The sequence below is a fragment of the Coffea eugenioides genome, chromosome 8 (assembly GCF_003713205.1).
Source record: "Coffea eugenioides isolate CCC68of chromosome 8, Ceug_1.0, whole genome shotgun sequence".
Lineage (NCBI taxonomy): Eukaryota > Viridiplantae > Streptophyta > Magnoliopsida > Gentianales > Rubiaceae > Coffea > Coffea eugenioides.
This window is the reverse complement of record NC_040042.1, coordinates 5494778-5638486: the sequence shown is the minus strand read 5'-3', so window position 1 is coordinate 5638486 and position 143709 is coordinate 5494778. Positions and strand designations below refer to the sequence as shown.

General features: G+C 35.6%; 13 protein-coding genes and 1 pseudogene across 15 annotated transcripts; 4 read left to right on the top strand and 10 right to left on the bottom strand.

Moving 5' to 3' along the window:
- Positions 1 to 8613: 8613 nt before the first annotated feature.
- On the bottom strand, positions 8614 to 12872 carry LOC113780042 (putative receptor-like protein kinase At3g47110). The gene is made up of 7 exons (XM_027325863.1): positions 12662 to 12872; positions 11030 to 11709; positions 10616 to 10936; positions 10355 to 10480; positions 9845 to 10271; positions 9150 to 9770; positions 8614 to 9011 (listed from the first exon to the last, which is right to left on the bottom strand). Exons 1-7 carry the CDS (start codon positions 12870 to 12872, stop codon positions 8614 to 8616), a joined length of 2784 nt encoding a protein of 927 aa, XP_027181664.1.
- A 158-nt stretch (positions 12873 to 13030) lies between these two features.
- LOC113780040 (disease resistance protein RPM1-like) lies at positions 13031 to 15513 on the bottom strand. The gene has a single exon (XM_027325862.1). It carries the CDS (start codon positions 15416 to 15418, stop codon positions 13031 to 13033), a length of 2388 nt encoding a protein of 795 aa, XP_027181663.1. The 5' UTR covers positions 15419 to 15513.
- A 4217-nt stretch (positions 15514 to 19730) lies between these two features.
- Positions 19731 to 22373, bottom strand: LOC113780039. Its single transcript, XM_027325861.1, has one exon. The coding sequence runs from the start codon at positions 22371 to 22373 to the stop codon at positions 19731 to 19733; it is 2643 nt and encodes an 880-aa protein (XP_027181662.1).
- A 4154-nt stretch (positions 22374 to 26527) lies between these two features.
- On the bottom strand, positions 26528 to 29773 carry LOC113780038 (putative receptor-like protein kinase At3g47110). Its single transcript, XM_027325860.1, has 2 exons — positions 27064 to 29773; positions 26528 to 26925 (listed from the first exon to the last, which is right to left on the bottom strand). Exons 1-2 carry the CDS (start codon positions 29771 to 29773, stop codon positions 26528 to 26530), a joined length of 3108 nt encoding a protein of 1035 aa, XP_027181661.1.
- Positions 29774 to 34669: 4896 nt separating this feature from the next.
- Positions 34670 to 37044, bottom strand: LOC113780037 (annotated as a pseudogene).
- A 13181-nt stretch (positions 37045 to 50225) lies between these two features.
- Positions 50226 to 53833, bottom strand: LOC113780036 (putative receptor-like protein kinase At3g47110). The gene is made up of 4 exons (XM_027325859.1): positions 53711 to 53833; positions 53232 to 53521; positions 51180 to 53099; positions 50226 to 50614 (listed from the first exon to the last, which is right to left on the bottom strand). Exons 1-4 carry the CDS (start codon positions 53731 to 53733, stop codon positions 50226 to 50228), a joined length of 2622 nt encoding a protein of 873 aa, XP_027181660.1. The 5' UTR covers positions 53734 to 53833.
- Positions 53834 to 53932: 99 nt separating this feature from the next.
- Positions 53933 to 56911, bottom strand: LOC113780035. Its single transcript, XM_027325858.1, has one exon. The coding sequence runs from the start codon at positions 56909 to 56911 to the stop codon at positions 53933 to 53935; it is 2979 nt and encodes a 992-aa protein (XP_027181659.1).
- A 14629-nt stretch (positions 56912 to 71540) lies between these two features.
- LOC113779210 lies at positions 71541 to 73994 on the bottom strand. The gene has a single exon (XM_027324725.1). It carries the CDS (start codon positions 73972 to 73974, stop codon positions 71803 to 71805), a length of 2172 nt encoding a protein of 723 aa, XP_027180526.1. The 5' UTR covers positions 73975 to 73994; the 3' UTR covers positions 71541 to 71802.
- Positions 73995 to 76453: 2459 nt separating this feature from the next.
- LOC113779032 (dirigent protein 23-like) lies at positions 76454 to 77045 on the top strand. Its single transcript, XM_027324440.1, has one exon. The coding sequence runs from the start codon at positions 76472 to 76474 to the stop codon at positions 76985 to 76987; it is 516 nt and encodes a 171-aa protein (XP_027180241.1). The 5' UTR covers positions 76454 to 76471; the 3' UTR covers positions 76988 to 77045.
- A 10855-nt stretch (positions 77046 to 87900) lies between these two features.
- LOC113779889 (protein IWS1 homolog 1) lies at positions 87901 to 92743 on the bottom strand. The gene is given in 12 exon segments (XM_027325659.1): positions 87901 to 88473; positions 89235 to 89388; positions 89471 to 89536; positions 89646 to 89737; positions 90181 to 90258; positions 90386 to 90448; positions 90553 to 90682; positions 90782 to 91002; positions 91192 to 91308; positions 91905 to 92011; positions 92014 to 92441; positions 92562 to 92743. Coding segments are annotated over 12 exon segments (1575 nt in total). The 5' UTR covers positions 92582 to 92743; the 3' UTR covers positions 87901 to 88374.
- A 10057-nt stretch (positions 92744 to 102800) lies between these two features.
- On the top strand, positions 102801 to 111004 carry LOC113779716 (bZIP transcription factor 16). Of its 2 annotated transcripts, none has more exons than XM_027325413.1 (13): positions 102801 to 103179; positions 103716 to 103828; positions 103967 to 104011; positions 104102 to 104176; positions 104470 to 104559; positions 104651 to 104710; positions 104802 to 104971; positions 106664 to 106718; positions 108492 to 108528; positions 108617 to 108900; positions 109698 to 109775; positions 109869 to 109994; positions 110539 to 111004. In XM_027325413.1, exons 2-13 carry the CDS (start codon positions 103757 to 103759, stop codon positions 110653 to 110655), a joined length of 1209 nt encoding a protein of 402 aa, XP_027181214.1. In that variant the 5' UTR covers positions 102801 to 103179; positions 103716 to 103756; the 3' UTR covers positions 110656 to 111004. The 2 variants fall into 2 exon arrangements, with proteins under 2 accessions (XP_027181214.1, XP_027181213.1); XM_027325412.1 differs by having other exon boundaries at positions 102807 to 103179; positions 103961 to 104011.
- A 1585-nt stretch (positions 111005 to 112589) lies between these two features.
- LOC113781015 (UV-B-induced protein At3g17800, chloroplastic) lies at positions 112590 to 116483 on the top strand. Its single transcript, XM_027326839.1, has 3 exons — positions 112590 to 112894; positions 114162 to 114439; positions 115405 to 116483. The coding sequence occupies exons 1-3, from the start codon at positions 112769 to 112771 to the stop codon at positions 116216 to 116218; spliced, it is 1218 nt and encodes a 405-aa protein (XP_027182640.1). The 5' UTR covers positions 112590 to 112768; the 3' UTR covers positions 116219 to 116483.
- Positions 116484 to 120746: 4263 nt separating this feature from the next.
- On the top strand, positions 120747 to 124817 carry LOC113781016 (probable xyloglucan endotransglucosylase/hydrolase protein 30). Its single transcript, XM_027326840.1, has 4 exons — positions 120747 to 120963; positions 121098 to 121198; positions 121709 to 121917; positions 124140 to 124817. The coding sequence occupies exons 1-4, from the start codon at positions 120747 to 120749 to the stop codon at positions 124696 to 124698; spliced, it is 1086 nt and encodes a 361-aa protein (XP_027182641.1). The 3' UTR covers positions 124699 to 124817.
- Positions 124818 to 129328: 4511 nt separating this feature from the next.
- LOC113779812 (cellulose synthase-like protein D3) lies at positions 129329 to 135393 on the bottom strand. 2 transcript variants are annotated; one of them, XM_027325541.1, is made up of 4 exons: positions 135265 to 135393; positions 132759 to 133671; positions 131597 to 132404; positions 129329 to 131323 (listed from the first exon to the last, which is right to left on the bottom strand). In XM_027325541.1, the coding sequence occupies exons 2-4, from the start codon at positions 133622 to 133624 to the stop codon at positions 129566 to 129568; spliced, it is 3432 nt and encodes a 1143-aa protein (XP_027181342.1). In that variant the 5' UTR covers positions 133625 to 133671; positions 135265 to 135393; the 3' UTR covers positions 129329 to 129565. The 2 variants fall into 2 exon arrangements, with proteins under 2 accessions (XP_027181342.1, XP_027181341.1); XM_027325540.1 differs by lacking the exon at positions 135265 to 135393 and adding an exon at positions 134100 to 134352.
- Between the last annotated feature and the right edge of the window lie 8316 nt (positions 135394 to 143709).

Sequence of the window (143709 nt, the reverse complement as noted above, 5' to 3'; positions counted from 1 at the left end):
AACAAGATACATAAGTTTCGATCAAACAATTGACCCTTCAAAGCAAGCTAATCATGAGATTTTCTCAATAGTATCCAGCCACCAGGATTACCACCCCACGAGTTAATCTTGAAACCTTATTCTCCTATAATTCTTTTGAGAAATTTGAATCCTGTTAAAGGTTTGTGTAATGGAACATGCTTAATTTGTTTGAATTTTGCTCGCAATCTCATTCATGCACAAATTACTTCAGGAAATCACAGTGGAAAACAAGTTTTCATCCCTCGCATTCCACTTCATAGCTCAAATGATGAATCTTATCCAATACCATTCAAACAAACTCAATTTCCTGTTTCTCTCTGTTTTGCAATGACCATTAACAAATCACAGGGCCAGACACTTGATTTTGTAGGAATATATTTAAAAGAGCCAGTCTTTTCACATGGTCAATTGTATGTTGCAATGTCAAGGGCAAGAACTATAGAAAAAATAAAAGATACTTCTAAGACCAGTTACTCTTGAATCCATGCCATAGAATAGCACTCGAAACCTTGTTTATCAAGAAATACTTGCAGCTGCAACAGCCATTGAGTACTCATATTTTCCACTCTGATTATGGTGCATTTTACAGTTAATTTATATGTGCTTGCATCCAAATTATTTCCAGTACATTATTCTTTATCCATTATATTTAGCATGCCCACATCTTATAATTTTCAATCATCACTGTTACTAATTACTTTCACCAATTTATATGTTTCATATCATGTAGCTATGGCCAACAGATGTATTCCTATTAGCAGTTTGACTCATGAAACAAAAGATTGGATGATCAAGGTGATTGTCACTGCAAAATCACCAATCTATCCAGGAAATGATCAAAGCTCTTGGTTCATCAGAGTCATGTTTTTAGATCAACAGGTTAGAAGCATACTTCTATTTAACTTATAACAGCAAAACAAATTTAACTTATAACACTAAAACAAATTACTATTACTTTTAATATTTCTTGTATCATTAATTGTCATTCTAAACAACTCATTTATCAAAATTAATGACTTTACCATGAAACTACTTACACTTCCATCTCAATATATGACTGCTCCGTAAACATTTCCTTTACTTATTGAGTTACCCCTTTTTTCAGTTACTTATTTTTATTTATACTCATTGACTTCTCTCTTTCTCTTTGCTTTTCACAGCATAAGTCAATTCAAGCAATTGCATTTAATAGAGATGTGAATTACATCCATGACAAATTACAGTTTAATGAGACCTACTACATTGCTAACGCTGCTGTTATGCCAATTACTGATGCAAGAAACCAAGCTAGCTCTGTTCCACTCCAGTTAACGCTGACCAAAGCTACCGTCATCAAGAAAGTCAACAAAACGGACTCACTTCAGCTAATGGAACACTTTCCTATCACTTCTTTCTGGAATCTTGACAAATACAAAATACAGTGATGCAGATAGATTCAGTATAAAAAAGTCATAAATAATAAATACTATACACTAAACTGCTATACATCTTCTAACCACAAATTCCTCATACTCATGCAGATATCTGATGTGTAGCAATCCATGCATTCCCAGAAGAAGTAGTCAATACTGCAAGGACCACGAAGAATCCAAAAATTCATAGTTGTGAATCCTGAGTAAGCCTCTCATCATTTTAACTCTAAAAACTGCAACATAAATTTCCTTACACAACATTTTACATATTAAGATGTCACTTATCATTTACATTCAACTCTATCACCCACATGTTCAATTTTGCAGATGCAGACCGATGATATTTGTGATGCCCGAAAGAAAAGAAAAGGGAAAAATTTTCTTCAACCAGAATTTTTGCAGAATCCCGCCGTATATCCGGCCAGTTTTTGGCCGGATTGGTGGGCTCATTTGAAAAAAAAAATTAATTTCTCTTCTGCCCTAAATCCGGCCTAGAATCCGGCCAGATTGTGACGTGGCATGGTCGACAGCCAGGTTTGACTGGGTGTTTTCTTCATTCTTATCTTGCTTTTAGTTGAAAATATCTTCATTTCTTTCCTTGGCCTGGCCGAGCTTCAAGAGAGAGAGAAGAGAGAAAGAAAACTCCAACTTCATTCTTCCATTTCTTGCTTACATCTTGAGATTTCACCGATGGTTTTGGAAACCACTCCATACAAGTGTGTGTTTAGGAGGTTTAAAGTTTTTGGTGGAGTGATCTTTGAAAGGGAAACTATAAGTTGCTAGCTTTCTTGAGTTATGAGGTAAGTTGCTTGGAAAATTCCCTCGAACACTCTTTGTTCGAATAATGGTTTGGCGGTTTGTAGAGGTTAGAAATGCTATTTTGGGAATGATTTCATGATTTTAATTAGAGTTGGACCAATTTCTGATTTATTGGGGAATTTTCTGATTTTATATGATTATAGTTCGTTGGTCATGAAATGATAACTTGTTGTGGTATAAAATAGAGTTTGTATACGTTAGATACGATTGTTTGCGGAAAATTTCTGGTTAGTGCGGAAATTCCGATTTTAGGGTTTATTTTGGGGCTTTCTTATTGTGGGTTCCTGAGCTCTTAATTGGTGAAGATTGAAGAGTGTTTGATAGCCTATTATGTATATGTGCTATTGTGGTTCATAGTTATGGATTTGGTGAATGTTTGTAGGTTGGAAAAATGAAGAAATTAAGGGGAAGTGCTGTCCGAATTTTGAGAGTGTTTGATTGCTTTGAATTTGTGATCTAGGGCTTGGACTTGAACAAGGCAATGATATATGATGGATGGTTCCTGAGCCGTGATTGGTGAGTGACCCCAAACTATTTTCAAAGCTACTTATGAACTCTTTCTTGCATTATTTACTCGATTGCATATCATGTGTGCTTGCATGTGAGTTCATGACATGATTTGGTTTCAATGAGTTCTTGGGAAGTCTTGTGCTGAACACGAACGTCTCCATCACTGTTTACTTGGAGCAAATGACTCCCTATTACTGTTTCACTGTTACTGGATCAATTTGAGCATTGGGTGTTTAAGTACAATGATTTCCCTGGCTTACAAGAGCAATAAACGTATCTTTGATTACTGATTCATGACATCATTGAAATGAACTATTCTAAAACTTATTTGATTACTGATTTTACTGATTACTCGCTGAGCTTCTAACTCACCCCCAAATGTTTTTCCTTCCCACAGGGCTCGAGGCAAAGGAAGTGCTTGTATTACATTATTTGTGGGACTGGATGGCATATATCTTGTACAGTTTGGAGTTGGATTCATTTTGTGTAAAAGTTGGGCTAGTGTGACTGGTTGGAATTGAAGTGGATGTATGTGTACGTTTCACGCTTAGAATCAGTTTTCGCTTCGCTTATGATATGTAAATTTGAGGAACATTTGATGTGTATTGGAGATTTATATTGTAATTGAATTGAGGACTATAGTGAGTGAGTGAGTCCCGGCGAGAGTTGGGCAGGCGGTCCGCCGAACCCTTTGGTTCGCCTTAGGGGGAGGTGGGGTTGTCACAATATTCACAATGTGGGAACCTTACGTTTACTATGAAGGTGTTGAACTCATAAACACAATCCACACCCATCCAGCAATTCTGATTGTACGACCCAGAATCACCACATATCATGGTAAAAATACAAATAAAATCAAGCTAATGCTATTTCCATTTACCTTAAATAAATAAAATTCAATTTACTTTCTCTGCACAATAAATTAGGAATTGCCATTAGCACTAGACCAAATAGCACAATTGTTCTGGATCCACCATTACATCAGACTGCTACGCTCAAAACATGGTATGATTTCACATACATATACTATTATTTTTTATTGAAAATTCTCTTGCAAACTATACACATTAACACTGATATTTACTTTTACTATCACAGGACTCAAGAAAACATTTTTTACATTCACAGAGTCATCAATGAGAAACTGTATGAAAAAAAAACAAAAAACAGTTGCACCGGTTAGCACTGAAATTCGTTTGATTGCACAAATCCTTGCATCATCAAATCTGGTATGCCATAAACATATATCCGCTAATCTTCTACATTATCAACTCCACATCTTATTGTTGTTATAATGCCACTATCTCAATTATACTAACAACCATATAACTTTGTTTGAATTAGATAAAAAAAACTTTTGGATCAAAGGGAAGATTAAAATCATCAATTACAATCAACGATTCTTCTCTGCAACATGTATTGGCTGCAACAAAATCACTGGTGCTCCAATGGATATGGAATTTGATTGCAATTTTTGCGGACTTAAAGATACAAAACCAAAACCAAAGTAAGTTGATTTTTAATTTCTTAAAATTTTCATTACACATTTTATATACTTTGTCTCATATACTAATAACCATTTATGCTATAGAGCTAAATTCCAGGTACAAAGTCATGATGACACTGGTTTCATTGAGGCAACAGTGGATGACATACTTGCCGAGACTCTGCTTGATTTCATTGCCACTGAAATCTATGAAAAATATCTCTAGGTACATTAACTTTGCTATAATTATACAAACAAATATAATATCAATCAACATTAACTATGAAGATGACTAACACAGATTATCCCATTAATGTTGCAGGGAGAATCACTGCCTTTCAGCGCAATCAACCAAAAACTACAAAATCAAAACTTCTTCTGTGAAATGAGATCATATCTTCCCTCTCAAAAACAACCTCTCCCGCTATTTTTTCTCACAGCTTTCATTCTAGAAAAACCACCAGAGCAACCAGTAACTAGTCACATTGCTGAAACACAGCCATCACAATTCCCTACAACTCCACCACCTTGGCTCCAAAACAGCACCACAGAAATCACATCTTCAATTGGACAAGTTTCCCCGACTTTCACTTCAACATCAACTTTATCTGCTATTCCAGTCAATCAAAGTAGACAAAGGACCCTCATCTTTAGTCAAGCGAAGCCTTGAAGAAGAACTGACAAAAAGAACAAAGCACGCAAAGCTTGATTGAGCTCTGTAAAAAAAAAATGACAGAAGCTCCAAAAATCATCAGTCGGAAAACAGTAACAACGCATGAACTACTTTTGCTTCAGACAACAAACTACTTTTGTTATTTTGGTGATAAACTAGCACTTATGAGATTTTCAGCTCTATATTCATGTTTTTAATCACCAAAACATACTACTTTATGTAAATTATCTTAGCACATTTACAAATATTACCTAATTCTACTAAATCACTCCTCTTACCATATGATAGGGGCACCCTGCGTCAAACGCGGGGTCTCACCACCTAGTACTAGAAAAAGTCACAACTTTAATTCTTAACCTGACCAAATGAAAATAACAAATAAATATATCAAAGGGGTGATTTCAAGACAGCTGCCCTTGTTTCCTTGAAAGTTTAGCTGAGGATAGGATCCAGTCTTGCTCTGGGAAGCCAATAGATGGGAAGGGATATAATAAAGGGGTGGATTTATGGTGGCTGATAGAGCGGTTATTTGGCATATTTTGCACTGTTATTTTGTCCTAATTTTAGTTACTTACTGTGCTAAGTATTGAGGTTTTGCTCATATTTCATATTTGTATGAATTACAGATGATTGGCGTTAAAAGTAATCTCTTGAGGCAAATTTCCAGAAGACCCTTCATCTCAGAGCGTGGCCACGCCAGAAAAGGTAGATGCTCCCGAAAAGCCGGATCCGTGGGACCAATAGCAGGTGACCCAATTAAGGCACTAGGTCCATGTGAACCAGATGCGTGGGATTAAAACCCATAGACAAGTCCTGCTTCTAATTGCTTTGGCTAGCGGCGGCTACAAAAGGCAAAAAGAAAGCCAGATTCACGGATGAGGAATTAGATAGCCTTAGTTTTCTTTTTCCCTAGCCGTCAGACGTTGTAGACTCTTCTCTTGCTTTTTGGCTTTCACGTTATTGACTCTTTGGCTTTGGCTTTGGCTCTGTACAATTTTCGTTGGCTTTTGCGTTGTATTTCGGCTTCAGTACGAACATTAACGCAAAGACAAAGAAGACGTTTTCTTTTCTTTCTTTCGTCATTACTTCATCGTTCCAATTTCGCTGATGACTGTGCGGATGAAATCAACCAACCCACGCAAAATTGATACGATGAGGAGCGGTTAGGTTTTTCTTCTACCCAAAGGTTAACGCGAAGGCGTGGTCCATAACATCTGTGAGATCTAATCAAACTTTCATTACTTTTTCCAATTTGTTGCTATTCGTACGTTTCCTGAATTAATTATTCATGGGTATTTTATTAATTGAATATCAACGGCCGGGTATTTGATTTAATTTAATAGCCTACTGTCATATTAACTAAATTGAATCTGTAATTGTTCGTTTAGTCGATACCTAGTGACAACCACCATAATTGGGTTTATGTTGGGGAAACGTAAGATCTAACTTAAATAAACCCTCTTAGCGTGTTTATTAGTCAGGGTTGGATTCTTCTAGTTTTAATACAATTGGGTAATTAAATTCCTACGGTCGTACCTAGGGTTGTTATCTGGTTAGAGAAGCAGTCAATGGTCGTACCTTGACTGTCGAAAAAGTAAGGAAGAACTGGTTGTCAGAGCTTATTGATAACTATAACCAACCTAGTGATGAATGGATGAAATATCTTTGCATCGATGATCATTTAATTGGACCGTACCTGAACAGCTGATCATTTGGGTAGAACTTTTATTAATTGCTATTTTTAATAAATTGTGCTTTGTGAGTTAGTTTTGAATTTTGTTTGTTTTATTTCATTTTTTATTTTCCTCCCATCAAAAATCCCCCATACTCTGAACTCGAGAAGAAACGAATTATTCCCAATCTCTGTGGATTCGATCCTACTCACCGCTATATACAAAATTTGTAATTTTCTTGAGTAAATATTTATTATTGCACAGGTTTGGCACCTGTCAGTGGCGTTGGAGGTGGAGGGGGAGGCGCTGGTGAAGAAAAGAAGAAGGGTGGGAAAACGGAGGTGGTGGCGCCGGATAGTGCGGAAAAAGTTCTGATTTGGAACTGTCAACAAGTATGTTTGGATAGGAGATTATTTGGGATAATTTTGTGAAAAAAATATAGTAGCACTTTTTTAATATAATGTGTATGAGATAAAAAAGTAGTTGAAAAATATGTTGATGGTACAAACAAATTAATGTATATAAATAAGGTGTAAATAATGTGCAATCCAAACACACTCGTTACGGTTACTGGTTACTTCCAACGTTTTATTGTCTTCAAAAGTTGATTTTTGATTAAAAAAATGACTTTAGTAAAAAACCAAAAAAGAAAAAAAAAACCCTCCCTCTTTTATACTCTTCTATTAAGCCATGCCATTTTTCTTCTTCTTCTTATATTTCCTTTTTATTTTTTTTATTTTTAATTGGGAAACAAAATATATAGACTTAATTTTGAGTTGAAAAATGTTAATTGTAGAAACATATGCACTAAAAAAAATTTCAGTACTAAACCACGTGGTTTTGAAGTAGAAATGTTCTATTTCCTTAAAGAAACAAAAATAGGAGTATTCTTCATATTTTTGTCAAAAGTACAACTATAAATACACGATGGTTAACAAACAGTCCCTTAATTTCATCTAAAAACAATAATATTTAGTGAAATAAGCATTCTATTTTGCCAATTTCGATTTCGATTTGTGGACATTTTATATTTTTGTACTTTGAGGAAGGATTGGATTGGGTGATAAAGTAGAAAGGATTGTAAATAGAAGTTCCTAAATTCAAAATTTCTCACTTGTAATATATATATATATATATATATATATATATATATGTTGTGGTTTAATTTCTTTTGATATATATGTTTGTTTATTGGTGTGCACATGAAGTTATCCCATTTTTTTAGACTTATCTTTTTTGCGGCCTTTCCAAATTGGGTTCTTGAGAATCACATAAATCACATCTGTATGGATTACATGAACATTTTCCAATTCGATTCCGCTTACGTAATAGCAATTTTTAAAATATGAAGTGTGGATTGTAGAATGCTGAATCAGAACAGTTATCAATATATCAAAACCTGGCACTAAAATTCCAAATACAATTAAAATGCTACAATAAAATTCATCTTACCATAATTAGTAGTATTTGATAGTCAATAAAACTCATTTATAGAGAACAAGAAGTTTTGTTTTGTAAAACAAAAGGAATACTCGGTCACTAATTGACTAGTCAAACTTTGTTTTGAAGAGTTTTGAACTCCTGCATTCCCTTCCCTTGCTTGTAATTCGCACCAAAATGTGCGCATGTTCGACCTCTAGTACTGCTCCCACAGCCAACAGATTCTTATTTGCAATTGCAATTCTTGATTTTCTGAATAATTATGTTGTCCATCTTCTTGCTTCCTCAACAGCTTCCTACAAACTAGTGTCCTTGTTGATCTATCAATTTTACGAGTACGAGAGAATAAGAAAAATCAAGGTGGATAACTCTTTTTAGGTTAGTAGAAGTAAAATTCCAAGAAGCAATTAACCAACTTTGGATTGTAAATAGCAGATTCTTGTTGACTGGTTTTACACATCACAAAAATTTCTTTAACTTTATAGATTTAATCAAATTGAGTACTACTTCAAAGCATTTAAAGAGTGGAATGTACAAGATTTATCCACAACTAAGAACTACAATTGACATTGCTCCACCTCATCTCATTTGGCTCTCATTTATAACCTGAATAAACTCATTCCTGATTCCTTGTAATCCACTGAGGACATCTTTAATATTCATCCTGTCCCTCTGAATTTCTTCAGAGCATGAAACACCAATCCGAAACATCGATAAGTAGCATTCCTCCTGACTGATGCTGCCGCCTTTGCTTGTTTTGGTGATTATACCTGGTATGGATTCTGCTTCCATTGAGATCTTTGGATCAACAATTTCCATTACCTGGTGGGGAAGAGCCATCTTGACATAACTATGGAGACTAAAATCTTCTGTGAACATGCTGTCAGTAGGCCTTTTCCCTGTAAACAATTCAAGCAATAGAATACCATAGCTGTATACATCTCCTTGTGTTGATACCTCTCCACCCATGCCATATTCTGCAATTTCAGGTTCCAGGAGGATGGACAAGAATTATTAGCTGAAATGCTGAAGGGATTGAAAGGTTGAATAATTGTGTACATCTCGGACATTCTAATTGAAAGATTGTTTAAACTTAAGAAGGCATGTAAATGTACCTGGAGAAACATATCCAACTGTTCCTCTAATTGCTACTGAGCTGCTTTGATGTTGATGGGATTTACCTTCAATGGAGGAAAGAAATTTTGCTAGGCCAAAATCACTAACCAAGGCACGAAAATCATCACCTACAAGTATGTTGCTCGGCTTTAGATCACAGTGGATAATCGGTGTCCCACAATGGTTATGAAGGTAATCCAAGGCAGACGCAATGTCGATTGCAATATTCAGTCTTTGTATCAACTGGAGCTTCATTAGGCTTTGTCCTTCTTCCTCAGCTGAACTTGGATGTAACCAATTCTCTAAACTTCCATTAGGCACATATTCAAAAATCAAAGCTTTGAAATCGTTGTGTTTGAAATCTAAACTTGAACAAGAGGTTATGATCTTGACAAGGTTTCGATGGCGAATGTTTCTCAATGCTGCACATTCAGCCAAGAAGCTCTTATGGGCACCATGTTGGTGGAGCTTAAGAACCTTAACAGCAACCATTTGCTCACCAGGTTTGAGGACCCCTTTGTAAACAGAGCCATATTTACCTTCACCAATCAAATTTTCTGAAGAAAAACCAATGGTGGAATCATATAATTCTGCATATGAGAGCTTCTGATTCTGTTTTTCTGCTTCAGAGGTAAAAGGTAATTGTATAGCCAGATAAGAGTAGTAAAACTAAAGCTAGAGGAATGGCAATAACTATTAGTAATGGCAATAACTATTAGTATAGGAGTAGACAGCTTTGCTTTCTTATTGGTAGGTTTAGGACAAGATGATAAGTTCAATGCTTTGATTCCTCCGCATAGCTTTCCATTCCCCAGTGCTGAAAAGGTACTAGAGTTTGCAAAGATCCCATCCATTGGCACTTCACCCTCTAGCATATTATAGGAAAGATTTAGAGTGCTGATGAATTTTAATTTTGCCAAAGAAGTTGGAATTTGCTCTGATAAATTATTCTGAGATAGATCTATGACATGAATGCTTTTCAATTCTCCTAAAGTAGAAGGTACAGAGCCTTCCAAAAAGTTACCTTTCAACCGAAGATATTCCAACATCTCACAACCATCAATAGAGGATGGAATTTCACCAGATAATTTGTTTTCTGAAATATCCAATGACACAAGATTCTTCAAATTGCCAACTTCCGATGGTAATGATCCGGTGAATTGGTTTTGAACTAAGAGGAGGCCAAGAGAGAGAGATGAAAGACCAAGAATTCTTTAGGTAAAGCTCCACTTAGGCGATTCTGACTAACAGTAAATCCTTGCAAGTTACTGCAGTTACTCAGAGAAACAGGAATGTTACCTGTAAGCATGTTCTGTTCTAATACAAGAATCTGTAGTTCAGAAATGTCACCGATTGTTTAAGGAATTTCTCCTGTGAAGCTATTTTCAGACAGATAAAGCTCCTGCATTTTAACAAGTTTCCCCACGGAATCAGGAATAATGCCTGAGAGAGAATTGTTACGTACATCGAGATAGCCCAAGCTTGCAAGGTTTCCAATCCCAGAAGGTAAGCTACCAGATATAATGTTATCATTTAGCCACAAAGATGTGAGTTTGGTTGAAAGATTGGCAATGACAGTTGGTAGAATGCCTCCAATTTGAATTCTTGACAAACTCAATATTTGTAGATTTGTGCAATTTGTTGAGGAAATAAAGCTAATATCATTTGCTTTATCAGTTCCAAGGGGATTATGGCCAAAATGTAAAACGTGAAGTTCTTTCAGACTACCTAGACTTTTTGGAATTGGTCCTGTGAGTGAATTGTCTCCTATGCTAATTTTTATAAGCTATGAAGCATTTGCTAATGTAGTGGGAATTGATCCAAAGAATTGGTTCAAATCAGCCAAAAATAAAGTAAGGTTTGGAAGAGTCAATCCCACAGTAGCAGGAAACTGTCCACTTAATAGATTGTTAGTAATAGAAAAGATCTGGAGTGTCGAAATGTTGTAGAGCTGAGGAGAAACTGCACCTAAAAGTCTATTTGAGGACAGCTCAAGGACATGCAGATTTGAAAGCCAACCAATCTCCGCCGGAATATTTCCACCTAGATTGTTTCTTGACATGTTAAGTATCTGAAGAGAGGAAATATTACCTAAAGATGGTGGAATGCTGCCTGAGAAATTATTCCTGGAAAGGCTCAGGGCGTAAAGCTTAGATAAAGTGCTCAGGTCATCTCGAATTCCCCCGATGAGCCTGTTACCCCTTAAATCAAGAATACTTAGCTCTGAACAACCCGTGATATTTAATGGAAGTTCTCCCTCAAAGGAATTATTGGCAAAACGAAGATACTGAAGCCGAAAAAGCCTGCCTACTTCTTCAGGAATCATACCATGAAAATCGTTATCCTGAATATTGAGTTCTCTGAGAAAGGTAAGGTTTCCTACGGAGGGAGAAAGAGAACCAACCAAGTGAAATGATGACATATTCAAGACAGTGACTCTTTGATGAAGCAGGCCACATGTGACTCCACGCCAATCACAAAAATGAATGGAATCATTCCAGGAGCTTAGAGCCTGGAATGGATCTCCATGTATTAGACCCTTGAAATTTTTAGAAAAGCCTACATCCAAGGAGAGCTTTAAATTCCTAGTGGCCAAGTCAGCTGGTTCTGTAAACTTACTTAGTTTGGAATTTGGATTGGCATCTACGCTGCATTTGATGGAATACTACGAAAGCCTGCAACTGATGTCAAGTAAAAGATGTGATTAAATTCAAGGCTGAATGTGAACTCAATGCCTAACCTCCTAGCGTCGGACCAGACAGGCACCCGCTATTGAAATTTTTAGAAAAGCCTAGATAAGAATGCTTTAAATTCCTAGTGACCAAGTCAGCTGGTTCTGTAAACTTTTGTCAAGACATGTACTTGTTCTTGGGAAAAGAAGAATGATATCATAAAAGATATCCGCGTATGTTAAAGCAGTTAGTTCTAGAATATCGGATGAAAGTGACCTAGAGATATATCGATATCTGTTATTATATCACATAATTTGGACTTAGCAAGGGACCCAGTCTGCCCATCATCAAAGCAATTTGAAAGCATTCTCTGCCCGCTTTTTGGACTTTAACATCATTAATAACATATTAGGAAAAATGCTAAATATAGTCCCTCGCGTTTCCTGAAAATAATTTATTTTTTCGTCACGTCTAAATTCAAATTCAACATCATTACACTTTTTCGAAATAAAGAAAGCCAGAAGAAAAAAAAATGAATTCAGTAATAAATCAAAAAGGAAAGCCTCACCACAAATTCGGTAGAAGTTTAGGAAATAATGTATATACCCTTTATGAAAATAATTGTACAAATCAAATATTCATAAACGTAGAAACACATATATATCTAACTATCTAAGGAACTAATTATGGTTGAATAGCAATATAGAGTCATGATTTTATTACAAGGATAAGAAGTAGGAAAAAGCAATTGACAACAAACATCATAATTTAAATGTTGATGACCGCAACAGATTGTCCTTTACCTATCTTTTCTTAGAGGGACTCTTCTTTCCATTCACCATTTATAAAGTGGCCAATGCCAACTTGAGGGATACGAGAAATTGTCTGATAATCTTCACTTTGTTTATCCAAATTCTGTACTTTGCGGATTAGCTCATCAGACATATCACCCAACCCAAGATATTTAAGCTCGGTCAAGTTTTGGAGGCCCAAAGGCAGGCCCTCCATAAGCTTGCAACCGAGAATAACAAACTTTTGGAGATTGGGCATCGATTCCTCTTCCACGCTTACCCATTTCAGTCTTTTTAATTGCACAAGGCCTAATTCCTTGAGTTTTGGGAATCCTCCAGCCTTAAAACACAATGTCTCCCCTTCATAAGCACGACCGAGTACTAAGGTCTACCAGATTGGCAAGTGTCCAAGGCAGTCTATGCATTCTCATCTTCACTCAACTCACTATTGCGCAAGGCCAAAGTGCTCAGGGATTGAAGTGACATTACCCATTCTGGTACTCTCTCTAAACGCCCATTCAACCACAACCTTATAAGAAATCCAAGTCTTGGAGAGACGGAATGTTGGAGATCAAGGGTCTCCTCCTCTTTAATGGAGCCGATGCGTAACTCTCGAAGGTTGGTCAGCCTTGATAGGGAGGAGACCAACTCCTTTCCATCTTCTCTTCTCAGCTTTGTGATCCATAATTGCCGCAACTGAACGAGCTTCCCAATCTCCCTTACTACTTTACCACTATCTGCTTCTATAAATCCCAAACGCTCCAAGGAGGTAAGCTTTCCAATTCCATCCGGAGATTTAAAGCCCCAAACTGAAAAGTTATTTGAATAATCACCCACTCTGCCTACGGCAAGGGAACGGAGTTTTCTCAGCTTTAGAATTTCCACGGGCAACTCCGTTATAGTGGTTCGAGTCAGAATTAAAACCTCCAGGTTTTGAAGCTGCCCGATAGATTTTGGAATGATTTTAACTCTGGTGCCACTTAGATCCAGATACTCGAGATGAAATAGTTTGAAAACTTCCTTTGGGATGTTGTCCAGTTCCGCACTTGCTAAGTTTAAAACCTTCAGGAACTTGGGACCACCACATAAAAACTTGGACAACAATGAAGTTGTGAGAGAATCTTTATTCCCGAATGTTTCCACGGACCGAAGACACTTTAAGCTGCTGAAGCCTTGTGGAGGATTATCAGTGAAGCTATGGATTGCCAGGTGTCGAACTTTGTCAGGCCATCTTGTGCAATATCCAGTGATTATGGCTGTGAAGCTTTGCTCTTTAGATTTTGAAACAATGATTTCACGCAGAAAATCATGAAGACCACATTTCACCAATTTGCCATCAGCCCACATTTCTTTAACTTGGATTAAGCTTCTGTTGATGAGTTCTTTTAGATATCTCATAGCAATGTCAGTGGCCGTCATTCCTTCTTCCTCTTCTATAAATCCTAGTGCTATCCATTTATCAAGTAAAATTTCGACATCAATTGGATGATCTTCAGGATAGATACTTAGATATAATAGGCAGTTTTTAAGATGGTGAGGCAAATCACTGTAGCTAAATAAGAGTATCTTTGTAATTCTATCAAGCTTACCGCTACCATCTACCTCACTGCCAAAGCCACGAAAAATCATCTCCCATTCATCTATCCTGTCCTTGTCCTTCAGAGCCAAAACACCACCCATTGTTACAATTCCAAGTGGTAGGCCCTCACATTTTTTTAGTATTTTTCTACAAACTTCTTCTAGATTTGAAGGGCAACCATTACTTTGAAATGTTCTATTGCAAAAAAGAGTCCAAGAATCTTCATAAGAGAGGGGCTTCATCTCATGGACAAAGTCATGGGATGCCAAACAGGATGCAGAAGCTACATCGGTAATTCGTGTTGTCAACACAACACGACTAGCAGTATTGCAGTCAGGAAATACATATTTGATAGTTTCCCAAGCATTTTGACTCCACACATCATCAAGGACAAGGATGTACCTTCTTTCTTTGAGGAAGTCTCTGACAAATTCGCTGAGCCTAATACCTTCCATGGAATCCACTTGCGGAGGGACCGGCTGTCTGATTTCCTCGTACAATTGTTGAATCAAGTTCTTGATGATGACTTTGAATTGAAAATTTTGAGAAACAGTTATCCAAGCATGGCTCTGAAATTGTTTCTTCACTGCAGCATCATCGTAGACCTTTTTCGCCAGGGTGGTTTTACCGAGTCCCCCCATTCCCACCACTGAAACTACTTTCAAGTGGGAATGGTCATCAAGGATTTTGGAGATGAGCTCTTTTTTGGGCTGATCGATGCCAACAAGCTTAGCCTCTTCAATCAGGAGTGCTTGATCACGAATATCACAATCTGCGTTTGCCACGTGCGAAGAGCGGGGGCCTATTTCTTGAGTACCATACAAGGACTGGTACCTCTGATGCCTTGCAGAAATCTCTACAACTCTGGCCTTGATATCTTTTATCTCCAAAGAAATCCGATGGCGGGCTTTCAGATTTTTTGTTGAGCTGTAGATCTTTTCAACACGGCCAAAGAATCCATCCGCGTGTCCACGAGCAAAGCGGAAGGCAAAATCATCGAGAACATCCTCTATATCATAAGCAACTTCTCGAACCTGCTTGACCCATTGTTGGAGTTGAGAGTCATTGTCCTCCTTCGCTTCAGCTTGTCTGAGGAAAGCATTCATGTCGCCGAGTTCATCTTTGATGAACTGAACATCTGGTCGAAGTCCACCCAAAAGCGTGCTCTCTTGGGAAAGTAAGGTGGAGAGCTGCTTAATTAGAAAGCCTACAACACTCTCAGCCATATTCCTTGGATAAATTTCACAGGAGTTGGTTTTCCTACCAAAACAATCACAAGAAAAAGTATGCTGTTCTCTCTCCTGGAAAGGGGAGGGTTAACTAGCTTGTTGGAAATACCAAGATCATGTTCAGGAAAGTCGTCCTTTCCTTTCTGCGACTTGTGGGGCTTGAATTTAAGCTGTCCGTAGAATATCGAGTGGCTAGAATATAGATAGACATGTAGAATTCAACAAATCAAACTTTCTTTTGCGTTACTGGGCTCCATGGATGGAGACGGGTAGCTGAATGCCTTAAATCTGGACTTGACTGCTCAGTCGTTGTTCCTTTCTTGCTTCCCCCAATTGATTTTAACATGAAAATCAAGATGAATACTTATACTTTTCAATTTACCGCATATAACAAGTAGTAAAATTTTAATCTATTATACTTCACGAATTATATTTCAATTTTTTCAAAAAATTTTAACATTTGAGTAAGGATAATAATATACTTTTTGAATAATATATAAAATAACAGCGACATATATCATAATAACTATAGATATATACATATCTAAGCGATAAAGTGATAAAATTTTAATAAATTTAACATCTCGTACATAAAAATAAGTTTAAAATTGGTATAAATATTGTATAGTCTTCGACAATTATAGTAAATTTATCCATTTTTTTAAGTTCCGTAACATTCAAATATGTTCATTCTATTCATGTAAGAATTTATATGCGTAATTTTTTTTGAACACATATTTACATGTCGAACTTTTACTCATGTTTTTTCAAAAAAATTCAGTATAATATGCATATATATATAATATCTCATATTATACCTGTCACGTTATTTTATTAACTATGGTCCAATATAATCTGTGGGGCTGAAGTCGTTGTTCTTTGTAATAAAGTCATTCCTTTTTTTTGTATTTTTTTCGGCCTTTGTTAGGTATGAACTGTGAAGTCGTCATTATCCAGTAGTTGTCGTTGGGTATGAAGTCGTCGTTATTTAGCATTTATTTGTCGACTGCTTTTATTGGGTAAGAAGTCGTTGTTCATTGGTGTGTGTCAAAACCTTTTCCTTTTAGAAATAAACGCGTAATATATAACAAAAACGCGTGCACTTGAGCGTGATTTCATGCTTTTTATGTTTGCTTCTTTTTTTTATATGTATAATTGGTATGGTTGCTTCTACTGTGCAAAGCGGGAATTTCGTCCCACAATGGGCAGAACCACTACAATCGCAGCAACTCTGCCTGCGACCATTGTCAAAGGCTTATGGGTCCACGTGGGCTTAGGCAACCGGTAGGCAATCGTAGGTGAATTACGTAGCAGACGAATGTGGGACTTTTCTAAAGGACTAAATTGCATATATGCATATAGACTGGATTCGGTTGTAAATTAATCATCATCTAGGCAAATGCTCAATTGGGAGAACACAAAGAGCCGAGAGACAATAAGACGCAAATACCAAATTCCTTTTCTCAAAACATGAATCCGATGCCATCATTTTCCAATTTTAATAATATTCCATTTCTATGCATATGATTGTGAAAAATTTCTTCAATTTCTCTTATGGTAGCCAACTCTATTACTGAACCAAGTAAATAAAATTAACTGTTTACTAAAAGTTCATTATTCACTCTCACTATCATTAGTTAATGATAATGGATTTTTGTTGAACCTATGAAATATTTGGTAACTAAAAATATATAGGTATACCTTTTCCTTTTTTCCCTTTTTCCTACTTTTTTTTTTCTTCTAAATCTTCTTCACTCTCTCAATTTGTTCTAGTATTTTTTTTAAGTTAATATTATACTAGTGTACAAGACACATTAGAAGCGTGTGCAAGTAATTAAAATTATATTAAAACCTCTACAAATTAATAAATTTGAGACCATACAATTTTTATTAATTTAAAGAGGTACTAGTTAATTGATAAGTTAATAATATATTAAGTTCTCAAGTGAACTTACAATTCAAAGAAACATCCATTTAATCAACTAAAGTTTTATTTTATTTTATGTAAGTTTTGATTTTTACTATAATTTGGTTATCCTTATCATTACATAATATTAATATTTAAAAAGCCAAAAAATTTTGACACTACTTTACTAGTTAAATTTGTGATTTATAACCTATCATGTGCAGTATAACTAGCTGCGGAGTTATGACTTAAGTTGATAACCATCTAGTTATTTCAATAGTTGAAATGTTCAATCTTTGAAAACTTTATATTATGTGATTTATATTTATGATTATTTTATCTACAATCTCAATTCTAGTTTCTTGGAGTACTATGTTAATTATGTTTATGACTACTCATCTACAAATTCGATTTGGATTTAAAAGTCACAATATTACATATAATATTACTTATCTAATTTCTAAATTTAAATTAAAATCTACTAGGTCAATTATGTCACGATTCTGGTTTCTTGAAGCACTATGTTAATTATGTTTGTAATAATTCATCTATAATTTTTACTCCAATTAAAAAGCCACTATCTATGCAACATATAAAGTTAGAGGGATTACAGTTAGTTGTAAACTTTTTTATGTCATTTTTTAAACTTTCTATTTTATCCTTAAAGAAAAACTAATTTTTGATCTGACTATTTAATCACATTTTGTCAATATAACAACTCTAAATATTGTAACCACTAAATTACAATAACCTTATAAACGAAAATTCTTTGATAGATTTATAATAAATGCAATTACATAAAAAATAAATTTTATATAAAATTAATGCAATTTTTTAGTGCATACAAATGCCCATATGTTGTTGAGGGGCATACATGTTATTTCTCGTAAAAGCACAATGGACCTTGTGTGAAACTTCTTCTACTTTCCGGTCACTACTTTTAATAGCTCTTTTCTGCCCTGCTCCACAGTGATGTGTTGTTCCTTTGCTCTTCCCACATGCATAGGTGAGTCAGCTTCCACCATAGATAAAACCTCTATAATTGAAACTCATGAAAATTGTCTGATAGCTTTGGAATGGGGATTGTCTGTTGAATTTTCTTAAATGATTATGTCTATTTGTATCTCTTGTATATAGTATAGGTTTTCTTATGTACTTGAGAGCTTTTTCTCTTGTAAAAGAACGTTATTGCTCATATTAATATAAACTTTTACAGTTTTGCGTAAACAAGAAAAAACTTGTAATAGCAAATTTAGTATTTGTAAATTGAGAATTATCATATTTTCCTTTTCTTAATCTGTTTAGCAACCATTTGTATCCAAATTTTTTTCTTTTTATTTCTTCTAGCTGTTGATTTCTTATTCTGATCAGTAATAACTTATTTTTAACAGATTTTTATACACACCTGGTAGTTGTTTTTATAAAGAAAATAATAATAATATCTCTAAATTGAGCATAATCAAATTTTAGATGTTAGAATTGGGTGTGTTTATTTATTAAAACAAGCATCAATAAAATCAATTAGATGTTAGACTTAACTTAATTATCATGAAATATGTCATAGGACAACATATATTTTTAATTTTGTTTTATTTGTTTGTATTGTGCTATTTGTTTACCTTACATTGGGAACTTTGACTTTTATTCCTTTACTTTAAGAATAAGTAATGCATTTATTAAAAAAAGCATTCATGTTAGTAGTATAATTACCAGCTAAGAAAATATCAAATTACATGAAATCAAGCATTCATGATATTCCTTATTCGTTATTATGTTCTCATTGTCCATATCAAGTGAAAAAATATTTATACATTTGCTCGAAAGCAAACAATTTAAACCTGGTCAAAATGCAATTGCAATCAATGTCTACCCTTCAAAAAAAAATGATCAAGTAGAATAGAAGGGGTCATATACCAACATGTACAACTTATCAAAACCATGATTCTATTAACCAGCTTAAAATGACATACCCATACAAATTAATTTTAGAGAGTCTTTACTATTACTATTTTAAAACTTTTCCATGTCAAAATCTTCTGAGTCATAAAATAGATTTGTTCGAACATTAGTACGGAATAATATAGCCAAAACTACACCTGAGCTTTACACGTGTAGAAGAACATGAAGCGTACCTAACACAACATGGCCACAGCAAAGATAAACAAAAAACATAGTCGTATTTGTAGAAAAACTGTAATATTAGTGGCAATGTACAGTTTCCCCCAAAATAGGGCAGTATGCAATTAAGTGATTCAAAAATTCGAATTTGAAGATAACCCCAAAAAAAGCAAATGGAATTTCCCGCCCGTTACTTTTTTTTTTTTTTCTGCAACGATAGATTTTTGTATTGATTGGCAAAAAAACTTAAATGAGCAAAGGCTCAAGGAATTCTATACAAGAGTGTTAGACACACTGAGGATTAATCCATTCCTCATCTTGAAATATGCCTAAAGCATAATCACTAATCACTTCACATCTAGAATCTAAGCTCCTATCTAAGCAAAAAGAGCATTTCTGAAATAAAGACCTGAGGTCGTTAATATCGTCTATCAAAGTAGCCATTTTGATGTCCTTTGCCATCCTTTCCTTTATCATCTTCAATAGCTGGGGGCAGGGGATGTGGACAACAATTTCCTTCCATTGCTGGTGTCTAGCCTTTATAATGGCCATTTTCACAGCTTCTGCAGTAGACTGCATCTGATTCATTGTTTTTCTGTCAATAAGTGCCCAGGCAGCCACCCACTGATTGTTGAAAGTAGATGCAAAAATCCCCATGCCAACTCTGTTGGTTTGGTCTTGCACCTTGGTTGATATTCTGATCTGAATTTCATTCCTTCTTGCCTCCTCCAGATCCTCTTCCTCATCTGCTATTACCGCATCTTCAGTGAATATTTCCTGCTTGCTCTGGACAGCTTTTAGTTCTTGCCATTCCTGTTGAGCCTTTTGGATTGTTTTCCAAGGGTGCCTGTGTTTGGCATTGAACTGCCATTCATTTCTCCTTTTCCAGAGTTGCCAGAGGATGTTCACAGTGAGCTCTATATGCTCCTTTCCTTCTGTCCGGCATGTAGCTTCCAGAAGAGCAGTCCACCAAGCTTGAAAATTCCCTGTCTGTTCCCTTAACCCATCCCATTGTAATGGAGCCATTTTCCACACCTCTTGTGCTTTGCTGCATTGGAAAAACATGTGTTCGATTGACTCTTCTTGTTCACCACAGCCACCGCAGATTGGATCACCTTTGTGTGTTCTTTTAAAAACCAGGCTGTTGACTGGTAATAAACCATGTAGGCACTTCCAAAGGAAATGTTTGATCTTGCTCTTAACGTTCAGCCTCCACATCCACTTCCATTGCTTTTCATAGGAACTTGCTATACTAGTTTCCGCCTCATTCTCTCTTCTTCCTTTGTGTTGAACAGTTCCTTTACACAATGCCTTGTAACCTGAGTTGACAGTGTAGATGCCATTGCCGCTATGTATCCAGTAATTGCTATCATCCTTTCCTGATATACTAATAGGAATCTCCAGAATTTCCTCTGCCTCCTTCCGGTTAAAGGTCCTAAACACAAGTGGTATCCTCCATCGAAAGCCACAGATCAACTCCTCTACTCTTGTGATGTTGCAGCTCAGAGGCATCACAGAGGTGACTTTGCCATCCTTATTTCCCGGAATCCATTTGTCCCTCCAAATGTTGGTTGCCTTGCCATTACCTATCTTTTTCCTAGTTCCATTTTGCACAAAATCTCTAACATTCATCAGGCTTTGCCAAATCCACGATGCACACTTAGGAACTTTGCACCTAAAGATTGAGTCCTTATGGCAGTACTTTGCTCTCAAAACCTTACTAACCAATAGGTTTGGTTTGGAAATCAGTCTCCATACCTGTTTGGCTAGCAATGCTTTGTTAAAATTCTGCAGGTCCTTGAATCCCAATCCTCCCACTTTTTTCTCCTTAGTCAATCTCCCCCATGCACACCAATGCATCTTATTTTTCCCTTCAGCTTCACCCCACCAGTAGTTAGCAAACATGGAAGACACCTCTTTGCAAAGTTTGTTTGGCAGCTTAAAGCAGGACATTGTATAGACTGGCATTGCCATAGACATTGCCTTCAATAATACCTCCTTCCCACCTTGGCTGAGCAGCTTGTTCTTCCAGCTTGCCATTCTCCTGCTAATACTGTCCTTAATATAGCCAAAAACTTGCTGTTTAGATCTTGTTATCACCATAGGTAGTCCCAGATATCTCCTTTGTGTAGCAACCTGAATTGAGCCTAGACTTTGCCTCACTTCCCTTCTCCTCTGATAATCCACATTACTACTGAAGAACACGGAGGATTTTTCCAGATTGATAGATTGACCAGACCCCTTCTCATACCTCCTCAGGATTTGAATAAGTTCACAGGCTTCCTCTCTTTCAGCGTTACAGAATATTAAAGAATCGTCTGCAAAGAATAAGTGAGTTATGCTTGGGCCATTCCTGCTTATCTTCATCCCAGAAATCCTTTTGTTTCCTTCAGCCTGCTTCAATAAATTAGAAAAGCCTTCTGAACATAAAAGGAAAAGATAAGGTGATAGTGGATCACCTTGTCTAATTCCTCTTTCTGGAATTACAAACTCTTTTGGCTCTCCATTAATATTAAAGGAGTATGTGACTGAGGTAAGGCAGCTCCAAATCCATTGCCTCCAAACCATACCGAAGCCCATCTTAGCCATCATGGAATCAAGGAATTTCCACTCCACTCTGTCGTAGGCCTTGGACATGTCAAGTTTCACAGCCATAAAACCACTCTGACCTTGTTTTTTATTTTTCATGTAATGCAAATATTCATGAGACAGAATGACATTGTCAAGGATTTGCCTACCTGGGATAAAAGCTGCTTGATTTTTGCTAATGCAATAGCTTAACACTTCCTTGAGTCTATTGGCCAATATTTTTGAAATCACTTTATAAACTACATTACAGAGGCTAATTGGCCTATAGCTCTTCAGATTAGTAGGATTTTGTGTTTTGGGAATGAGAGAAATGACAGTATGATTCCAGGATTTGGGCATATGACTTGAATGGAAAAAAAGCCTAATGGCAGCAATTAAATCTGATTTAACCACATGCCAAAATTTTTGAAAGACAAAGGAGTCATACCATCTTGACCTGGAGATTTATTAGGATTCATAGAAAAAAGAGCTGTTTTGATTTCCAGTTCATCAACCTCTTTAGTTAGCTTATCATTCATCTCAGAAGTAATAGTAGAAGGTAGACCACTTAGAATTTCATCTAGACCCTCACAGCCAGAACTAGTGAACAGAACTCTATAGTAATTTGCTACCTCTTTCCCCAGCTCCTCCTCACTATTGGTCCACGTTCCATTTTCTCTTTGAATGTTAAGCATTCTGTTTTTCCTTCTTCTTCCCTTCACGCAAGCATGGAAGAATTTTGTGTTCTTATCCCCTTCTCTCAACCAATCAATCCTTGCTTTCTGGGCCCAAAACTGCTCTTCTTCAGAGTAAGCCTCTTTCAACTGACGTTTTAGCTCAGCCATCTTATCCTTGTATCCTGAATCCCTAGAATCTTTGATTTCCTTGATCTGTTGCTTCACTTGGTTGATTCTTAGCAAAGTGTTTCCTTTGAAGTTGTTTTTCCATTTGAGTAAAGCCACTCTGCAATTAGCAATCTGTCTAGAAATCCTATACATCCCATTACCCTCAACTGTTTGTTTCCAAGCTTGCCCCACCACTTGATTAATATCTTCCCTTTTAAGCCATCGCTTATCAAAGAAGAATCTGGACCTTCTTTTCACCATTCTAGGCCAATTATCTATAAGCAACATGCTATGATCTGATCCGACAGTCTCCACATGTTCACATTTAGCCTTGTCGAAATTTTGCCACCAATTTATGGTGCTCAATCCTCTGTCCAGCCTTTGCCTTATCTCCCCCTCATTATCCCAGTTGTTGCTCCAAGTCCAGGGGTTACCATTGAATCCTAGATCTACCAGACTGTTATTCTCAATAAAACTGTTAAAGTCCTTGAAACTCCTATCTTCTCTTGCTCGTCCACCCCATTTCTCTTCATTAGAGAGTATGTCATTGAAGTCTCCAACCAACAGCCATTTATCCCCCCACAACTGCTTTCTCCTAGTTAGCACATTCCACTGTTGTCTCCTAATATTAGGATCACAGCTCATGTAAACTCCAATGAACCACCATTCAATCTGCTTGTCAGGGTCAAGCACCAGAGCCTCTATAGTGAGGGCTGTTGTAACCACTTGCTTAACCTCTACATCCTTATTCCAAAACAAGGCCATGCCTTCTTTCCTATCCATAGCTTCCACAATCACACTTTCCTCAAACCTCAAAATTTTTTGGACCTTTTTCATGTAATGGAACCTGTTTTTGGTTTCACTTAGGAATATCATATTTGGGGAGAGGAGGTTATTAGCCTCCCTCAACTGGGGAACTGTCAAGGGGCTCCCTGCTCCTTGACAGTTCCACACCAAAACCTTCATTGTAACTTGAGGGGCCAGTTAAGGTTGGCCCCTTCCCCCTCTAGTTCCTCGATCAGCTGCCCTCCCCCATCTGCCATTTTGTTTCTCTTGGGGACCAACTCATTTACATGTATTTCCACCATATCCTCATCCACCAGGTTAATTTTTCTTTTCCCTTGCTGACGAGTCCACATCTTGTTCCCACTAAGTTCTCTCAGAGGCTGCCTAGAAATTTTGGGAGATCTCAACTGTTTCTTCATTTTGCTGTTGTATTTCTGAACAGCCTTTGTACCCAAATCAGAGCTACCTGGATCAATTTGTATTATAGCTATTTCAGGGCTATCAGAGCCTTCCTCCACCACTGTTACTTGCATCAGCTAACTAGCTATTTGCTCAAGTCCTTTACTGTCCAGATCACCTTTAAGTTTCCATTTTATTTCTTGCTCCTCTGATATACTCATCCTTCCTCCTTGTAACTCGCAGTTGTCCTTCCCCCCATTGGGAGTCCCAGTAGCTTTTGTGGTGCTTTTTTCCTTCTGACTTTTACTGCAAGCTGGAGTTGATCTTTGCATGTTCAATTCATTGCTACTCACCTCACAACTTCGTTTCTGAGCCTCATGACCTCCTCTCGCACTAGACCCCCCCTTTGCTATCTGACTTTCTGCATTAACCTGTCTAAGAGTTTCCTGTCTCCCAGTCATCGATTCCTGATGTCTGTGTTCCATGTTCTCCTTAGCCTTTGGGTTTAGCAGAACCGTATCCCCATCTTTAAATCCCCAATAGTTCTTCTCAGAATTGTACCTGTTCTGATGTTCCTTCTGCGGAGAGGCTCTCCCAATATTGGCTCTCATCCAGGGTCCATACTGATGTTCCTGCTTTCCTCTGCTAATCTGTATTATTGCTTTGCAGGACTTCTCTCCATGGCCAACCATTCCACACTTGTAACAGAAGTCTGGACACCTTTCGTATCTGAAATTCAACCATTTCAAGGCTCCATTGACTTTCACTGTCGTTCCCCTGAGCAGAGGTAGAGAGGTATCCAGTACCACTAGAAGCTTTAAATGTCTTCCTTCTTTTCCTCCTACTTGAGGCACCAGTACATCCTTTACCTCCTTAAAAATTGCACCTATTTTCCTCCCCACTTCTTTAGTTATCCAGTGCACAGGTAAGTTCCAGACTTGAACCCAGAAAGGTGCCAGGTCAAAAGCAGAAATATCATCTTCAATTCCTTCAACCCAATGTTTCATCACCAAAATTTGGTTGTCCATGACCCAGGGTCCTCCTTCTACTATTCTATCTCTGTCCTCCCTGTTAGGAACATAGAACTGAAACATATTTGGCCCCAATTCTATGATCCTTAAATTCCTCGGATAGCCCCAGGCTGTGGTCACAAAATTCTTGACCCCAACAAAGTTGGCCACTTTCTCACCCTTGATTCTCCCCACTAAACTCAATTGACATTCTTGAATACCTATATCTATCTCAACAACACCCAGGTCAGTTCCTTCAAGTTCTTTTTCTGAAAGATCGAATTTTCTTATTGCATCCGCTAGTTCCTCCGCCATGGGGTCTATTTAAAAACTAACACTATCTCCTACTCTCACTACTGAGACCAAGATAAGCAGAACAAAGAACCGAAAAAAATAGAGGAGAGAGCTGCCCAGGCAGACTAGATTAAACAAAGATCAGAAAACAACCCTACCCCTGGTGTCAAGACTTGGTCTCTAACCCCTTTTTTTTAAAAAACTTAAGATTTTGTTTCTACTAATGAAAAGAAATAAAACTGAAAAGACAAGCCCCAAGCCTTATAGCAGAAATGAAAAAACACAAGTTAAGACAGAGGGTTTAATGGCGATGAAGGTACCTGCCAATGCACTTACTTCTACTGTGAAGTCTGTTTCCTTAGTCCAGATGAGCCAAGATCACTTCTGCATGCTTTTCAAAATCCGACAATGTTGCTAAAGTATGGACGTGAGTAACCCCACTTATCCAAGAAGCTCGGTTCTCTCAAAGTTCTCATCTTTTGGTTGATTCACTCATCCCAGTACGATTTCCTGTATCACTAACAAGCATTAAGGATTCAAGGTGGCATCTGAATCTTGGGCATGTGTGTGAGGTTTTGCGGAAACTTTGAAAAAATTTGAAACTCTCAAGGTTGAGAGACTAGCGCTCTTATCAAGAGAGAGAAACTCTCACTTTGGAGGGAATGACCGCCCCGTTACTATCCTTAGCCAAAACTACACCTGACCTTTACACGTGTAGAAGAACATGAAGCGTGCCTGCACTAACTTCTGACAAAATTCACAACATGGCCACAGCAAAGATAAACCAAAAAAAAAAAAAAAACAATTAGCGACCAAAGCCTACACATATCCTGAACTAAATAACTGAAACATAGTCGTATTTTCTGAATAATAAAATGTTGTCCATCTTCTTGCTCCCTCAACAGCTTCCTACAAACTGGTGTCCTTATTGATCTATCAATTTTATTAGTATTGGAGACTAAGAAAAATAAAGGTGGATAACTCTTTTTAGGTTACTAGAAGTAAGATTCCAAGAAGCAATTAACCAATATTGGATTGTAAATAGCAGCTTCTTGTTGACTGCTTTTACACACATCACAAAAATTTCTTTAATCAAATTGACTACTGCTTCAAAGCATTTAAAGAGTGGAATGTACAAGATTTATCCACAACTAAGAACTATAATTCACATTGCTCCACCTCATCTCATTTGGCTCTCATTTATAACCTGAACAAACTCATTCCTGATTGCTTGTAATCCACTGAGGACATCTTTAATATTCATCCTGTCCCTTTGAATTTCTAAAGAGCATGAAACACCAATCCGAAACATCGATAGGTAGCATTCCTCCTGACTGATGCTGCCGCCTTTGCTTGTTTTGGTGATTATACCTGCTATGGATTCTGCTTCCATTGAGATCTTTGGATCAACAATTTCGATTACCTGATGGGAAAGAGCCGTCTTAACATAACTATGGAGACTAAAATCTTCTGTGAACATGCTGTCAGTAGGCCTTTTCCCTGTAAACAATTCAAGCAATAGAATACCATAGCTGTATACATCTCCTTGTGTTGATACCTCTCCACCCATGCCATATTCTGCAATTTCAAGTTCCAGGAGGACGGAGAAGAATTATTGGCTGAAATGCTGAAGGGATTGAAAGGTCGAATAATTGTGTACATCACGGACATTCTAATTGAAAGATTGTTTAAACTTAAGAAGGCATGTAATTGTACCTGGAGCAACATATCCAACTGTTCCTCTAATTGCTACTGAGCTGCTTTGATGTTGATGGGATCTACCTTCGATGGAGGAAAGAAATTTTGCTAGGCCAAAATCACTAACCAAGGCACGAAAATCATCACCTAGAAGTATGTTGCTTGGCTTTATATCACAGTGGATAATCGGTGTCCCACAATGGTTATGAAGGTAATCCAAGGCGGACGCAATGTCGATTGCAATATTCAGTCTTTGTATCAACTGGAGCTTCATTAGGCTTTGTCCCTCTTCCTCAGCTGAACTTGGATGTAACCAATTCTCTAAACTTCCATTAGGCACATATTCGAAAATCAAAGCCTTGAAATCGTTCTGCTTGAAGTCTAAACTTGAACAAGAGGTTATGATCTTGACAAGGTTTCGATGGCGGATGTTTCTCAACGCTGCACATTCAACCAAGAAGCTCTTATGGGCACCATGTTGGTGGAGCTTAAGAACCTTAACAGCAACCATTTGCTCATCAGGTTTGAGGACCCCTTTGTAAACAGAGCCATATTTACCTTCACCAATCAAATTTTCTGAAGAAAAACCATTGGTGGAATCATATAATTCTGCATATGAGAGCTTCTGATTCTGTTTTTCTGCTGCAGAAGTAAAAGGTAATTGTTGTTTTGAGCTTCTTAGTCTATGAATTGCATAGGCAGATATGAGTAGTAAAACTATAGCTAGAGGAATAGTAATGGCAATAACTATTACTATAGGAGTAGACAGCTTTGCTTTCTTTTTGGTAGGTTTAGGACAAGATGATAAGTTCAATGCTTTGATTCCTCCGCATAGCTTTCCATTCCCCAGTGCTGAAAAGGCACTAGAGTTTGCAAAGATCCCATCCATTGGCACTTCACCTTCTGGCATATTATAGGAAAGATTTAGAGTGCTGATGAATTTTAATTTTGCCAAAGAAGCTGGAATTTGCCCTGACAAATTATTCTGAGATAGATCTATGACCTGAATGCTTTTCAATTCTCCTAATGTAGAAGGTACAGAGCCTTCCAAAAAGTTACCTTTCAACCGAAGATATTCCAACATCTCACAACCATCAATAGAGGTTGGAATTTCACCAGATAATTTGTTTTCTGAAATATCCAATGACACAAGATTCTTCAAATTGCCAACTTTCGATGGTAATGATCCGGTGAATTGGTTTTGAGCTAAGAGGAGGCCAATAGAGAGAGATGAAAGACCAAGAAGTTCTTTAGGTAAAGCTCCACTTAGGCGATTCTGACTAACAGTAAATCCTTGCAAGTTACTGCAGTTACTCAAAGAAACAGGAATGTTACCTGTAAGCATGTTCTGTTCTAATACAAGAATCTGTAGTTCAGAAATGTCACCGATTGTTGAAGGAATTTCTCCTGTGAAGCTATTTTCAGACAGATAAAGCTCCTGCATTTTAACAAGTTTCCCCACAGAATCAGGAATTATGCCTGAGAGAGAATTGTTACGCACATCGAGATAGCCCAAGCTTGCAAGGTTTCCAATCCCGGAAGGTAAGCTACCAGATATAATGTTATCATTCAGCCACAAAGATGTGAGTTTGGTTGAAAGATTGGCAATGGCAGTTGGTAGCATGCCTCCAATTTGAATTCTTGACAAACTCAATATTTGTAGATTTGTGCAATTTGTTAAGGAGGAAATAAAGCTAATATCATTTGCTTTATCAGTTCCAAGGGGATTATGGCCAAAATGCAAAACCTGAAGTTCTTTCAGGCTACCTAGATTTTGTGGAATTGGTCCTGTGAGTGAATTGTCTCCTATGCTAATTTTTATGAGCCCTGAAACATTTGCTAATGTAGTTGGAATTGATCCAAAGAATTGGTTCAAATCAGCCAAAAATAAAGTAAGGTTTGGAAGAGTCAATCCCACAGTAGCAGGAAACTGTCCACTTAATAGATTGTTAGTAATAGAAAAGATCTGGAGTGTCGAAATGTTGTAGAGCTGAGGAGGAACTGCACCTAAAAGTTTATTTGAGGACAGCTCAAGGACATGCAGATTTGAAAGCCGACCAATCTCAGCTGGAATATTTCCACCTAGATTGTTTCTTGATATGCTAAGTATCTGAAGAGAGGAAATATTACCCAAAGATGGTGGAATGCTGCCTGAGAAATTATTCCTGGAAAGGCTCAGAGCATAAAGCTTAGATAAAGTGCTCAAGTCATCTCGAATTCGCCCGATGAGCCTGTTACCCCTTAAATCAAGAATACTTAGCTCTGAACAACCCGAGATATTTAATGGAAGTTCTCCCTCAAAGGAATTATTGGCAAAACGAAGATATTGAAGCCGAAAAAGTCTGCCTACTTCTTCAGGAATCATACCATGAAAATTGTTATCCGGAATATTGAGTTCTCTGAGAAAGGTAAGGTTTCCTATGGAGGGAGAAAGAGAACCAACCAAGTGAAATGATGACATATTCAAGACAGTGACTCTTTGATGAAGCAGGCCACATGTGACTCCACGCCAATCACAAAAATGAATGGAATCATTCCAGGAGCTTAGAGCCTGGAATGGATCTCCTTGTATTAGACCCTTGATGTCAAGCAGAGATTGGTAGTCTGTCTCATTGCTTGTCTCGAAATGAATTGCAGCAGCAGAAGCAGTAATAAAGATATGAAAAAGAGTACAAAACAAAAAACAAGATGAGCTTGCTAGCCTGAAATTCTTCCTTTCATATGCCATTGCGTACAAGAATTAAAGCTCAGAAAAGCAGATGATAGTTAACTACACAGAATGCATATATGCATCTTCTCTTGTGTTGACGTTTCATAAGAAGTTGACTAGTATCCTCTCTTCCTGTTCATGGCGTAAGCAGGAAAATGACCTTTCCCTTGGTATCATGCATCGAAGTGAGTGAGGAACAGGGGACGAAAATGTGCAAGAGTGGAATTTATGTATTTGCGTTTTTAGATTAGTTATCCACTGTTGTCTTTAGTTGAACCTTTGCATTTAGCAAGAATATCACCTCCAATAGTCAACTTTTTGAACTGCTAATTCACGTAGTCCTTTAAGTCAAATTTTCCATTTACTTAGTTTGGAATTTGGATTGGCATCTACGCTGCATTTGATGGAATACTACGAAAGCCTGCAACTGATGTCAAGTAAAAGATGTGATTAAATTCAAGGCTGAATGCGAACTCAATGCCTAACCTCCTAACATCAGACCAGAATGCAAGCGCTACATCCAAGGAGAGCTTTAAATTCCTAGCGGCCAACTCAGCTGGTTCTATAAACTTTTGTCAAGATATGTATTTGTTCTTGAGAAAAGAAGAATGATATCATTATCATAAAAGATATCCGCGTACGTTAAAGCAGTTAGAGATATCGGATGAAACGCTGCAGGGATCTTTTTCTTCTAGAATATCGGATGAAAGTGACTTAGAGATATATAGGATGATATATTAATATCTGTTATTGTATCACATAATTTGGACTTAGCAAGGGACCCAGTCTGGATCATCAAAGCAATTTGAAAGCATTCTCTGCCCACTTTTTGGACTTTAACATCATTAATAATATATTAGGAAATATGCTAAATATAGTCCCTCACGTTTCTTGAAAATATTTAATTCATTTTTTATTTTTTATATAACTTTAATATTTTTTATTTATTAAATTTCTTTTAGTCTTATTGTGAATTTATATTTTCATGAATTCATTTTTTCATCAAATGGGGAGTGTAATGCAATTTCCGACAAAATCATATTACCATAAAAAATGATCTTTGAGTTAGCAAGTAGCAGCATTGGGTAATCAAATTAGTCCACTGAGCCTGAATAACATTGATTTACACTCTAGAATTATCAATAATTGCTTAAAAAAGATATGACATTTTGGTCAGAATGAACATATCTTCTCCCTGGATTAAACCAAAAGAATGAACATTTTGGTTTATTCATATATGAAGTTGACGTTTTCACTTCCTCAAAAGCATGAAAACAAAAAGGCAAAGGAAATAGCTAACAAGAAATAAACATGCAAGTGCCTTATACTCATGATTCTCACCAAAAATTAAATTAACAAATAAAGGAAAAAATAGATATATAGTCATATTCCAACAGATATCAAGATGGTCAAGGCACTTAGGTTGTTAAATATTTATCCTCATCATTGTCCAAAGATAGCAGGTCTAAACTGACTGAAATGCTAGAAATTATTGTGGATCATGACGAGTAAGACTACTAGATTATATTCGCTGATATGACTAGAAAAACTGTTAGAGATAATTTTTGAATAAATTAAATTTTTTGGTGAGATATTTGGGCCCAATGAGTACCCAAGTATTTCCCATTTCCCATCAATTAATGGGTACAATTGAAATTTGTCCCATTTTAAACCCAATATCAAATTATAATACCCCTCCCGTCCAAAGTCCCTATGGACATGGGTAGCCCATTGAGACTTGGAACAAATTGCCACTCTATCCTAATTGAAAGAGTGATACTAGAACACTGTTTCGAATTTTGTTTTTGAGCAAAAAAAATAACTTTTTCAAAATCAAAAAACAAAAGACACAAGAAAAGGAAAAAGAAAAGGATTTATTACTAAGAATCAAGATAATTTTACAAATCAAATCTTTATGCACATAAAAACACATACATATCTAAGGACTAAATGTGGTTGAACAACAATCTAGAGTCACGCCTTTATTAGAAAGATAAGAAGTAGGAAAAAGTAAGAAGGCCACAACAAGATTTTTTTTTCCCCTAAAAATATAATTGACATCGAAGACTGTAAGTCAAATATTGAGATTGTCTTTTACCTATTCTTCTCTTAGAGGAACTCTATTTCCCATCGATCATTTGTCCAGTATCCACTGACAACTTGAGGGATATGAGAAATTGATTGATAATCTTCACTTTGCTTATCCAAATTTCGTACTTTGTAAATTAGCTCGTCAAATATATCATACAAAAGCTGTAGAAGCGATTATTTGTTCTGCCAGCGCGATTTTTCTCAAAATGCCCAAGTTGCCCTTCATTAATCAATCCCTTTGCCTTTAACGTTTCGTCTAACTTTTCGTTCTGCCGGAGTAACTTGCATGACTGTGTTCTGCTGACCATAGTAAGACAATGGATCGGTCACATTGAAATTCAGAATGTTAAATTTTAATGAACCAGAATATCTGTGGGTCTTTTTAGATGTAAAGTTTGAAACAAACGATACAAAAGGATGTTTCAGTGATTAATCCGTTCCGAATTTTGCAGCTCCAAACTGTAATCTGCTGGTAGATTATACCAAAGCAATCTTCATGTTACAAGCAATATAAAAGACAACACCAACCCAATTGAATACCTTGATAAATCAAACCCGAACTGAAAGTTTCTTTTCTTTTTTTTTAATTAGACCAAGTTATAGATTTTGTAGATAAATTTCTGCTCTGCTATGTGTTCTGTGATCACCAGCACGATCAAATAAACCACAAACAAAGTAACTATTGACAAAAAATAAATCAAGCATATTTAGAAATTTAGTAGCTTTAGAAATATATTTTTATTTAGTAACTAGAATAGAATTATTGCCAAAATTGGTTTAGGAATTGAGTTAAGTTGTGTTTTAATTAAAATAAGTCTAATAAGGATTTGTTAGCTTCATTCCTTTATATAGGCCTTATGGCTGAAGGTTCAATTGAGCAATCCCATGTAAAAGTTGAGTCAGTAGCATATGTTAAGCATTGCTCCAAAACATTAGTGCCTTATTCGGTTCTTGCATATGTATTAGTGAGTTGTTTATCATCTATCTGTGTTTGCAACTTCCTTCTTGTTTATTAGTTTGTGAAGCTTTGAATATCTGCCCTACGTGATTTTTTTTTTGTGTTAACAAGTAGTATCAAGGCTCTAGGTTCAAAAGTTTGATTCTAGAGTGTTTGTGATACCTAGAGGGTATGCAGAGTTTGTGACAGAAAAACTTATACCACAGAAGAGCACTACTTGTGTATATTGAAGAATTGGATCACAAGTGTTTTTGTAGTGATCGGGGACTCTATTATTGATTGTGATTGTTACTGCAAGTGGGCCAAGAAATTCAAGTAGGGGAAAAAAAAAGTTATTTGTGAAGGTACACAAATTATTTTCAAGTTGCCATGGGAAGAGAATTTATCAATAGTACAAAAATTAAAATTTTACACACACTAAGTATGTATGATGAAAAATTAGAATGGGAGCCAGTAGTGGAGAAATATCTCAAAGGATGTGATTTGGATAATATTCTTAAAATAAATCCTTTCTGTGGTTTGTTAAAAGAAAATAAGAAAAAAGAAGGCAAAGTTATTTTTCAAAATTATGCAGAAATCCATGATTATGCAGAATATTATATGAAAGTCTTTGTTGACTCTCAATCACTTGAATGGTTTTGGTTAGATCTGTATGGAACTTGATTATGAGTCCAATCCTAAGTTTGACATAGGAAGTTGGTTTGACAGAAGATATGTTTATTGGTATGTGAGAGATTTTTGAAAATTTTGATATAGTTGAAAATTATGATTTGCATACATTATTTTAGGTAACTGATGAAGATGAATTTGTCAGTGAATGTTTTGATTTGAATGAAAACGTGCATGAAAATATCTATGAAAACTTTTGTGGCAAAAATTATTTGCAAAAAGAAAGGCATGAACTATTGTTTGGAAATTGTTTGCGAAAAGAGACCCAGTCTTGATCATTGAATCAATTTGAAAATCTCAGCATTCTCCACTCTCGTTTTGGACTTTTACATCCTTAATAATCTCTCACTAGCGAAAATGATAAATATAGTCCCCCACATTTCCAAAAATATTTATTTTCCATTTAGTCCATCAAGTATACATTCAAGTTCCTAATCCAAAGAAAGCCACAAGGAGAAAAAGGAATTTACTAATAAACCAAAAAGGAAAACGTCACCACAAATTCTGTAGAAGTCCAGGAAATAATGTATATACCCTTTATGAATTAGCAAGGTTTCCCTACTCCTAATGCAAATTTATCCATATTACTAATTTATTCCCCATTTTCAATTATAGAAGAGGGAAAATTGAACTTGTAATTGTTGTAACAGGCAATCCCACAATGTTTAGATGCTACTTGTCTCTATATCTTTGTACTAAACCAAAACATTCTTAATCGTAGAAACACATATATGTCTAACTATCTAAGGAACTAATTATGGTTGAATAGCAATATAGAGTCATGATTTTATTACAAGGATAAGAAGTAGGAAAAAGCAATTGACAACAAACATCATAATTTAAATGTTGATGACTGCAACAGATTGTCCTTTACCTATCTTTTCTTAGAGGGACTCTTCTTTCCATTCACCATTTATCCAATGTCCAATGAAAACTTCAGGGATATGAGAAATTGTCTGATAATCGTCACTTTGTTTATCCAAATTCTGTACTTTGTGCATTAGCTCATCAGACATATCATAAAATCCAACAACTTCAAGCTTGGTCAAGTTTTGGAGGCCCAAAGGCAGGCCCTCCATAAGCTTGCAACCAGAAATAAGAAACCGTTGGAGACTGGATAACGATTCTTTTTCCACTCTTACCCATTTCAGTCTTTTTAATTGCCCAAGGTATAATTTCTTGAGTTTTGGGAATCCTCAACTCAACTCACTATTCAGCAAGGCTAAAGTGCTCAAGGATTGAAGTGATATTAACCATTCCGGTACTCTCTCTAAACGCCCAATCAGCGACAGCCTCGTAAGAAATCCAAGTCTTGGAGAGACGGAATGTTGGAGATCAAGGGTCTCCTCTTGTTCAATAGAGCAGATGTGTAACTCTCGAAGGTTGGTCAGCCTCAAGAGGGAGGAGACCAACTCCTTTCCATCTTCTCTCCTCAGCTTTGTGATCCATAATTGCCGCAACTGAACGAGCTTCCCAATCTCCCTTACTACTTTACCACTGTTTGCTTCTATACATGAAAGGCTCTCCAAGGAAGTAAGCTTTCCAATTCCATCCGGAGATTTAAAGCCCCAAAGTGCAAAGTTATTTGAATAATCACCCGCTCTGCCTACGCGAAGGGTACGGAGTTTACTCAGCTTTAGAATTTCCACAGGCAACTCCGTTATAGTGGTTCCGAACAGATTTAAAAATTCTAGGTTTTGAAGCTGCCCAATAGATTTTGGAATGATTTTAACTCTGGTGCCACTTAGATCCAGATACTCGAGCTGAAATAGTTTGAAAACTTCCTTTGGGATGCTGTCCAGTTCCGCACTTGCTAAGTTTAAAACCTTCAGGAACTTGGGACCACCACATAAAAACTTGGACAACAATGAAGTTGTGAGAGAATCTTCATACCCGAATGTTTCCACGGACCGAAGACACTTTAAGCTGCTGAAGCCTTGTGGAGGAATATAAGTGAAGTTATGGATTGCCAGGTGTCGAACTTTGTCAGGCCATCTTGTGCAATATCCAGTGATTATGGCTGTGAAGCTCTGCTCTTTAGACTTTGAAACAATGATTTCGCGCAAAATATCATGAAGACCACATTTCACCAATTTGACATCAGCCCATGTGTCCTTAACTTGGATTAAGCTTCTGTTGACGAGTTCTTTTAGATATCTCATAGCTATATCAGTGGCCATCATTCCTTCTTTCTCTTCTATAAATCCTAGTGCTATCCATTTACCAAGTAAAATTTCGACATTAATTGGATGATCTTCAGGATAGATACTTAGATATAATAGGCAGTTTTTGAGATGATGAGGCAAATCACTGTAACTAAGCAAGAGTATCCTTCTAATTCTATCAAGCTTACCGCTACCATCTACCTCACTGCCAAAGCCACGAAAAATCATCTCCCATTCATCTATCTTATCCTTGTCCTTCAAAGCCAAAACACCACCCATTACAACAATTCCAAGTGGTAGGCCCTCACATTTTTTTAGTATTTTTCTACAAACTTTTTCTAGATTTGAAGGGCAACCATTACTTTGAAATGTTCTATTGCAAAAAAGAGTCCAAGAATCTTCATAAGAGAGAGGATTCATCTTATGGATAAAGTCATGGGATGCTAAACAGGATGCAGAAGCTACATCGGTAATTCGTGTTGTCAATACAACACGACTAGCGATGTTGTAGTCAGGCAACACGTATTTGATAGCTTCCCAGGCATCTAGACTCCACACATCATCAAGGACAAGGATGTACCTTCTTTCTTTGAGGAAGTCCTTGACAAATTCACTGAGCCTAATACCTTCCATGGATTCCACTTGCGGAGGCACCGGCTGTCTGATTTCCTCGTACAATTGTTGAATCAAGTTCCTTGATGATGACTTTGAATTGAAAATTTTGAGAAACAGTTATCCAAGCATGGCTCTGAAATTGTTTCTTCACTGCAGCATCATCGTAGACCTTTTTCACCAGGGTGGTTTTACCGAGTCCCCCCATTCCCACCACTGAAACTACTTTCAAGTGGGAATGGTCATCAAGGATTTTGGAGATGAGCTCTTTTTTGGGCTGATCGATGCCAACAAGCTTAGCTTCTTCAATTAGGAGTGCCTGATCACGAATATCATAATCTGCATTTGCCACATTGGAAGAGCTGGAGCCTATTTCTTGAGTACCATACAGAGGACTGGTACCTCTGATGCCTTGCAGAAATCTCTACAACTCTGGCCTTGATATCTTTTATCTCCAAAGAAATCTGATGGCGGGCTTTCAGATTCATTATTGAGTTGTAGATCTTTCCAACACGGCCAATGAATCCATCCGCATGTCCACGAGCAAAGCGGAAGGCAAAATCATCAAGAACATCCACTGTATCATAAGCAACTTCTCGAACCTGCTTGACCCATTCTTGGAGTTGAGAGTCATTGTCCTCCTTTGCTTCAGCTTGTCTGAGGAAAGCCTTCATGCTCCCGAGTTCATCTTTGATGAACTGAACATCTGGTCGAAGTCCCCCCAAAAGTTTGGTCTCTTGGGAAAGTAAGGCTGAGAGCTGGTTAATCAGAAAGCCTACAACACTCTCAGCCATATTGCTGAAAAAAATTTCTCAAGTGCTACTTTTCTTATCAAGAAAATTTTGAGAATTTTTGCAAATTTCGGAAAATGTGCTGTTTTTCTTTTTTCTTTAGTAGTGCAGAGGCTGTGAAAGATTAGCTACTCAAGAATGATATGATTTCAAAAGAATGGCTACTCAAGAATGATATGAATTTAGGAAAATATGTTTTTTTTCCCTTTCCCAGTATACAGGTTGAGTTTTATTTGGCACTTTGGTAGTATGCCCAGAATGGCCAAAACTTATTGTAGGAAAAAAGTGAAAGATTAGTCTGCTTGAAAAGAAAAGCATAGAGAGCATAACCTAAGAAATAGGCAAAGGATAGCTATTCTCTTGGTCTAAGAAAGGCATAGAGACAATTTAGTTTTTTTTTTAAATTTAGATATTTTAAGTAGGAAAGGAAGGTATTTGTCTTATAGAATCTAACAATCTTGAGATAATATTCAATTCCCTTCTCTTATTTTTTTAACTTGCTCTAAAAAGAAACATCCATCTATAATTCTAAGTAAAACCACTAGATAGAAAAAGAACATGACCTTGAAGTAGAGGCATTAATCAAGAGTTGAAGGAAAAATGTACTTTTTTATTTTTGTGCTATAAAGGATGTGTTTTACATAATCTATCCGATTCAAGAATCATATCAATTTCAAAGAAGATCGTTCTTTAAATTGGCATAATACTTGCAAAGTAACATAATGATAGTGAGATCATGAAAGGTTAGTCCACCTGGAAGGAAAAGCATATTGAGAATAATATAAGCAATGGCTCAAGCATATAGAATACATATTCATTTATGCTACGAAGGCAAAGATAAAATTTTGACTCTTTAAGTTGGAAGATATACAATATGACGATATACTTGAGAAATGTTCAATTCCCCATTTCTGTTGTTCCTTTTTCTTTTTCTTTTTTTTGGTGCTTAGAATATTCGTTTTTCATGACCTTAGCCAATTCAAAAATGATATGAATTTCAAAGAATATTGTCCTTGAAATTTGCACTTTGTTGCAAAATAAATTCATCATTGTGAAAAAGTGAAACGTTAGTCTACCTTGAAAGGAAAAGCATATTGAGCATAGCCTAAGAAAAGTGCCAAGCATAGAGGAATTGATACTGACCTATGATAGAAGGCACAGATAAAATTTTGATTTGTTTTGTTGGAAACGAATCTTTAAATTCTAGGTTTTTGGCATCGTACTGCATATCAAATGCCAATGGAAATGGAAACTAAACAATTGAAGATACGTTTGACTAAACCTTTTATAGGTTGTTGCAATGGCCTTCTCTAAATTATATACTAGAATATCTTCTTCTACAGTAAAAGTAAAACCATTTCTTTCTTCTGTTTCTTCTTGTATCTCTGTCCAAACACCCCCCCCCCCCCCCCCCCAAAAAAAAAAAAAACTTTCAAGGAACCTTAATGTTTTGTCTAAAAAATTTGTTAGCTTCCAACTTTAGTCGATGCTGAGTAAAGTATTGGCGTCATAAACTATTAATTTTTTATGACTTTCATCCATTACATGAGTAAAGTATTGGCTCTTTATGGATATTTTATCCTGAATCATTTAATTTATGTTAAATACATAAATATTTATAACTAAAATTGAAAAAGTGTTATATTAATATTTCTACGGAAGAAAAACTGGTAGGTTTTGTGTTTAACAAAAATTAAATATTTGAGAGTAAATACAAATCTGTATTTGAGAATAAATATTTGTGATAAAGTAAATGTTTGAAAGTAAAATACATGTAAAGAGCTGGTACTTTAAATAGGCAATACGTATTTGCCTATAAACTACGCTCGTTAAAGTTTATTAATTGTTAATTAATTTGTAATACTTTGCCATTCATTGGACATGTGGCACAAAGGACAAATCAGGTACAAAATTCTAATTTCACTCTCTAAAATAATATTTTAATCATTTGGACTGAATTTGTAAAGGATTAGTAACCTCAGGGGAGGTCAGTGTAATTGTTCAAACTATAGGGGAGGTAAGTGTAAATGTCAGAAACCTCAGGGGAGGTTTCTGAAATTATCCCTAAAACCTTTGCAAAATGTGGTTCAAGTCATTTTGTATAATATTCTTCTCTATGGCACTCTTGCTATTTCTCCATCATTATCAATAAGTTTTTTTCTTGCTTTTTTCTCTTTTCTTTTTTAGTTTTATTCCATTATATTTTCTACCAAATAATCTTTCCTTACAGTTTTTTGGAGTGATCATAAAATTTGATTAAATTTGGGGTGCAATTTTGTTGCAATTATAGTGAGATTCAAGTTCTCATTTTTTGAGTAATTTTTATTGCAATTATACCAATGTTGTAATTTTTTTCTTTTCTTTTTTCTTTTTCCAATTCACTCTAGTACTATCAAATTATAGATTTTCTATAGAGTTTTTTTAAGGTTTTATATTACTATGAAATTGGGTTCAATTGTAGATCATGAGTAAGTCTTGTGACTTGTTGCTTGCATAGGAGTAAATCAAGAGTTGTTTTTTGTGAGGGTAAGAGTTGTTCAATTATTATATGAATCTTAACTTCAACATGTGTCCATATATTTTTTATTAACTAGACTAATGTAATTTAAAATTGCATTATGTTCTACATCCTGTAAATATTGAGGGAAAAGTGTGTCTACATTTTCATTTAGATTTTTAGTTGCTTGAGTTAAACCATGGTGTATTTGCCAAAAAGTAACTTTTAAATCATGTTCTACATCCCATCATGTTGTAAAAAACTCAAAATTAAATCAGTGAGTCGTGAAAATAATAGATAAACAAATTAAAAAGAGAAAAGAAGAAGGCAAACGAGTCAATTAATTAGAGAGAAAAGGAAAAGAGTAATTAGTAGGCAATGAACCCAGTAAAATCAATCAAAATATATGAGATTGATTCGTTAAGGGTAATGTTGGTATTTGAATAAAAAACACTCTAGTAGGAAGATTATCGCTGTAGCAGTATCGCCAGCTTCTTTAAAAAGACCCGAGCTAATTACTCGATTCGCTAATTCACTCCTTCTGATTATAATAATTCTAAAAGGGAAAGAAACCTAAACAAGAAAACCAAAATAAAATTAGATATAGTTTGAATTTATGCTAATCAAATAAAACTATTTAAGCCTATTTGTGTAATACCAATATATAGTCTATTAGACCCTGTTTGATAACCCAATTTGGCAGTTTAACTTAATGTATTCAAATATTACATATTTAGACGTATTTGATAATAAAAATAGAACACCTTAATTAATTATAATTACTCCAGTGACACTTAATTTTCTAGACAAAATTTACCCCAAAAAATAAGTGATAACATATTTACTTATTAGTTAATGCAAAATATACTCAAATGTTAAGATTTTAATACTTAACAATTTAGTAACTTAATAAATTCAAATGTCAATTTCATCAAATGCACCCTCCTTAGGAAGAGGATGTTATTGCATTAAATTTGCTTATCAAATAGAATTGTCTGGAATGAAGGTACACTAATAGTACTATGTAAAAAGAAAAGGAAACTGAACAAGAAAACTAAAGAGCAAAGCTGCACGAAATAGTTATCACAACGATTGAAGTCAGTGGTTTTGGAAGTTGGAAGATCTCTGTAAATCCATTAAATGAAAAAGTTTTCTTATCCTAATACTGAATGGATAAAAACCTGAAAAAGCCTTTGAATGGGCTATGTTTTGGCAGGAATATGACAAATCGTGCTTTCTGGTGATCAGAATTGCTGACTTTGCTAGGTTTTTCTTATAGCGGAAGTCTAGGTTTTTTATTCTTTGTTTTGATTTTGTTAGGTAAAAGAATCAATTAGACCGAATATTTTTCGTTATGACTTCGTATATAAGTGAACAATACATTTGAAAAGAAAGAGAATATAAATTTAATTTAGTGAAAACTTTGGGATGGTACAGTTTTCATTAGTAGACTTGTGTGGGTAGGTACTCATTTTTTTTCTCCTTCTTGATGTCCTCAATTTTGTTACTTGATTTGAGATTATTATGCAATCAGTATTTCTTTACGTACTATGTGTTTACGTCCGTCATAAAGTTAATGTTTTGTAACAAATATTTAGGTAAAAAGGTTATAGAGCGAAATTGTATAAGCATCTCACTCCTCCCTTAAGTCCCATTGCTTCCATGCTAGAAAAAATTTTTAAAAAAAAAAAGGTTACAGAGCAAAATTATATAGGCACCTAACTAACAAATAGAGGCAAGAACTTCCAAATAGAGGTGTGAATCGGAATCGAAATCGGTAATTCGAAACTTTGAAATCAAAATCTTTCGGAATTTTGGTATCAGAATTTTTGACTAATTTCGATATCCAATTCCCCAACCCCGAATTCGGAATTTAGTAAATTCCGATTTCACCGAATTCATAAATATAAAATTATTATTATTATTATTATTATTACTACTATTATTATATAAATATTATATTACATATATAAAAAAAATATTTATGAAAATGAATTTGAAATTGAAATAGGAATTCCGAAGCACCAAATTCAAGAATATAAAAATTATTATTATAATATAAATTTTATATTAGATATATGACAATATTATGTATATATATGTGAAAAACATATTTGAAATCGAAATAGGAATTCCAAATTCCTATTTCGATCCCGATTTTGAATTGTGAATTTAAAATCGGAATTTCCAATTTGAAAAATTCCATTACTGAATTCGATTCAATTTCTCTAATTCAAAATTGAATATTTAGATTTTCATTTCGAATTATCAAATTCAAAATTTTGAATTCAATTCGAATTCGATCGATAAATCGAAATTTTTCGATTTTGAACATCCATACTTCCGGACAAGGACCCTTTTTTTCATCTTTTTATATCTAGCAGGTCAAAGGATCCACGTTCACTCCACGTGAACCCATAGAGTCTCCATTTACAAGGAGGCACATTATTATATTGTCATACAAATGACATTTATATGCAGACATATACATAATGTGTGTGTATTTAACTATACATTATGTACAAAACTAAGTGATAGGATGCATTTCTATTATTAAATTTTTTATTTTTTTCCATGATTTTTGTCAAATATTACATTAATATATTTGATAATTGGTGTCGGTTTTAGGGATCCGAACAAAAAAGAATTAAAGATGTGATTTTTAACTAAATTTTTATGCAATTCAATGTGGGCGCATCAAAATCTAATTTTGCAGGTGTGGAGGCTTGAAATTTGGTACGCGAATTCCAATCTTAAATTGAAACCAGACTCTTACCACATGACTAGTCTCTTATTTCTATTAGGACACTAGTCTAGTTTACCTATCTGATTTTGTGGAAAGAATCCATTATTTAGTGGGAATTTGATTTTGTTTAGAAAAGGAACTTTCAGTAGATACAGGAAAGGAAGTCCGGAACATTAACATCGTGACATTTTTTCTCCTTTCTCACAAGATACAAAGGGACGATTTCCTTTGTTTTTCTTCTTTTTCCCTCTTGACACTTCATCTCATATTTGGAGAGCGATTTCTTCAATATAGATAAACTAAACGTGTCATTCTATTCTAGGAACAACTGAGGATTTAGTTCAACTAAAATTGTGAAATTGAATTGATTATATTTATTTTTTATTTTCTAGTAATTGTATGTTTCCTGATTTAATTTCTTGTGATTATTATATTATTTGAATATCCAGGGTCCGGTGTTTAAATTAATCTAATAATTTAGAGCCAATTAGAACAGTTAAATTGGTAATTATTTAATTATTTTAAAATAGTAATAACTAGCATGATTGGATTTGTGTCAGGGAAAAATCTGTATTATATTTGAGTAAATATTTATTATTGTACAGAATCAACACCTATTAATTTTTGGTGCCGTTGTCGAGGACTAGTGTCTAATTAATTTGTTTCTTTTTTAATTCATCTTATTTTCTTAGGATTTTTATTTTTATTTTTTTATTTTTTTTTGCTAGTTTATGGCTGCTAATATTCGATATTTTTGTGATTGACTAAATTTTATTTCTAGAAGAATTAATGAGACTCGTGTTTCTTCTAATGATTAAATTTAGATACATTGATCTCTCTTGTAGAAAAATTAGCTGTTACAACCTGTGAAATTTGTTATGTTTGGGATCATTCCACCGACATGTACCCTACATTTCAAGTGATCTGAGGGTCCTAATCAATGCTTTTGGAGACTTCCCAACCCTGTCTCAATTTCAAACGTAGAATGACCCTTATTTAAGCGTGTATGATTAAGAATGGTAGGACAACTCCAACTTTAATTATGCAACAGAGCTAATAAATTTTCAACATCAATATCAACAGTAACAACCATCATCCACGTTAGGTATATCTTTTGAAGAAAATATTAAATCACTAGCTACTAATACATATCGATTTCAACAGAAAACAGTCATGAGAATTAGAAACCTAGCGAATCAATATGTCTAATGACATCTAAAGTGACTCAATTGACTTCTCAAATTTGTGATAAATTGTCCTCACAAACCATTATCGACCTTACGAAAGATGAGAGTGCAATTATCCTGACAAGTGATATGGAACTACAAAAGTCTCAAAAAGAAGGATATAAAAATGCAGTTGAACGAGAAGTTGAAAAGGATGAAATGAGACCCCAATCTCAAATCATTCTAGTGAATAATTTTCAAATGTAGTGACACCTCCTCCATTTCCTAGCCCGACATGTTCCTAACTCTTACTCTATAATTTCTATTAGTGAGATTGACTTTGTTATATCAGAAGTTTTTGAGTTTCATGACAAGATTAAATTAGGAATTGTGATGACCAAATATCTTGAATTGGTAATTGTTCATGATGGAAGAGTAAGTGAAGAATTAAAATCATTTCTTAATTGTTTGATGCTATCTACTAGTCAATTGAAAAAGTAACTCATGTGCTTAAGAATCCTTTTACTTATGAAGATTATCAGGAATACATGGAGGATAAAGTACTGAAACAAGCTACACTGTTTTATTTTTCTTGAATAAACATGGCAATGTCTAGCCAAAAAAGTTAGAAAAAGGCGCTTATTGGGAGACAACCCAATTCATTTTTAGTTCATTCTGATTACTTTTATTTTAGATTTTTTGTGTTTTGTGCATTTGATTTTGATTTTGTTGTTTTAGTTGACAGAAGACTACTACCAGACATGCCACGCCCGCACCTAACTAGCAAAAAACTATTGATCGACAAGATGTGCCCATATCTATGAGTCACGCTATAATTGACGAGTTGAAAATTTTTGACCAGAAAACTTTGTATGTTTTAGGTGTGCCCGCATCTAAAATGATTGAAGAATTTGGTGATTACTTTCATTCTATTGGTTTCACCCCACTTTTGCTCCACATCCTTAGCAGTGTAATACCATCTACCTTGTTCATGAAAGTTTTGTTGTTCTCCTTTTCTTTCCTTTTGTTCTATATTTTTTACATTGGAGATAATATAAGATTTAGGTGTAAGGAAGTAGTATATTGAAAAGTGCAAGTGTAAATATTTTTGTTTAGCTTTTTTTTAAATTTTACCTAATTTTTGTCGCTTCTTGTGCATTTTTCTGATTATCTCTGATAAATGATGGTTAGATTCTCAAATTTGACTATTGTTAAGGTTTTATATTCTAGAATGTGTTAAGTATAACGTGGTAAGATTTAAGGGTGTCTTTCTAGTGAATATTTGATATTTTGTAACTTTTGTAATTTTTTTATTAACTATTTTAGGTATTGTAAATTTTTTTTCTAAAATTTTTCATGTAAATTGGTTCATCTATTAATCTTAATTCTTCATATTTGAAAAATGAAATGGGCTTGTGATCTTTAATTTTATTTTGTTGCTTATTTGTTAATAGTATTTGGTTATACTCCGTTAGTATCATTATATAATAATCGGGGGATTTTCCCCATAAGTGTCGGTTTTCGCATAAAAAAGTAGTGATAGTTATGAGTATGTGGTCCTTAAACGATAAGAGTAAAGTAACCGACTCTTTCATTTAGTATATGTCAAAGTTCATGTCAAAAGATTTGAATGGTTAAAAACTAAACATTTCCCCTGAAAAGAAAAAAAATCAAGTATGGGGAACACCTTTAAAAAAAAAAAAAAAAAAAAAAAAAAAGAGAGAGTGTATATGAATGTGAGAGTATATGACTGGTGGTATTAGCCTAGTGATCTATGAGTTTAATATTGAGATTTTGCTTAATAATTGAATCATTTGTTGAAGAATATTGGTTCACTACTTTATATTCTTATATTAGTTAGTCAAAAATTGGAAAAGTCTTTGGTTTTAAAAGCTAATCAGAGAGAAATCTTTTGGAGATCGGTCATTAATACTTCACATTTGCTTTGATTATATCTTGACAATAGATAATTTGAGTAATAACCATTGTTTGAACTCAATTATGTAGTACTTGATAGATTATTCTCATGTTTGGGGACAAACATGACTCAGGTGTAGGGGAAATTAATAGGATACATTTTGGTTATTAAATTTATGATTGTTTTTCCCATGATTTTAACCAAAAATTGTATTAATTGGTAAATTCTATTTATATTTGATAATTGGTGTTGAATGTAATGATCCGAGCAACAAGATTTAAAGATGTGATTTTTAACTAAATTTTTGTCCAATTCGACGTGGGCGCATCAAAATCTAATACTCCATATCCGAAGACTCGAGATTTGACACATGAATTCCAATCTTAAATTGAAATCAAACTCTTGGCCAGATGACTAGTCTCTTATTTCTGTTAGGACACTAGCCTAGATTATCTATCTTACGTTTGTGGAAAGAATCCATGATCTAGTGGGAATTTGATTCCATTTAGAAAAGGAACTTTTAGTAGATATAGGAAAGGAAGTCCGCAACATTAACATCGTGACATTTTTTCTCCTATCTCGCAAGAAACAAAGGGACGTTTTCCTTTGTTTTTCTTCTTTTTCCTCTTGACACTTTATCTCAAATTTGGAGAGTGATTTCTTCAACAGAGATAAACTGAACATTTCATTCTAGTCAAAGAATAACGGAAGATTTGGTTTAATTAAAATTGTGAGATCGAATTGATTATATTTATTTCTTTTATTTATTGTTATTTGTATGTTCCATGGTTTAATTTCTTATGGTTATTGTATTATTTGAATATCCAGGTTCCGGTGTTTAAAATAATCAAATAATCTAGAACTAATTAGAGCAGTTAAATCCATAATTATTTAATTATTTTAAAATAGTCATAACTTGCATGATTGGATTTGTGTCAGGAAAACATATGGGCTAATTTGGTTCGAACATGGTTTTTCTAATTCTTAAAACAGTTGGGAAATTGAACTCTAAAACCATACCTAGGGTTATTTCTTGATTTGGGCAGTGATTAACGATCGTACCTTAATCACCAATACAGTAAGGAGAAGTTGATTATCATTGCTTGTTTGGCTGTTATAACTTGTTTATCAGTGAGTAAATGAAATTATTATTACATCAGTAATCAATTGAGTGAACCATTTCCTAAGTTATTTCTTAGTTAAAGTTTGTTTATTATTGATTCAATTTCAATTAATTGTAATTTAGTCCTTTATTTTAGTTATTTAACTATTTCCAATTTTATAAAAATCCCCATGAATTCGATCCTGTTTACCGTTATATACGAAAATCTGTAAGTTATTTGAATAGATATTTATTATTACACACGTTCGACATATGTTACTAAGTACATATTCTAGCGCACTGTTTGCAGAAATTTTCCCATGATTATCTTATCTAATTTGTCCTGTCAATTTCTTTAGCACTATCCAGATTATTCTTTGTGGATTGTTACTTTTGTGCTTAACTCATTATGAATGCGACATCATTGCTGGTGTAACAAATCATGTCTTACGTAATAAACTATCTTAGTCAAACCCGATCTTGGGTAAACTGTTTAATTGTAGGCATTCATATTTTGTTAAATTTAATCGTTCCTTACCAATAGATGCAAACACAAACCCCATACACTTTGATGACAAATATATTTTTGAAATTTCAGAGCTAACATGGTTAAAAAAGGGTAAAGGGTTTGAGGTTGGATTAATTTGATCTAATTAGGGTTCTGGATTTGGAAGTTATTTGAAGATTTACACTTGAAAGACTTCTCCAAAACGATCAAAATTTTGCAAAAATAAAGTATGCCATTCTTTCTTTCATTTATTGTTTTTCACATATTTTTTTTTGAAATTAGTTTAGATTAGATTAAATATTGGAATTTGATCACGTGATTTAGATTTTCTTTTCAATAGTATTCTCAACACAGCAGCTTACTCTGGGCGGGCTTATTGCATCAGAGAAGCCTGTACATTAATCCACAAGCGCATGTCTCAAGACTTTTGGTGCTATTTATGTGATTCAAACTTAGAATCTTATTCATAGAACATAACTTTGTAGAAATAATTTTTCTTATGCAAAAAAAAAAATTTCATTTGAATAACTTATGTTGTAGTGAAATTAAAAAAGTTTCTACAATCATTGCTTTTAGAAGTTGAACAAGAATGGAAACAAATTTTCTTTCGTTGCTTTTAGAAGTAGAACTAGAATGCAAATAAAATTTCTTACTGAGGATTTTAGAAATAAAAAAACAATTAGTAGGAAAAAATTTTATGATAATAAATGACTACTCATTACTTGTAAAATTTTCTTGAAGGCATTTACGTGACATCGCATTTGAGGATTATTTTACAATTAATTTAAAAGTAGTTTTTTTCTTAATCAAATGAAGTTGATTTAGACTAAAGTGATGACATTTGGCCATAAGAAAATGCAGAGCAAATTTACTGATATCAACTTTTTAAAAATTAAAAAAAAATGTAGGAAAAGAAATGGACATTCAAGGTCCAATTCTTACACTATAGCCCAATATAAAGTTGAGAGGATGTTTTCAAGAGGGTTAAATTTGTTTTTAAAACCCAAGATTAAATAGAGATAAAGTTTTCATAACTTAGGAATTACCTCATGGGCTACGCCCGAACCGTGTTCAGCCCAAAGTGATGGATCCGTTGACGCTTTTCTAAAAGGGAAACTTTCAAATCGGGAAATCTTCCATCTTGAGAAGTTTTCATAGAAAGCCCAAACATGTTGTTAGGGCTATTTAACATAGAAATATGTATCCTAAAAATATGATAGAGAACTAATAGGGATATACTCACTCTTGCCTATAGGTTTTAAAAAACTACAAGGCACGTTAGCATTTCTTCACTCGATCAGTTTGAGGCCAATGGTGCTTGTCCATATTATGAAATAATTAAATATTATGGATGTCTACCACATTATGGGTGACTAGGAGTGTCAATGGATTGGGTTTGGACCAAACCTGATCCGAATCAGATAACTTTTATCGCGTTTGGATTGAAAAATAATTTCGATATTCAAATCCGAATACTCTAACAAAAACAAGTCGGATACGAAATATAAGATTTCAACCCGTATCCGAACAAATGTTATTAATTATAAAATATAAATATTTCTAAATATATTCTTTTACCAATTAACAATTTAGTAATGACCTTGTAGATTGATTTATGGTTAGTTTTGTATTGACTATTACGAGTTATTTGTGATTTAGCTTTGTAATTTAATTTGTTTAAGTTTGGAGATTACATTTGTGATTGATTTTGGATTTAATTTTGAAATATTCAAATTTGAACCTTTTTCTTTTTGAGTAGACCCAGATCCAACCCAAGACTTGTCGAACCCAATTCCGGGACTCTAAGGTCAAGATCCATCAGATATATGGATCAGGTCCGGGTGTACTATATAAAAAATGGGTCTGGTTCCGAAATTTTCAATTTCGATCCGAATCGGACCCGTTGGCGTTCCTATGGGTGACGGTCTTTCACTTTTTTGGAGTTGATAAAGTTATCATGATTTTAAAGTGATAAAATTGGCACAACTATCGATAAAATTATTACAACTTACGAGGTGATAAGCTCGTCACAACTTACGAGAAGATCATATCACAATCTTGAGGAAACTAGTTGATGTACTTTTTCCCTATAAGTTAATCCCCTTGGGGATTACCCCTTTATCAAAAATATAGAAAATTGAAATAAATGAAAGAATAGTTCTTTTCTTACTTTTTCTTTTAGCTTGAACTCTTTTAATTTTTCTTGCTTTCTTAACATGTTACACACCACAAAAAACAACTCAAATCTTACATCACATTAGCATTTGTTTTATAATAGTCCATCTATATTAGGGCAAGGTTGCAGCAAGAGCGAGCCGAGAGAGGTACCGACAGCAAAATGATCTGGTGATCCTTCCTTTTCTTTTTCTTTTCTTTTTTGATTCAACCTCAAAATTTCTGCTTATCTAAACTATAGCCCACAAATTTGTTTTCTTTTACAAAATTGCCACTAGAAATTCGCTAAAACAAATCAACATAATTAACAAACCACCTGCCTTTGGGCTGGTGGCCACCACCTAAGTGGGTGAGGTGGAAGACAAGGGTTCAAACCTTACCTCCCACAACCCTTGCCTCCCACCAAAAAATGCCACATCTAAGTGGTTTGTTTCTAAAAAATTCAGGCGGGTGTGCTGTGCACCGGTTTGGTCCGGTGATGGTTCAGTCCCCTCCGAGTTACCCCTAGATCTCCTTAGGTCCGCCCCCTCCCCCTTAGTGTAGGATAAAATAGGTTTATCGTCTCCGAAAAAAAAAAGAAAAAATAATAAACATAATAAACAATAAAACCCTAATCCAGCCATAATCTTCTAGTTAATCCTAGAACGGAGACTAGTACTTTAATCCTAGAACTAATATAACATTAGAAGAACCAACAAGATTTACTTGATTGCGGTTCAAAAAAAATTGTCTACTCACTTCTTGTAACTATATAAATAGGGATTCGTTCCTTAGATCAGACGTAAGTTATTTACTAGTTTAAAAGTTAATGTAAACCACTTTCTTAGATAGTGCAGAAAACGTAAAACACTAACTTAAAAATAGATATTTCACAAAGTGCAGAAATAGCTAATAGTATTTAAATTAAGTTAAAAGTCCTGGGCATTGGGAAAATAAAAAATTAATAGCGGTATCATAGATGGAATAATGAGCATTGCACCAAACCTTATTTTTATGGGAACCTTCGAACTTTGCTATGTTATCTTAAAATCTGGTGACCCGAAATATCTTATGGTTTAAAATTGCTCTTTTATCATCCACACCTCAAATACAAGTCTCTAGCAGCCTGCAGTTCCATCAAAACATCTGCTATGTGCATCCTTCTCTCTGGCAAATGAGCTGAGCATGTAACCCCAATATGGAAAATTGAAGCCAGGCACTTTTCAAACCTATGTCTGCCGCATGATCTGGTCTGAGAGCCAATGGCCATCATGCCTGACTCAGTTTCGCATTCTGATGATAGTTTAGGATCAGCAATCCTCATAACTTGATCGGGGAGTGCCATCTTCACGTAGTTACGAAGGGAAAAGTCATCTTTGAACATGCTGTTTGTCGGCCTTTTTCCAGTAAACATCTCCAGCAAAAGTACACCATAGCTATAGACATCAACAAGTGTTGATGCTGGTGCCCCCATGCCACATTCTGTATTTGCAAAAAGCAGCGGGGAAACAAAGAAATCAGTGAGCTCAAACAGTTCGAAAAATATACATATCAACCTCAATGTGACAAAAATGCAGTAATGCTTCACCTGAGGCTGTGGGTTCTAACAGATTTTGCATAATGTCGAGTCCAAAATAAATCAATGGCTCTAATCATAAGAAGAATTAGGCTCCAGCTAAAGTTGAGCCCATTTAGCTCCATGCCAATTCTCTATAAGAGGGAAGTTAGCTTTCCATCTTCATTCAAGCACTTTCTATACTATGAGAGCTCATCACTATAATAATCACTTACCTAAGTATATGAGGTTGCCCCAAGGATAAAGCTCCGCCCTCTTTTACTGATTTAACTGGTTAAACAAGATCAAGACACATGCTTTTTTTTTTGGCATAACTGGTAGAGCAAAATTTTGGCATCAATGCATAGGATTAGCAGGTATTTGGCCGAGTTAAGGTGTTTCTAGATTCTCACTAACCTCAAAAAGATACCAAGAAGAATTATACCAGATTTTCATTAGTAAAGATTGAAGTAAAACATGTATCATAATTACCTAAAGCAACATATCCAACAGTTCCTACAAGTTCAATTGTTCTTGCACGGATTCCGTCGTATCTTGATCTATCAATCGCAAGCAAAAGAGACCTCGCAGAGCCAAAGTCACCTAAATGTGCGCAGAGCTCATTGTCAAGAAGAATGTTACTTGGCTTTATATCACGATGAATGACTGGAATGGCACAGAAGTGGTGAAGATACACTAATGCCGAGGCGACATCTATGGCAATATTAAGCCTCTGAATCAGGTTCAAGTTCTTTGGCTGCATTAAGTTACTCGAACTTGGATGCAACCAGCTCTCCAAACTCCCACCAGCCATGAACTCATATACCAACGCTTTGAATTCATTGCCTTCATAGTCCGTGCCTGAGCAAGCTGTAATGATCTTGACAAGATTCCTGTGCCGAACATTTCGCAGTGATTCACATTCAGCCGTAAAACTCCTTCTGGATCCTTGGTTTTGAAGGTTGATTACTTTCACAGCAACTGTTTTGTCACTGTAATTAAGACTGCCCGTGTAGACTGAACTATATCTTCCCCTAGCAATCAAATTACCTTCAAAAAAGCCATCTGTAGCTTGAAAAAGTTCTGTATAAGAAATCTTAGGAAATTGATCTCCCAGAGGAGAATCTGATGTTAGCTCTATGCTGGAAATTCTTGTATTTATTTTGTGCCACCAACGGATGCAAGGAACGTACAGAAAATAACCAAAAATTACCTTTTTCTGGCATTTTTGCTGAATGTAAGCTAGCAGCAAAACAATAGGGAAAATAACGGAAACAAGGATCAGAACTACAAACAATGAAGTCTTCCCTTCCGCTGATGGTAATAGCCTCTGACATTTAGGCAACTGTAAAGACTTTACACCTCCACAAAGCTTTCCATTTCCAGTTACTGAAAAAGCTGTAGAGTTAAAAAATAGGCCTCCACTGGGGACTTCGCCTTCCAAAGAATTGAATGAAAGGTTCAGATACTGTATATAGCGAAGAGTTTCCAGGCTCCGAGGAATGGAACCAGAAATGTTATTTCTAGAAAGGTCTAGGAGTTTAATGCTCCTCAAGCTGTACAATGATTCAGGAATCTGACCACTAAAACCGTTACCCTGAAGACTAAGAAACTCCAGAAATACACATTCGCCAATGGTAACTGGAAGTTCTCCAGACAATCTATTGTTTGAAACATCCAAGCTCCCAAGATTTATCAATTTACCCATCTCTGATGGTAAAGGTCCGCTGAGAAGGTTGTGTGCTAAGTTGAGATTGTAAGTGAGTGAAGAAAGCCCAAAAAGACCTTTAGGTATGGCGCCAGTAAGCCTGTTACTTGAAAGATCCAATCCTTGCAATCTTGTATAATTACCCAAAGAAAAAGGTATGCTTCCATCTAACTTGTTTCCTCGCATTTCAAGGATACTTAGCTGAGTAATATTTCCAACGGAACCAGGGATCTTACCGATGAATCTGTTTCCTGAAAGATTGAGGCCCTCTAGCTTGGTTAGTTTCCCAATAGATTTAGGGATGCGCCCTGTCAGCATGTTCTGACCCATTGCCAGATTCCCTAAGTTGACAAGGTTCTCTAAGTTAACAGGGATTTCCCCAGATATATAGTTTTTGTCAAGCCTTAGCGATGTGAGTTTGGTGGACAGATTTGCAACAGAAATGGGCAAAGCGCCTCCATGATTGTTGGCATACAAATGCAGAATTCTCAGAATAGTGCAATTAGTCAAGGAAGCCAGAAAGTTTAAGCCAGTACTATCGGAAGTTCCAAGAGGATTCTTTGAAAAATCTAACCTTTGCAAATGTTTAAGGTCTCCCATATTCATGGGTACCGTTCCAGATAAAGCATTTGTACCAATGTCCAAGATTACAAGTCCTGAAGCATTGGTAATGGATACAGGCAGAGGTCCAAAAAACTGGTTTTCTGCAACGACGAAAGTATGAAGTTTTGAATGGTTCAGGCCGAAATCTGAGGGGAAAGAACCATTTAAATAGTTGGAGGCAAGATTAAGATACCGAATTGATGAGATTTTGAAAAGCTGCAAGGGTACTTCACCAGACAATTTGTTGGAAGACAATTTAAGAAACTCCAAATTGGATAACTTTCCAAGTTCTTCAGGAATCCTCCCTTCAAGAACGTTATCTGATGCACTAAGGATGCGTAAATTGGATAAATTCCCCAGTGAATATGGTATTGTGCCACGAAAGAAATTATTATCAAGGATAAGTTCCTCAAGAAAAGTCAGGTTGCCTATGGAAGCGGACAAAGCTCCCTTGATTTCCAGCGATGACAGGTTCAAGGCAGTCACTCTTTGATCCATGGTGTTGCACCTGACACCATGCCAACTGCAAAAATGAGAAGAACTGTTCCAAGAAGTTAACAACTGGAAAGGATCGCTCTCAATTTGAAACTTGATGGCAAGCAAAGCTTGCTGGTCAGTCTCATTTGAGGAACTGAATAAACTGCTGGCTGTAGTTGGTTTGATTAGTGCTACGGAGTATAGCAAATATAGACAATAACAGAGGAAAGCAGACCAAAATTGAAGCCGAAAACTCATTTTGCAGGTGGAAGCGCTGACTGCTGAGGAGCAAATGCAATATGTTCAGCAAGGCCTGATGGACTTGAGAAGCAATGCCGTGTGGAATTCCAATCCCAGTGAAAACAGTTTTTTTTTTTTTTCTGCAACGATAGATTTTTGTATTGATTGGCAAAAAAACTTAAATGAGCAAAGGCTCAAGGAATTCTATACAAGAGTGTTAGACACACTGAGGATTAATCCATTCCTCATCTTGAAATATGCCTAAAGCATAATCACTAATCACTTCACATCTAGAATCTAAGCTCCTATCTAAGCAAAAAGAGCATTTCTGAAATAAAGACCTGAGGTCGTTAATATCGTCTATCAAAGTAGCCATTTTGATGTCCTTTGCCATCCTTTCCTTTATCATCTTCAATAGCTGGGGGCAGGGGATGTGGACAACAATTTCCTTCCATTGCTGGTGTCTAGCCTTTATAATGGCCATTTTCACAGCTTCTGCAGTAGACTGCATCTGATTCATTGTTTTTCTGTCAATAAGTGCCCAGGCAGCCACCCACTGATTGTTGAAAGTAGATGCAAAAATCCCCATGCCAACTCTGTTGGTTTGGTCTTGCACCTTGGTTGATATTCTGATCTGAATTTCATTCCTTCTTGCCTCCTCCAGATCCTCTTCCTCATCTGCTATTACCGCATCTTCAGTGAATATTTCCTGCTTGCTCTGGACAGCTTTTAGTTCTTGCCATTCCTGTTGAGCCTTTTGGATTGTTTTCCAAGGGTGCCTGTGTTTGGCATTGAACTGCCATTCATTTCTCCTTTTCCAGAGTTGCCAGAGGATGTTCGCAGTGAGCTCTATATGCTCCTTTCCTTCTGTCCGGCATGTAGCTTCCAGAAGAGCAGTCCACCAAGCTTGAAAATTCCCTGTCTGTTCCCTTAACCCATCCCATTGTAATGGAGCCATTTTCCACACCTCTTGTGCTTTGCTGCATTGGAAAAACATGTGTTCGATTGACTCTTCTTGTTCACCACAGCCACCGCAGATTGGATCACCTTTGTGTGTTCTTTTAAAAACCAGGCTGTTGACTGGTAATAAACCATGTAGGCACTTCCAAAGGAAATGTTTGATCTTGCTCTTAACGTTCAGCCTCCACATCCACTTCCATTGCTTTTCATAGGAACTTGCTATACTAGTTTCCGCCTCATTCTCTCTTCTTCCTTTGTGTTGAACAGTTCCTTTACACAATGCCTTGTAACCTGAGTTGACAGTGTAGATGCCATTGCCGCTATGTATCCAGTAATTGCTATCATCCTTTCCTGATATACTAATAGGAATCTCCAGAATTTCCTCTGCCTCCTTCCGGTTAAAGGTCCTAAACACAAGTGGTATCCTCCATCGAAAGCCACAGATCAACTCCTCTACTCTTGTGATGTTGCAGCTCAGAGGCATCACAGAGGTGACTTTGCCATCCTTATTTCCCGGAATCCATTTGTCCCTCCAAATGTTGGTTGCCTTGCCATTACCTATCTTTTTCCTAGTTCCATTTTGCACAAAATCTCTAACATTCATCAGGCTTTGCCAAATCCACGATGCACACTTAGGAACTTTGCACCTAAAGATTGAGTCCTTATGGCAGTACTTTGCTCTCAAAACCTTACTAACCAATAGGTTTGGTTTGGAAACCAGTCTCCATACCTGTTTGGCTAGCAAGGCTTTGTTAAAATTCTGAAGGTCCTTGAATCCCAATCCTCCCACTTTTTTCTCCTTAGTCAATCTCCCCCATGCACACCAATGCATCTTATTTTTCCCTTCAGCTTCACCCCACCAGTAGTTAGCAAACATGGAAGACACCTCTTTGCAAAGTTTGTTTGGCAGCTTAAAGCAGGACATTGTATAGACTGGCATTGCCATAGACACTGCCTTCAATAATACCTCCTTCCCACCTTGGCTGAGCAGCTTGTTCTTCCAGCTTGCCATTCTCCTGCTAATACTGTCCTTAATGTAGCCAAAAACTTGCTGTTTAGATCTTGTTATCACCATAGGTAGTCCCAGATATCTCCCTTGTGTAGCAACCTGAATTGAGCCTAGACTTTGCCTCACTTCCCTTCTCCTCTGATAATCCACATTACTACTGAAGAACACGGAGGATTTTTCCAGATTGATAGATTGACCAGACCCCATCTCATACCTCCTCAGGATTTGAATAAGTTCACAGGCTTCCTCTCTTTCAGCGTTACAGAATATTAAAGAATCGTCTGCAAAGAATAAGTGAGTTATGCTTGGGCCATTCCTGCTTATCTTCATCCCAGAAATCCTTTTGTTTCCTTCAGCCTGCTTCAATAAATTAGAAAAGCCTTCTGAACATAAAAGGAAAAGATAAGGTGATAGTGGATCACCTTGTCTAATTCCTCTTTCTGGAATTACAAACTCTTTTGGCTCTCCATTAATATTAAAGGAGTATGTGACTGAGGTAAGGCAGCTCCAAATCCATTGCCTCCAAACCATACCGAAGCCCATCTTAGCCATAATGGAATCAAGGAATTTCCACTCCACTCTGTCGTAGGCCTTGGACATGTCAAGTTTCACAGCCATAAAACCACTCTGACCTTGTTTTTTATTTTTCATGTAATGCAAATATTCATGAGACAGAATGACATTGTCAAGAATTTGCCTACCTGGGATAAAAGCTGCTTGATTTTTGCTAATGCAATAGCTTAACACTTCCTTGAGTCTATTGGCCAATATTTTTGAAATCACTTTATAAACTACATTACAGAGGCTAATTGGCCTATAGCTCTTCAGATTAGTAGGATTTTGTGTTTTGGGAATGAGAGAAATGACAGTATGATTCCAGGATTTGGGCATATGGCTTGAATGGAAAAAAAGCCTAATGGCAGCAATTAAATCTGATTTAACCACATGCCAAAATTTTTGAAAGAACAAAGGAGTCATACCATCTTGACCTGGAGATTTATTAGGATTCATAGAAAAAAGAGCTGTTTTGATTTCCAGTTCATCAACCTCTTTAGTTAGCTTATCATTCATCTCAGTAGTAATAGTAGAAGGTAGACCACTTAGAATTTCATCTAGACCCTCACAGCCAGAACTAGTGAACAGAACTCTATAGTAATTTGCTACCTCTTTCCCCAGCTCCTCCTCACTATTGGTCCACGTTCCATTTTCTCTTTGAATGTTAAGCATTCTGTTTTTCCTTCTTCTTCCCTTCACGCAAGCATGGAAGAATTTTGTGTTCTTATCCCCTTATCTCAACCAATCAATCCTTGCTTTCTGGGCCCAAAACTGCTCTTCTTCAGAGTAAGCCTCTTTCAACTGACGTTTTAGCTCAGCCATCTTATCCTTGTATCCTGAATCCCTAGAATCTTTGATTTTCTTGATCTGTTGCTTCACTTGGTTGATTCTTAGCAAAGTGTTTCCTTTGAAGTTGTTTTTCCATTTGAGTAAAGCTACTCTGCAATTAGCAATCTGTCTAGAAATCCTATACATCCCATTACCCTCAACTGTTTGTTTCCAAGCTTGCCCCACCACTTGATTAATATCTTCCCTTTTAAGCCATCGCTTATCAAAGAAGAATCTGGACCTTCTTTTCACCATTCTAGGCCAATTATCTATAAGCAACATGCTATGATCTGATCCGACAGTCTCCACATGTTCACATTTAGCCTTGTCGAAATTTTGCCACCAATTTATGGTGCTCAATCCTCTGTCCAGCCTTTGCCTTATCTCCCCCTCATTATCCCAGTTGTTGCTCCAAGTCCAGGGGTTACCATTGAATCCTAGATCTACCAGACTGTTATTCTCAATAAAACTGTTAAAGTCCTTGAAACTCCTATCTTCTCTTGCTCGTCCACCCCATTTCTCTTCATTAGAGAGTATGTCATTGAAGTCTCCAGCCAACAGCCATTTATCCCCCCACAACTGCTTTCTCCTAGTTAGCACATTCCACTGTTGTCTCCTAATATTAGGATCACAGCTCATGTAAACTCCAATGAACCACCATTCAATCTGCTTGTCAGGGTCAAGCACCAGAGCCTCTATAGTGAGGGCTGTTGTAACCACTTGCTTAACCTCTACATCCTTATTCCAAAACAAGGCCATGCCTTCTTTCCTATCCATAGCTTCCACAATCACACTTTCCTCAAACCTCAAAATTTTTTGGACCTTTTTCATGTAATGGAACCTGTTTTTGGTTTCACTTAGGAATATCATATTTGGGGAGAGGAGGTTATTAGCCTCCCTCAACTGGGGAACTGTCAAGGGGCTCCCTGCTCCTTGACAGTTCCACACCAAAACCTTCATTGTAACTTGAGGGGCCAGTTAAGGTTGGCCCCTTCCCCCTCTAGTTCCTCGATCAGCTGCCCTCCCCCATCTGCCATTTTGTTTCTCTTGGGGACCAACTCATTTACATGTATTTCCACCATATCCTCATCCACCAGGTTAATTTTTCTTTTCCCTTGCTGACGAGTCCACATCTTGTTCCCACTAAGTTCTCTCAGAGGCTGCCTAGAAATTTTGGGAGATCTCAACTGTTTCTTCATTTTGCTGTTGTATTTCTGAACAGCCTTTGTACCCAAATCAGAGCTACCTGGATCAATTTGTATTATAGCTATTTCAGGGCTATCAGAGCCTTCCTCCACCACTGTTACTTGCATCAGCTAACTAGCTATTTGCTCAAGTCCTTTACTGTCCAGATCACCTTTAAGTTTCCATTTTATTTCTTGCTCCTCTGATATACTCATCCTTCCTCCTTGTAACTCGCAGTTGTCCTTCCCCCCATTGGGAGTCCCAGTAGCTTTTGTGGTGCTTTTTTCCTTCTGACTTTTACTGCAAGCTGGAGTTGATCTTTGCATGTTCAATTCATTGCTACTCACCTCACAACTTCGTTTCTGAGCCTCATGACCTCCTCTCGCACTAGACCCCCCCTTTGCTATCTGACTTTCTGCATTAACCTGTCTAAGAGTTTCCTGTCTCCCAGTCATCGATTCCTGATGTCTGTGTTCCATGTTCTCCTTAGCCTTTGGGTTTAGCAGAACCGTATCCCCATCTTTAAATCCCCAATAGTTCTTCTCAGAATTGTACCTGTTCTGATGTTCCTTCTGCGGAGAGGCTCTCCCAATATTGGCTCTCATCCAGGGTCCATACTGATGTTCCTGCTTTCCTCTGCTAATCTGTATTATTGCTTTGCAGGACTTCTCTCCATGGCCAACCATTCCACACTTGTAACAGAAGTCTGGACACCTTTCGTATCTGAAATTCAACCATTTCAAGGCTCCATTGACTTTCACTGTCGTTCCCCTGAGCAGAGGTAGAGAGGTATCCAGTACCACTAGAAGCTTTAAATGTCTTCCTTCTTTTCCTCCTACTTGAGGCACCAGTACATCCTTTACCTCCTTAAAAATTGCACCTATTTTCCTCCCCACTTCTTTAGTTATCCAGTGCACAGGTAAGTTCCAGACTTGAACCCAGAAAGGTGCCAGGTCAAAAGCAGAAATATCATCTTCAATTCCTTCAACCCAATGTTTCATCACCAAAATTTGGTTGTCCATGACCCAGGGTCCTCCTTCTACTATTCTATCTCTGTCCTCCCTGTTAGGAACATAGAACTGAAACATATTTGGCCCCAATTCTATGATCCTTAAATTCCTCGGATAGCCCCAGGCTGTGGTCACAAAATTCTTGACCCCAACAAAGTTGGCCACTTTCTCACCCTTGATTCTCCCCACTAAACTCAATTGACATTCTTGAATACCTATATCTATCTCAACAACACCCAGGTCAGTTCCTTCAAGTTCTTTTTCTGAAAGATCGAATTTTCTTATTGCATCCGCTAGTTCCTCCGCCATGGGGTCTATTTAAAAACTAACACTATCTCCTACTCTCACTACTGAGACCAAGATAAGCAGAACAAAGAACCGAAAAAAATAGAGGAGAGAGCTGCCCAGGCAGACTAGATTAAACAAAGATCAGAAAACAACCCTACCCCTGGTGTCAAGACTTGGTCTCTAACCCCTTTTTTTTAAAAAACTTAAGATTTTGTTTCTACTAATGAAAAGAAATAAAACTGAAAAGACAAGCCCCAAGCCTTATAGCAGAAATGAAAAAACACAAGTTAAGACAGAGGGTTTAATGGCGATGAAGGTACCTGCCAATGCACTTACTTCTACTGTGAAGTCTGTTTCCTTAGTCCAGATGAGCCAAGATCACTTCTGCATGCTTTTCAAAATCCGACAATGTTGCTAAAGTATGGACGTGAGTAACCCCACTTATCCAAGAAGCTCGGTTCTCTCAAAGTTCTCATCTTTTGGTTGATTCACTCATCCCAGTACGATTTCCTGTATCACTAACAAGCATTAAGGATTCAAGGTGGCATCTGAATCTTGGGCATGTGTGTGAGGTTTTGCGGAAACTTTGAAAAAATTTGAAACTCTCAAGGTTGAGAGACTAGCGCTCTTATCAAGAGAGAGAAACTCTCACTTTGGAGGGAAAATTCCAGTGAAAACAGTTGGTTGTTCGAGAACTACCTAGTTGACCATATTGACTACTGGGGTAAGGTAACAGAACCTGATCGTTTTTTTCAGGAAATTTTTCTGTGGTGCTCATTCAGTCAAAGTCAAGATGCCTGTAGGACCATTAGTTCTTGTCAATTGAAGGTATTTTTCTTGACGAAAACTCATCAAAAGAAAATCAAATTAAAGGAACTTTCTTGACTTCCGGCAAAAAATTAAAGTAAACTTATCAATTGATTATTATCGGTTTGTTTGAATTTAGATTATCAAAAAATTGGAAATATGTGACAGCTGTACAAAGAAGGAACAGAGGAAATAGAGATTAATTTGAAGATTGAAAATTCAAAGCCTTTATTATCATGTTCACTTAAAAATTTTCTCTTATACCATTGTACTATACTACACCACTTCACACCGAAACTATTTCCACCTAGTTCGATCCAGCTCAGACTCTTAGCCCATCATCATTTGGGCTTAGTAAATTGGGTTTGCGGACCCTATCAGCACAATGGAAAAATCTGACTTGTTGATTTGAACCCAACCCACTCAGACTTCAACCGAATATAAAAAATAATAAAGGCCTCATCCTACTCAAAACTCACGTATGTGAGGCTCAATCTCGGTCATTTATTGAAAATGGGTATCAGGCCAATATTGGTTAGTTTGATTTTTTTTTTTTTTTTGCAAAAAAGGCTACACTATAATATTAGGGTTTGTCTATATTGACACCTGTTAAAATATATTTCAAATATCATATTTTTTAAAATGTAACATTAATTAGACAAAGTAAATAAATACAAGAAACAAATGGGTGGCTAGTCTACTTCCTTGAGATCCCAAGTTCAAATCTCCATTCTAGCATCTTCACAAATAAATACAAGAAATGGTAGATAAGATTAACTACGGAAAGTATATAAATGCTACGGAAGATAATAATTATTAGCGTGTGTATATAAATGATAAGTTAGATGAATATTACATGGGGGGAGGGATGGGTTGGGTGATACGGGGGGAGGGAGTGTAAGCGAAAGGTTCCGCGCTCGAGTCCTCTAGCTTACACTTAAAAAAAAACAAAAAAATAAAAATGATGAATATTACGTGTATTAATGAGCACATGTCAAAAACTCATAATATTATATATGAAAAACTTTCACTATAATTATTTGGAGGGGTGCTTTTAAAATTTAAAATTTTATTGAAGTATTTTCTAAAAATTAAAAAAAATCACCACACACCAGCCTCCCCTCCTCCTTCCTCTTTCCTCCTCCTCCATCTTCCTCTTCTCTTCCTCCCCTCCCCTCTCCTTCCTCCTCCTCCTTCCTAACCATTTGAACATGTCTCTGGGTAAAACATCTACAGGTTGTTTAATGGGCTTCTGAATACTATTGGAGAATGTAATCTTTTGCTATAAAACCCTTGCTTCACTTCACTCTGTTTCTTGTTCTTTTTCTTTCTTCAAGTCAATGGTCTTTTCCATGGATTTTTTAATCGGTCAATGTTAGAAATTCTTTTTCAAACAGTAGACCGGTCTTCTGTTAGCGAAAAGATGTTTTCACCCATTAAGTGAAAGTTTCTGTTGGCCAATACTACCATAAAGACATAAGCCAACAGAATGGAAAAAATTGGGTCGCCAGTATAGAGTATTATTTGAAATAATTATTGTAACATTTTTTATGATGTGATGTATATGAAATAAAAATATGGTTATAAATATAAAAGGTAGGTTGGAAAATGTGTTTATAATGCAAGCGAAATATTATTTGAAAAAATTTGATATCCAAACAAACCCTTTCTTATTCTAATTAATATCCACATATGCAAAATTCGCATGCTAAAACGTATTAGCTATTCTAGAACACGATAATAAAAGCTCATATGTTTAATTAAAATTCCAATTAAGAAAAACTTTGTATATAAAAAGGTAATTATGTATTTTGGAGAAGAAAAGGACGTTATTTACAATGCGGAAGGACAAACCAAATTTTGTGAAATGTCTTATCAGTTGAACTAATTAATGCTTAAAGTAAACATATAATACTCATGTTGTAACTATAGCTGTTATAATTATTAAATTTGGAGAAATTTAAAAATTTTATTTGACTTATATCTTAGTATTTGATTATTATTAGCTTAACATCCCATGTCACGTTGCACCAAATTTGGAATTGCAGCATCCTCAACCAGTGACCAAAACCTTTTCGTTTGATTAATAGACTCGAATCTAAATACTTCTATTCTATCCAATATTTTATATGCCACCGCATGACAACTCAATTAGTATAAATGGATTTTTTTCCTCAAAAAGTCATGTGTTCAATTTTCATTACTAACGTGAAGGTTGTAATGAGAGATAATATGTAAGTACTCACGTAAGTGACTTATAGCCTCGGGATTCGTAATAGTGGACACAATAGAAACCATTTGAATTAATTATTTACATAAAAAAATTCAAGAATTATTTGTCATATAATATACTGGATTAAGATTTTGTTGTGAAATTTAAAGGCTCTTTGCCAGCTTTTAAGGGGAAATTTGAGTTGTAAGAAAAAGGGAAAAAAAACTAATATTTAAAGGGTAGTTTCTTGAAAAAAAAAAAAGAAAAAATCACAAGCATAATGAATGATTAAGTTGTACATGATGGAATAATTCGTTTATATTCAAGTAGTGATGTATATTTTAAAATTGATCATATTTTGAATAATCATACATTCTAGATTTTATTTTCATGCAAATATCATACATTAGCCGATCATGAATAAATTAAGAAGAGTTGTCCTATTAAAATAAATCTGGCAGTGACAACATCTTTAGTAAGTGCTACTTTTAACACTATCATTCGCTTGCTTCAAAAACTTTGATCCAATTAGTTATACCGTGCTAGTAACAAATGCCACGAACTACACTAATTGTTATGTAGACTAGACTTCATCCTCAAATTAAACTGCTTTCAATAGATTTGTAAACAGATTAGTGAAGTTTAGGGTATCATATTTAATTTTGATTTGTATTTTCCTCTTGAAAATTACATATGCTGATCAGCATATAGGATAATGAACTAATGCATATTTCATCCCGATAAAATGACCTGTATACCGGTAAAAGGAGCCTGATAAATTCAGGTCATGAGAAGATGGACATCCAAATAAGAAAATATAAGTACAGCTAGGCGCTAACAGCATGTGAGTCCTCTTATCGACATATAGAATAATGAACTGATGCATATTTCATTCTGGTAAAATGATCTAGATACCTCAAGTCATAAGAAGATGGATATCCAAATATATAGATATGTGTGTGTGTCCTCTTATTTGTTTCATGCTTAAAACCTTGAACTGACTCAAAGAAATGAAAAAATAAAAATAAAAATAGAAGGAAAACTCCACAACTGTCATAGATCCTGTTTGTCTTTCTTTCACTTTGCACAACTGGTTTAATGGAAGAGGGGCATGCAACCATTCCTAAAAATTCATGTCCAAGATTTGGCAAAAAAAAAATTGTAAAATTCAAATTTCATCTTATACTTCATTTTTCATACTATGTATGGAACCCACAAAATTTTATTCTATAATTACACGTTATTGAGAGTGAGTTATGCCCTGTGCATTTTGCACAAAATCACCCTGAACGGTTTTCCTGATAACAGTTCCGGCCCTTGTCCCTAGTTTAATAGGTATTGTGTCGTAAAGCTAAGTGTGTCCCATCAATCAGCTATCAACCTACATTCGTTGAGGGTAAGCAAAGGACCAGGGGCTAGGACGATTGCCAGGCCACCGTTTCAGAAACTTTTGACCGCCCAGATTAGATGAGCTAATATCAACGCACAAAACGAAGCCACGTCGCAAAGTGAAATGAGAATTGTAGGACGGCGATGTTTTATTGAGTAGCAATAAAAAAAATAAAAATTATGGAAACGGATGGAGCATCATCACGGCGTTTGCATAGTACAAATTTATCCCGCCCAAACTATTAATGAAAAGTTCCTTTTATCACTTTCCCCATTTCCCAAACCCTTTTCCCATTGTCTGCTAATTCCCAAAATCACTCCACAAGACCGACACTGCTTTGAGATGGTAGAGAGGACAACTCCAAAAAGCCTCCTAGGATCTTAGCTAGACGCTTATCTGGTGGATGAACAATTGTCTGAATTCCTCCTAAAGAAGACTCACGGTATTTTTTGGAGGGGGAGAAACTGCATAATCCAAGGGTTTGGGGTCTTGCAATAGTTGGAGATTTCAGATTTAATAGAGGTAAGAAACTCTATTTTCTTGAAATGATCGAACAAATTTATCGTTTGTCAGATGTACCGGGCTATTAACTAAAAATATTTAGACAATATACACACTATTTAATATGGAATTTTGAGTGGAATAAAGAAAGAAAGATGGAATGCCCAATGAATTGGGCATGATTTGGACATAGGTTTAGTGAATGTTTGCTATTTGAAAAAAAGATGACTAGTACTTAGGGTTAAGTTACATGTGGTTTAATTAGATTTACAATTTATTATTTTATTAGGACAACAAAAATTTCAACGCATACAAAAGAAATTCTTGTGGTAAGTATAAGAGAATTATGTGAAAAGTGAAAAAAGATTTTATTAGTTGCTTGCTTCTTTTCTTTGCCTATTTTGAGAATACGATGATTGTCAATAGTCACAGTTGAGCAGAAATTCTTATTTGTGAAATATTCTTTCTTTTGTTGAAAATTTCATTCTACAGAAGTTTCTCATTATCATATTTTGTTCACATGAAGTTAAAATTTTGTGATGGAATACTCAGTTAATTGGGCATGAATGGAGTATAGGTGATCATGAATGTCTCTTATTTGAAATCACAAAATTGATTGATAGTTAGAGTTAAGTTACAACTGGTGCAATTTGACTTACAATTTGTTGATTTGTTTGGACAATAGAAATTTCAATGCATATAAAAGAAATTCTTGTAGGGAGTATAAGAACATCATGTGAAAGGTGACAAAAGAGTTTATTAGTTGCTTGTTTTTTTCCTCTACCTATTCTGAGAATGTAATAACTGTCAATATTCACAGTTAAGCAGCAATTCTTCTATTATTGCTATTAATTTGTTATATGATTTTGAATTGAGAGTTTAGGAAAATAAATTTGGCATGACATATTGTTATGTTGTTTGTATCAATTGATATTTTTCTTGTACATATTAGTTATTATAATTTATAAACCCACGGCATGGTAAAAAAACAGACTGTTCTTTCACTTGTGTATATTGTACATGGTAAAGAACAAATTCTAAGTATGATTATTCAATTGATGGTTTTCTGGTTATCTAGGAGTTCCTTTCATTAGATAATGGCATAATGTTCAATATTCAATTGATGGTAATTGATTGTTTACTTAGAAATTGCAATTTTAACGATGGCATAATGTCCATTGTTGTTGTTAACATCATTGGAAACTCCATGACTATTTAATAGTCCCTCCGTCCCATTGAAGTTGTCATACTTTCTTTTTTTATTTGTCCCAAAATAATTGTCACATACCCAAAATGAAAAGCTTGTTCACATCCAATTTCAACGTTTACCCTCTTAAAATATGGGTTCTACAACTTTAACTCAAAAGTCAAAGTAAAAAGGAAGCACCACAATTTGGTGCGTGAAAGACACCCCCAAATGTATGTGATGCGTTGTTGATACGTGATTTTTGGTCATGTATTTTTGAGCTAAACAAAATAAATAGGCTACACAGCAATAAATTTTCAGCATAACTTTCTTTGTATGCATTACATGTTAGAGGACAAAGGTGGAAAGTGAAACAAAAGTTGCAAGATTCAGTGCACTGTTAATAAAATCACAACTTTCCAAGTGCGACAAACTTATCGGGACAGAAGGAGTATTAAGTAGTGGGGTAGGAACATTTGTTAGATCAACCGTTTCTAAATAGTATAACATTTTTTGAACATTTTGTAATTCTATATAAATTTCTTATACATCCTTACAACAGAAGTGTGATAATACACTTCTGTGAAGAAACCTCAGGAGAGGTTTTTGAAATTATCCCTTATGTTTTTTGTCATGTCATTTATTTTGGTGCAGTTTGAAATAATAGATTATGGAACGTCGGGGAACCAAGAAGATGAATCGTACAAAAGATAAAGGCAAACAAGTTGAGGAACATTATGATAATAATCCAGTAAAGCTAGTTAAACTACCAAATGATTTCATTGCATATATGTATATATGGCTTTTTAAAAGGATTATTGTCTACATTTGGGGCTTTAAATTAGTTTAAAAACTCATGATAAAATCAAAAGTCTATGTGATGGATTTAATCATATTAAATCATGCTAGGATTGACTTCGCACGCAAGCAAAAAGCAAAGGGAAAGGCATTAACAATGAAGGAGCTAAACATAGCTGCTAGAAATGCATGGAACAAACTGAGTGATGAGGAGAAGCTTGTATTGAAGAATGAAACAGATATGAAGAAATATAAGGAACTGATGAAAATCTACAAGGAGTCTATAGCGAACAGGAGAGAAAGCATAGAGAGTGATGTAGTGAAATAAGTAAGTAGGTAGCATTGAATTTTATTTTGTATAAATTAAATGATTTAGAAGTTTCAAAACCCAAGTACAATTATTCGGCTGTTATTTTTTATCAATATTGTTATTTTTTTTTTTTAGGCATATAGGTTTAGGCGTACACCAGCTAAATTCTTAAAGTTTGTGGGTCATATTGATGGGGCAAAAATAGTTGCAATAAAAGAAATAGATTTTGGTAGATTATTGGAGATCCAATACCACATCCTTCCAAAGGATATATACACGTGGTTGGTGAATAATTTCAATCCAATTCACTCATATATACAACTTGAAGGTAGATGTGTACTGCCTGTAACATCATAGGATATAACAAAGGCTCTTGGAATTTTGATATTGCACAAGGCATTGTGCTTGTGTCATCATTCATTTTTTGATATTACATTTGTAAAGTCGTAACATATTACATTTTCAGATACTGGTTCCAGTGGTGAACAAAAATCACTTGTTTGTATACTCATTTGATATTACACAAGGCATTGTTCATCTCCTTGACTCACGAGATGAACAATGCCTTGTGCAATATCAAATGACTCACGAGATGACACAAGCATAATGAATGATTAAATGAGTTGATGACACAAGCACAATGCCTTGTGCAATATCAAAATTTCAAGAGCCTTTACTATATCCTCTGATATTACAGGCAGTACACATCTACCTTCAAGTTGTATATATGAATGAATTGGATTGAAATTATTCACCAACCACGTGCATAGATCCTTTGGAAGGATATGGCATTGGATCTCTAGTAATCTACCAAAACCTATTTCATTTTTTACAGCTATTTTCGTCACATCAATACGACCCACAAACTTTAATAATTTAGTTGGTGTGCATCTAAACCTGTATGGCTACAAAAAAATATAATAATGTTGATAAAAAATAACAAATAACAGCCAATAATTGCACTTGCGCTTTAAAACTTCTAAATCATTTAATTTATGCAAAATAAAATTTGATGCAACGTACTTACTTGTTTCGCTATATCACTCTCTATACTTTCTCCCCTATCCGCTATAGACTCCTTGTAAATTTTCATCAGCTCCTTATATTTCTTCATATCTGCTTCATTCTTCAATACAAGCTTCTCCTCATCACTCAGTTTGTTCCATGCATTTCTAGCAGCTATGTTTAGCTCCTTCATTGTTAATGTCTTTCCCTTTGCTTTTTGCTTGCATGCGAAGTCAATCCTAGCATGATTTAATATGATTAGATCCATCACATAGACTTTTGATTTTATCATGAGTTTTTTAACTAATTTAAAGCCCCAAATGTAGACAATAATCCTTCTAAAAAATAATATATATATACCTGTATGCAATGAAATCACTTGGTGGCTTAACCGGCTTTAATGAATTATTGTCATAATGTTCCTCAACCTGCTTGCCTTTATCTTTTGTACGATTCATCTTCTTGGTTCTCCGACGTCCCATAATGTATTATTTCAAACTGCACCAAAATAAATGACATGACAAAAACATAAGGAATAATTTCAAAAACCTCTCCTGAGGTTTCTTCACAGAAGTGTATAATCACACTTCTATTATAATGATGTACAAGAAATTTACATAGAGTTACAAAATGTTCAAAAAATATTACACTATTTAGAGACGATTGATCTAACAACTATTCCTACCCCACTCCCTAATATTAAATAGTCATGAAGGTTCCAATGATGTTAACAGCAACAATGGACATTATGCCATTGTCAAAATTACAATTCCTAAGTAAACAATTAATTACCATCTATTGAATATTGAACATTATGTCATTACCTAATGAAAGGAACTCCTAAATAACCAGAAAACCATCAATTAAATAAACATACTTAGAGTTTGTTCTTTACCATGTACACTATACACAAGTGAAAGAACACTGTTTTTTTACTATGTTGTAGGTTTGTAAACTATAATAATTAATATGTACAAGAAAAATATCAATTGATACAAACAACATAACAATATGTCATGCCAAATTTATTTTCCTAAACTCTCAATTCAAAATCATACAACAAATTAATAGCAATATCAGAAGAATTGCTGCTTAACTGTGAATATTGACAGTTATTGCATTCTCAAAATAGGTAGAGAAAAAAAACAAGCAACTAATAAACTCTTTTGTCACCTTTCACATGATGTTCTTATACTCCCTACAAGAATTTCTTTTATATGCATTGAAATTTCTATTGTCCAAACAAATCAACAAATTGTAAGTCAAATTGTACCAGCTGTAACTTAACTCTAACTATCAATCAATTTTGTGATTTCAAATAAGAGACATTCATGATCACCGATACTCCATTCATGCCCAATTAACTGAGTATTCCATCACAAAATTTTAACTTTCATGTGAACAAAATATGATAATGAGAAACTTGTGTAGGATGAAATTTTCAACAAAAAAAAGAATATCTCACAAATAAGAATTTCTGCTCAACTGTGACTATTGACAGCCATCGTATTCTCAAAATAGGCAAAGAAAAGAAGCAAGCAACTAATAAAATCTTTTTTCACTTTTCACATGATTCTCTTATACTTACCACAAGAATTTCTTTTGTATGCGTTGAAATTTCTGTTGTCCTAATAAAGCAATAAATTGTAAACCTAATTAAGCTACATGTAACTTAACCCTAACTACTAGTCATCTTTTTTTCAAATAGCAGACATTCACTAAACCGATATCCAAATCATGCCCAATTCATGGACATTCCATCTTTCTTTCTTTTTTTCCCTCAAAATTCCATATTAAATAGTGTGTAAATATTTTTAGTTAATAGCCCGGTACATCTGACAAAAGATAAATTTGTTCGATCATTTCAAGAAAATAGAGTTTCTTACCTCTATTAAATCTGAAATCTCCAACTATTGCAAGACCCCAAACCTTTGGATTATGCAGTTTCTCCCTCTCCAAAAAACACCGCGAGTCTTCTTTAGGAGGAATTCAGACAGTTGTTCGTCCTCCAGATAAGCATCTAGCTAAGATCCAAGAAGGCTTTTTGGAGTTATCCTCTCTACCATCTCAAAGCAAGGTCGATCTTGTGGAGTGATTTTGGGAATTAACAGACAACGGGGAAAGGGTTTGGAAAATGGGGAAAGTGATAAAAGGAACTTTTCATTAATAATTTGGACGGGATAAATTTATACTATGCAAACGTCATTTGACGATGATGCTCTGTCCGTTTCCATAATTTTTATTTTTTTTATTGCTACTCAATAAAACGTCGCCGTCCTACAATTCTCATTTCACTTTGCGACATGGCTTCATTTTGTGCGTTGATATTAACTCATCTAATCTGGGCCATCAAAAGTTTCTGAAACGGTGGCCTGGCAACCGTCCTGGCCCCTGGTCCTGCATGCAAAAGTAGTGATAATGATAGAAGAATTTTCTTTCAAATAGTTTCGTAAAACATTTTTTGAATATGGATTTTTTTTTTCCAGAAACGATAAATGTTTTTGTTATCCAAAACAGTATCTTTACAATTTGGACCAGGTCCTGGCTTACAACTACTTCAACCTTGCAATGAGGAAAATGAATTCTCTCATCACTACTAATACTTATCGCATGTCTGCAAAGATTTGTACATAAATCCATATTACTAGTATTATCTAAACAAAAAGAGCACAATTGAAACAAACTAGCTTATTTATCTTCAATCATCACTGCCAAAAAGATGTCCTTGGTTCATCTCATGATTCAATACCTAAAGTCTGATACCAGAATTTGGAGCTGCTACCAAACAGGAGAAAGCACAGGGCAATTCAAGCATCCCACTAACAACAACATAATTACTAGGAAGCCAAGAATTTTTATCCATAAAACCTCCCCTGCATTAAAGCAAAAATCTTTTTCTCCTGGCAAAAAATTTAGTGGCAAGGTTTTGGCAAGAAGGATCACTTCTACGAGATAATAATAATAATTCCAACTGCTATTTATCTATTTCTATTTACTTAAACACTTAAATATATATGCACACAGATATTACTACGCTTTTATCATGTTATTCGTCGTATGGGAGCTCTATTTGTAGATTAGGGCCATAAGACATTAAAATCTCAAACTATGGCAGACGTCAGAAGAGTAAAATCTCTTGTATTCTGAAGTTCATTTGGGATTAAGTGACTAGGAAACAGAACCTGATAAAAAGGGAAAATTTACCCGTTAATGGGTACATAGATACTTGTCTAGCAGGAACCAGCTCCAAATGATCCTCTGCAAAAGGCCAGCGCTCTTCAACAGAGCGCAGGTAGAAATCTTCCACTAAATAGTAACAAACTTGCAGGAAGTGCAGCGGAGTTGGCTCACAGCCCCTCAGAATCTGCGGCCAAAACAGTCCAAGTCATATTTCTAATGACTTAATATCAGAAGTCTGCAAACCATTCTTACTTCTCCAACCTTCTAATTGTTGCAACACCCCCTGAATGGGTCCAGAGTAACTAGGCAAAAAGCTTCAGGTGGATGCCAAGATCAGAAACCATAGGTGAAAGAAGCTGAGATTAGCCATGAAGCGGTGTTGTCCTATACATGCTTAAGCTTAAAATCAGGACATTCAATTGTAATCAACATTTCCTATCAAATAAAAGAACAAATATAGCTTCTCCCTGCAATTAACAGATCAATTCAAAGAAGCACATGACTTTTAAGGAATAACAATGACTACTTCTAACAAAGAATAGGCACATGCATTCCTTCAGCCTATAGACTTTTGCCCCTCCCCATGCCCTTGATCTTTGACTTGTACAATAATTTACAGGCTGTGCACTTCATTCATTTTAAGAAAGAGCAACATTTAGAAGCTTGAGAAGGCCTAAATAATCCAACTTGAAAGTGAAGACCAAACATTATGTTGCTGTACAACAAGAAGCGTATCCGGAAGTGACTATTTACATCAAAAGAAAATTGTTGGACATCTTTCTATTTAGTCACATCGCTTGCAGTCTGACAGTCTTTCATTTTATATTTAAAGCAAGGAAGCAATCATCCATTCACTTGCTTAACTATAGTTTTGTTCCAACATCTTTATCTACCCAACCAATTGTAAGCAAGTTAGGAGGAAGACATGCAGGATCAAGCTCCCAACAGTCTCTAGGAAGGCCAGGGGCCTCTTCTCCAGAAAGCTTCCTTCCGGGAATCTGATGTGAAAACAGTCTGAACTCATCTTTTACAAGCCATCTAATAGCATGAGCCCCAAATTCTTTCCTCTTAAAGATTGTCTTGTATCCATCAACCTTTTCAAGGTACGCCATACTCAAGCCGTGTATCTCACTGTAGCTAGTTAAAAACACAACAATATCATAGCACCCCTTATTCTTCATTTGGTTTCTCCCTGAATCCAAAGCATTTTCATCATAAAGCGCCCAAACAGAACCCTTCTTTGGATAGATCCTATATACTTCTTTTGCTGCTCTTTCACAATCAGGAAGATGTGAAAACATTTTTGGAGATTTAACTGAAGCCTTTTCAGAAACCTTGAATCTGCCACAAGAAATATGAAATCCAATTTTCTCCCAACTAATTAACTGCTCATCACCGTTGTTCTGAAATTCTAACCAACTCAATCTCACCTGGAAGGGATTCAGAGAAACAACTTCATCAATCAAAGCATAACGCCTTGGCATTCCGTCCTCACTGTCATAAATAGCCCAAACTTGACCTTTCTTAAAGCTCCTCTCCACTCTGTCCTTATAAAAATTGTAAAAATCTGAAGCTTCCACTGCCACAATCTCCCTATTGTTCTGTCTTGGTCTTTTTCGCTTCTCAATTGCCAAGTCCCTAGTACTTCTAGAAGCCCTTCTTCCCACAACTTCCATGCTTTGTTCATTTGATGAAACTCCCATTTTTCTATCCCTCTTATCCCTTTCATTGATTCTTTCCAATCCCATGTTGCTCTCCTTTTCATTTAACTTCTGCTGCTTCTTTTGTGTATCCTTCTCTATCTCCTCCTCCTCCTCTTCATTCTCCATTTCAATCTCCTTCTCCTTTGATTTTTCATTTTGCGTCTCCTTCTCATTCTCCTTCTGCTTTAACTCCTCATTTCCCATATTCTTATCCTTCTCCTTTTCCCTCTCCTCCGCCTCCTTTGCCTTTGCTTTCAACTTCATCTTCTGCTGGCTGACCTTCTTCTTCGCTAACATTTGCATTTCAGCTAATGTCATCGTCTCCTCTTCATCAACCTTCACCCTTTTCGTCCTTGCCCGCGTCGTCGCTCTCTCCTCCATCTCAACCCCACCACTCCTCCCCTCCTTTTTCTCACTTCTCGACCTCAACTCCTCAATCACCACATCATCGCCTCCAGCCTCCAACCCCCTTTTCCTCCCCACATTCTCCAAATCCTTCACCATCAGCTTCTCTCTCAATCCCTTATGCTTCCCTCCAGACACCTCCAAAACCCCCCCAACACTACTCATTTTCCCAAGCCTTCTCGCCTTAATTCTTTCACTTGTTCTCAAAACAACATTCTCCCCCTCCTCACCCCTCTGAACCGTGCTAGCATTTTCCTCCTCCTCCTCCACTTCGACCGCCTTAAAACTCTTCTTACAACTAGGGCAAACCAAATTATGCCCCAAATACTTCCTCTCAAACTGATGCAACAATCTACAAGTCGAACACGCCGTCCAAAACGTCTCCACCTCCTCAACCCCACCTCCAGCCGCCCCCGCCGCAGCCTCAGCCTCATTCTGCATAGCAATTCTCAACCTCATATCATATTCCTTCCTCCTAATTCTATCCGATAAAACCCTAAAAGCTTCCCCTACATGCTTAAAAGCCTCTTCCGAGGCAATAAACGGGTTTTTATCGGGGTGTAGGGTTAATGCCAATTTCTTGTACTGTTTTTTAATCGTATTTATATGAGCAAACCTCTCAATCTGGAGAATTTTGTAGTAGTCCGGCGGAGCTGGGGAAATTGAAGCGGCCCCGTCGCCGCCGCCTTGCTCTGGTGGAGTTGAGGTGAACGGCCTGGTGGCTGTCCGGAGGATCTTGAAGGAGGTGAGCATTTCCGGCAGAGCTTCAAGAGACGGTTGAAGACGGTGAGCTCGCTTGGCGTATTTTAACGCCGACTTGAGGTTTCCGGCGACGTACTTTTGCTCTGCTTGGTTTTTCAGGCGGAGGGCTTCGGATTCTGGTTCGGGTTCCGGTGGGCTATTTCGGCCCGGGTTTTCGCCTGCCATTATTCCTCGGGGTCAGGGTCTTAGGGACCAGTAGCTCGAGTTGAAGGAGAAGGGACGTAAAATGACGGCCGTTTGTAGGGACGCTTAAGCGATATCTACCCAGAAAGATAGAGCAAATTACTCAGACGGCCACTTAACTTTTAAAAATATGTATTTACCTACTAAATTATCAAAATTATAAATTTTGAGTCATTCCATCTATTTTTACCATTAAATCTGCTAGATTTTATTATGTCTTGTGATTGGTGTAGCCCTTAGATTTGGCAGACATGACTTAACGATGGAAACAGACAAAATGGCCCAAAATTCACTCTTTTGATAGTTTAATAGATAAATACATACTCTTAAAAATTAAATGGTCAAAACTCTATTATTTTAAAAGTTTAGTAGCTATCTAGACAATTTAGTCAAAAAGATAAAAGTAAATTTTTTTTAGAATATTTACCCAAAAATAAAAAATGAAAAGGAAGGGTTATAAATTTGAAAATGTTTAATTATAAAAAATATTAATCACAATTCACATGCTTTATAATGTCATTCTAACTATCTTCTTGATCATATGATCTAATAAACAAAAATCATATCATAACAAAGATAGTAAAAGTGCCGTTATAAATAGTAAAGTACAATTACCATTACCTAATTATATCCACTTAAATGAACTTATAAGTTCTTATATACATCAGAAATACAAATCAAAATTGTTTGCACATTTGGAACATGCTATAGTAGTGGACTTAACCAACTGGGGTTGGGCCAAGTGGTAAGCAGCTTGGTTCCGCTTAAGCAGGTCTCGGGTTCGAAACCTGGCGTATGCAGCTACCCTTGTTGGGAGACTCACCCACCACAGCCAGGTGTGCGACCCGGGTCGACCAACGGATTAGTCAGGGCAAAGCCCTGGATACCGTGGCAGGCAACCAAAAATAGTAGTGGACTTACGAATAATTAAATTTTGATTCTTTTTTTTTTATTAAGATATATTCACATGATGAAGAATACAACGTAACATGATATACTTGAATTCACTAACAAACTATCCTGTTCTCTCGAAAAGTCTACACTATCCTTTCCGATGCTACGTTCATATCGTGTGTTTTATAATCCCCTCATTTACAAATATACAAAGAGGTGAATGGGCGGAGGTTTGGGGAGGGACTAGAAGAAAGCTGCTCGTTTGTATGGTGAAAGAATATCAGAGACTCTAGCTTGGATTCCTATTTTTTGGAGCTTTTATTTAAAAAAAAAATACTGTAATGATTAATATATGTGAGATAAAATGTGATTTAAAAATATATTTACGAAAAACGTAAAAAATTTTATCAAAAAAATTGCATTCCAAACAACGCCTAAAATTCTGCTTAAAGATTTAACCACCGGGAAATATCAAATTCATTTGGGGAGGATAAGAAATTATTCCTCTTCACTAAGCACCCTATTTTGTGCCTAACTTGTTATTGAGGTGTTACATATTGTTTTGTTAGTACTACATTGTCGGATTAGAATAAACAATCCGCATTGCTTATCAGTTAAGTCTATGACTAGTGATTTACTATTGATTAGTAGTTTATGACATACATTATTACGTACAAATGCATGCTTAGATTAGATTTAATACACATCAACCACCAGATAAATTATTGTAGAACCCAAATTTAGAGTTCTAATAATAATTGCGTGCAGGATTATAGAACTGAAGGAATAAAATAATCGCTCAAAATATTTATATGGGATAGAAGTAATAAATAACTCACAATATTATTCATATCTAAAAATAGTGTAAGAAAATCACACCACAATAAAATCTCACAAACTCGTTTTGGACTCTCTTCAGAAAATATTACAATTAATCCTCTATTTATAATCTACCAGACTTGTTGGATAAGAAACCACTTACATCAACAATTACCAAATAAAACACATACTCCTAAATAACACAACTACTAAAAACTTGACTCCAATAAAACTAGTTAGTAAATAAGTAAATAAATACTTCTAAACTTCTTTTTTTTTTTTGCCATCAATTATTACTTTGCAAATAACTTTAAAAAAAAAAAAGGGAACAAACGAGGTTGGATGTTGACAGTTTCATGGGGTCCAACTTGGACTTTCCATACTATAGCATGGAAAGTCCAGTTTGCTCTTTCTTGCACACTTATAGTTCCAGTTTGCCACTTACCAGCCAACTACTTAAATTGTTCGCTTTGCCGAATCGAGCTTTGGTTATACTTGCCACCTTTTGACGTTAAACTAGTTGAGTCGGTTTAACAACTTTATATTATTTTTGGTCAGAAGATCTTTTGGAAACTTTGAAACACTTTTTGCTTACTTCTTATTTCATACTTCCTGCCAGTATAAATTGCCGAGCCCCGGCTTTCCATTTCTCCTCAGTTTCTTTGCTCAAATTCTGCTGCTCAAAAAATTGACAGAAAGACAAGGAGAGAGGGATTGAGAGATGGCAAGGCTAGTCCTAGCAATGTTGATCACCCTGGTGGCAGCAATGGCTTCAGGGGCTCAAGCCCAAGATGATGTTACATGGGCCAAGCGGGTCGATTCCGGGAAAGAAGTGGTTTCCACTCTTCAATTCTACTTTCACGACGTGCTCAGCGGAAGAAACCCTAGTGCAGTAAAGATAGCCCAAGCTTCCCAGGGCAACTCTACACCAAATGGGTTCGGATCGTTGATGATGGTGGATGATCCATTAACGGTAGGACCGGACCCCAACTCGAGACTTGTGGGGCGGGCAAGGGGAATGTACGGTTCAGCCGGTCAGACCGATTTCGGCCTCGTAATGGTGATGTGCTATGAGTTCCTAGATGGGACGTACAAGGACAGCTCATTTAGCATTCTCAGCATCAATCCGGCATTAAATCCGGTTCGAGAAATGACCGTAGTGGGTGGAACCGGTTTGTTCCGGTTGGCTCGGGGATATGCTATTGCCCAAACCTACTCTTTAGATCCCACAACCGGTGATGCAGTCGTGGGCTATAATGTGACTCTAGCCACATATATTTGAGTTATTGAGTAGTCGATTTTAATTTGCATTTGTTGAATAAGAGATGATCATTTCTAGGTTTGCCACGTTGAAATACATTCCCAATTGAACTTTCTGCCTGTGCTTGTTATTTATTCATTTTGTTGGAGTTTGGTGACCACATTTTTGACTTTGAATTAAATTCTTCCTTTAGGAATCTTTTATATCAGAGACTAGTGAGTTTAGTTCATTCGATGGCCTTGTCCTGTTGATCACATTGATGGTGGTAACTGGTAAAGAAAGATTTGAAGCCTTAAGCATTGTGGAAATGGTAATTCCATCCATTTGTCATAAAAAATGTAAGAAGTTGGAACTCATTATTCAACCCCTCCCTATCTGTTATCAAAGCAGAGATCTTTAAAATGATTGTAATTCTCCTATTCATGGTTGATGCGGGAGACAAAATACTTGTGGTATGTTGCATTTCTACTTTTCTTTTATGATTTTGTGAGTTCTCTTAATCTTTTAATGTGGAAGGCATTACGTTACGAAATAATTTATATTGGGCATGTTTTAGATAGGCGAATGGTTAGCAACAACCAAGGTTGAAATCTTTTGAGCTAAAAGAAGATGTTAGCATGTTAAATCAAGACTCAAAAATAGAAATTTTCATATTGTTATTTAATAATGTAGTTTTATTGGGGGTTAAATTATAATAGTTTTATTGTTTAGAAATTAGTATTTTATTAGAAAATTTTTTGTGGTGTAAGACTTATTTATTAAATCATGTAGTCTATATAAATATAGAGCCTTATTATTATATCAGTTGGAAAGAGTGAAAATTTGATAGACTTATTTTGGTATGATTAATATATTATTATTGATATTATTCATCTTCTCTCACACATATTTTTACGTGTGAATTCCCTTTCCATATACATTATTCTACTTTTCTTTTCTGATTTTGTGAGTTCTCTTAATCTTTTAATGTGGAAGCAGAAGCAGAAGCATTATGTTACGAAATAACTTATATTGGGCAGGTTTTAGTTAGGCGAATGGTTAGCAACAACAAAGGTTGAAATCTTTTGAGCTAAAAGATGTTAGCATATTAAATCAAGACTCAAAAATAGAAATTTTCATATTGTTATTTAGTAGTGTTTTGGTTAAATCAAATTTTCGGTAGTTTTATTGGGGTTAAGGTATAGTAATTTTATTGTTTAGAAATTAGTATTTTATTAAAAAATTTCTTGTTTAGATGCCTAAGCCCATCTTTTTGTCAAGAATTTGTATGGATAAACCTAAATTAACCCCATAAGAAATATTAAAAGGCAATTGCTGACTTTTGGCACCCCCACGGAACTTAAATCTAACACACACACTAGCATCTCAGCTGTCATGCTTTGGTTTGACCCTGACAGGCATAGCAGACTAGCAGTTGCGTGGTTAACTGAGTTGTCGAAGGATGCAAACAATTAAAGTAGTTGAATTTGAGCAATAAACTATTTGACCTCAACTCGACTGAAATATGAGATCTTAAGCTCAAGCATTAAGATAAAATATAACAATTTGAGCTCGACTCAAATAAGCTCTATGTTAAGTGCTACTAGAGCTTAATTGAACTTAATCAATGTGAAGTAATATAAATAAATAATTTTGTAATGTAAGATGGATTTCAACTTATATCGATAAATGAAAAGAGCAAGATAAAAATCTTAATTCATTTGATATCGTGACTATAAAGATCTTTTCATATGAGTACTGATCGAGATTAATTGAACCAAATCAATGTGAAGTAATATAAATAAATAATTCCGTCATGTAAAATGGATTTTGCTTTATATCGATAAATGCAAACAGTAAAGTAAAAATCTTAATTCATTTGATATCATCAAGATAAATATCCTTTCCTATGAGCAAATTTAAATGCATCTCACGTATGTAAAATTTGAACATAACTTATACATCGTGCATTCCAATGTATTAGTGTAGTAAAATTTTACATTAATCGTATAGGACAACTAATACACATATAAAAGAATACAATAGGCGCACATATATGATATATTTGTGAGCTCGATTCATTAATCCATTCCAGCGAGAGCTCGAACTTCGAGCTAGCTTGATTAAAGTCAATTCGGTTAATACTGATTTATGTCAATTTCATCTGTAGCCATTGAAGCATTGATGAGTGGTTCTGTTCGGCCTAAATAACATGGCCTAATAATCCATCAACAAATGGTCCCGAGACAACTTTAATGATAGTAGGCAGAGGCTAACGATGTTGCAGTCTTGCTGACCAGAATGATATCGAACCAGTCACCTAAATGCAATGTTTTAAAAATCAGACCGTTAATTGAACCGGTGAAGTGAAAGGGTCGAGGTTCAACCGGTAGGACCGGTTCAATGAATTTTTTAAAAAATAATTTATATAAATATATATAGTACAAAATAAGACATGTAATGGACTAATTTAATACTTTATATGATGAAAAGTTTGCTATTTTTTAATAACTTGGATTTCTAAAAATAAATTTTTTAAATTTTAAGTTAAAACAAATAAATTTCATCTCAATTTCAATTATATCTAAATCCAACCCAAAAATATCACAATATTTTGAAATTATACAAAATTCACGTCTATGAGAAAAATATCACAATATTTTGAAATAATATAAAATTCACGTATATGAGAATTTAGATATTATGAACTTAAATTTTAATTTACGTTTTGGGATTTAGAGATTGCAATTTAAAAAAAGAAGTTTGGAGTTCGAAGGAAGTCAAGAAAATCGAAAATAGAAATGTAAACTTGATAAGAAACAAAAAATGAGATAAAAGTGAGTGGTTGTGGCATTAAATAATTTGGGTTAAAAAAATAATTCTTTTTTAACTTTTTTCAATTTAATGGACAAAAACAAAATTAAAAGATGGAAGAAAACATCAATAAATTAAAAATAAAGAGGTTTGATTAAAAAGGGAGTGACAAAAGAAAAGAGGATAGAGAGAGAGAGAGAGAGTTGAAAATTAAAAAGAAAGAGCCATGAGAGGATGAGATTTTGTAAGAAAATGGAAAAAAGAAATATGAGTGTTTGTTTTATATAAATAAGTTATCAAAAAAAACTAATAAGATGTGATGGTGCAACGGTTAATACATTGGTCTTCTATTACAAAGGTCTTGAGTTTGAATCTTGATAGCTGCATTTTGCAAAAAAAAAAGAGGAAGGTTTGAAAACCGGTTCAATAGCGGTTTTTACGGTTCGACCGATTCTTGACCGGTTTTCTGAAAAAGTCAACTATAGCATTGAACCGGACCGGTGCCATGGCCAGTTCGCGGTTCAATCGGTCGAACCGGCCGGTCCGGTCCGATTTTCAAAACATTGCCTAAATGATTATGACTTGCTGCTTTACTATGTCCAAAGCATAAAGCAAGCACTTTGAACCTCCTGGGAAGAAATACACGAGGGGAGGCAAGTGAATTTGACCTCAAACCATAGTACGAAGAGTTTCGTTTTATGCCCAACAAACAATTTAGGCCACTCAAAGCTAGGTGAAATCGCATAGTAAGTTACACGCAAAATCTGTAATTTTGCCATCAAATCTCTCTACAACCTTATGCTTCCAAAAGAACCACTGTAAGAAGTCTCTGTCTTTGAGAGTACTTTTTCTCTCTAGAGAGACTTTTCCCCCATAGTGGGTGTTTTTACTCCTTTCAAAAATTAGCGCCAAGTCTCCATAACTGCTTCCACATTTATAATCCAGATTCGTATTCAATTATTTCCCAATATAGATTGTTTCCATTTCCCTGATCTATGTAAGGAATTTCTAATTTAGGAGCCTAGGATTGAACTCTGAGCCAGATCTGGCATTCAACAGGAACTATAATGCATTCAAAGATACCCAAATTTGATTCTGGTTATTTCTCTTATTATGTAGATTTTAGCGTCTGTTTCTTTTAGCTTATCTCTATTTGTTTTGTGGTTTAGGTAATTAATGAGGAAGCATAGAAGTTACAGCTCCTTCTTGCTTAGCTAAGGAGAGGTTGCTGACCTCAGATCAGTGGAGGACTGTGGTTTCTGTGAAGGATGGACGACTTGGAGGGGGTGATGAAGAAATTAACTCTTTCAAGTACAGAGCAAGAAGGCGTGTGGTTGGAGGAGGAGGAGTTCACGAAGGGAGTTGAAGAATGTAGTCTGAGCTTGTTAGGGAAAATCTAGGGAAAGAAGATAGCGAATATGAATGGGATTAGAGTTTTGCGGAGAATATGTGGTTTCATCAGAAAAATTTGAAGGTAACGGAGATCCGTACTAATATGTTTCAATTTACGTTTGTTCAGAAATCAGATTTGGAACGAGCATTGAACGACGAGCCATGGATCTATGACGGCCAACCGCTAATACTTGTGAAATGGACGGAGGGAATTGAAGACGAACAAAATGCTTTTGACAAGTGTAGAATATGGGTATAGGTTTGGAACCTACCTCTACATTGGATCACCAAAGAGGTAGGGAGGAAGATGGGAGGAATATTCAATGAAGTCATTGAGGTAATCACCAGAGAGGTAGGGGGAAAGAAGGTAAACACATGAAATTGCTAGTTGAATTTGATCTTACTAAACCTCTTCCTAGAGGCACTACGGTCAAATGTAATGGCATGATGAGATGAGTAGAATTTAGATATGAAAAATGCCCGAATTTTTGCTTTTGTTGTGAAGCCATTGGTCACAATGAGAAGAATTGTGGATTTAAAGGCTTTGATATGAAAGGTGAACAGCAATATGGTAACTAGCTGAGAGCTAGCTTTCTTAGAATGCCGAATAGGAAGACTAATAGTAGATATGGAGGAAGTGAGAAAAAGCAAAAACAAGATAATAGCAACCCTAAGAAGTATAATACACACCAAAATAATTCCTACAGAAGGACTCAGAACTTACTTTTGACATATACAAAGGAGTTCCATAAAAAAGGTGGGAAAGAGGTAGAAAAAGAAATAGGATCTGTGGGGGATAAGGAGGTTAGAAAGGGCAAAGAGGATTTGCAGGTCAAGGAGGTCAGTATGGATAGGAAAGAACAAAATGAACGAAGTAGAACAAGAAAGGGGGTAGGAGAGCAAGATATAGAGGAAGAAGGGGTAGTTAATACTAAGGGGAAAGGTCAGAGAGCAAGAGGGAGAGGGGTAGAGAAGATAGGTGGGGAAAAATCAAACGAGGGGGTGGAGTATGATCAGGTATGGATGGACTGTGACACTAACAAGGGGACGGAACAACTTATATCTGTTGAGGTAAGAGAGGTCAGTCTAGATGTAAAAGACAAGTGGGAGGCAAAGAATGAGGAGCATAGTGCCAGTAGTAATCCTAGGGAGAAGGGTAAAGGAAGGAATTGCAGGAGCTGAAACAGGTTAGTGCAAGAAGTAGGGAGAAGGAAACCTCTTAGTGACATTTCGAACAGTATTAATTAGGGATGGCAACGAGGCAAGGTTGGGGCGGGGGACCTCTCCCCCATCCCCCGCCCCGCTGCCTACAAACTCCCCCGCCCCCGCCCCATCCCCCGTCTCCCGCTCCTCCTGCCCCGTCCCCGCCTTGCCCCGCTTCACCCACGAGGATAATAAAAATTTGTTATATAATTTTATTATGGTTAAATTTTAGCAAATAATCAAGTACTAAAATATCAACATATCATCAAATTATTATTCATTGTAATTTTATAATTGAAACTTATAAAAATAATCAAATAAAAATTATTTGAATACAATCCAATATGATGAAATAAATATAACTAAAGTAGTCAAGTTTTCACTTTTAGCACAAATACAATCACTAATTCATTATTGTGCTTGTGCTTTTTTTAAGAAAAAAATGTTATTGTATTAAGTGTAATTAGGGATTTAGTATAAATGTATTAGTAAATTTAGTATAACCAATTAATAATTTGTATTAGTACACATATATAATTATTAGTATAATTAATAATATCAATTATATTATATATACTAATAGACATTATATAATACATATAACTAATAATATCATTATCATAAGTTTGTAACTAATTAAATTATATATTATATATATAATTATACATATATATTTTATATTTTATATATTTATTTTTTTAAAGCTCCCCCGCCCCCCTCCCCGTTTCCCCCCCGCCCCTACCCCATAAGCCCCTCGCGGGGCGGGTGACCACGTTGCCATCCCTAGTATTAAAAAGGCTGAACCAGGGAAAAGGAAAGGTTCTAGTATTGAAATGGGGATGGACAGTGTTACTAATACTAGTAAAGAAGACTAATCAGGAGGTGTGGTATATGGATGTGTCTGAGGTGGTAGAGCTCTCCCTTAATGGGGTTCCCAAACCCCAATGAGAGCCTTGGTGTGGAACTGTCGAGGTGTTGGGAGTCCCTTGACAGTTCCTCAACTGAAGGAGGTTGTGGTACTCCATTCCCCTTCTTTAGTTTTTCTTTCTGAAACAACAAATAAAAAGAGTGTTCTGAATAATGTTAAGCAAAAAATAAGGTTTGATAATCACTTTGTTGTGGATCCTGTGGGTCTGGCTGGTGGTTTGGCAGTGATATGTAAGAATGAGGTTAATGTTAAGCAAGTTCTGTTTACTAGTTTTACTATGGAATTGCTGATTGATGATAGGGATACAAATTTGGAATTGTGGTGTGTATGCATTTGTGCTAGTCCAAATGCTAATGTTAGGAAAGAACAATGGAAAGTGGTGTCTAGAAGGAAACAGGTCTGGGGTGAGCGGTAGGTCATTATGGGGGACATGAATGATATAGTATCAAATAGAGAGAAATGGGGTGATAGGGATAGAGCAGACAATAGTTTTAAGAACTTTAGAGATTTCATTATTGATAATGAACTAGTGGATATAAGCTATGAGGGAAAACCTTGGACATGGTGTAATAGGTGGGATCCTGAGGGAAAATTAGAGAAAGGTTAGATAGAGCGTTAGGATCTGGGAGCTAGTTCAGTAGCTACAAGAATGCCAAGTGCAGTCATTTAGAGAAAGAAGCCTCTGATCACTATATGGTACTTTTGGACACAAAACCTGGTGGAAAGAGATGGAAAAAGAGATTTGTGTTTGACAAGAACTAGCTCTAGCACAAGAAGGTGGGGAATGTAGTAAAATCTACATGGAGCACAAATTGCAAAAGATCCAGATTCTTCAGGATACAGAGCAAAATCAGACAGTGCAAAATGACCTTATTGAGATGGAGTAAGCAGAAGGGAAGTAGTTTTGGAAGAATTATAATATAGATCAAAAAAGAGATTAAGGATATAAGGGAAAGCAATATGAGTAGGAATAGGGTCAAATTGGCAGCTTTGAAGAAGAGACTGGCTGAAGCCTATAAAAACGAAGAGATATATTGGAGTCAAAAAGCAAGACAGAAATGGCTAGAGGAAGGAGATAAGAATACCAACTATTTTCGTGCATGTGTGGCTGGCAGGAGAAAGAGGAATAGGATTGGTCTCATACAGAAAAGGGATGGGGACTGGTGTCAAGATGAGAAGGAAACTGGAGCTGAGATAATCCAATACTTCAAAGATATTTTTACCTCTGAAGAACCTCAGGGGTTAGATGACATCTTAAACGAGATCCCACAGTCTATAACCAGTGTGAAAAATAAGCAACTTACCTTACCAGTGACAGAGCAGGAAGTTTACAGAGCTATCTTTTCTATGCATCCAAGCCAGTCACCAGGACCCGATGGCATGACCCCTATTTTCTTTCAAAAATTTTGGTCTGTTAATAAAATGGATCTGATCAATGCTGTTCAAAGTTTCTTTCATTCTGGCAATTTATTAAAAGCTGTTAATGAAACTTTGATCTGCCTAATTCCCAAAGTTAATTCCCCTGTTAATGTTACTCAATTCAGGCCTATAAGTTTGTGTACTGTCCTGTACAAAGCCATATCAAAAATCCTGGTCAATAGGTTAAAAAGAGTTATTAATTGCTGTATCAATCCCAATTAGTCTGTTTTCGTTCCTGGCAGACAAATTCTGGATAATGTTCTGATTGCCCATGAATGCATTCATTTCCTTAACAATAAAAGATCTGGTAAACAGGGATATGTGGCTATCAAACTAGATATGTCCAAAGCATATGACAGGGTGGAATGGATTTTTGTAGAAAAGCTTATGTTAAGAATGGGGTTCTGTCAGCAGTGGGTGGAGTGGATTATGAAATGTATGTCTAGTGTTTCTTATTCAGTGAGTGTTAATGGGGAGAAGAAGAGGTTTATCAAACTAACAATGGGACTAAGACAAGGAGACCCTTTGTCTTCCTTTTTATTTCTGATTTGTGCAGAAGGTTTCTCAACATTGCTCAATCAGGCAGTAAGAAAAGGAAAATTGACAGACCTTTAACTGTCTTGTGGTCGTCCCAGACTGTCCCATCTCTTTTTTACAGATGATTCACTAATCTTCTATAAGACAAAGGAAAAGGAGGCAGGGCAACTGATGGAGGTACTAAGGAAGTATGGTGATGCTTCAGGACAACTAATCAACACTAAGAAATCCTCAGTGTTTTTCAGTAAGAATGTTCAAGAAGGGGAGAGGTTGAAAGTGCTGAAGAAGTTGAGAGGGATGAAGGTAGTAAAACAAAGCAGGTACCTGGGTTTACCATTGGTGATTGGAAGATAAAAAACACAGGTATTTGATTTTGTTAAGGAAAAGGTGATTAATAAAATATCAGGATGGAAAGAAAAGATGCTAAGCATGGCAGGGAAAGAAGTGTTATTGAAAATCTGTGGTTATGGCTCTCCCTGCATATGTGATGTCATGCTGCAAACTTCCAAAGGAGTTATGTAAGTGTATTGGAAGAGAAATGGCAAAGTTCTGGTGGGAAAGTATAGGAGAGGAAAGGAAGATGCATTAGACAGGATGGGGGAAGCTGTCTAAAGTGAAACAAAATGGGGGCCTGGGCTTTAGAGATTTAGAAAACTTCAATCAGGCACTTTTGGCTAAGCAGCTATGGAGGATACTTACAAGGCCAATTTATTAGTGAGTAAAATCCTTAAAGCCAAATATTTCAAAGAAACTTCAATTGGGAAAATGAAAAGGAGAAGCACTGATTCTTGGTGATGGAAAAGCATTTTGAGTGCAAGGCCTTTATTGGAGGAAGGGGTGAGGAAAAGGGTGGAAAATGGGAAAACAATAGATATTTGGAATGATGGATCCCAGAGGTGGCAGGAGGGAAGGTGAGCACACAAATTGACCCAGAATTGGGATTGTGTAAAGTTAGTGAACTGATCAAAGATGGTCGCTGGAACGATGAGCTACTGAAAAAAGTGTTTGCTGAGGAGGATAGGGAGATGATTATGAAGATCTGTTTAAGTCTTCAGGAAACAAAGGATAGGCTATTCTGGGTGCATTCTGCCTCTAGGGACTACACAGTTAAGTCCGGATATAGATCTGTAGGGGGAAGCAATGAGGAATCAAGAAGTAGAAGTGAGGTCAATGCTAAAGAATGGAAAGTACTATGGAACCTAAAGATGAAGTATAAACTAAAACATTTTATCTAGAAGTGTATGAAGGGCATTCTACCAGTCAATGAAGGAATCAAATCCATTATGCAAATGTTGTGGTATATACTCAAAATCGATAGAACATATGCTGTTCCTATGTAGTCATTCAGAGAAGATCTGGAAAGTAGCACCAATACAATGGGATGGGCTGGAAAACTTGAAAGGAAAATTTTGGCTTTGATGGTCTGAGTTGGTGGAAGCTACTACAAGGGAGAAGGGGAAAGAGCGTTTACATTCATAATCAACCTGTTATGGCAAATTTGGAAACCAAGGAATGAGATAATTTCAATGGGAAGGGGAGATCTTCACTAACAGTAGTGAATAGAGCACTGACAGAGTGGATGGAATACCAAATAATATAGGAAAAAGAAAAAGAGGAAGAGGTGGAACCACAACAGATGGAGGGGAAACTAGGAAGATGGTATGCTCCCGACAAAGGATGGATTAAGCTAAATACAGACACAGCACTGAACCAACAGACAAAATGAACAAGTTGGGGAATTATTGCTAGAGATTGGAAGGAAAAGCAGGTGGCTACATGGGCATGTCCCTCCTTCATGTACATTGAACCAAAACTCGAGGAAGCTCTGGCAATCAAAACTGCGATGGTTAAAGTTGCACTGGAAGGATGAGAGAAAATTATCATAGAGTCTGACTGCAATGCTGTAATAGACAAGATAGAGAAGGACATGGAGGATGTAATTATTTCCACAGTTCTGCAGGATATAAAGATGCTAAAATGTAATTTTGAGGAATGTTGTTTCTTCTTTATGAGAAGGGAGACTAACTCTGTTAGGATCAAGTTAGCAAGATTTGCTCTAAACTTAAGAGCAATTGCTAATTTTTTTTTTTTTTTGTCGACAACGATACATTTGTATAATCTACTCTATCCTAATCTAGGGGAAGGGGGAGACTAAGGAGGCTATTGTATGGGCTAGTGGGTATACAGACCCAACTAGACCAAGGGAGTGCTATGACACAACCCTTAGATTTTTTTCGCTGCTGGTGAGGTTTGAACCCTCACCAACAACCCAAGGAGGGACTTAAGTCCCTCCCTAGTGGCCGCTGAGCCATTGACCCAGTGGTTCTGTAATGGACATCTGCACCGTAAGATCTTTTCATGGGAACAGGAGAAATCCAAAAAAAGGAAGTCATCCTTACTAATTGAAAAGGTAATTGAAAGGTAATTGAAAAGGTAGTCATCCTTGCTAATTGAAAAGGTAGTTTTCCAATTTGGTTGCTTGAGAGTGTTCAAGCAGACGTGGAGGAGCAGTTGCTCCAAGCAATGTAATTTGACGATTGTCAATGAAATGTTACTGTTTTGACCCAAAAAAAAAAAAAAAACCTATGCTTCCATAAAATTAAAAACCATACTCTCTCATATAGAAGACCAAGTGAATCAACAGGTTTTAGACAAAAAAAGCTGCACAGAATCATTTCATGATTCATTGCAATGGAAAACTGTTTTCTGAATTCTTGGTTCCATGGACAATACACTATTTAGTTACAGCTTTGCATTTATCAAGTATCAATGAGCCACATCTGCCGCTTTTGGAAAAAATGAAAAAGTATCAATGAGCCACAGCTAGTCGACAGGTGCTTAAGAAATAACCATGAAGGTCATATATATAAGAAAACCAGAAATGATATTCGAATACACTTCAGAATCTGCACAAACCGGTACTTAAGCCTGTTATGTCCGTCTGAAGAAATCTCCAACATGACTGCAGAATGAAGAAACCGTCCATTAGTCGCTCAAGAAAGTTACACCAGTATGACTGGCCAAGGGACCACAACTACGTGTTGATGTTTCCACTTCATGCAATAAGCGCGCAAGTTAACACAGAGGAGAGGCATCACATTTTTCAGCCAACCCAATAAACAAATAAGCACCGCAATTACAAGTATTTAACCATCCCACGACCCTCCACGCTGAGTTTTGTAGCTTGCAGCTGCTTTTTCTTCGGAGCTTTCAACTGCTGCAACTTCTTATTCATCTGCAAGAAAAACTTGAATCATTATTATCTATCCATTTCCCCTTTCAAGGGGAGACTGACTACAAGCCTTAGGCAGGTGAAAGGGGAGGGAGGACTCGTCTAAAAAGTTAAACAGTGAAACAAGAATACCATATCAGAAGGTATAAAACTACATGGTACCCTGCCCATAAGAGAGAGTACAAAATGTAACCGCAAAAAATGAAACCTCAACAAACATTACGAAAAATGAATCTGCATATGACCAACTCACTTGATGATTTCAGCAACAAACTAAGATGAAAATCCACCTTATTCTCGGGCTAACTCCCTAGAGAATGCTAAAATCCACTTGATAATTTCCTTCTTGACCCTCTAAATAACTTGCTAGTAATAAATGTATCAAATAATCACACGCTACTAGAAATTGCTACAGAAGAGGAAAAAATTTCCCACCAGAGATTCCAAGAAAAGACACAAGCTACCTCTGCATGAAAACTTTTATCATCCAATCTTGTTGCATGATTCAATGTCCAAAAGTTCATTGATCTGTATGTAGCTTTCTAATGCAAACAGAGTCTAAAACATGGTAAAAATTGCTAGAAAAACATACCTGGTGTATCCATTATTGGGCTTCAGGCATTCAAGATAATGAAGTTTAAAGGAACACTTGAGAGATTTACTCCTCGACATATGTATATAGCATGGTTACTAGAATATAATTACATTAACCTGCACCATAAATCCTTTCCAAACAATTCACACTTTAGAGGAAGAAGAGCCACCTTCAGACGACGCTGATCTTGAACAATTTGTTTAGCCCGGGCCCTAACTTCTTCAGGATCAACCTTGGATTGGGGTCGTACCACAAAATCCATAGACATGGCTTCAGGTCTAGAGGCATGTTGTCTAGAAGATGACTGGCCAGATTTTGATCCCCTAGAAAAACCTCATACAAATCAAACCTGAAGATAGGGCATATTACTATGGGAAATCTCACATAAATTAGCAAAAGTCTTACTGTGAGTAGCCAGCTAAATCAAGATCGTCATCTCTGGATTCCATTCCTGCACCTTTGCTCATTGGCCTGAAACAATTTCACAAGAAGTGGTAACCATTAATTCGACGGAACAAGATATTTTGAGATCTACAAAGGGAAGAATATAAAAAGAAAGAAAGACCCAAGATCAATATACTTTTTAACAGATGGCCTCCTAAATGCAGCCCTCTCATCTTCAAAGTTTCGCATGTCTTCAAACCTTGTGCTCTTATTGAATATGGGTCGACTCTGCATCAAAAATTTAGAGGTCCAGAATAATGCCCATTTTAAGGCAATATATGCCAAAATGAACGAGTAGTAGAAAATGGCACAAATGCAAAGATCTGCAAGCAAGTTTGCCAAGAAAAAGAAACAGAACTTGCAATGACTAAAGCAAATTGGCTGTAAATTCTTGTAGCTGTATTTCAAGGCAAATTACTACATCAATTGACATCTATTATATAAAAATGAGACTGAGGTTTCCTTGAAAGCCAATTTCTCATCCAAAATAGGTTTCTCTCCTAATGACTCATGTTAAATATCCATGGACCATGAAATGAGAACCAGTTGCTCCTAGCACACTACCTTCCCCTTTACCCTTCATACAACAAATGGCAAGAAAAAAGTGGTCAATGAAAAGTAGCACAAAATAGAAAGAAACAGAAATTTTGGAGGTGTAAAATTCACATTACCCATTTATCAATCAAGTCCTTTGCAAGTTTCCGGTTGGCAGTAGTCTCTTCATCCGATTTTGATAGAAACATAACAACCTGCACCACAAAATCAACAAATAAATTAATAAATAATAGATACTAGTAGAATCCCACTACAAAAGTATAGCAAACTAGGGCAAAGAATTCAATTTGCAAATTCTTGCTAACGAGGGAGAATCCTGACCTTTCCAAGACCACTTCCCTTTAATTGCTCTCTTCTATCGTGCTGCTCTAAATCAATTGGCAACTGCAGCATACATGGTATTTCCTTAGCTCCGATTTGACCAAAAAAGAAGACAATGTGAATTTCAAAGATAAGTAATACTAACAATGAGGAAACAATGTTCATACATCAGTAAGAATCTTCAGAATTGCTGCACGGATGTTAATATTGGGTAAGCTTCCATCAGGAAGGGGCTCAAGCCAGTTTTTCAATATATTCAAAACTCCATGATCTAAAAATTCTTGTTGCAACTGCTTCCTGAATCATGAGGAGTAAATGCCATCATTAATGAGAGTAAAAGTTAATTAAATGCAACGTGAACATGAACTGGGAGACAAATATGAAAAGGGCACTCACTTTGAAAGCACCTCTGTAAGAAGAGGCAGCTTCTTCAGTTTAATTATCGCAGGCTGATTCTGTCTATTTAGGTCTGCATCAGCTTCAGCAACAACTTCAAGTTCAGCCATGACACTCTCGACCAGATATGCAATCTCTGAAGCACTTTTTTCATTTTTCTTCTTTTTCTTGCCCTTTTTAAAGAGCTGCTTGATTTCCTCATCCTCCTCTCCTTCTTCTGCCTATCAATGACATGACAAGAGGCATTTATAAGCGATTATTTCAAGAGTCATGGAAAAGTAAGCTGCAAAAAACCCTACAAGTTGCATTCCTTTCAAGTTGAACTCTAACTCAGAGGACTCTCTAGAGGATGATCCCAAGACCAGTAATAAAATATCATGCTATGACACAAGCAATCCCTGCATCCTAACCTGGGGCGCATTGCTAGGAGAATGTTCACGGTCACTTCCATATCGGTCAGCGGGATCCACACCAGCGTCGTCTATGAAGTTATCATCATCCAGCGTCCTAACACCTTCTCGGTCATCCTAAATCATATTGAGATCAATTAAACACTGTTCCACTTAAGTAATACAAATGAGAAAGGAAAACCATCTGAAAATGCCACCATAATCACATGCCATTACTAGACGTTGAGTAATCCTGCAAGTGTACTAGGGGGTTAATAAATATGCTCTCATCAATATGCAGCCAATTATTGCATAAGTGAAGTGTCAACTGCAGAGAGAAATTGGCATCCAGTTTGGCAATGTAGGATTCCCAAGTCCACAGAACCAAAATTTGTCCACTCAAACTATGTCCTACATTCAATCTTTCCATTTAATTTTCATTCTTGCAAAAGAATTACACAAACCCCCACATACCATATACAATGGCACATCAAAGTTCCTGATTTAGCAATTCCACTACCACATCGCAATCTAGAAGCCCAGCATCACAAACCACTGAACTTGGCAAATAACCAACTCTTACATTCCCCAAAATGTCTCTAGGAATCAAAAATTGCAAAATGCATGTTGTGTTATGTTCTACGAATGCCAAGAAGACCAATTCAAGAATCTCAAACAGGATAGCAGTGACGAAAAGACAAAATACTTTTAACACAATTAAATAACCCACAAACCTCAGAATTCTCTCCAGCAACCGTTTTCCACATCCCCTCCTCATCTTCATAATCCCTCGACCTCCCTCCTCCAGAATGCCCTGCTTTTCTCACCTTAAACTTCTTTCCCCTTTCCCTTCTCTCCTCTTCTTCTTCTTCCTCTCTCCACCACCACTCTCCTTTCCCAACCTCTTCCTCTTCCCACCACCTCCACCTCCAGAAGACGACGACGGCCCCCCTCCGTCCTCCGACTCATCCCTCACCAAACCCGCTACGTCATCCTCCTCTCCAACCCCAAAATCACCCGCATCATCGTCCCTCAGCCGAAAATCCGCCACTGGCTCACTCGCAGACGACTTCTTAATCAGCCGCTTTCGTGGCTTTGATTTGTACTCATCGTGGACCGGAGTAGGCGGCGACCGCTCCCTGCGGTTCCAACCGTCATCGTTCTCCTCATCATCGTCGAGGAGATGATGATGCTGCTGCTGGTCCTGTTCATGATCGGAGTTGACATCATCGTCGTAATCCATCAATGGCTCTCCATCTTCATCTCTATACCTAAAAACACAGCAAAAAGAAACCAAATCAAATTCGGGAAAAAAAAAACCAAAAAAAGAGTGATTGAATTTGAAACCCTAACCCTAGATTGAGAGAGAAAAGAAAGGAATGATAACTTACGGGTCGTTTTCGTAGCCCATAATTTAAGAGATTACAGATGAAACTGAGGGAATGAGAAAAAGAAATTTGGATTCAATAAATAGAGATCGATATGCAGAGATATACTATATAAATATATATAGATGTCGTGTATGTATGGATGAGTAGGGCGGTGCTGTGATGAAGATCACGCAGACGAGGGACAAAGGATAAAAAATGGAGAAGAAAAAGTGCCAAAAAAAAGAGTGTATTATTATTTTTTATTATTAGTTATACCTTTGTTTTGGTGTATTATTATTAATTTATTAATTACTGTGGGACTATTTCCAACTTGGCTCAGTTGAGTTTGGTATATTCTCCTAAATTCAAATGGAAATTTTCAGAAATATTCTTCGGACAATTTCACTGAGCCCTATTAGAAATTTTAAAAATTATACCTACCTCCTCCACTGTCAAATGTTAGACTAATGACGGGCTTGTTTGGAAGTGAAGTTTTTGGCCAAGTTTTTTAGCTACTAGTTTTTTAACAACTTTTGCTACAGGAATCCCAAAAAACTTATCAAAGTTTTTTACCTACACACTTTAAAATAATACACAAAAAACTTTCCCTTCAACTTTTCTTCTTCTTTTTCCTCCCCCACCCAACCGGCCACCACCTCCACCACCCTTCCGGCGCCGGTAACTATTCCGGCCAACTTTTGCCGGCCTTCCTCTTTTTTTTTTTCTCTCCCTCCCCTCCCCCTTTGACCGATATGTTGGTTTTCAAAATCTCTTTTTTCTTTTTTTTTCTTTCTCCCTCCCCCCTCCCCTCTTTCCCTCTGCCTTTTCCCCTCCCGCAGCTTTTTTCTTTTTTTTTCTTTCTCCCTCCCCCCTTCTCTCTTTCCCTCCTTTCCCCGCCACCTTCCCCCTCCCGCAGCTTGGGGAGAAGAAAAATTGCAAAAAAAATAAAAGATAAAAAAGGTTCTGCCGACGCTAACTGGCACCAGCAGTAACGACGAGGAGGGTTCTCGAGAATTTGCAGTCAAGAAGCCAAGAGCCCTCCTGTCTTTAGACTTGAATCTTCCGGCCGCCCCAGACCAACCTGAATCTTCCGGCCACCTTCCTGTTCGATTACGGGCAAAGGGAGGGGGAGCTTTTGCAGGGGTGGGGGAGGGGGGTTGCGGGCAGAGGAGAGCGACGGGAGCTTTTGCAGGGGCGGCGGATTTAACGCAAGGGGTGGGGGGGAGGGGGAGGGAGGAGGGGCGGCGGGGGAGGGAGTTTCGGGAAAAGGGACAGGGGAGGAGGAAGGGCAGGGGGTCATGTTGGCGGAGGAAAGGGCAGGGGGTGGCCGGGGGAAAGGGCAGTGGGGTGGCGGGGGAAGGGGGTCGCGGTGGCAGAGGGGGAAGGGGCACAGGGTGGCGGGGGGAGGGGGTCACGGTGGCAGAGGGGAGGTGGCGGGAGGAGAAGGGGAAAGGGAGGAGAGGGGTGGCGGGCGTGAGTGCTGCTGGGAGGTAACGGGGAGGAAAGAAAGAAAGAAGAAGAAGAAAAAGAAAGAAGAAGAAGAAGAGAGGAAAGAAAAGAAAAAGGAAAGAAAGAAAAGAAAAAGAAAGAAAAAGAAAAAAAAAAGAAAAGGAAAAAAAAGTTTTTCACCCTACAAAAATTTCTACAAAATTTTGCACCTTACAAAAAAAATTTTCACCTTATAAAAACTTCTACAAAATTTTTTCAAAAACTTCTACAGTGCACTACAGTAAAGTTTTAGACAAACTCCCAAAAAACTCAGGTTCCAAACAGGCCCGACATTTTTCCTAAAAAATTTGAATGTGACTATTCTTTTTTGTCAATCTTTTTTTTTCTGTATTAAAAGCAAGAATAACTCAAAAAGAAATTCGCCACACTCTAATAGAATTATGATAATACTTACTTCTCCAATATACACACACACACACACATATATATATAGCACTATGAGAAATAGCCCGTTGGAATTCCTATTTTTTTAAAATTTTATTAAAAAATATATTATAACGATTTGATGCACGTAAAATAAAAACATAATCGGGAAATATATTCAAAAAAAATGTAAAAATTTTTAAAGAAAAACAGCAATCCAAACTTGTCAATAGTGATAGAACTATTATTATTGCTTATCAGACAATAAATGATTATTAGAAATTGCTCTTTCTTTACATTTGGGCTAATTTGTTTTACAAATGTTTGGGATAAGTAATATAAACTTTATAACCTGAGGACATTTAGGATTTTCATGTAAATTTGTTACCAAGTCCAATGCTTGGTTACCAAAAGCCGCAACTCAATAGAAGCAGGTGTACTTTTTTAAACTTTAAGAGTGCTAAGTGAAATTATCAAAAACCGGATATATATATATATGAAATTATCCCAAATCCAAATTGGACCAATTTACTAGTACTTCTATAAATTTTTTTAATCTATATTAACAAAGTCCAATTTATTGTGTCTTTTTAAAATGAAACTTGAATAATAAAGGATAAATGGAAATTTGGATTATTCCAATCATTTATCACTTATTGTTTATCTAAATTGTTCATCTAATCCTAGCTTAACTTAGGCCAAAAGGACTTTTTAACTATAGTTTTATGAATTTGCTAATCACACGGACAATGCCCTTTAATGAAAAGGTTTGAACATTTTGGCCCTCAAACCATACAGTACCATAAGGTTTAATGTTTGTTAAAGCGCGACATTTTGCCCCCCACGGGTTGCTCGGGCGGATTTCGTGTTCTTAGTTAAGGCACCGGTACTGGGTTCGATTCCAAACTTGGGCAGCTCGGGGTATTTTCTTGAGGATCGGTGGGGCCCGCTCTCCTCGGGGTTGGTGGGATTAGTCGGGTGGTCCCGGATACCCCCAACTGAAAAAAAAAAGAAAAAAAGTGCACATCTCTCTTCTAATACCCGAAGTGGAACAAGCATCCAACTTAGATGGGAAAGACAATCAAAATTGGAGGTTTAGGGGGCAGATTAGTATGCGTGTTTCCTGGCAATGCGTTTCATTATGGATACTTTAATCTTTCACAAATATAAAGCTACTGTTTTTTAAATTGAATTAAAAACCCTTTTTGTTGAAAGTAGTATTCTTCATATAATGACTCACTCTTTTGAGATTTTCCATTCCTATTCGTATAAGCTACTACTCCATGAGATAATAAATTGCACCTAGTGTTTCACCAAAGTCCAGGTACATTTGGAATAGATGGTATATTCTGTAGGGAGATCCTACTATATGATTGCTGGAGCAGTAGTGCTAAATTTGAAGTTTCAATATAGGAATCTCTCAAGGCTATTTGAAAGACCGCCTTACCATGTCAATCATCCAAAAGCTGTTTTGGTTTTTTTTATTTTAAGAATTTCATATAGTGTAACTTCAACCAACATATCGTGACGCATTTGGCCTTTATGTTCACCTGTTTTGATTGCTATTTTTTGGAGTTTTTTAAGAAAAATATACTGTAGCAATTGTAAAAATTTGATGTATGTGAAGTAAAAATATGATTGAAAAATATGTTAATGAGAAATGTATTTTTTTTTTTTGTTGAGAAAATGACAATACAAACAAGGCATATTCGAATCTGTTACCAGTTAAAAACCTAGTATAAACCTATCTAACCTTTGTACGCCTTGATCTTGAAATGGATTGAATCTTAAGTCTCTTTCTAAACATTTCCAATATATGTATTGATGTTAAGAAAAAAAAAAGTGCCACTTAATATTTTACCAATTATCCCTATTTCACTAGGCACTGTACCACATTCTTTTTCTTTTTCTTTTTTTTTTTGCAAATCCTACCCAAAAAAGCTTCCTACTTTTCGGGCTTTTGCCGGTCTATGCATTACCATTTTTTTTGTGACCGAAACGTTAGAAATGTTATCAAAAACAAGCTATACAACTTGAGCAAAGGCCCATATTGAGTTTTACATGAGTGTCCCTAGACACAGAGGATTTAAATATTCCTCATCTTGTACTAACTTAGTAGCATAAGCACTAATCCTTCTGCTTATCATATTACATTTGTGTTGAAATTATCAATTGTGTTGAAACTAAAAAAAGAAAAGAAAAAATAGTAAATTTTATATACACCGACAGTGTATACACTATCACCATTGGATCTATGGCATATATACAGAAGTGGAATTTTAATTTCAAAATTTGTATAGTTATTATTCATCGAGCGCTAATAGTGTATATACTGTCAGTGTAGTAAAGATTAATCTAAAAAAAACACATAAAGTCAATAAAATTATTTCACATAAAACTAATCTCCATTCATTTGTTACAATAAAAAAATCAAAAGATTGGCAATCACACACATATCAAGTGTCTCAAAAATACTATATAAAAGATGCAGTGATGAATAAACAGCATTCTGTTTGTGTGCTTATTTTGGAGCCGTGTATTGGAATTTATTGGTCTTTGGAAACCTTAGAGCATCTTCCCCTACATTTGCTTGATTCATATGGGAAAGTAGAAAATAAACTTAGAGCAAAACTTTTTACTTATTTATTCATTTTTGGTAGATCAATAATCAATTAGGGCAAAAGTTGGAAACAACAAGATAACCATATAGCTAAGCTTAAAAATCTGCTGATTTCATTGCATGAAAATGTCTTCTAGGGCTGTGGTTGTGAACATTGGCTTAAGATGAGTTTTAGCCTTTTAGGCCTTGAAACTAGAGATGAGTTTTCTCCAACTTCAGGAGAACACAGGCTTGAGCCTTTTAGAGTTTGCTTTTAGGAAGTTAATCAAATGCCAATTTTGATAGGTGTACACGTGTTCGTATTAGGCATGTGATTTTTTTTTTTTTTTTGGTCAATCGTCATTTTGTCTATATTATCATATACTATCTTAATTTAAAGAGAATATTCAACTAGATCTAGAAGGGCCGGTGGAGATTGAACCAAAAGTGGACTAGACGGGTGCACTACGCACCCGTCTGGACCCACCTGAATTTTTTAAGAAACTACTTAATGTGGCAACCAAGCCTTAAATGGTTTATTAGACATATGATTGGTTAGTAAATATTTTGGTATTTTCACGATACAAACTTCTTGAAATTTTTTGAAAAAGGTCCCTGTATATCTAGTTCATTCATAGATCATCTTACAAGCAATGTGAATCTCACACGTATACAATCACATGATTGTGAAATGATCCACAGATGAATGGTACATGTGAACTATGGACTCGTATGCTTATCTCTACCTATTATATAAGAAGAAAGTGGAGTTACTATAGCAACTCCAATGATTGCTAAGTGGATCCCTCTCATTTTGACACATGGCCCATTCTTTTTCTTTTTTTCATTTTGCTTTGTTTTTTCTTTTATTCACTTTATTTCCTTTCTCCTTTTTGATTAAAGATAATTAAACAAATCCTCATGTACACTGTAGGTTTGTTATTTAGTTTCCACTTTGTACTCCATTTTTTTCCCCTATCATCCTAATTAATCATTTATTCTATTTTTTCTCTATTGGATTAGTTGATGCATTTTCTTTCATTTTTGTCCATAATTAACTAAATGAATGATTTCATTATCGGAGATCAAGAATGGGTTTGATATTTCCATTCTTCCATAGTCCAATAATTATGATTCATGATCTTCTACTTTTAATGTCTCTTTTTGGTATATACTATTTGATATTTTTTTTTGTCATTTTTTGCGTCTTGATCAGCAACCTTTGCTTATTGCTTTTCTCACCTATTTCTTCTTCATCTGACTTTCTTTTCTGCCCAAAATAGGTATGTGATGCTGTGAATATTTTTCCCCAAATCTAAAGAAACATTTTTTTTAGTTTTTTATATTTTATTTATTCTGAAACTACTTTTTGATCTTTTTATTTTTGGAAAAGGCTAACAACAAGACGGGTGGTGATTACATGAAGAATTTTTAGGCTAACAATGAAAGAATTGTAACTACTTTTCCCTCATAAAATAAATAACACCATTATGCAGATACATTCTAATTCTAATTTTTTATTTATTAAAATTGTTATTTGATAATAGGGTGATAGTACTATAGTAGAGGAGAAACAAATCTAATAAATGAAAATCCAAGGTAAACGATGATCAGGAAGAAAAAAATGATGCCTATTAAATTAAAAATTAACCAGAATCTCTTAATTTATGGATAGGTAATTATATTTTAATTTATATAAAGTTTATTAATTGTGAAAAGTGCTTATAAACTGGATAAGGTGGATGACGGGTAAAATAATTGTTGGGGCTAGCAATTTAGAATGTGAAGATAATATTTTATATCTCTTCATTCATCATTTTGAATGACTAGCTTGTATCCATAATAGGTAGTTTATTTTCATGGTTTTAATTTTAGCAAATGATAGCTTGGAAATAAAAGAAGTGCAAAATTAGATTTCAGAATCTTTTACTTAAACTGGTTCTATATGACTTTGTACTCCTATCCCTTTTTATTGCCCATAATGATAGATAATGTAATTAGAGTTTGAGATGATTGTTAGGCATAGAACTGGACATATCATTACTATTTGGCTAAAGAAGTTAATAATATTTTGTCGATTTGACTAGCTAAAACAATTGCAGTTTTCAAAGGAATGCATTTGGTGGGAAGTTAGTATTGAGGCTTTTAGCTTAGAGTGTCACTCTACAAAATATTATTAGAAAATTCTATTTTGATTAAGAAGACATATTTGCAATCAAACAAATTGTTGGATTTGAATTTGCATATGTAGATTTACAAATATGGCAATTCATGTTTTTATTTAAACTTGCTATACGTATTCTATAACTATTTGGTTAGATAATATTTTCATCTATTTGTAATGCTATTATACATGATTTAAATGGATAGATTAACTCGCTCTTTCTCTCAAAAAAGAAAGAAAAATATGCAAGTTTTTATTTTTTTTTTATTGATGTTGAAGATAGTGACAGGTTTTGTGGCGTTCTATATTTTTTCTAATTATTAAAATGTTAGAAACATTATGACTACTCTTTATTTAATTACAACTAAAACTATGCTGCTATTAAACCGATAATGCACTCATAATAGATTTGCTTTTTTTTCTTTTTTGATATCATTACGTACACATAATATTGGTTAAAAATTCTTTTTCCAAATCACAATAAATTGGGGTTAACTTTATATATGAAATTTCTTTTCACAGCAAATTTTAATTATTTTTATACTTAATTTTTTTCCTATATTTCTATTCATTATGTACTAAAACATTTGTTACTATATATTTAACTAATGTTCTAGAGGGCCCTGGCTGTGCGTTGCACAGCCGAGGTACCTCTAGTAAGATGGTACTAGGAAACCATGCTGTGCAAGGCACAGCTTGGGCCCACCTGAAATATTGTTTAAAAAAATATAGAAAAATAGCAGCAATATAAGAATTAAATATATGGCAAATATAGTTTCAACATGATAGCGTTTTTGTTTAGCATTGCTAATTCGAAACATTAGCCCAAAAATAAGATAGTCCTAAGTTAAAAATTAACTAAAAAAATAAAGCATGAATTTTTTTTTTTGTAAAATTAATTCTAACAAATACATATACCTTCACATGTCCTTATTTGAAAATATAATAATAGCATGAAAAACTGTGTCGATATCGTTAGAAAAAAAATAACTCATTCAACTCGCAACTTAAAGTCTAAAAGTGTCATTTTAACATATAATGTCCCACTGAAAAGTATAAATGGGAATACATTAACCTCATTTAGAAAGAAAATTAACAATATGAGTTATGTTAGCAAATTCGTCTCGTTTAGAAAAAGAAAAATGAAAGAGAAAGGTTTAAAGCATGGAACAGCTAGAGAGATAAAAGGTGGAAAGGAATGAAAGACAAAACAATGGTACATTAAGATTTGTGTAGGTTTTTGTCATGGTCAAAAAGGAAAGAGAAAATAAGGAAAAAATAAAAAAGAAATTAAATTAAATCACCTTCCTCAAAAAGAGTATGCCACTTGTCAAAAAGAAGAGGAGCCATGTGGCAACCATTGGGGCTGCTACAGTAACTTCCCTTCTCTTTTTGTTATACTTGAGGGATGAGGGATAAGAGCGAATTGATCCATATATGAATAAAAATCAGATATTCTAATATTAGAATCTAATTTGTTTCATCTAGTACATTGATCTGCGAATTAATCTTGATAATTACTTATTAGTCAGCTCTATGTTCTTGCATCAAAATTTAAGGACTTTATTGGTTAAATTCTTAGATGTTTGTTAAAGGTTTATATTTGGATGCAAGTTAAAATGGTAGGGAAGGCAAATAGTTTTGTAACAAACATGAAGATTGGACAAAATACTCAGCTCGTTCCGTGACTCCTTTCTTGCTGACCAATAGTCTGGTCAGCAGTAAAATCAATTAGTTTGTCAAAAAGAGGAAAAAAAAAAAGGTCCAAGCTTTTTTTGTTAATTTTGTCTCTTGTACTATTTTGGAAAAGGTCAAGGTTAACATTTTTGCGTATATTAAAGGCATCACCTTTTTATAGACTGTTAATGTATAAATTTTTTTTTTTACACTAGTAGGTTTAGATCATACTATATAACATGAATTCAAATTTGAAATTCAAATCATGCATGTGGTGTACAACGATAACTAGTAATGTTAAAAATGACTACACTGTCAGTGTATAAAATGTTATTTCATTTTAGAGTATTTAATTGGAAAGCCATTTTTCTCAAAAAATCTTTATATCTTTCGTGAACATATTTTTCAATCACTTTTTTACGTTACATATGTCACATTGATATAGTACATTTTTCTACAAAAACCTCCAAAAAATAGCAATCAAAGCGGGCTATTTTAAGGACAACACAAACATCAATATTACCTTCCAAAAATGTTCTCAATTATATGTCTTGTTTCAGTTAAATGTTTAAAGAATCCAAGTGCTGTATTCCTTTTTTCCATATTAAAAGGCCATAAAAAAGAGACTTTCGTTTTCTTTTCCTTTTTTAACCCTTTCAACAAATTAATCAAATCCTCCTATTCACATAGGTATGAATATGCGTGGTTACTATTAGGGTTGTAAATGAATCAAATCGTTTAATGAGCACTCGTAAGTTTGTTCAATCAAAGTACGACTCGAATTCAATCAATATTGAGTTATTAGGATTGTAAACGAATTAAGTTCTCATGAGCGCTCGTAAGCCGGTTTGGTCAAAGTTTGACTTGAACTCGGTCAAACTTGATCCAAATTCGATCAACGTCGAGTTCAAGTTGATTAAGTTATCGAACTCAACATATTAACTCATGAGCCGACTCAAATACATACATACAATATATATGTGTGTGTGCGCTTGAGCATGCGTGTGTGTGTAATTTTTTATTTTAATAGTGAAAGTACATATATATTCCTATTATTTTATTATTTATTAAGGAAAAATGACTATTTTATTCATTTTTAAAATATAAAAGGATTATTTTTTATTTTTTAAACTCGATTAGGCTCGAATTTGACCCCGATAGTTAAGCTCGAGTTTGAATTTGAGATCGATCTTAAGGTCAAATTTTATGTTGAAAGTTCGTTGAGTTTGAACATGATAAAATTGAGTCGAAACTTAGTTCGATTAGGCCAAAATTTGATTTGATTTAATTCGTTTGTAACACTAACTTGTTTACACTCACAACTCTGGCCTGTTCGACAACAAGTTTTTTTCCAAATTTTTCTATTACAAATTTTTTAACAACTTTACCTACGATAACATAAAAAAGTCCTTAAAATTTTTAAAATATAGATCTCAAAATAGACAAAAATATGCAAAAAAATTTTCCTTTTTTTTATTTCTTTTTCTTTCTCCTCTCACCTCAACCCACCACCACCTTCGCCGCCGGCCAACACTGGCTACATTTTTTTTGTTTTTTTGCTTTCTCTTCTACCTCTCCTGCTGTTGCCATTGTCCGGCAGCGGCAGTAGGAAAGGAGTAAGACCAGTGGCGGGGTGAGAAAGAAGAAAAAGGAGAAAAAAGAAAAGAAGAAACAAAGAATTAAAAAGAAAAAAAAAAAGAAAAAAAAGGAAAACAAAAAGAAAAAAAAAAAAGTTTTACAGAGTTTTAGACAAACATCTGAAAAATTCATTCGTGAAACTGGGCCTCCCATTAGCTATTACACGACGCATAAACCATAATTGAGAAAACACACAAGTGCAACTACCCTACATGTCACTCCCTGCACATGCAAATCTCAGCCGTTAAAATCATCAACTGACCAATCATCATCATCCTCCCAAACTTAAGAGCAACTACCCTACATGTCGCTCCCTGCACATGCAAATCTCAGCCGTTAAAATCAATCCACGACTCAATCAACTGACCAATCATCATCATCCTCCCAAATTGAAGAGCACCACCATCTCTATTCTCCTCTTCTCGTCTCTCCTTCTCTCTCTGCGCAAATCATCGCAAGAGCGGACCGCCGGAGCCGACGATCTGTCAAACTCCGACCAAAACCCTACCTTTCTGTCTCCTCTCCCGAAATCTTCTCAATTTCTGCGAACTTTTAGTTAAGGATTGGTCGGCTTTGTATTATTGAATTGTGTTTTTACTAGAGAAAGCAGTGAATTTTGGAGCTTTGAAGGCTCTAAGTTGACTCGTTGAGTCAAGCCTCCGAGTTCGCTCAGTCTGTTTCCTTCTGCGGTAATTGAAGTTTCAATTTTTAGCTTTTTAAATTGTTGTGTAGTCCTGTTGTTTAAATAATTGATGATGCTAAGAAGCTGTAGGGTTTGAGAATTTTTATTCTCCTTTTGGTTGAATTTGTGTACTTTTTTGGCGGAAAGGGTGTGGCGATGAATTACTTTGTTTTAATTTGGTGTATTTGATAGAATTTCATGGTAAGTTTAGTTGCTATTTGTTTAATGGATAATCATCTTTCTTTGGGTGTAGTTTCCAATTTTTAGATTTTTTTTATGACATGATAGACAAGTGTGTGCTGAGATACATTCAGCTTATGCATATATGTAAGCTGAATTTAATTCCAGTATTTGGGGTTGGCTGGACGAATAGTTGGGTGATTATTCAACAACTTTGATCTAGGGTTATTTGAAATAAAAAAGAATTAATTATAATTGCTACAGATTGGAAATGTTTTTGAGCTGCTTTCAATACAAAGTGTTGGAACAGTTAGATTATTGGTTTCTTCTCGATAATTACGGGGCCACTGGTACAAGTTGCAGAATGGTTTGAGGCGTTTGTAAGAAGGTGGTGCAGTTGAGCCATGGGCAGTAGTGAGATGGACAAGTCCTCTAAGGAGGCAAAGGAAGCAAAGGAGTCAAAGACTCCTCCTCAGGTGAAATTATGTTTTCAGTTTCTAATTTCACCCAAGCTCACTTTTTCTTTTGAATTATTTGTGCATTCTTCTGGTGATGGCTTTTTAATTTTTTTTACTATGCTTTTTGTTATTTTTTTGGGGTACTTTCAGGAGCAGCCATCTGCTCCAAGTACTGGAACTCCAGACTGGTCTGGCTTTCAGGTGCACGTTTGTGGAAATATTCATCAACAGTCTCCTTGCTTGCCTTCAATTTTTTCTTCTATTTGATAGTGTATGGGTTTTTCAATGCAGGCATATTCACCTATGCCTCCGCATGGTTTCTTGGCATCAAGTCCCCAAGCGCATCCCTATATGTGGGGAGTTCAGGTACAAAATTTTCTTTGTTGTCTGATTCTGTTAGATCCTAATTTCACTACATGTACAGAAAGGGGACTGCTTGTCTTGTTTGTCACTTTTTTTAACTACTTTTTGCACTTTGTTTGAAGTGAGAGAGTATATGTTAATGAAATCAAAGAAAGCACTAGATTAGGTTGGGGAATTGTCCCAATTCTTGTCATTGGTGACAGAAGTTAAATGGAACTTCTATTTTTACTAGAAGAATTTTTCTTTCTGTGTGATAGCTGCAACTGCTATTAACTATTGCCCCCAATATTTTGCAGCATCTTATGCCACCCTATGGTACTCCACCTCATCCATATGTAGCAATGTATCCCCCTGGTGGCATATATGCTCATCCATCCATTCCTCCGGTATCTTATGATTATTTTTGTTTAGTCAAATCTTTTTTTGATTCTTGTGATGCCTCTAAAAGTCATAAATCTTTCTTCTAAACTTAATTAGGGATCTTATCCATTCAGTCCATTTGCAATGGCTTCCCCGAATGGTGTGGCAGAAGCTTCTGTAAGTTGCCTTGACTAGTCATCTTTCTTCAAGGACTTATATTCTGGTCAAAAAACAATCTAATGATCACACTTGAAATTGTCTTCCTAAGGGTAACACTCCTGGAAACATGGAGGTGGATGGTAAGCCATCTGAAGGGAAAGAAAAGCTTCCTATTAAAAGATCTAAGGGAAGCCTTGGAAGTCTGAACATGATTACTGGGAGGAACAATGAACCTGGTAAAACTGCTGGAGCATCGGCCAATGGTGCTTACTCTAAAAGGTACGGATATTGCATGCCTGTTCTTTTATTTATGTTTATAGGAAACTACCTTGACTAGGGTGCTATGTAGGATTGCAATGTCATAAAATGGCTTCAACAATTGAAAATAGAGAAGGAAAGAAACACTGCATTACTAAGTAATAGGCATAACTACATCTGCTTATCTTGTGTTTAGGCCAAACTACCAGTATACCCTGCAGTTTCAAAGGAACAACTATTACCCCTCTCAACTTGATAGATGTGAGATGGTATTAAACTTTTTTTAATGGCAATAATATCCTAAATTACATAAGAAATAACAATGGAAATCTTGACCAGAAAATGGATAAAGTAACAAAATGAAGAATTGAAAATAGAGAAAAGAGAAGGAATTTTCTCCCTTACTCCAGTCAAACCTGGCCAAAGCTGCAAATGGCTACATTATTCGACGCATGCCAGGAAAGCTGTCAAAATAGTTGAAGCAACGAAGCTGGGATTTGACAAGATTTTACCTCCTCGGCAGGAGTCCTCCTTTTTTGCTTCTAAGCCTATGGGTATTAGCAGCTGTTTTCCGCTATTGTTCCCCTCCCAAGGGCAACTTCTTACATGTTACTGACCTGTCCACCCTTGAAACACTGCTTCCTGTATTCTGGAATTACTATATGACTTTTGATATATGTTGTCTTCTAATTTGTGTGCACAAAGTACATCCGCTTGTTTATAGCAGCCTTGGTTCCAAAAGTAGTTAGCTTGCTGTTGTTTAATAATGACACCATTGTAGCAACCAAGTTCAACTACCTTAGGTGGAAGTTTAAGGGCAAACCTGATTAAGGGTAAGGCATAAGTAGATGTTCCAGGGACAGCCATGAGTGGTAGTTCAAGGGACAGGCTTTGGTGGAAGTCCAATGATCAGCCACCATTGCAGCAGCTTTAGCGGACCACCTTTCCCACCAGTGTGTTAAATAAGGCTACCTGTGTTGCTTGAGTATTGCACTATAAATACATGTATAAGCTTCTTATAAATACCTGCCATCCATGAAGAAATTCTAGGAAAGAAATCCTCTTATGCTTAGGTGCACAACCTAAGTTCTCTTCTTCCCTTCCCCGTTCCTCTTGTTTATTGACTGGTCTTACACTTTCTTCTTTTACACTACTTTTGTTGCTCTTTGATAGACGCAAGATATTTGCAAGGCTATGAAGCTTAAAATTAAAATGAAAAGATCCTATCTCTGTTCATCTTCCTTGTGTGTGGCTTGAATACGTGGTGTACTTTTTCTGGGAGGTTTAGTGGAAGGCAGATGGGCTTAGGAGTTTTTGAAGGTGGGCTTCAGAGAGGTTGAGAGGACAGTAGTTGTCTTTTGTTCTCAATTTAATTTTCGTTTATCTTTTATTTCTTTGAATAAATTGGGAATTGAGAAGGAAATGATATGTTTTAATCAAGAATGGATCTATCATCTTGGTTTACAATACATAGAAGTGGCAAATGAGCATCCCATTGATGTTTACATTACTACTGATTCCACACCTATCGAGGTAACCTTTAACCAAATTGGCCTGCATTGACTATTGACCCTGTTTTGACATGACTAAAATCTATTTGTAACCCAAGGTTGTTGCTCTTTAGTGGGGTTTATTGTGCAAATCTGGTAACTATGCATAAATTTTCTGTTATCGTCTTCCTATTTTTAACTGACAATCTTTTTGGATTTGCAGTGGCGAGAGTGCAAGTGATGGTTCAAGTGAAGGAAGTGATGCCAATTCTCAAAATGTAGGTGTCAATTACTTTAAAATTGTTTTGTATTATAGCTCTTAACAGATTTTTTTTTTGCTCATATGGTATTTCGACCTTCCCTTTCATACTTGAGATGAAATCTAGTGATCTTATGACCTTGGACCCTAATTTCTATATGCCCTGGGAGTATCATACTTGTCCTGCAGGTGATATGATTGATGGTTTCCTTTTCCTCCTTTATTGGGACACTTTTGATATATATTGAGTCAAAAGGTTTTTCATTTATACGGTATCATAAATATTTTAACCTCTTCCTCTTCTTTCCTAATTTTCCATGGAACTACATTTTGATGGTGTTGGTAGTTATGGTTGATGGAGTTCGTTTGTCAAGTGAATGAACTTCAAATTTAATACTTGTTGACTATGATCTCATCTGCTATCTGGAATCTTTACCTGCTAGGTTCTGATCAACCGTTTGAAACATATGTCAAGTAGGTACCCCAAAAATACTCAAGTTTATTGATGGTTGAGTGCATCCTGTAGCGGATGAACTTCATTCTCTTGTCAGTTCGTTAACAATTCAATTCATATGAATGAGTTAATTCTTAAATAAGTAGATTGCTTTGGTATATCAAAATATTAGTTGGTAGCTGTGCTTAATTAGTGGTGGATAGATGCCATAATATGAATGGAAGCTATCTTGCTTGTTGATAACCACAAGAACTTTCTTTTGAATATAGTATCTGCATTGAGATGCTGTTGAAATTTTTAGCAGTTGCTAGATTGTTTTTTGTAGTATGAACTCATTTTGGATTTGACTAGAGACACATTTGAAGGACAGTCAACCTAGAACTGATGGGAAAAAGCATTTATAATTGACCAAGTTAGAATATAACACAGAATTAGAGGTCAAGAAAACAAGAAAAAATGTTTCAGGTCTACTACTATTAGCTTGAATGCTTTTTATAATGTTTCAGTTCTATTGTTATTTTGGTAATGGGTAGTTGGAACTTGTGAAGTGATTGGTAACGGGTAGTTGAAACAATTATTTGTTTTATATAAGACATGTTCATTGAAGAATTGCCAACTGAGGTTGGTAGTTATTAATTAAAGTTAGTTCATTTGAAATGCAGTTTCTGTGAGTACCATGCTTTTCTTCAGATATGTTTTCTCTCTGAGATCTAATTAATTGTGGCTCTGGTTTATGGATTTGTGCTATTTGAATTGCAATTTTTTCAGTACTATGTTTTCTGTCAAATATGTTCTCTCTGAGGTCAAATTAATTGTGGCTCCAGTTTATTTATTTGTACCATATATGAGGTGTTGACATGTGCCAGGGCTTCAGTGCCCTAAGCCACTTCCTGTCTCAAGTTATGTTATTATTATGTTTGTGTCAAGCCTCAATCAAATTATGCTTCTGACTTCTGAGGTACTTTATCCAACCATTACATGGACAATGGTGTCTTGTTTATGTGCATAGAATCATCATGATACTTTTGGTGCAAAATAGCTGGTAGTGAAGATGTACCATCTGTAGAAAAAATAGAAAATTTAGCAGCACTCCCTGAGGCTCAAAAGAGTTATACCTTGTCGTTGTGGTACTTGACCTCTCTCTCTACAGACCTTACAAACATTCTTATTGTTTACAATCATGTTTGCTGTGTGTTGAATGACACTTTATAGGAAGATATTTTGTGCTCACACACTTGGATTGCTGCTATGATTATTTGCTTGTGAGGAAGTTGAGAAGAAATGCATTCTGATGATTTGCTCGTATTCTGTTCTCATTTTTATGTTTATTTTCTGTAGGAGTCACAAATGAAGTCAGGACAGAGGCAAGATTCAGGTATGATTCTTGGAATGTTTCTGGATGTGCAGACAGTATCTTGGAACCCATTTTGTTGATTGTAAAAGTTATTATGCCTTCAATACAGCCGAGACATCCCAGAATGGAAGTGCTGCTCATGGTTCACAGAATGGTGGACCCAACACACCTCATTCTATGGTGAACTCTGTGCCTATGGTGCCAATTTCGGCACCTGGGGCTCCTGGAGGTCTTTCTGGTCCCGCCACTAATTTGAATATTGGAATGGACTACTGGGGATCTGCTGCTTCACCTACTGTTCCTGCAATGCGTGGGAAGGTGCCCACTGCACCAGTTGCAGGGGGAATGGTCACTGGTGGGAGGGATGGCGTTCAATCACAGCTTTGGATACAGGTATCTTTTGTTCGTCTAAATGATTCTTAGTTTCTTAAATTGTTGTCCTTTCTCTGTTTTTTCTTTCTGTGCTATGGGCAGTGTATGTGTTTGGTTCTCAAGTACAGTGTTGACCTTGAATGTGGTAATTTGTTATGTTTTTCGAGATCTTCCCTTGGGTTTTAAAATGAAGTCTTACTCATTTCTATCTTTTGTCTGGCAGTGAAGTTTATGGTTTTACGGTGGCCATTTAACTGTACAAGTTCAAAGTGTTTTGGTTTTACAAGAGAAAAGACTAAATGCTATGAGATTGCTCTCAGTGCTAGTAGGTGAAGCAGAATGGAAGTTGTAAGTTGCATTCACAAACTGGGGCTTTAGATGGGTGTTTGAATGATTCTGGGGACAGAAGAAAAGACATAGAAGCTGAACCCATCAGTAGAATAAATGATAGGAAGAAAGAATATTGCTCAGTAGACTCTAATTATGTGCTTTGTTTTTAATACTTCTCCAAAGGTAATAGCTTGTTAAAATAGTATTCATTGTAAATGTGGTCAGGTTTTGCTCTTCTCTATGATAGGGAGGTTGTTACTGGTGGTGGTATGAGGACAAAGATGCCAAAATAAATGTTGAATTCTGTCTCCTGTAGCTGTTTGTGTCTGGATCCACTTTTGGAATTCTTGCAAGTTATTTGATTGTGCAATGTTTGCTATATTCTTGCTTATTGTGAGATTATTTATTTGCTAACTATAACTTTGTGTAAAAGCACAAAAGTTTCTTATGCCCGTGTTTCATCCGCTTCTTTTCCCTCCTTGGGTCAGGATGAAAGGGAGCTCAAAAGGCAGAGAAGAAAGCAGTCTAACAGAGAATCTGCTCGTCGTTCCAGGTTGCGCAAGCAGGTGAGAAGTACATTCTCTTCTTATTCAAAAATGTTTAGTTTGGTACTTGCTTAAACTTGTTATCCGTGGTTTTGTTCCTATGTACATTGATAGGCGGAATGTGATGAACTAGCCCAGCGAGCTGAAGCTTTGAAAGAAGAAAATGCCTCTCTTAGAGCAGAAGTGAATCGTATCAGGAGCGAGTATGATCAACTCCTGGCTCAAAATGCATCTCTGAAGGTATTTTCTTGTACTTTGTGTAACAAATACATGGTTAGCGTGAAGTTGCCATTGGGACATGCATGCAGTGGTTCTCTCTCCCTTTTTAACCTAGCTTTGAATTTTTTAAGGAAATTTCCTTTTTCCTTCTCTTCTTTGTGGAGCTCGTGTAATTATTTTGGGTTGCGAGGAAGTGGGATTTTTGGATGGCTACGGCTTTTATGCGGATAATGATCGTGATCTTCTCTCTATGAAGATAATTTTTTCTTGAAAGTGTTAGAAATGTATCCATGTGGAGCATAGTTCTCTGGTCAAGGCATTTTTGGAAGCTCGGTGGTAAGAATGATAAGGAGCTTAAAACATTTCCGCAAGGAATTAGTACTTTCACCTTTAATGAACTTGTAATCAATATGATGAGTCAAGGGGGTGAGGGTTATGTTCAGATTTGTGTAACTGTCAACGCTGTAGCTTTATTTATTGCGAACTTTTGGAACTAATGGTTCGGCATTTGCTTTCTTTCTGGAGTTATTGTATTAAATAATAAAAGGTTTCTGAACTCTTGCAGGAGAGACTCGGTGAAGTCCCTGGGCCAGACGATCCAAGATCTAGTAGGAATGAGCAGCATGCGGGCAATGATGCCCAACATTCTGGGCAAGCAGAACCTCTGCAAAGAGGGCAATGAAGATTTTAGCTGCAAAATGATTTCTAGGGGCTTAACCTAACAACTTAGTAGGGCATAGTATGTAGTTTAAAATTCGTTGGAGCTGACCTTTGTAGTATTTTGTCTAATACCCTCCCCATCATATCTTGGGTCGACCAATCTTTTATGGTCTGAGATTCCCATTGATGGCATCATGTAGAGCGAGCGGGTGATCCGTGTTGCACCCTTGTTCTGTGACAAGAGGTAGTATCCCCATTTATCTAAGATCCGTATGTACTAATTATGGTTGATGGATCGACGAATAAGCATAATGTATGGGATATGAGATTGCCTTTATATTAAAATTCTGGGCTTTTGCTTTTGTACATGATCTCTTCTCTCGTTGTTTTTTTTTTTTTTTTATGGCCATTTGTTTTCCTATCCATTTCTTGGAGCTTTGTTAACCTGTACAACTCGTTTGCTGCAACCACAAAACCCAAGTTGGATGTTTAGTTGAACCGTGGACGTAAGTGTGATTGGATTCAGACCGACTAATCAATCAAAGTCGTCTTCAATGAATGGCCAACTATTCATTCCAGTTGTACTGGCATTTTTGTCTGTAATTCTCATCAGACTTACTGGATTAGCAGTGCCGGGGATATGATAATCAGCTAAATTGTTTGCCGGTGCTCTCAGTTTTGATGGTTAACCTGAGAAGCTAAAGAACGCAGCAGTCTCAGGATCGTTGAGCTCGTACAATTTTAACCCACCAAAAAAAAAAGAGGAAGGACAAAAAACTTCAACAGCTGGTCGGATCAAGTTTTGGTTATTAAACAATTTTTCGTCAGAAGTTGGTCACTAAACTAACTAATGAGTAATCCGTAATCATTGCATAGATTAATGGTATTAATCTATGAAATAAGCAGAATACGTGGCATAGTTTAAGAGCTTTAGTTGACATAACGATCACGGGTGTACTGATTGGTTAGTATAGTGGTCAACTTATGATAAAAAGTTGTTTGATGGTCAAAATTTGATTTGATTAATAGTTTAGTGACTGCTGAAATTTTTTATCCAAAACAAAAAGAAAGAAAGAAAAGAAAATTACTACAGTGAAAAGAAGAAAGAAAGGAAGAAAAGAAAATCACTAATACTTCAGGCTTCTACAATATGTTTATATTTATTGTGTGTTAGTGTCTACGTAATACCGTGTAATTAAAACTGACAGTTATAGAAGCCCTTTGATCGGAGATGGTGACGGAGGAATCTCAATAGAAAGCGTGGGAAGAGGTGATGAAGTTCAGAAGTTGGTAAAGGAAGCGCGACGACTTCTGATGAGAGGTGAAAGAAAGGATGGTAAAATAGTAGTTCTCTTAGTTTTTGTGAGGGTAGTTTAGGCACTCTGAGCAAAATTGCTGTGTCAGAAATAGATTTGCACTTCCTCTGCCCAATATCACCAACCACGTATATATAAATTAGTATACACAAATTTTCTCTCTAGGTTTTCCACCAGCCCACAGATAAGGAAGAGATTAGAATGGTCAAATACTAATAAATCTTGAAATACGGGTTGATTGGACTTTGGATTGATCATTTTTTTTAAAAATAATTTTTAAAAAAATAATATTATAATAATATATAAATATAAATAATTTAAAAAATGTCTCATTCATATAATTTAAAAAATATTTATAATAAAATTTTTTTATATACATTGTTATAATAAAAAATTTTAAAAAATAATTAATTTAAACGAATTATAATTTTTTTCCTTTTCTTTTAGGTACTAAAAAAGATTGTTAAATTTAATAGTATTTATTAAGTTTTTCTTTAAAAATCACTAGTTTGGGTGGGTGATAGAGAAGAGCTTTTAAAGTTTTTTTTCCAATAAATTAAAGAATAAAAGAATAAAAAGCCTTAAATATAAAAAGTTGGACAGCATAAACAAGAAAGGGCAAAAATCTCCTTTTTTTTTTTTCGCCCCCTCTTCTGCTATGTCTGTTAACAGAAGAAAAATCTTTCCAACACTTTTTCTTTCTACTCATAAAAACTCTTCTAGTCTCTCCTCCTCCTTAAAATCTGAACACCAAAATATTTACCCAAAAATTGCAAAGAGACGGCGAAAATAATTCCGGCGGGAAATTCCAGAGTAAATATGCAAATCTCTGGCGTATTTACCGACGTATCGGTGGTTCTTCCGACCAGCGGTGGCTACAATTCCAAGCATCTCCACCCGTTCTCCGACTCACATAAGTCTTCACTGTCCCTTAGTATACCCAAAGTAATTTTTTTTTTACACTTCTATTTTCCCGTATTTTCATACCATCATTGAATTGCCTAAATTGTTATTGAGTCCACCTGAGGAGCTTATTGCAGTTAGTTTAATTTGGGGAAAGTTCTGTTAAAGTTTCTGAATCTCTATTAAAGATGGGAATTCTTTATAGTTTAGGTGTAATAAGTAGGTGCCTTAGGGTAATTGGTTTGAAGGAATAAGCTTATATAAATACGGATTATGTGCATTTATGACCCTCAATTAAAATTTTTATACTAACACTGTATTAAAAATTTACTCTTTTTTGTTTAATCAAGAAAGAAAAATTCATCTTTTTTTTTTTTTAACAAAATAGGAGGAATTTGACTGCATCTTCATAATGGGATAAATAAAAAAATATTGACTTTCATAACAATTTTGCTTGTTTTATATCCAAACTGAGAATCAGGTACTTTATGTTGCTGTAATCTTTTAGATGACGATAAACTTCGAGTTTGATTTTGTGTGGATTTTATAACCAATTCTTTAAATTTTTATATCTCCCAAAGATTGATGTGAGATTTGTTTGATTATACTAGTGCATAGATATCATGCTCGTGGCAGATATGTTTTTGAGTTTCAGTAGTAGAGGATAACAGATTTCTCTATGCTAATGTTTTCTATATTGTTGTTGAACTTAAGACCATTGACAGTACAACTTGACTGCAGTTTGAATTGGCTAGCAATTGTCTCAAATGAGCATAATGTGGAAACGGCAAACTAGGTTTGCTCCAGTTCCTCCCTATAAAAAGGTCCAACATATGCACCCGAATTCTGTCATTTTTAGATAAGGGCTAGGTGTGTTGGAAGTTGTTACCTCTTATATTGCAGCAGTCAGCAGTCTAACTCAGCTCACCTTTGTGAGCACCATAGAATGTTTGGTTGTAATAGATGTGAGCTTATGTTTTCTGGAGCTTTCTTATTCTATATTCGGCTAAGCTACTTTGGTCCTCCTAATGGAAGAATTGAATAGAATGAAGCTGAGTTTCTTGTTCTCTAACAGAAAACAATTGGGACCCTGGAAGTTAAAGATATTAGCCATACCGTGATAGGTATTAGAGAAGCTTTTCTACTTTTATTTGCCATGGATACTAACTGCAACAAGCGGTTTACATGTATTATCTGGATGATTTTTGTTACAGCACTTAGCAAGGTGGAGTTTTGCATTTATATCTGTTCTCTAACATCTACATTCAAGTCTGCAAAACTTTCAGATGTAATGAATTCTTTGTCACAGGGCTGTCCTCCATATTCTTTTCGGGCACTAGGAATTGGGTCAGACCAAAGAAAAGGAAGCTTTGCTGTAAGGGCATCTGAAAGTTTTTCTGGTGATTTGGTTCCAATTGCTCCTGTACAACTTGAGTCCCCAGTTGGTCAGTTTTTGGCCCAAATATTACAAAACCACCCACATCTACTCCCTGCAGCTATTGATCAACAACTTGAAAATCTTCAGAGCGAGAGAGATGCAGAAAACGAGAAAAATCCACCATCATCCCAAGATCTCCTCCTATATAAGTAAGCTATCTGACCATCTTAATATTCATGTTGCTAATTTTTACATGGTTTCTAATTCATGTACGTTTTTAGTTTGAAAATGTAGCCAATGAAGTCAACCAACTTGATTGAAGCTGAATTAGCAATGTTTACATGGATCACGTGACTTTAGTTGATCCACTTGTAATAGCTGGATATGGTAGCTTCTTCCACTGTGTAATTGGTTTTATATGGGAAGAACTGAAAATGGAAAGTAACCGTTAAAGATTCTTTGCTGTTGAGCTCTTCTTAGTAATCTGACGGGGAATTAAAGCAGGAGTTTGCATAACCATTCTCAAGGTTAGAAATTTTGGAATGGTAAGATTTGGCCAGGCTATGATGGAAGTCATGCAGGCCTGCCAACCAAATCAAGCACAGCGATAATAATGGAATGAAGTTATAAAGGACCTTTATTACGGAGCAACCTATCTCTTTTGTCTGATAAGTGTTATCCATACGAATAAACTGTCAAATAACAATGGGAGCATATGGCTTCTGTTACAAGATCTTGTCCTATCAATTTTAGCCAATTCTACTAAAGATTAGAAAAGATCTGCCATTTATAACTGAATTGTTAACATGGGAATTGGAATTAAGCATCAACAGATCACATGTAAATGAGTGCTTGGACTAAACTGTTAAGAGATCTGGTATTGAGCTTGGACTGTTGTTTTCTTGAAAGAGTAGGTCGCACAATTTGTATCCAATAGAAACTGATGATGTTTGTGTGATGGATATTTCTTTTTGCTTAGCATCTAAGTCTATTTAATTCAAAATTCATCTTCTTGTTCTTCTGCATATACTTATTTGCCCCTAACTTTTGTTTAAACTTGATTATTGCATCAATATTCATGGGGCAGTTACAGTCATTATCTACATTTATGCTGCTGATATGTATATCCAGTGGAAGCTTTACAATTTTGACATATGTGCATGCTAAATTCCAGGAGAATAGCTGAAGTAAAGGATAAAGAAAGGCGGAAGGCTGTGGAGGACATAATCTACTGCCTGGTTGTTCACAAATTTGTAGACAATAAAATTTCCATGATACCAAAAATAACTTCTACTTCTGATCCTGCTGGAAGGGTGGGCTTTTGGCCAAACCAAGAACAGAAGCTGGAATCTGTGCACTCTCCTGAAGCATTTGAAATGATACTTAGTCACCTATCTCTTGTATTAGGAGAGAGGGTAGTAGGTCCCTTAGACACAATTGTGCAGATTAGCAAAATTAAACTTGGAAAGCTTTATGCTGCTTCTATCATGTATGGTTATTTTCTCAGAAGAGTTGATGAGAGGTATCAACTTGAGAGATCAATGAACACCCTCCCTGAAAAGCCAAACAAGGGCCAGCCGTTTTTCCGAGGGCCAACACCGGGAAAGCAACTATGGGCCCCAGAGTCATTGATACAGATCCCTCCTGACGATGCTGATGATGGTGAACCAATGGATTTAGGTGGTGATGGTAAATCATATAGGTTGAGATCCTATGTGATGTATTTGGATGCAGAAACACTTCAGAGATATGCAACTATTAGGTCCAACGAAGCAGTTTCTTTAATTGAAAAGCAAACACAGGCATTATTTGGAAGGCCCGATATTAGGATTGCTGAAGATGGTTCCCTTGATGCATCCAGGGATGAAGTTACCTCGTTGACATTCTCTGGATTGACAATGCTGGTACTGGAGGCAGTTGCATTCGGGTCATTTTTATGGGATGCTGAAGGCTATGCTGAATCTAAGTACCATTTCTTTAAGATATAAAGGTACTATTAGTTTTGCTCTTTTTGCTCAAGGATAGTTGTATATTTTTATGGTTGTAGTTGTAGCCTTGTGAGTACCCGACTTTTATGAGAAAAACCAGTATATCTTTACCAACCTAAAATAACATGTGTTCATCTAAGTCCTTGTGAATTGCCCAAGCTTCTAAGCTTTTGTCTGGTGTACATTATCTCTATTCTTGGAGCTTAATTGTCTCAAGAATTGGCTGATGAATAAAATGTAATGCGGACCAAATGGTTCAGAACTCCACAAGCTGGTGTTTCCAGGATAGCCTACAATAATGAGATAAGTAGATTCTAAAAAGTTCAATCCCGCCTGAACCATTTTCAAGGCTTAGTCAGTACAATTTAATGATTAAAGATTAAAGAATATTGAGGATGGAAATGGTGATACGTTTTCCTAAACCGAGCAGTCTATTCTTGACATGATTTCAAGGTGAGATGCTGAAATAAGGACTAATCATCACTTCAACATATCAAGCAGGGCAACCTGCAGGTAAGATTCTATTAGAGCATGAGCTTTTCGAATGGGACCAAAGCTTATTTAAGATTCTATAAGAGCATGAGCCTTTTGAATGGGAACAAAGCTATTTCCATGATGTAATCTGAATTGTTTACATCTGTTTCCTTTGTTTTGTTGTTTTCTTTTAGTCCATCTACTGAGAATTTTCGTTTGTCAAATGCCCACAAAAATTTGCTTCGCTTTTCTCAGTATGAGTTCCAAATAATGCAAGACGAAGATTAATCTCTGCCATGGTCCCAAGAGTTGGTGCATCATGAATGTACATGCATTATTGTTCACTTGCTCTGGACACCAGATACCATAAACATTTTCCAGTTTCTGTTGAAGCCATGAAGAAGTAGACTGACTTCATAAAGCCATTATGGGAGACATCCATTGGATCTCATCATGCCTAAGTTGAACATTTCCTCCCTCCCATCATTTCGGATAGTGGCATCATTCAACCACATGGACTAATTGGCCAAAAATGAGTAAGGTTTCGTCGTGCAGAAAAAACCATATGCAGAAAAAAACCGTATCTCTTGGTTGGACAAATGACATAAGCACAGGAGTGGTGTTTTTGGTACTTTGATTATAAGGTTTTGATGGTGTCACATCAGTAGATCTTTTTGCATCTGTACTAGAAACCCTGAAACTTTCAAGGCTGGTTCAGTTTATGACAAATCTTACTAAACAGCTGTGATGCCCAGTTTTGTCTGTGTTAGGACTGAACGTTGTCTTGCTAAACAGTACTTAGGCCATTTCTGGAACTTAATTCCATGCAGAACTTTGCGACCTTGTGTGACAAGTTCTACATGGAATTGCTTGAAATGTTTTAATCAAATTATTAGCTGTATTCAACTTAGAAACTTGCTACCTTAAAAATGTTTTGAGGTTTTCACAATAGGATGAAGTGTTCACTCCATGGAAGTTGCTCAGATACTTGAGCTTCTGTTTCAGTTATAAGAAAGTTTCATTTCAGTTCATCTGGTTTGCAGAAAGGAAAATGCCTTATCCTTTTTTTTTTTTTTTTGCTTTTTTTTTCCGGGTCAAAGCAAGTTTATTATTGAATACCAATGTGAATATGTATGAAGTATGAACTACTAAAGATTAAAAAAAAAAAAAGAAGAAAGAATTCTAATATCATGTGCTCAAGAAAAATTCTGAAAGTCCTCTATGCTAAGAAAGAGTTAAGTTTCTGAATCTTGAGAATTATCATGACAGAATTTTATTTATGAAGTCAAGCCCAATGCACAGAAATGTAAAGTGAGTGATGCGGGTTCTCTGTGGTTGATTTCAATTTCTAACAAAATTTAAATCAACAGTCAAAATCAGTCCGAGGTCGACTGATCCCATGTCTCAAATTGAGGGTGCATGTGATAAAAATGAAATTTAAAATATAAAATATAAAATATGAATCTATTAAGTTACTGAGTTATTACGTATTAAAATCTTAATTTTTGATCATATTTTGTAGTAAATGATAAGTGAATATACTATCACTTATTGTTTGGAGTAAGTTTTGTCTAGAAATTAAATGTCACTTAATTAATTAAGATATTTTATTTTTTTATTATCAAATGCGTTACATTATGTTAAAATCTGAACTCATTAAATTTAAGTGCTGAATTTGATTATCAAGTATGCTTGAGTCGATTTGAATTGTTAAAAACGTACAACTATAGAAGACTCAGATTCTGAATGGAGTGACTCGAGAAATTATTAATTAGCCCATAGGATGATAGGCTAGATTGGTTTGCTCAACAGAACAAAGAAAAAGATTTGGTTCTTGTGTTTCTTTGAAAAAAAAGAAAAAGGTCTTTCTGAGGTAGGCTCCGTTTGGCAAGTGAGTTTTTTGAGTGTTTGTCTAAAACTTTACTATAACTTCCTGTAGAAGTTTTTTAAAAAATTTTTGAAGCGTGTTTTTTTTCGAATATTTTGAAGTGTATAGTTTAAAAATTTTGATAAGTTTTTTGAGATTACTGTAACTAAAGTTTTTAAAAAACTTGTAGCAAACAAACTTGGTAAAAAACTCAAGTGGCAAACATAGTTTCAGTCTTTTGAAAGCCTATCATGTTCAAGATCAAGTACTTATCAGGAAGCTAAAGATTAAATGGCTCCACGTAATCCATTTCTCGTTATCTGTTCAGTATATGGAGACCTGAGAGACAAACCTAAATCGGGAAGAGGCGTTAAATTTGAAGAAGCCGCCTTTATTCTCGGACGCATTTCGCCCTGGAATGAATATAAATTTCCTCAATTTTACTGTTAAATATAAATCGGTTGTCCAATTTCTTTAAATGCCCTTTTACAGTTCACATGCCAAAATTTTCCATTTTTCCAGTTTGTGCCATTCTTAGTTAAAATCCCTATATGCCATTTCTTTTCCCCACAACAAAACCAAAAAAAAAAAAAAAATGAAGATAGCCTTGTATGCTCTAAAGTTTGAGTAAATTTTATATACACTAATAGTGTTTAATGCACTGTCACTGTTAAATGTATGATACATGAGCAAAATTTGTATTTTAAATTTAAATTTATATGAATTATAATGTAACTAATGGTAATGGTGTATATATTGTCAGTGTATAAAAGATTAATCCTTAAAGTTTGAAGATAGCCTTGTATGCTCTAAAGTTTGACTAAATTTTATATATACTGACATTATATATTATCACCGTTAAATGTCTGATACATGAGCAAAATTTGTATTTCAAATTTAAATTTATATGAATTATAATGTAACTAATGGGTGATGGTGTATATATTGTCAGTGTATAAAAGATTAATCCCTAAAGTTTCCAAAATCAGTTTCACATGAGAAATTTAGGACACATTCACATCCTAAATTGATGTTGCATGATGATGATTAGTCCAAATTGAATAATGATGGGAGATTGAAGAGGACATGTAATTAATAAACGTCCATGCATGGTAATCTTCCATCTCCACATGCAATTGTCTATATATATATACATTACCATAAATCTCATATTGATGTTGCATGATGATGATTAGTCCAAATTGAATAACGATGATGTTGATAGAAGCATCTAACCCAAGCTTTTGCAAATTGGAAGCATTGTGGGGTTCATAATAATACAACCAAGTTCCATTTAAGCATGAATTAAAGCAGCAATTTGCTTTCAATGCATCTAATTTTAGTGAATGAGTCAAAACTACGATTTTCAATCTTTAGTTTTGGGAGTATTACATCTCATCCACCTGCCACCCACCATAATTTGCTGTCTGTTTTATCTTAAGTAGCGATTGAACAATGAAGTTAGCTTTCTTTATTTACACACCTCGCTTCGTTTTATTGGTCATAATTATACTCATTATACCGACACAAATATTGACATCTCAATAGACAGATTCTTGTGAATTAGTTCGTACTTCTTTCATCATTCGTTTACTTCATGCTCTTTTCTTCTTCTTTTTTTTCTAGTTTAACAAAGATTATGTGTGTTATAAGGAGGAAGTAAGAGAAAGAGGAGGGATTGAGAGTCGAATAAATAATTTCAGAGACAGCTAATTAATATTTTATCAGGCGAATTAAGCTTTGGAGATCTTTCATCTTCTTCGTAATACAATGTAGTGAATGTAAAATAAAATAACGTAAAACCCTCAAAACCTGCAAATATCACAATTTTGGCCATGGCATCACTTGCTATAAGGAACTCCATTCCTAAAGTGGGAGCTGCATGAATCACGTAGAAAAATTTTGGCCGCCTTATACATCAAAAAAAGTAATCAAAGGGCCACATTGTACATGCACAGTCCAAAACAAAGGGACCCTATATTTTCTCTCCTTTCCTCTCCACTCTCCACTCTCAAAGCAAAGTTGTTTTCATTCCCACACAAACAAACACACACGTATAAATAAAAGTTCCACAAACTAATAAAAGCAGAGAGGAATTGTGATTATAGAGGAGAGAGAGAGACAGAGAAATCAATAAGGAAAAAACAGAAAACCCAAAAAAAAAGAAAAAAAAAAAGAGAAGAGAATATGGAGTATCATATTCATCCTTGTGCTTCAAGAAGAATCTCTCTCCTCCCTTTGGCTCTCTGCCTAGTATTATCCATCACAATCACCACCACTGTCTCAGCTTTCAACCGCACCACTATCAGATTTGATGAAGGCTATACCCCTCTCTTCAGTGACTTTAATATCGACCGATCACCCGATGACAAGACCGTCCGCCTCCTCCTCAACCGCTTGTCAGGTCACCCCAACAAAAATTACTTTTATTCTTCTTTTTTTTTTTGCATGGTCAAAATGTATTTTTTTTCAACGATTTATGTGTTATCATCTTATTAAGGTGACTAATGATATATGGCGTTTTTTTTTTTAATTCAGGTTCTGGGATTATATCATCTGATTATTACAATTATGGTTTCTTTAGCGCCAGAATCAAGATGCCAGCGAATTACACAGCAGGCATTGTTGTTGCATTTTACGTAAGTTTCAGTCGTATATTATTACCTTATATCACTTTATCATAATTCATGCTGGTATGCAAAAATCTATGCATGGTTTTTCATTTATTTATTTCTTGTTTTTGGGGTGGTAGGGGATGTTAAGGAAAAGTTCTTTGTAGCCCTATAATTTGATGTTTTCATGGTACAAAGCCTATGATTCTAGGCTCTACCTGATACTGAACGTGCAAATTGTCTTGAAAATTTGATGTTGTTTAAGGTACCTACCCAATAATTTTAGGCTCTAGACCATGCTGGACTAGGTACAAGAATGACTTGTGATCATGAAAAAGACTTCATTAATTCCAAAATTCAAACATATTACTCTGCAGGCATATGAAAATTTCTGCAATCATAACATCATTCTTCTTGTAATAGAGGATTTTCAGCCTAATTCATTTCATGGTTCTCAAAATTTTTTTTTGGTAGAGTTTAAATCCTTTCTGTGATCAAATTCCGTGGAAGGTTGATTCTCCCTGTTTGTTTGCATAGACATCGAACATCGACACATGGGAGAAGAACCACGACGAATTGGATTTCGAGTTTCTGGGCAATGTTAATGACCGGCCATGGAGGTTTCAAACCAATATGTATGGCGGTGGAAGCGTATCCCGTGGGAGGGAAGAGAGGTACAGATTGTGGTTTGATCCAAGCAAGGAGTCTCATCAGTACAGCATTTTTTGGTCCCCCAAAAACATCATGTAAGCATCATAAGTCATATTATTAGCTTTAATTTTCATCATTATGTCATTCTCCTTCTTTTTCTAGTAAATTTTTTAGTACACATGAAATCTTAACATGGTATGCTTTGCCTGAGTTTTGCACTCATTTTTTCTGGCCTAACACAAAAGAGAGAGAGAAAGAGAGAAAAGACAAGAAGATTAATTAACTCAAAAAAAAAAAAGATAAGATAAGAAGCTTTATTACGTATCTATCATGAACCTTAAAGCCTAAAGACAAGTGTTTCAATCTGCCAGCAAATGCATGATCGCCCAAAAACTGAATGAAATTCTAAACTTTGAAATTATTTTGGTCTTGTTTACTTATTTTGCAATCTCGCTACATTTGTTAGACATAATTATTAAAGATGTCACATTTGGAGATCTATGGTTGAATAATGTTGAGCAAAATTTTGTCCTAAATATTTTTTTTCATATTTGAGATGTTCTAGATAGAACTCACAATCGAACTAAACTACTTCGTACTCGGGGGAAAATATATTTATATAGGTGCTCAATCGAGTTTGACTAGATAAAAATTCATTGGCTTTGATTAGGAGAAAATTGAAATTTATGTAAAATATTGAAGTTGCTCAAGATCGACTTGAGCTCAACTCAATTTGGCTTGAAAAACAAATAAGCCAAATTTAAACTAAATTTTAAAATCTGTCAATATGAACAAATAAATTAAAACACTAGAGTATTTAGCTTTATTACAGTGCGCCCATAACTTGTCCTAGTTCTAGTGCTATGTGGATTAGGTACGCCCTCAAAATGCTTCCGCAAATTGTTAGGTAGTCGTCACAGTTATAGATTTATTACACCTTTGCTTCTCCATTTGTTCTGAAGAAATGTATGGAAAGAAATGATTAGTAAAAAAACTCTTGAATTGTAGTTCAATGTAAAATCCCTAGTTTAAGAAAGAAAATTTGGTTTTGTATGGAGACCAGATGATAGAGGACCACCTGTAAAGGAAATCAAGTGTACTTCTTGGCTGTAAAGAAGAATAGAAAGCGTGCAGGGAAGGCTGTGAATAATCATATACTTGTAACGAAAATAATGTAGGCCGTAAAAGATTGAAAGGGATAGTTGCCCCAACTTTTCTAAATCAGGTATTGTCCCCAGAACTGTACGAGCTTTGATTTTCATAAGTTGATGAAATAGTACAGCATAGATTTATCGCTTTCCTCAATTTCTGTGCCGTTTTTTGTAGATTGCTTCAGAACCAAATTTCTGGCAAAAAATTTGGCAGTATTTTGTGAGTTCATCGGATCTGAAAACTTTCTTTTCTTCAACCCGAGACGGTTGAGAGACCATCACTGAAGAAAGAAAAGTTGCTTGAAGAGGACCTAAAATGATCAACTTTAAGCGGAAGTAGGAACCAAAAAGACAAAAGCACATGTCATATGAGCTTAGTTAATGGACTGCTTGATTTTAGTGCCTTTGGTTGCTATTCTTGTGCATTAGTTTCTTGAGCATTTCCCTTTACCAATTATTAAGTTTTTGTTTTCATAGGATGATATTAGCAGAGGGATACGAGGGATTAGGTTCGTTGTGATTATAGTGTATATAATTAAAAAAAAAGAAATTAAGGCAAACTGACAAAAGAGTGAGTAATATATAGTGCACATTTTTCTAACTTGAATATCCAACTTTTGTGTAAAAGTGCACATAAACGGAAGGAATCAAGATTACTGGAGTTATCCAATAGACTACCGTTGTAATTACCCAGTCATTTTCTCCATTTTTTCCTTTTCCTTCCCTTTCCAAAGAAGATAGTATTAGTATTTCTCTCACTTTTTGTGTCATGTCCTTATCCAAACAAAGTAGATACACATGACTCTTCTTTCATTTGCTGTCCTTCATTTCCTTGGCTTCCCTTGGGATGTTACTTTCTGATTTCTTGTCCTTCATGCAACAAAAAAATAAGATTGGTAGAGCATGAGATGAATGAGGGAAAGGAAACAATAGCTATTAGAAACATGAAATTGCTAGAGATTACTTAGATAGATGGCTGAATGAATCATTTCAACGATCTATATTTACATTTTTTACATTATTAAATGAATCAGGCAACTCTAGTCATAGTTCCACTGAGTCTTTGGAATTCAAACACAGGATTCTAACATGAAAATATGTTTGTAAATGTTACTTATCTTGTCTAGATACTCAAGTTTTTAACATTTTCTTTGTAAATTGTTCAGATTTTACGTTGATGATATACCGATAAGGGAAGTTATACACCATCCGGACTTGGGGGGAGATTATCCATCCAAGCCAATGTCCCTATATGCCACAATCTGGGATGCCTCCTCATGGGCTACAAATGGTGGCAAAGCAAAAGTAAACTACGAATATGAACCGTTTGCTGCTGAATTCAAAGACCTTGTTCTTGAAGGCTGTAGAGTTGATCCCATTGAGCAAATCTCATCCACCAATTGCACTGATAGAATTGCTAGACTCATTGCTCAAGAATATGCAACGATTAAGCCCGAGGGTCGGAAGGCAATGAAATGGTTTCGAGAAAGATACATGTATTATTCTTACTGTTACGATAACTTAAGGTACAAAGTTCCCCCACCAGAATGTGTCATAGTTCCAACTGAGAAGGAGAGGTTCAGGGACACCGGAAGACTCCGTGAAAAGATGAGGTTTGGTGGCAGCCAGAAGAGGATCCGCCGTGGCCGGAGCTCAAGACGGAGGAGCAGGAATCCGGCTGCCTCAGGTTCTGGCAAGGGGGTGGCTGCTGCTGCTGCTATGTGATTTGTGTAGTGTACAATATGTGAGATGTTACAATACCATGTTGGTTTGAGAATTTGAGCCATGTGGTTTTGTTAATATTCATGATGTGGAAAATTGTATATTTATGTACCCGTATAAATTCAACACGATATAAATTAACTTAATTAAGGGATTTGGTTTTGTAGTTAACATTTTGGTTCATAATATAGGGAATATAGCTTCTTCTTGTTCTTTTTTTTTGACAAAATCCATTATCCAGATAACTAGCAAAACTCTGCAAGGCCCAAAAATATGCTGATAGTGGGACTATTAAATGTTTTGAGCATCAACTCCATTTTCAGTTCAGGTTGAGCGGTTAGACTCTTAGCTCTAGGAACCAGATTTCAGTCACTAATCACAACATGCATAGAAAAGATTTATCCTTACACATAATCTGCATGCCCAAGACTGATAAAAAAATTTTCCCCTTCAAACAATTGAGGGATTATCAACTAGGCCTCATTTTCGTACGAGTTTACTCTAACATTGATGAAGGAAGAAGAGATTATTGGCCTATCCCAAGAGGCCAGAGAGATATGAAAGCCAACACATACTTCTAGGGCATGGCTCAATGAAATTATACCAGGACAATTCCCAGTAACTCTCGTCCATTTTATTTCAGGTTTCAGAATGCACTGTTTTTGACTTTTTCTGCTTTTTTTTAAAAATGTTTTATCCCCAAGAATAGATCATAGTCATTTGTTTTCTTTTCTTTTTTCCTGTTAGGTATTGTAGTCATCTCATCATTCTTTACATTTGGATATAAAATGATGTAGGGGTATTCTTTTTTTTCTTTTTCTTTTTCCCTTTTGCGGTCCTATGGAAGGCCAGAGGCTGATGTTGAGATACTCTAAGACCAGGAAATTCATTTAACTAAATGAAAGCCTTGGTTTTATAATGAATTAATTTCTCCCAAGATTTACACTAGCAGAAATATTAGTTCCTGGTGGTTATAACATTCACTGAGTCTCTCTCGAATTTGTGTAACTTAGAATTAAGCCTTTTGAAATGACAACATCAAGATCTTTTGTAGTTTCTATAAGTAAAAAATATGATTCAGTAGTATATTTCTTCCAATATAAAAAAAAAAAAAAGAAAGGACAATGCAAACAGGCTTGTGACTAAGTTAAAATCTTCTGCTAAAATCCTAACTAGATTGGCTTAACAAAAGGTGGATATGGTAGTAGCCCATTGTGCTCCTGCGATGTGGTATGTGAAATGTCAGTTCATAGCGTAGGGGGGAATGGAAAAGGAACTGCTACTACCATATGTCAGAACACAAATTTGTGACATATTTGTATGTTGGATCAAGAGAAATGGCTTCAGCTGTGTTTAAGGTTCTCAGTTTTTTACCCAAAAGAGAAAAAAGGGGGGGAGGGGGGAGGAAGATAAATGTCTTCAAGAAGCAATACAATGTGGCTTTCCTTGAGGTTTAATTTGTCCCTATCATTTTGGTCTACAAAAGAGTTTGACAAATTAACATTTAGGACATAATAAAACTTAGTGATTGAATGTGCTCTGCACTAGCGAAATCAATCCTCGAAACAGTACTGAAGGATTTGACAGATTTGTCTTCTTTTCATGAAGAAAATTAGAAGAATATTGGATGGAATATATATATGATCATTGGAATTGTGTAGATACAACTAAATATGGTTGATTGTATTTGTAGAGATATCCATGTCTTTTTAAAATGAGACGTACCTATTCACAAATCTATAACTTGTATGAATAAACAACATAACCGACCATCCTTCATGCATAGTTGCAGCTAGTTATTTTGAATGTTCTCCAGCATCTCATAATATAGAAACCCTCTCAATGCTACTACCACAATAGACCATCTCAAACTTCTCGAGTAACTTTGAGGCTTATGACAATAATATATCCGGATCAGTTTGCTAACTAAAGATTAATCTAGCAGTAAAAGAATTCTCAATGCTTTCAAAAGATGGAAAATCTGAAGTCTTTTCATTAAAATCTAGTTCACTGCCATTTCAAAGGACAATTTGACAATGCCCCATAATGTCTTTTCTGAAAGGTGTAATAGTCTTCCTACATTCTCATTTTGCAGGTCAAGAAAATGCAGATTATAGACTTTTATTGTGTGTAAAAGTATTTGAGAATCAAGATAGTGAAATCGTCAAACCAACAATTATAGAAGAAGAAAATACTACTGTGATCATGCATGCTATATATATATGTTGAGTAATGAATACATAAATTGTCATAAATGTTATACATGGTTGGATTTATGCACAAAAGAAATGGAAATATCTACTTTCACAAAAGTCTTTAGAGCAGATATGGAAATGGTAAAAGCCTCATTTGACTATGGCATGTCTTTCATTTCAGAATCTAAAAGTTTTTCATTTGTTCAAGCCATCGAGGCATCAATTCGGTGGTTCATGCAATCTCAGAAGTTCTTGACTTTTTAGGGCAGGATTGAATGAGAAATGGATGGCAAATCTCATGGAAAACTGGTGCAAAAGGGTGGCTATTGTGCATGGGACAATGCAATATCTGTTGTAAATTCTTCTGATTTTCTCAAAAGATTTCCTCATTAGAATATGCTGGCTGTCATATCCTAAATGCATGGTTCCAGACTGAAGGAAATTGTAAAACACAAAAAAAAAAAAAAATTATTGTTATTGATGACTGAATCATGCGTTAATTATCTATACCAGTCAATGCTTTATCTTTATATGGAATGAGTCATGTCTAGTTTTTCTTTCATCAACTCAGTCAATTTAGAAAGTGAGGGCCAAAAAAAAAAAAAAAAGGAAAAGAAGACCTCTTCAAAAACTTCAATAATGTTTCAATAAGCAGAAAATAACACACTTTTTATAGTTATTTGGCATGAGAAGATGCAAGCCATATTAGGGAAAGAAAAGAATAAAACCTTATTCTTTTGCAGTTAATTATGTATCACAGGGCAGATACAAAAAATTATCTTGTGCAGTTTGCTATTGTAAACGTGTTCAGTAAAAAATTTAAAAAAAAAACAATTGTAAAAGGGAAAAAAAAAAAGTGTGTATTGTGACAGTTTTGCTGCAAGTGCACTAATTATGAAAGCATAGTATAACAAGAAATCAATTAAGTATCTAAGGGTATTTGATGTTAACTAATACAAGATATGGATAAAATGTCCAAGACCATTTCAATTTTTCCAATCTTTAATGACTGATTATGGAGTAGGTTTCTTCAACTACCAAAGACAACCTAAAGCACCAAATATCAGCAGTTGACAAACTGCAAAATTCAGACGTCAATTGCATGAAAATTCCAAAGTGATAAAAGTTGGTAGGATATTGAAATATTGAGCATGATAAGTTGACATATAGCCACCCTGCTCCAAGGAACTTTTAAAATTTTGGTGCTTCAAATAAAAATTGTTCCAGTTGGAAGTTGGTTTACTTCGTTAGATTTTATGATACCTAAATCAGCTCTAGCATTATGACTTTTACAGGAATCCGAGTTCTAGAAACAGCTTTTGATACTGCACCTTAACCAACCTCCTTGCACAAGAAATTTTTACTAGCTTACATGAAGGTTCAAGCGGCTATGTGGACAGGCGGTAAGAACATCAGATGAACAAGTCCAACTTGGTGAGTGGGATTTTGTGGACAAATTCAGAACTGGACTTTGTTGGGACAAGGTCAAGTGGGGTTTTTGGACAGATTCAGAACAGGACTTTGTTGGATTAAGGGCAAGAATGTAATGGTATCGCTATGGTTCACGTGATGTTGAACATAGAACCGTATATAAGTCGAGTCGAATCGAATTTTGACCTAATCGAATCGAGTTTCAATGAGCTCTCAATGTAAACCTGGAGCTCGACTCAAATTTGAATAGAGTTGAGTTTGAATTTGAGCTTAAAAAATAAAAAATAATTATTTTATTTTATTTTAAAAAATAAAATAATAATGTTTTAATAAATAATAAAATATTAAGATATATATATAATTTCACTATTAAAATAGAAAATATATAAATAAAATCAAATAAGCTCGCAACTAACAAGCTCAATGATATTGAACTTGAGTTCGACTTGATCGAGTTCGACTCAAACTCGATATTTGACCGAGTTCAAGTTGAGATGCTCTTGTGTGCAACTCTAGTTGAACACATATTGTAATTCACTTGTTTAGCATTGTAAACTATTTTTAACAGGAGCTTTTAGAGGCTCCAGAAGTTAAGAGGCTAAGGTTGAAACTCCAGAAATCTAAACCAATCATAGCCAGCATTGTAAACTATTTTTTGACAGTAACTTATTAAAATTTAAAACTTGGCCAATCATGACCGTCAACCTTTTGGGGAACGGTTCCAGCACCTATTTCAACTGTCTCTGTCTCAGTAGAAAAGAAACTGTCAAGCTCAAAAGTGCCAAATACTTCTTCAATCAGACCTGTACTGCTAGATGCATGTCGATTGAATATCATGAACGATGCTGTGGAGAAATGTTTTTAAAAATTTTACGGAAAAAAATGCATCTTTGCATATGATCAAGAAAATGCAGAGTCCCAGGTATAAGAAACAGTCGGATCATTTGGAGACCTGAGGAAACAGAGAATAGAGAGAGCGCATCGGGAAGCCTAAAGCAGCAAAAGAGTAAGAAAAGAATTAAGCTTCAATTTCTACTTTTGAAGTTTCTGAACAACAAAGAATGTATGTAGTCTTCCTGTATAAATCTAAAAGAAACAAAATTCAAGGAGGATGGCAATGACACTAGATCCAAATTCCAGTTAGATCCTCGTCCATTTGTTTTCTTACAATTTGGGGGAAGACGCAGGTTGAATTAAAAAATCAAGCACCTTCGTACAGGGGGCAAAGTTCTATGCACCAAAAATCAAGGGAATTGGAATGATCCTCCAATTTCAGTACTTCCTTCTGGAGGATTGATGGCAACCCAAAGCAGAGAAATCGTAATAGCAATAAGTCCAGACCAAACAAAGACGATTGTCGGTGTTCTTCCGCGCCTTCCCATGAGTCCTTTGGCAAATGGATACAGATGAGCCAAGACCCAGAAGCTAAAGAACACACCACCTAATAAACGGCTCCACTGTGGTATGGTGCTGTAAATTGTCCGGCTAAAGCCAACTGCTATAGCAATCAGATTTGTCATCATTATTGTAATCGGTGGAATCATCAGGGATGACCATTTGATGATATAGAGATCAGCATAGTCGTCATCATTGTCATCTCCAGCAGATTTTGAAGTCAAAGTGAATGAAATCTCAATCCCAGCAACAACCTTTAGTAGCCCCTGGAGCACAGCAGCAATATGGGCACTTGTTCCACCAATTAACCAAAATTGCTCATTTCGCCACCACTCTTCCAGTGAAATGCCAGCCCACTTAATCTCAAGCACAGCAAGCATGCAAAGAGTTAAAGTGATTACCAGAAGGTACGTAAGGAAGGTGACGTTAAGGGTCCGGACAATGAATTGGCCTGAGAAAAGGGAGAGCGCTGGAAGGAAGCAGTAAACTATAAGAAACACAGATGTGAATGGGTAGATACCAACATTGAGGTAAGCAATTCTTTGAAGAAACTTCAGCTTTGGACTGGCCAGAAGAGCATTATTACGAGAAAAGAAGATCTCAACAGAACCAGTAGCCCAACGGAGCACCTGATGAAGCCTGTCGGTCATATTGATAGGTGCAGTTCCACGAAAAGCATCCCTTTTTGTGACACAATATACAGACTTCCAACCCCTATTATGCATTCTATATCCAGTGACCACATCTTCAGTTACAGACCCATAAATCCATCCAACTCGGTTACCCCACTCAGTTTTGTCTTCATACCAGCATGAAATGACACTAATTGCTTCAGCGACAGTAGATGCATCAAGGAGTTCTCTAGGAATAGTCAGAGCACCAGGAGGTCGTCCATTCTTAACTGCAGGGTGATCAGCAAGTGGCCTTCCTTGGAATTCTGCCACAGGAATGGAATCGATAAGAAAACTGGAGTTCCCGAATCTTTTAGGAAAGAGAGCTAGGTTCATTTCCTCATCATCAAAATCTCCCATTCTTAGAGCTCGGTTCTCCTCAGGAGCAGAAGCAACAGAGGCACTTTTCTTACGACGACCAAAGCAACAGCTGCAGCAACCTGGATGGTATTCTTTACTTCTAGGTGGGTCAAATCCATAAAGAGCAGTTCTCCTGAAGAGGCATCCAGTGCCCACATAAACTGGACCTTGAACACCATCCAGGGCACGCATGTTAACATCAAAGAAGACCGTGTTGCGATTTGCATAGCGATCAGATGGATCAATACCCTCAAACCTTTGAGGAAACTGAACATAACACAAACGATCCCCACCACGATCCATCATAAAACACATGCCTTCACGAATGGCCTCTGAGTTGTAAATGTAGTGATCACAGTCCAGATTAAGAATAAAGGGACCATTGGACATTATAGCTGAAGCACGAACCAGAGCATTCATAGCACCAGCCTTCTTGTTGTGATCATAACCAGGACGCTTTTCACGAGAAACATAAACCAACAAGGGAAGCCGAATGTCGACTTCTTCCAGTTCAATTGGGCTGTTATCACCAGCTGTTCCATGTAAAGGTTCATCACTGGGAGGTTTCAACATGACCTGCACGTTGACGTGTAGGCCTTGTCAGCTAGTGTATAACTCATCTCATTCTAAAGAGAGTCCTAACATAATTTCATAATTCAGCAATTCTGTAACATACTTTTCACTAATGCAGGAAAAAACTAAAAGGGAGAGAAATAGATTCGAGAGAACTTTTTCATCAAGTTTGGATAGCATGCCAATAATTTTCCAGATAACTAATATTTTCATTCAAATTACTGCATTGCACATGAGCATTGCCCATCCTCACTTGTACTGCAACTATATGCATACCTGAATGATCCCTGCATGATCACCCTTAGAGTGCTCGGGAGCTGAAACCATCCAAGTGCCAGGCCAGTGGGTTCCGTCTGCCATCCATGTGGCTTTGGAGACCTTCACAGGTTCTAGTAGTTCATCACCTGCAGTCTCCCTCTGAAGCTTCATAGCCTTAATTTCCTCTCGAGCATTGTAAGCATCAGATCGACGACGAATAGAGTCAGGTAGACCATTGATTCTAACCTTAAATTCATCATATTCACGTTTTACACGTCTACGATCCTTGACAAAGTCATGACGTACCTTATTCTTATAGGGATCTTTCTTCAAACTAAAGTAAGATTCTGGATTTCTGGGCTCAATACTATGCTTTCGACAAAATGGAACCCATATATTAGCAAAGCTTGCAGCTTCTGCCATGGCCTCAAACGTTAGAAGTGCACCACCATCATCAGAAACATAACAGGCAAGCTTTTCAACAGGATAGTCGGCCGCAAGAATAGACAGAATGGTGTTTGCTGTAACAAGTGGCGGCTCTTTCTCTGGATCAGCAGTAGAGACGAACATGTCTACTCCCGGAAGATCAGATTTCCCAGTGGGATTGTCTTGATTGGGTGTCTCAAATTTTTCTTTCAGAACATTTAGGTCAGTAGCCCGATTAACTGGGCATAGCTTTGGAAGCTGGTCGAGTAGCCAAGAGAAGGCAAACCAAATCTCACAGATAACTGACATTAACCACAGCCACCGAGCATCTTCATTTGGATGGCTAATTCTCCACTGAAGAAATAGTGCAAGTACAGCCATTCGAACTACAATCAAAAGCCTGTCAAATGAGAAAATCAATGACTAGTGTCAATCATAAGTATTTAGGACTCAAACATTTTAGTGTTGAGAAGTGAATTGAGTTGAGTGTTACTCTAACAAGAACACCAAATCCAGAACAGTTTACAGGTAGCAGAATACGACCCAAGAAAGCTTAAGATATACAAGGATTTATCATAATTATTTATTTAATATAAATCATTCATGTAGGAAGCTCCATATTGGAATGAAATGGATTGCCAAACTAGAGACACAGTATGCTTGAGAAGAAATTTGAATTAACATCATTTACTAAAATATAAGAAAAAGTGTGACAGAATAAAAGAATATTCACAAAAGATTTGTAATGACTTACCGATATGGGCTGATAACAGCAGCAGATATCTTCAATTTGCGCGTTAGTGGCCTCCATGGCTTGCTAAGAAGTTCAGCTGGCTCGCCTCCACCGCCACCATTATCACTGTTATCATTTCCAAATCCTCCCTCTTTTGGCCAAATTGCATTCCCATAACCATAAGTTCCCTTTGTCTCAAACAACCACCGATTATGATCAAAATCTCCTGTCTGGCTCCTCATCAGCCCTGAATGACTTTTTATTAGCACAGATCTATTAGCCGATCTCATCAAAGACAACCTCCTCTCCATCTTAGACATCCCAAAATTTGATGGCAGAGGCAGAGGTCCTCTTGCAGAGTCGACAGTAGTTTCAGCCAAATCAGTATTCTTGTATGGCTCCTTACAGCCAGGGCAGATCCCCTCGCCAGTTTTCACAGCATCAATATAACAATCCCTGCAAATCTTGAAATCACATTCACAGGGGAGAATATCTTCCCCCCTCTCATCCCTCATGACTTTCCCATCACAACCTGGAACTGCACATGATGACCCTTTTGCACCAGCCATCTGGGGATGACTAGTCTCAGACTCAATCACCTTATCCATCAAATGAGCCCTAGTAACACTATTATACCCGCCAGTAAACATAGAACTTGACACATACTGTTCCTCAACTCTCTGGGATATAGAAGCATCCATAGGTTCCATAGGTTGATTATCAGGGGTTGGAGGGATATGCACGGTATAGTTTGCAAATTCACCACTGCCAATCTCACTATCAAGAGATTCTCTAGACAAGTTCACATACCGACCAGATGATGTCCTCCTTGCAAAGGTCACCATTGGGGCACCATTCTTCCCCAGTTGAGAAGATCTTGCAGCCATTTTACTTCAATTTCACCACTAGAAGATTATGTTTTTGTCACCAAAACCTGAAAGTTGACAATGAGTACAAATCAAACCAATTAGCTTAAGATCCAAAAAGCACGTCTAGATTCCCATAAAAAGATTCAAACTTTTAACCAAAATCTCTTCTATATACCAAAAAGAGAGAATATCGTCGCATACAATACTAACAATCATTTCACAAACTAAATCTTAGTACACAATTCAAGATACAAAGGTACATTATTTTATGGAAAATCATGTATTTTTAAATAGATCAAAATATCACTAATTGAATATATAACCCTCTTTCTCTTCGTTCGAAGTCATCTCCCACACAAAAAGCTGAGCTTTTCCTCATCAAAGCTCATAAAAGCCAGTTCAAACTAAAGCAACCCACAAAGTAAAAAAGCATCTACAATCTCGAGAAACAAAAACAGAAGCAGCAAGGAAAACGTTCAAGATTATCACACACCATTTGCAGGAAAATCCAACTTTGTCAGAAGCCAAGCAGAACCCAAAACCCCCCTCAAGAAAGTCGTTCAACTCCACCAAACACCCAAAGAAGCCTTCAATTGCAGATATACTGACCACAAAACGTGTGAACAAGCACTTTAGATAGATCTTATATAGTACTGGTCATGTCTTAGCTATAGAGCACCTCCACTCCTAAGCCAATACTACTCTTGATTAAGCACAATAACAGCGACATACATATAAAACAACTAAAGGGCCTTGAAGACGTGTAAGAAACATTCAAACGGCACAAATACTTTAAACACTTTATAATATGATATAATAGTACCTGATTGCGTATGTCAAATTTTAGTACTACTACTACGTAATACAACTGTAACCAAGCTATACAAAGGACCCCACAACATGTAAACACGAAATTTCAAATTTAAAATCAATATCATACAAATATTCTAACACTAGTTTTTACTTCATACACAGTAAAAATTTCTTCACACGAGTCAGTTGAATATTCAACCAGGTGAAGATTAAGTAAGATGTAATACGATTAACCAACTAATTATGATTAATGCAAATACTGTGTAAATAGACAGGCTAAGGTAAGTGGTTCCACACTCTGTTATCATTTTTAAGAGATTTCTTAATACTCTCTCCCGTTGTTTAGCAAAACTGTGACAAGATTTTACCAACATTACATTGTCCTTTTCATCTAAACAAAAGTACACAGGCATGTACGTAATTTGAACTATCATCTTGAAAGTGAAACTTTAGTTACACCACCAGATCGAACAGTTAAAAGTTAAAATCAAACCAAAAAAATTAAGGACGACCCTCTAGAAGAATATACTTAATTTCAGTACTGCCGATTCAAAAGAGAGAGAATAAGCAAAGAACTGGTAAAGGGGTTTAGTGGTAAGTTGCCATAAACCTCAAAAACTCAGCTAAAAAGATTCTGAAAATAAGCATTTGATGAAAGTCCCAGGAAGCAAAAACAGAGCATCTTTTGCAACCTTTCCCAAACTAACAACACAGTCCACACAAATGCAGAGCCGGCTTCACAGAATCTCAACCAAAATCTTTAAATTAACACTAACCAAAAAAATAAAAAAAGAAACAAAAACCCAGGTAAGCCTCTTTCCCAGGGATCTGAATGTTTAGCTTACTTTTTTGGGAGATTTGATCTGGGATTTCTTTATTTTGGCGAGAAATGCTGGTTAAGTAAGTAAAGTAATGGCTTTTGGACACTGAAGATGAGTTTTTTCTTCCCTTTTTTGACCTTTTTGTTACTGCTGTTTAAGTGTGAAATGTACAGATTTTTCTTTTTCTTTTTTTTTTCCACTTGGTAGGTAATGGAGAGAAAAGAGCGGCGGAAATTTGGGGATTTTTAGACAGTCAGAAAAAAGGCAAAAGGCAGAAGAGATGGGGTGCATTTGGTCGGCTAAGAAAACTAAGGACAGAGGAAAGACTGCTGTACGCGGTGAGGGGAGGCTATGTTCTTGTACGGTGAGGAAGCTGAAGAGTGACTACAGTTGGACTCTCTTTTTCTTTTTTTTTTCTTTCTTTTTTCATTTTGGGTAGATTAGTAATGCAAAAATAATTTTTTTCCCCGGTAAGGATAGGATTTATGAAATGAGAATAGATATTTGAACCTAGAACTTCTAAATTTTAAGATTTTAATCTTAGTCACTGGATTAAAGTGTATTTGGAGATGTGTAATTTGTTATATTTTCTATTTTTGAAAAGTTTTAATGGATATATAATATTTTTTAAGTCGTATCTACCAATAATTTACCATTTAAAACACACATTATCCGTTTTATTTTTGCATTTATTTCATTACTTGCATTTAACACTTCCTCGAAATACTTTCCAAAAAAAACTCACAAATGTCACTGTCTATTTGGATAGAGATTTGTTTACAAAATTTTTTTTAGGGATAATTTCAGAAACCTCCCTTGAGGTTTCATGAAATATCACCTAGCTCCCCTAAACTTTTTAAAATCTCACTTAGCACTCTTGAAGTGATAGTAGGGCCATATACTAATATCAAAGGTGATGAATTGTCAATAATACCCTCATATTTAAATTTTCTAAACTTGTTTTTCTTTCTTTAAATTTCCTACTTTTCTTTAACAATGTCTTTACAAACAAACATATATACATACATATATATATGTATAATTGAATTGCAAATGTCAATGAAATATAGGATTTAATCAATGAAATATTCAATGCATTTGGAGAAGAATAGTTGCAGGTTCATTTTATTTGTGCCCTTTTATGGTATTTCACAACTTTATTTATATATTTATTTATTTATGTATTCCTATTCATGTAGAGCGCAAGAGAAATAATGTAATTGAAACTCCGACAGTTTTTCAAATTCTGACTTTTTCTATAATAAAATTTTCATATTTCACACCCATAAAAAAAAGTCTGTCTATTTTGAGTAAATTTTTTGTATGATATTGAAGTTGAATTTCATCTATTACTAAGTTTTTTTTTTGTTCAAATGTATGATTTTACATGCTAATTACCTTCAACGCTATAAATGGTTATATTTGTAGAAATGATTTAAAAAATAGTATTTACTTTTACTGTCTCTTCTTACTGTAAAAGTGACTATTGGTTGTAATATAAAATCTTACCAATTTTCATCTCCTCACTTTTAAGATGGTTTCAATTTAGTACTTTTTTTCTTGATTTGTAAAATGTTCATTTTTTTATAGCCTAAGGGTATTAAAGGCACTAAAATAATCTCTCTCCTCAAACATGAATTTTTTAATATTGCTTTTGTTTAGAAGGGCTCCCAATGTTACCAAAATGTCAATTCAAAGGGTGCTAAATAAGATTTTAAAAATCTCAAGGGAGCTAGGTGATATTTCGTAAAACCTCAGGGGAGGTTTATGAAATTATCCCTTTTTTTTTATCATACCATAGACATATTTTTTGAATAACCATTTCATCTTTTTAATCATTTTTTATCTTACATACATTACATTAACAAAAATACAACCATATTTTTTCAAAATATTATTCAAAAAAATATCCTATCCAAGCATTGTACATTCTGATGATTTCTTTATTCTCTTTGGTTCCTGCACCTAGAAAATACAATACAAAGAATACACTTGGTTGGTTTCCCAATACATTGGGTACATGAATCATGATATAACTTATTACGATGTATTAATATCCGAAATTCAGAATGCGAGAAATACAAAGTACGTATGCCTTCAATCTGTTATCCTCACCCTTTTGTATCACCAAAAAGAAAGCTACTAAGAAGAGGTGATTCCAATTTCCATTTACATGTATGTATAAGACTAGCTTGCTTAGGTTATAGGGTTGGTGAGTTTTAAAGAAGATAGTTAAATTCATTAAATTTAATATCAAAATGAAAGTTGAACCTGAGAAATTCATTAAATTTAATACCTTTGTTAACAAAGATGTCTCAAATAGACCATTAAGAAGTATTTAAAATCAACATATTTTGTACATAATCTCATTTATGGTACAAAGGAAACCTAAATATTTATATTTCTTGTAAGGAATTTTCCAACGGGTGAAGGGGAATTATTAGTGCACACAAATTTATACATCCACTTATATATACTCCTTTTATTTCAGAAAAATTGTCAAATTTAATTTCATTTGAGCATAAGGAATTCCTCTTGATAAGTGACAATTGAGCACCAGTTAATAAGCCCTTCTTGTGAAATCTTATCCAATGCTTAAATACTTTGTAGTTGCTTAAGATATTTTTCCCTTTTTTGAATGAATAGTTGCATGAGATACTAATTCAACGTTCAAACTTATTAGCCTTAAATAAAAACCATAAAATTCAAGGGATAAAAAAGTGAAAATAAGTTTTTGAGTTGAACTCAGGCTAGCAAGCACGTACAACCATATAAAACCTGAACTAGACTCTAGCTTTCGAGCTCGAATTCAAGCCCTAACTAAATTTCATTTTTATCATTCAATTTGTCAATTTATAAGTACTAATTCGTTTATATGTTATACAAGTTTCAATTAGTGATAAGTTCAATTTCTTCCATCCTATCTGAATCGAAAATTAAAATATTATTTAATGAAATTCTCTATTAAACGCTCGATAACAAAGATGTTTGAATTAATTTTTATACACTGAAAGTGAAAAGTTTCTATACATTGGCACGTCTAGATCCCAAATACATACCTGTATTTTGTTTGCTAAAATAAATGGTTTGCAGATACGTTGCTCTAATTATCACCAAAGTTTCCCTTTCTCCAATTTGTCGTTAATTTGAACTTTCTCGAAATTTCAATATAGTTTTATCCAGTTGTCAGGATCAGATAGTGTGATTGGTCCGATTGTGTCCAGAAATAATCTGGAGGCAAAGCCGAGTGAACTTTCCTGGGATATGCCCTCAGCCGCGGCCGAACCCCACCATCCCAGGGGCAGGGCCAGGGGTTGCTTCTGAGGCAAAGGCCATAGTTTACCCTGTTTTAGAACACGGTCAAATTTTACTCCATATTCACACTTACAAGTTACAAGTTCCTTATCTTTCATTTTTCTGGTGATGGCAAAAACAGTTGTATGGGTCAAACTTCATGGTCTACCATAAAGGCTGAAAGTTTGGATAGCTAATTTTTTTAAAATAATATTTCGCTTTGCATCATGAACATATTATTCAACCTATTTTTTTATATTCCAAACAATCTTTTTATTTCACATACATCGCATCACTAAAACTCCTAGTGTAATTATTTCAAATAATACTCCATCCAAACAATGAATAACTTTTTATACATTGTCGGTATATAATATTTGTTACACTGATAGTGGTTTAAATTATGCTATAAAATATGAATTCAAATCGTGCGCATGTGACATATATACAAAATTATTAGTATAAAAAAATCTCTACACTGTCAGTGCATAAAAAGTTAATCCTTTTTAAACTACCTTGTTATCAAATATTTTCGATGAATTTTGTGCTATAAAATGAACATCAAAGTACTTAATCATCCTTTAAACTATTTCACAAAGCTGTATTTTATTCACAACGTGAATTTGTTCACCGGTTATTCAAATTATTTGCAACTTTGATCAGAAAGTTTTTTCCCCCCTATCAACACGATATTTGCTAATTTCCTCCTTCTCTTATTCCTATATTAAGGTATGGGAGTAGACATGAAGGAGGCAGGGAGAATTTAGAGGGAACTAAACTAAAAGAACACTCTTACACTAAGGGTCAGTTTTGTTCATGGATAGGATGAGATGGGATGATTCATCCTCGAATTATTAATATTGGTATGAGTCATTTTCGGATTAACAATCCAAATTATCTAGCTTTTGGTTCGATAGGATGTGTTGAAAAATAATCATATTCTATGTTTGGTTAGGGATTGGATGAGACAGAATTACTATATTAATGGCCAAAGTACCCCTTAATTTGTAGATTCTTTTTAATAAAATAATTTAATATTTTAATTTAATAGAAATTTAATATTTATAACTTTTATTAAAATATAGTAGGTTGAAACTTGAGAATTATAAAGTAAATTAAGGGTTGTGATATATAAACATTTGCATTCACTCAAACTCAGCCCATTCGCGCTCTTAAAAATAGATTTTAACTAAGTTTTTGAACCAAAATTTGAAATTCAATTAAATGATGGGCCGAATTTTGGTTAAATTAGGATTAAATTGATTAAAATCTAATCCATTTAAGAGCTTTAAATGAGCAGAGCTTAAGCTAATATAGAAGATTTTTCTTTGGACAGAGCCTAAGCTTATTAAAGTCCGTATTTCACAAAATCCAATTGATAAGATTCTGTATTTATATAGAATTTGCTTGAGAAAACAAGCTTAGTAAGGGTAATTTATTCCAATGGCAATATAGTCCTTTTTATTATGATGTTAATATGGTAAAGTAATCAAAAAATATAAATTAATTAATAGGGGTAAATAAGTCAAAGAATTTAAAACAATAAATAGGGAAAATTAGTCAAAATTTTTTAATATAATTAGTAGGGGCTAATTAGTCCATCTATTATCATATTATTATATGAGAGTATGGCTATATAATAGTCAGTATAAATTTGAATAATTCATAAGGGCAAATTAGTCCAAATATTGTTATATTGGTAGTAGGGACAAATTAGTCGAAAAAACTTTAAAATTAATTAATAAGGGCAAAATAGTCAAAGATAAATTTGTATTAGAGTAGAAATAAATTAATCTAAAATTCTATTATCCTACTTGTTAATCATTTCGAAATAACTAATACCATCTCCCCCACTCCATGAGATTATTTTATCCCGTGAATAGGGGATTAATTTTGTTAGTTAAGATGTGTCAATCTCATGTATAAAATGCAATCAAATATGAAATAATACAGGATAATTAATCCAATCCTGTGTATCCCATGAATCAAACGGACCCTAAGGGAAAGCGCACTCAAAGGGATCAAAAGGAACCTAGATGAAATTAATTAGAAAAACACGTTTAAGCATCTTTTCTATTAACTCAAAGGCCAAAGCAGCACCCCAACCGAAAAAATAAGTTCCTATGGTGGGCGGTGGCCAACTCGCCTAAACGAGCAGGTTGGAAAGATACAATGCACTAAATGGGGAGAAAAAAAGTACGAAATCCTTTGTTGCAGTCAATTTCCAGCTCACTCTGCACTTTATTTGGAAAGGGCATTTTTTCGTCCTTTTTATTAATTTTTGTATGTATGCTCACTTGTCATTCTCTGTGAAGTTTGTTTAACACATCCCATTACCCTTTGGACAGGTGATTCTGAAATACTCAATTTATATTGTATCAATTTATTTTCTGAGTAAAAAGAATAATGTGTCGAACATATTACAAATGTTGACATTTGACCCACGTTAGAATTTGCGCCATGGGACATAATATTCATGAATCTTACGTTTGTTCTTTCTTGATATTTGGGGTGTCAACTTTGTCGATTTCTCTTAAAACATGTGTAAATTACAGCTTGCTTAAACAGTGCGACAACTCAATTCCACGTTGGACCAAGTGAAGTTTTATACGAAAGCCTTTTCATGCTTGCCTGCTGAATGAATCATGTTACCTGCAAAAGCCAAAAAAGAAAACCATTTCAGTTATGCTAGCTGTATAAATTGTATATATCCAAAAAGAAGAAAGCTGTACAGTTGTTGTGTCATCAGTTGCAAGCCTGATTTATTTTAGTTTGTCATCAAAACCTGTTTAATAATTCAATTTAATACTTAAATTTAATGGATTCAGATTTTAATATATTTAAACAGTTTGATAATAAAAAATTAAACATCTAAATTAATTAAGTGGTACTGAATTTCTTAGACAAAATTTACTCCCAAAATTATGTGATAAACTATTTACAATGCAATATGTACTTAAATATATTAAATTTAATACTTAATGAATTCGAATTTCAGATTTCATACTTTAATTTTCAAATTTCAGTTTTATCAAATGCACCCTAAATCTGGAAGATTGTAACTGCTAAATAGACAAAGATGAATTTTAAGAACCTCAATGTGTTGGCATGCATAAATGCATAAAATACGCTACTCCAAAGTTTTGTGATACCGAGTCCAAAAGCCTTAATTTCAAACAATCCTATTTTCAGTTGCACCCAATTCAGTTTGTAAAAGATAACGGGACAAAAAAAAAAAAAAAGCGGACCCAATATCTTTGTGTAAATTTGAAGTTTTTATGTCTAGATATTTTTCTTGAATGATCAACAGAAACAAAGGAGGATCCGAAGTATGAAGCATTGAATGGAAATGTCAAACAAATTGGAACATGTTGATTAAATGAAATTGGATAAATCTTTTATGCATTGGCAGTGTATATACTAACGAATTTAGATTCATAACATATTTGTAAAGTTTGATATTCAAATTCGCATTGAAATTATGTGTCATATATATAAACCCGTTACTTGTAGGAAAAATTAATTCAATGAAATTTGTTTAAAAGAATGATGCTTGTCAGCAAGTGTACTTCGATACAATCCGGTTAGGGAACCGAATCATCTTTTTAAATACAAGGCGTCATAAATATTCTTCTTCTTCTTTTTTTTTTTTTTGTTGGTGATGCAATGGGCATTGAGAAGAAAACTAAAAAATCGTCATAGGTATTCCTATTGATCACTAAAAATGGTGCCATGTAATGTAAATCATTGAAAACTATATATTTGGGCAATGATTTATCTTTTTGATTTCAAATTTTAAAAAAAAATACTAAACCCTTTTTTCCTTTTCTTTTGTTATTTGAAGCATTTACAGCTTGGAAGTGCAAGAAAAGAGACAATTATCAATTACTTTTAGACCCTCTAACAAAAGAGGCAATTATCAATGACTTTTAGACCCTCTAATAATGGTTTGTGAAAAAATTAAAGCCCATTTGGATTGAAAAAATGTTGTAGTACTTTTTTCAGATGTCATATATATATATATATATAAGCTCAAAAGTGATTAGGAAATTGATAAGGAATATTCTCACGGAAATCCAAAAATTATTATTGCAAAAAACACAATCCAAGCCTTATATGTAATTATATTTGTTCCTTTTTTTTAATGTCTTTATCTTTATTTTCGAGTAGTATACTGCAGGGAAAGGAAAACGATTGCAGCAGTGGGCATCAAATCCTAATTAATTCCTAACGCGTTTGAAAGAAAAGCTGCAACGTTGCATTGCATAAGCCATAGCAAAATAAATTTCTTTAGCACTTAAAACTTATCTAGGAATTCATTCGGTTGCGTCATACTAATCGTGTGAATAGAATTTGTTTGAACTTCTTGTTCACACATTGACAGTCTTGAGCCGAACTCAAGTGGTAGGTAGTCACGCAGACTTATAATTTTAGCTTAGGCAAAATGGCAGAAATCTTGACATATTATCGTAACGAAAAGTTTCTGATTCGAAAACTCCTGCTTACACTAAAAAAAAAAAAAAGTAATTGTATCTAAGTTTTAGAACAAGTTAATTTAGATATAAGTGTTTTTTTTTTAAATTCATTGCTAATGTCATGTTTTTGCTTTAATGTTTTGAATTAAGAATCACCATTTTAAAATAGAAACAAAATTTCAGTAGTTTGAATCTTTCCATCTTAAAAATGTAAATTCCTAATTTCCAATGCACATTAAAGTGAATGTATTGAATTTAATATTACTCAACTAAACTCATTCAATGTTATATCATCTAGATACTATACCCAATTTGTCACCATAACAATTAATTTTTTTTTTTTTTAAAAGGAACCTAATCTTGAGGAGGAGTATCATGGCACAAGGGTGAGAAAGTTGACGTTACATCTAACCAATTCAATTCCTCTTTAACTTTTTATCCTTTGAATCAATGTCTACTTTTTTGTTGGGTAGGCTGAATTTGTCATTTGCCTCATTCTCATTCTAATCATCATCAATGGCACGCTTTTGGAATCTCTTTATGACTAGTACAATTGTTTGTTTCATTCACAGTCATCATAATTCACATGGGGAATGGATGGGGTCAATTTCTTATTATTTGGTGGCTTAGAACCGAGACCATTACGCCTAAACCGGCGGAAGAATCCAAGAATGTCTAGTCCTCGACAAATATTGGAAGT

Excerpts from the sequence above, each read along its gene's own strand:
- LOC113780042 (XM_027325863.1), bottom strand. The coding sequence starts at position 12,872 with ATGCCCAATCTCCAAAAGTTTGTTATTCTCGGTTGCAAGCTTATGGAG. Across the intron at positions 10,937-11,029 it reads GTGGACAGTTTCCTGCTACT|CTTATAAAAATTAGCATAGG; the intron begins GTGGGATTGACT and ends AATGCTTCATAG. Across the intron at positions 9,012-9,149 it reads AGTTGGATATGTTTCTCCAG|AATATGGCATGGGTGGAGAG; the intron begins GTACATTTACAT and ends CTGAAATTGCAG.
- LOC113780040 (XM_027325862.1), bottom strand. The coding sequence starts at position 15,418 with ATGGCTGAGAGTGTTGTAGGCTTTCTAATTAAGCAGCTCTCCACCTTA.
- LOC113780039 (XM_027325861.1), bottom strand. The coding sequence starts at position 22,373 with ATGCCCAAATCCTGGAATCATACTGTCATTTCTCTCATTCCCAAAACA.
- LOC113780038 (XM_027325860.1), bottom strand. The coding sequence starts at position 29,773 with ATGGCATATGAAAGGAAGAATTTCAGGCTAGCAAGCTCATCTTGTTTT. Across the intron at positions 26,926-27,063 it reads AGTTGGATATGTTGCTCCAG|AATATGGCATGGGTGGAGAG; the intron begins GTACAATTACAT and ends TTGAAATTGCAG.
- LOC113780036 (XM_027325859.1), bottom strand. The coding sequence starts at position 53,733 with ATGAGTTTTCGGCTTCAATTTTG. Across the intron at positions 53,522-53,710 it reads AGTTTTCGGCTTCAATTTTG|TTGGCATGGTGTCAGGTGCA; the intron begins GTCTGCTTTCCT and ends TCATTTTTGCAG. Across the intron at positions 53,100-53,231 it reads GTCTTCCAACAAATTGTCTG|AAAACCAGTTTTTTGGACCT; the intron begins GTGAAGTACCCT and ends TCGTCGTTGCAG.
- LOC113780035 (XM_027325858.1), bottom strand. The coding sequence starts at position 56,911 with ATGCTTAACATTCAAAGAGAAAATGGAACGTGGACCAATAGTGAGGAG.
- LOC113779210 (XM_027324725.1), bottom strand. The coding sequence starts at position 73,974 with ATGGCAGGCGAAAACCCGGGCCGAAATAGCCCACCGGAACCCGAACCA.
- LOC113779032 (XM_027324440.1), top strand. The coding sequence starts at position 76,472 with ATGGCTTCAGGGGCTCAAGCCCAAGATGATGTTACATGGGCCAAGCGG.
- LOC113779716 (XM_027325412.1), top strand. The coding sequence starts at position 103,757 with ATGGGCAGTAGTGAGATGGACAAGTCCTCTAAGGAGGCAAAGGAAGCA. Across the intron at positions 104,012-104,101 it reads CAGACTGGTCTGGCTTTCAG|GCATATTCACCTATGCCTCC; the intron begins GTGCACGTTTGT and ends TTTTCAATGCAG. Across the intron at positions 104,177-104,469 it reads CCTATATGTGGGGAGTTCAG|CATCTTATGCCACCCTATGG; the intron begins GTACAAAATTTT and ends AATATTTTGCAG.
- LOC113781015 (XM_027326839.1), top strand. The coding sequence starts at position 112,769 with ATGCAAATCTCTGGCGTATTTACCGACGTATCGGTGGTTCTTCCGACC. Across the intron at positions 112,895-114,161 it reads TGTCCCTTAGTATACCCAAA|GGCTGTCCTCCATATTCTTT; the intron begins GTAATTTTTTTT and ends TCTTTGTCACAG. Across the intron at positions 114,440-115,404 it reads CAAGATCTCCTCCTATATAA|GAGAATAGCTGAAGTAAAGG; the intron begins GTAAGCTATCTG and ends GCTAAATTCCAG.
- LOC113781016 (XM_027326840.1), top strand. The coding sequence starts at position 120,747 with ATGGAGTATCATATTCATCCTTGTGCTTCAAGAAGAATCTCTCTCCTC. Across the intron at positions 120,964-121,097 it reads CCTCCTCAACCGCTTGTCAG|GTTCTGGGATTATATCATCT; the intron begins GTCACCCCAACA and ends TTTTTAATTCAG. Across the intron at positions 121,918-124,139 it reads TGGTCCCCCAAAAACATCAT|ATTTTACGTTGATGATATAC; the intron begins GTAAGCATCATA and ends TAAATTGTTCAG.
- LOC113779812 (XM_027325541.1), bottom strand. The coding sequence starts at position 133,624 with ATGGCTGCAAGATCTTCTCAACTGGGGAAGAATGGTGCCCCAATGGTG. Across the intron at positions 132,405-132,758 it reads GCTGTTATCAGCCCATATCG|GCTTTTGATTGTAGTTCGAA; the intron begins GTAAGTCATTAC and ends CTCATTTGACAG. Across the intron at positions 131,324-131,596 it reads ATCATGCAGGGATCATTCAG|GTCATGTTGAAACCTCCCAG; the intron begins GTATGCATATAG and ends GTCAACGTGCAG.